The sequence below is a fragment of the Apodemus sylvaticus genome, chromosome 2 (assembly GCF_947179515.1).
Source record: "Apodemus sylvaticus chromosome 2, mApoSyl1.1, whole genome shotgun sequence".
NCBI lineage: Eukaryota > Metazoa > Chordata > Mammalia > Rodentia > Muridae > Apodemus > Apodemus sylvaticus.
This window is the reverse complement of record NC_067473.1, coordinates 169,444,567-169,588,745: the sequence shown is the minus strand read 5'-3', so window position 1 is coordinate 169,588,745 and position 144,179 is coordinate 169,444,567. Positions and strand designations below refer to the sequence as shown.

Here is a 144,179-nt window from a genome sequence, read left to right as displayed (position 1 = left end):
ATATATATATATATATAGCTCATGGTTTATAATTGCTTAAAATTGTTCCATTTTAATACTGTTAATTCTTTTATTAATTTTTTTTATTCGATATAATTTATTTACATTTCAAATGATTTCCCCTTTTCTAGCCCCCCACTCCCCAAAAGTCCCGTAAGCCCCCTTCTCTTCCCCTGTCCTCCCACCCACCCCTTCCCACTTCCCCGTTCTGGTTTTGCTGAATACTGTTTCACTGAGTCTTTCCAGAACCAGGGGCCACTCCTCCTTTCTTCTTGTACCTCATTTGATGTGTGGATTATGTTTTCGGTATTCCAGTTATCTAGGTTAATAACCACTTATTAGTGAGTGCATGCCATGATTCACCTTTTGAGTCTGGGTTAACTCACTTAGTATGATGTTCTCTAGCTCCATCCATTTGCCTAAGAGTTTCATGAATTCATTGTTTCTAATGGCTGAATAGTACTCCATTGTGTAGATATACCACATTTTTTGCATCCACTCTTCTGTTGAGGGATACCTGGGTTCTTTCCAGCATCTGGCAATTATAAATAGGGCTGCTATGAACATAGTAGAGCATGTATCCTTATTACATGGTGGGGAATCCTCTGGGTCATTAAGCTGGTAATGTATGCTCTCTCCATTTTCTTTTTGGAGGCACTCGGGGCTATGAGTTTTCCACTTAGCACTGCTTTCATTGTGTCCCATAGATTTGGGTATGTTGTGTTTTCATTTTCTATGTTCTATATATATCTGTTAAATCTAATTGGTCCAAAGCTTCAATTAGTTTCATTGTGTCCCTGTTTAGTTTCTGTTTTCCTGATCAGTCCATTGAGGAAAGTGCAGTGTTGAAGTCACCCACAATTATTGTGTTAGGTCCAATGTGTGCTTTGAGTTTTAATTAAGTTTCTTTTATGAAAGAGGGTGCCCTTGCATTTGGAGCATAGATGTTCAGGATTGAGAGTTCTTCTTGTTGTATTTTTCCTTTGACCAGCAAGAAGTGTCCCTCAGAGTCTCTTTTGATGACTTTGGGTTGAAAGTCAATTTCATCTGATATTAAAATGGCTACTCCAGCTTGTTTCCTGAGACCATTTGCTTGTAAAATTGTCTTCCAGCCTTTTACTCTAAGGTAGTGTTTGTCTTTGACCCTGAGGTGTGTTTCCTGTAAGCAGCAAAATTTAGGGTCCTGTTTGTGTATCCAGTCAGTTAGTCTGTGTCTTTTTATTGGGGCATTAAATCCTTTGATGTTAAGAGATATTAAGGAATAGCGATTGTTACTTCCTATCATTTTTGACCTTATTTTTTTAATTTGATTGCTTAACTTCTTTTGGGTTTGATGAAAGGTTACTATCTTGCTTTTTCCAGGGTGAAGTTTCCCTCCTTGTATTGGTGTTTTCCTCCTATTATCCTTTGTAGGGCTGGGTTTGTGGATAGATATTGGGTAAACTTGGTTTTGTCATGAAATATCTTAGTTTCTCCATCTACGGTGATTGAGAGTTTTGCTGGATATAGTAGTTTTGGTTGACATTTGTGTTCTCTTAGAGTCTGCATGAGATCTTCCCAGGACCTTCTAGCCTTCATAGTCTCAGGTGAAAAGTCTGCTGTGATTCTGATAGGTCTTCCTTTATATGTTACTTTGCCTTTTTCTCTTACTGCCTTTAATATTCTTTCTTTGTTTAGAACATGTGGTGTTTTGAGTATTATGTGACGGGAAGTATTTCTGTTATGGTCCAGTCTGTTTGACGTTCTGTGGGCTTCTTGTATATTCTTGGGCATCTCTCTCTTTAGGTTAGGGAAGTTTTCTTCCATAATTTTATTGAAGATATTTGCTGGCCCTTTAAGTTGTAAATCTTCACTCTTGTCTATGCCTATAATCCTTAGGTTTGGTCTTCTCATTGTGTCCTGGATTTCCTGGATATTTTGGGTTGCAAGCTTTTTGCATTTTGTATTTTCTTTAACTGTTGAGTCCATGGTTTCTATGGAATCTTCCACATCTGAGATTCTTTCTTCTATCTCTTGTATTCTGTTGTTGATATTTGCACATCTGTCCCCTGATTTCTTCCCAAGACTTTCTATCTCCAAAGTTGTCTCCCTTTGAGTTTTCTTAGTTGTTTCTACTTCTAATTTTAGATCCTGGATGATTTTGCTTAGCTCCTTCACTTGCTTGTTTGTGCTTTCCTGTAATTCTTTAAGAGATTTTTGTGTTTCCTCTTTCATGACCTCAGCCTGTTGACCAAAGTTCTCCTGCATTTCTTTAAGTGTTTTTTGCGTTTCCTCATTTTTGGCTTTTGTATTCTCCTGGATTTCTTTCAATGATTTTTGTGTTTCCCTTGCAAGGGCTTCTAACTTTTGATCCAATTTCTCCTGAATTTCTTTAAGTATGTCCTTCATGTGTTCCTGTACCAGCATCATGACCAGTGATTTTAAATCCAAATCTTGTTTTACTGGTGTGATGGGGTATCCAGGACATGTTGGTAGAGGAGAATTGGGTTCAGATGTTGCCATATTGCCTTGATTTCTGTTAGTGACGTTCCTGCATTTGCCTTTTGCCATCTAGTTCTCACTGGTGTTAGTTTGTCTTGTCAGTGCTGGACTCACCAGTGCAAGCTGCCCCTTCCCAGTTGGCCTCTGGTGCACAGCTTACCTCCTGCACTGCCTGTAGACAGGGTGCTGCTGCCTAGGCTGTTCAGATCCCGAAGCAGGCACCCGAAGGCTCCCACTGGGGCCCGCTGGATTCACTGGAGCACACTGACTTCTCCCAGCTGGCCTCCCGGAAGCCCCTCTAGCCTCTTGCAGGACCTAGAGATGTGGTGCTGCTGCCCAGGTTGATCTCAGTCTGTCAGATATCTCTGGAGTCCGAAACCAAGATAGATGTGAGCCTCTCCTGACTGGCGGGAGGCCGAGTTCTGAAGTGGCTTCTGTGCAGCGAAAGGTGCCGCAAAACCGCAGCTGCTTGCAGCCCGGCTGATCAGCGAAGGTCAGTGGTCGTGCGCACAGGGGCTGACTGGACCCTGTGTTGCCTTGGTTCCACTGCTGATGGCCCTTCAGCTGGAGCAGCCACTGCTGCACTGCCGCCGCCGCCGCCGCCCCAGTGTTTTCTTTTTTCTTTTTTTTCATAATCAATGGACTCTTTTTTTTTAATTGCTTTTCTTTTTTTTTTCAATTTTTTTAATTCGATATATTTTTTATTTACATTTCCAATGGTTTTCCCCTTTCTAGCCCCCCCACTCCCCGAAAGTCCCATAAGCCGTCTTCTCTCCCCCTGTCCTCAGACCCACCCCTTCCCAATTCCCCATTCTGGTTTTGCCCTATACTGCTTCACTGAGTCTTTCCAAAACAAGGGGCCACTCCTCCGTTCTTCTTGTACCTCATTTGATGTGTGGATTATGTTTTGGGTATTCCAGTTTTCTAGGTTAATATCCACTTATTAGTGAGTGCATACCATGATTCATCTTTTGAGTCTGATTTACCTCACTTAGTATGATGTTCTCCAGCTCCATCCGTTTGCCTAAGAATTTCATGAATTCATTGTTTCTAATGGGTGAATAGTACTCCATTGTGTATATATACCACATTTTTTGCATCCATTCTTCTGTTGAGGGATACCTGGGTTCTTTCCAGCTTCTGGCAATTATAAATAGGGCTGCTATGAACATAGTGGAACATGTATCCTTATTACATGCTGGGGAATCTTTTGGGTATATGCCCAGGAGTGGTATAGCAAGATCTTCTGGAAGTGAGGTGCCCAGTTTTCGGAGGAACTGCTAGACTGATTTCCAGAGTAGTTGTACCAATTTGCAACCCCACCAGCAGTGGAGGAGTGTTTCTCTTTCTCCACATCCTCGCCAGCACCTGCTGTCTCCTGAATTTTTAATCTTAGCCATTCTGACTGGTGTAAGGTGAAATCTCAGGGTTGTTTTGATTTGCATTTACCTAATGACTAATGAAGTTGAGCATTTTTTAAGATTTTTCTCCACCATCCGAAATTCTTCAGGTGAGAATTCTTTGTTTAACTCTGTACCCCATTTTTTAATAGGGTTGTTTGGTTTTCTGGAGTCTAACTTCTTGAGTTCTTCATATATATTGGATATTAGCCCTCTATCTGATGTAGGATTGGTGAAGATCTTTTCCCAATTTGTTGGTTGCCAATTTGTCCTCTTGATGGTGTCCTTTGCCTTACAGAAACTTTGTAATTTTATGAGGTCCCATTTGTCAATTCTTGATCTTAGAGCATATGCTATTGGTGTTCTGCTCAGAATCTTTCTCCCTGTACTGATGTCCTCAAGGGTCTTCCCCGGCTGAAAACATCCAATGGATAAAAGATAGCCTTTTCAACAAATGGTGCTGGTTCAACTGGAGGTCAGGATGCAGAAGAATGGGAATTGATCCATTCTTGTCTCCATGTACTAAGCTCAAATCCAAATGGATCAAGGACCTCCACATAAAGCCAGACACTCTGAAGCTAATAGAAAAGAAACTGGGGCAGACCCTTGAGTACCAGTGTTTTCATATCCTTAAAGAAGGCTTCAAAAATTTGAAGTAAAAGAACTTGCAAAAGGTAGAATTATTTGTCACATTTCTTAAAGTTAGGACTTAAAAATTTCAAGAGTTAACAAATTGTTTCAAGGAAATCAGCTTTATAAAGGTCATCCCCATTCCTGAAAATTGTATTCAATCCAGACTTTACTGCAAAGAAAGGGAAATAGACCTTAGAGTTACTCATTTGTATTTTCTTGTTCCTCAAACTTCCCATGTGAGACTACTTCCTGTAGAAACCCAAAGAAGCCTGGACTTTCTTTCCCATTGCTATTTATCTATGTCTTTTTGGCAGGTCTCTCATTTATTTTTTCATCAAAATCATTTTCCTTTCTTGCATTAATATGGGCAAGTTTTGGATCAGTGTTCAGGTTAATTGCTTCATAACCATTAGTGTCCATTTCTGTAAGTAGTGGTTTCTTATTTACACCTGTTTGTCCATTAATGAGTAAGCCTTCAACTTTTCATTTACTTTGTTCAGTATTTCTCTTGGTACAAAAGATTACTATTGCTGATAGTTCCATCTTCTTTCTCTGACTGGCTGTTACTACTACTTGAGACAGTTGGGGGAGGGGATAGTGCTTGGCTAGAAGCAACACTTTCACTTTCATCCAAAAGTTGATCCATGTAATCCATTACACCAGAATGAAGATATTTCTTTTTTCCAACCCTTTTTTTGCTGAGCAAAGAAATCATAATGCTCAGACTTTTTCTATATGAATGCTACACGTTCATTGACTGATCTTGTTCAGATTTTATTAGCCTGAATCAGGTGAAAATATTTTCCATAGGCTTCAGCCCTTGCTCATATTTTCTACATTCTTCCTCTGTTCATACATATAATTCCTCTTTTATATGAGATCCTTCAGGAATTGCTTCTAAACCTTTATTGTCCCCTATTCAAGATGCATCCTTAAGAAAGACAATCCCTTTATTTTCTGGTAAATATTCTGCATCCCAGAGAAGCTGATCATCATTTTCATACACTTTTTCAGTTTTTTTTGAATCTCCAAATACCAACTGGAATCTCAGCTTGAAACATGGAGCTCACCATGATTTCCTTTTTTCAATCTTCTTAGGGAATATAATCTTCATCTTCTTCTGATTATTCTTTTATTTCATTATTGGTATCAAAATATTGACATCAACATGTATGGATTTCCTGAACATCTTGGGTATTAACAGATTATGAGGGATCTTCATTGGAAGACTGAATTTCATCCTCCTGTCCAGATGAATTCTTTATATTATATTCTTTATATTCCCCACTATAGCCACTCTTATCATCATTATCAACATCATCATCACCTTCACATTCCTCCTCCTCCTCTTCCTCCTCATCTTCTTTACATAACCAAACTATGCTGTTATGAAAATAGAGGCTTAGAAGCTCAGGGATTGGAATGTCACATTCCCTATTTCAAAATGGAAGTTGGTCTCTCCTTTCAATATTTTTCTTCTTCCAACATTGGCTCATTATCAAAATCATGTACCAGCATGTCAGCTGATGGAGCAAACTCATGGTTCTTTAATCTTGCTGAGACTCCTGAACTTGAGTACTCAAGAGATGGCTCAACCATGTTGACTAAGCCAGCAGGTCATATAGCCACTTCTGGTCATGGCCAGTACCCAGATGTGCTCCTGAGGCAGAGGGCTACTTCTGTCTACTCCTCTCTGCTGTGGGAACATCAAGTACTATATTAATAGGTAGGGGGAGAGTGGTCAGCCTTATCTAGTCCCTGCTTTTAGTGGGCTTACTCTAAATTTCTTTCCATTTAGTTTGAGGCTCACTATTTGTTCATTGTTTCTTTGCTATGTTTAGGAATGGGTTTTGCATTCTTGATCTACCAAGCCTTTTGCCATGAAAGGATGATTTATTTTGTCCAATGCTTCTCAGCATCTAATGAGATGATGACTATCTCCCACAATTAACTGAAGAGTTCCCGAAGATCAACAGCAAGTAATGGAAGGAAAGTCAGTTTTCTCCAGGAACAAGCCCTTTGATAGGATGCCAATGTGAAGTGTTCAGCTCAACATCCAAGTATATCTGTACATGTAATGATAAATGGACTCAGTGCATGCTACATATATGTTTGTGGAAATAATAATAATAATAATAATAATAAAATGATTCAGAATTAAATAATAATGTAAGAATTTTCTGAGATGGGAAGATTAATTTCAGATGGAATTCTTTAAAGAAAATGAAACAATTTCAGGGCAGTACAGCCACAAAACAGCTCATCAATTATGTATTGTTGGGGCATGATTAATAAATTAATTAAAATCAAACATATATAAATCAAAACAATATCTCCATTTACCTATATTTTCTAGCTGTCCTATTTTGATATAATACAATTGATTATTTTTGAAGCTTTATAAAGAATATACTTTCTTGTTACTTAAGTGTATTTGTGTTCAGTAAACCTTGGGAGAATGCTATTTGTAAAAGAAAATTAGTGATACTTAACATACTTACCTTTTAATCTTTAAAATGAAATTTCTATGAAGTGTAATTATCATCATTCTCACTCTTTACAAGAGATATAACTAAGGCAAGTATAAATAAAGTACAATGTCTGAGTCATAGGGTAAGGATGAAGCTATGTGCCAGGATTGCATTCTAGCCATGGTGTATCCTTTCTACTGCTTGCTTCAGAAATAACTTCAGAAATGAAGAGGGGATTGCATAAGGAGTAGGTACTGATCTGAAGATATGATTGGAACACACTTAATGTTTAGTTTTCAAAACAAGAATTATTTTAAAATTAGTGAACTTTTAAAGATCATAAACATACTAACAGTATCTGAAAATATTTTCTTTCATTTTTGTCTTCAAGAGAAGATACTCAGTGTGGTACAAGCCTTGATTTCATCATAATATGTAAATATAGTCTTGTAACTATGTGCCACTATAAACCTCCCTTCTTCACAACATGTACACTGTGTCAATAGCCATTAAACATGGTCTAATATTGACAGTATATTTACCCCGTATGTATTCATTACATTTTTAATTACTGTGATAAAATTTGCTGACCAAAAGAAACTTAAGAGAGACTTTATATTGGTTTAGAATTCTAGTTGGAATGTTCACCATGGTAGAGTAGCAAAAGGAACAGAGAACATGTACAGAGCATATCCAAAATTAGGCAAGGCCCAAGGTTGAAAGATGTGGTCACTCAGCCATCTCAAAAATTTTTAGCCAAGAACTGCTCCTGTGAAAATGAAATACATGAACAAAGAGTGGAGTAGAAACTGAAAGGTTGTCCAGAGACCACCCCACCTTGGCATCCATCCCATATCAAGATACCAAACACAGACAGTATTTCTGATGCCACGAAGTTCTTTCTGGCAATATCCTGACATGGCTGCTTTTTGAGAGGCTCTGTCAGAGCTTGAATGACACTAATGCTGATGTGTGCAGCCACCCTTAAAAAGGTCATAGGGACATTAATAGAGGATATAAGGGATGGGCTGAAAGACATGAAGGGTTGGCATTCCCATAGGGAAAACAAAAAATATCAACAACCCAGACCCCATAGACATCCTAGGGACTAAAGCACCAACTCAAGAGGATCCAAGGCTCCACCTGTTTTATAGAATAGCATTTTCTGGCATTATTGAAGGGAAGACATTTGGCCCTATGAAAGCTTGACTCTCTAGGAGAATTGTCGACTGTGAGGTGGCAGTGGTTGGGGTGCATAGGAGAGTACTGTCATAGAAACCTGAGGGTGGAGTGATGTGATTTGGGTTTTGACAAGGGGAAACCAGATAGGAGATAACATTTGAAATACAAATAAATAAAATATTCAATTTTTAAATTATAAATAGTTAGGATCTTCCCTTGAAGAACAGCTTCCATGAAATCAATCTATAAGGCATTTTCTCAATTAGTGATGAAGGGTGGGAGTGCCCATGGTGGGTGGTGTCACCAATGGGCTGGTGGTCCTGGGTTCTCTAAGAATGCAAACTTGGCAAGTCAGGAGAAGCAAACAAATAATTAACATCCCTCCAGCTGATGGGATCAGTTGTTACTTCCTACATTGTTTGAGTTCCAGTCCTGAATTCATTAGTTAATGAACAGCAATGTGAAAGTGTAAAATGAATAAATCCTTTGCTCCACAGTTTGCTCCCTAGTCATAAAGTTTTGTACAAGACACATCCCTAAGGATGCAGCGTCACTGGAAAGCCCTACAATCTAGTTTAGATGGCTTGCACACACTGCAAACCATTCTACCTATTTCTAGAGCCTACAAACCTACCTCTTCTGCCAAAGATGTGTGGCCATTCCTCTCTACCTCTGTGGCACTGTTGTACAAGTTCATAAACATACTACCTCAACACTCTTGCATTGGAGTGTTGCTCATAACTGTCTGTTCTTACACCCCAATATAAAGGACTCACCACACCCAAACAGCTATTTCCACAGTGAGATACTTTATTAAGCTGGGAAAAAAGGTTAGAGTGTTTGATTTCTTATTTAGGCTGAAACACAGCAGTAAACGACCTACAGTTGTAATTTTTAAGATCAGAATCACTGAGGTCTATTTTAGAATGTGCTAGGATGCAATGATATATTTTGTTTGTGGATATTATTCAGAAAAAGTAAAGTGTGCTTTTGACTGGTGGTCTCAAACATAGTGATAGCAGGATCTTGGTAGTGAGCCTTAGAAGAAGGAGATCTCCAAATTTAGAAATACAGTTTCAGTGGTGGGACTAGCATTAGGAATGTAATATTACAGTTTTTGGCAAAGAATTGGGAGAAAGGCAAAACATGCTCTACATGATAAAGTTAGTCAGTGTCCCTTTCACCACAGCCTTGTGAAATTTTTAAAGTTTTCCCAGGACTTGCTAAACATTAGATTTTTTTCTATGTTTATAGTATATAAAAAAATTGTCAGCCTGTTGTTATAAATGTGGCAATAATTTTTAAAATGCATTATGCTGCAGAGACAAAGCAAGAAAAAAGTGAAACTGTCAGAGGCCAAACTGTGGAAAATCAGACCCTCAACAGCTCTCACCTTGATATTCCACTGACCTTTAGGTTTATAGTTGAACCACCCCCTTCTTCACACAAAGCTGATCAACTGGTTCTCATCCTGGCCAAACACCTGCGGTTGTCTAGGCAGAACCAGCATTCCAGAAATGCTGCTGGATGCCACAGCAAGCATGCTTCCCGGATGAACTTTCCTCCTTCTGTGCTTTTAGCATTCCCCTCAGCCCCTCCCTACTTCCTCTTATGGAGTATTCAAAACCAGGCATTTTGCTTTTCATTAAAGAGGCTTTGAAAAGACCCCCCTTTTGTTTGGCCTCACTCCCTTTTCCTGCACGTTTCTCTCTTTCAGGCTTGGGTTCCTCTCAGCTCCCTGAATAACTAGGTCCCACGGGTCGACATGAAACTATCCCATCCCATAGAACCTAGTTATTCGGGGAGCTGAGGGGTACCCAATCTTGAAGAGAAATGGGGGCGAAAGAAAAGCGAAGCCAAGTAAAGGGGGTGTCTTGTCAAGGCTTGTTTAATGAAAAAGCTGAACGCCCTTTTGAACTCATCATTAGAAGAAGTAGGGAGGGGCTAAGGGGAATGCTGAAGGCACAGAAAGAAGAAAGGTCATCAGGGGTGGATGGTGACTCTGGCTTGAAGCTTCTGCAGTTTTCCTGGAATGCTGATTCCGCCCAGACCATCCCTGGTGTTCAGCCAATATAAGGATCAGTTGATTCTCATTATGGCCCTGTGTGAAGGAGAGGGTGGTTCAGCTGTGAACCACAAGGTCAGTGGACTCTCAAAGTGAGAGCTGTTGAAAATCTGGTTTCCCAGAATTTGGTTTCCCACATGGAACAATTTTGATTGGTACCAGTTATCTATCTTATGAACATTGCAGGGAGAAATTACAGGAAATAACAATGAGAAAATACTGATGACATTAGATTATTTTCAGTGCTGAAATTGCAGATGGAAGGACACCCAGAAAGAAAGACAGTAATCAAAGTTAAATGCTGAATATTTTACTAATGTATTGAAGTTCCAGTTGTGCTCCCTCCTGGCAGTGGGAGTGCTTTATGAGGGAAATCAACTTCTTACTCAATTTCTAAAAAAAAAAATAAAAGAAAAACTAATGTATTCAAATTACAGAGAGAAAAAGTAATCTCAGTCATAATATTTGATATTGGGTCTAGGACAAGGTTATCACTACATATTTAGTTTGGTTAATTTCTGACATCTAAAATGTGGAGCAGATTTTTTCCCCTGCTACCCACCAGGGGATGAAAAGGAATCATACCTGTCACAGAAATCTGGTTTACTGAGGTCCCTGGGGTCTGCCAGATTGTGGACCTTGTGGTCAGCCTTGAGAATTTCCTGGCTGAGGGGGTCTTTGCTGAGGGCCTCCTTGTGGTCTCTGGCCTTGAGCAGGTCTCTGCTGTTGACTTTCTTGTTGGAGTTGCTCTTCAGATGATTCCTGCTCCTCTCCTTTTTGTGGGGGTGGGCCTTGAGGAGGTCTCTGCTGTGGGCCTCCTTGTTGGGGTGGGCCTTGAGGAGGTTTCTGCTGTGGGCCTCCTTGTTGGGATGGGCCTTGAGGAGGTTTCTGCTGTGGGCCTCCCTGAGGGGGTGGGCCTTGAGGAGGTTTCTGCTGTGGGCCACCTTTTTGGGGTGGGCCTTGAGGGGGTTTCTGCTGTGGAGCTCCTTGTTGGGGTTGTCCTTGAGGAGATCCCTGCTGCTGGCCTCCTTGTGGAGTTGGGCCTTGAGGTGGTCTCTGCTGTGGACCTCCTTGTGGGGGTTGGCCCTGCTGGTTCCCATTAGCAGGGGGTCTTGGCTGGAATCCTGAAGGACGAGGCCTCTGGTTTTGGTTCTGGAGTTCTGAGTCATAAAAGCAAATAATAGATGAGTTTAGTTGTACTCAACTTTGTTCTCCTAATGCCAAAGACATTTCCACATTTCTAGATAATAACCTTTTACAGTTTCAATAAAAGATCCTGTTAAACCATGAACTTTGATGACCCCATGCAGATTATTCAGGACAAGTTTCCTTGGACTAATTGAAAGAGATAAATCAGTTCATATGTGGAGGTTCTCTTACTTCTTAGAGTTTAGGGAAAGTGGTCTTTTTATGAATTGAGGTCAAATAACTAAGTTTCATGGTAAAATTCATGTAGCTTGCTCAGAAGATTCATCTCATATGGAGAAATATTATCTGTGGAAGAAGAGTCTAAAAATCACAGACTATATAGTTCTCAATTAATAAATTCATCACAAGTTGATTTTGATAGGCTCAATACAATTCTCTTAGTATATAGTCACAAAGAAAAGAGATAGTGACACTTGTGTGCTTTTCCTGCTGAAATCAACTGAAATAGATCCAACAAGGAGTTGGAAGATGACATTGAGAAAATCTTGTTTCCATAGAAGTGTCAAATTAGGGAAATTCATCTAAATTTTATCTCCTATCAACCTTTCCTCTGTTTTAGAAAAGGTAAATTTCTTATTGTCAGGAATTTAGACTTCTGGCTTATTATAATTTGTTGCCCACCCATTTAATGTTCCTTATTATGAAAGTTGGAGCATTTTGGTCTGAAACTCTGTGAAATCTACATTCTTTAAGTAGTAAAAAGAGAAATCTTAATACAGTGTAGAATTATAAAACTTCCTCCTTACTAAAGACACATAAGGAGATTAAAGATTTTTGGTATTTGCTTTATACCAAATAGAGTTTTGATGGATGGCCAATGTATAGCAAAGCAAATGATACACAAAAGTGAGTTCACAGATGCAACTACAATCCGAGAGTTGGCAAGTGACTTTAGCTACAATCTGTCATTTCCTGAGGGAATTTTAATCACTGTTAAGAAAATGACCAGGTTGCATTAATTTGCCCTATGTTTGGTGACTATATCACTGAGTGGCAAAGGCTAAGTTACACATTACATTTTCTTCTGGTTGTCTCCGTTTAAATAGGATCTTGCTGCCTACACTGATTAAGTCATCTGTCTGTCTGTCTGTCTGTCTGTCTGTCTGTCTTTCTTTATGTCTATCTACTTTTCTATCTCTGTGTGATTTAAAATATTTATCTCTTCCAAATTTTCTATCCTCTAACTTTTAGTCTTCGCAAATAAAATTCATATGGTTAAGCATTTGAGTAAAGGATGAAAAATACACTCATAATGCATTGGAATGTTGAAACAGTTTGGAAAAAAGAAAATCTGTAAGATGTTATTATTTTTCTGTATTATAGTTTCAGGGTTATTACTTGAGTTTCCATCATTCAAATGGCTCTCATATCTGTTTTTCTGTAGTCTTCCCTTGATCAACAGTAAAGTAAGGCTACTGGCATATGTAGTTTAGTTTTACTACAACAGTGCCTTCAAATCTGAGACTCTATATTTTTAAAAAGTAAAACATTGTGTGGTCTCATTCATCTCTCATTACCTGTCCTGGGTTCCGTTTCTCTCCTCTCCTGAAGTGTTATCTCCTGTGCTTTAAAAAGAGTCATAACACAGACACATACATTGACATACCTCTACCAGGTTCCTGAGCAGAGCTCAGGGCCAACAGGACCACTGTGAACAGGACCACCAGCATCTTGGTAGAGGTTCTGATGTTTCTCCCAAGTCTGTGCTCAAAGAAAAAGACATTGCTTTTATAAGGAGGATCAGAAGAATCTCATCTTTGAATGCCACACTTTGCTATTTCATAATTGTCAAAGCAGGAAATTGTGCATCTTTTACTCCAAAGTGTTATTTTTGCCCATCAGGAAGATGCAAGAAAAAGCTGCCAGTGTCCCTCTTTTAATAATACAACAATAAGAATAACTTAGAAGAAAACCTGGTGTAAGAGACTATTCTAGATAGTGAAGATAAGGACTATCAATATATGAAATTCTTATTCTATTTGCTGACATTATCTCTGCATCAGGGTGCATTGTAGTAAGAATAGAATGTATACACAATTGCTTATATTGTCAATAAGATTTTATTCCAAATATAATATGGCCATTTTCTCTGATCAGTATAGCTTATCACTATCACTTTTTTGTTTGCATAATATATATATTATAACAAGACCCTTGGAATCACTAACCTGATAAACCTAAATAACATACCCACTATTCTCTTGGTCTAGCTGAATAGCAATACCATTGGCTAGTGAAACAAGAGGCCTATTAAATCGCTAAAATCTCAGCCAAAGTGACCTCACAAAACATATGAGGTTTACCTGAGTCCTCAATCTGTAATTTGGTGATGGATTTTTTTGAGCATTTTAAATTTCAAAATTCCATAGACAGCTCCACTTTTTAAATTGTTCTATTTAATTTGCTTAATGATACAATCATGGAGCTGAGCATGACAGAAACTTTTATGTTCTCCTCCAAGGGGCAAATGAATATAGTTATGATAGTTTTCTTTTTCTTTTTTTTTTTCTTTCTTGGAGGTACTAAATTTTTTTTATTAGATATATGCTTTATTTACATTTCAAATATTGCCTTCTTTCCTGTTTTCCCCAGGCCTCTTTATCTTCACATTATGCATATTCAAAATATGGCTGGAATTGTTTACATTTTATGTTTCAATATCTTTGTCTTTTCTATTAAAAAATTGTTCACCAGATGTTTTTTTAAAAAGGCATTCTTATGTGCCTTATATTTCTTGCTTACATTATCCTGCCTATATTATTATTTTTCAACATTTCTTTCTCCTTCTTCTCTTGAAAGAATTAATTTTAACTACTCTTAACTCAGGATATCTGTAGAAATTGTTGTGTGTTCCTTTGGTTTAGTAGAGTGTATGTGGCATTTTTGTCATACTTCCTTAGAGGTAGATTAGAAGGAGTTATAAAAGAGATAAAATCAGACTTGTGACCCATTTGTATTGTGGTTCACTAGGTTCTGTACTATCCCTGTGAATGTCACTCAGTTCTTTTCCAGCTGATTGTAGAGAATCAAGTAGAACGGTTCACTCATCAATGGATGGCATATACTACATTCTAATATATCCCATAAATAATAGTTACTGTCATAGTAATATATATGAAGTATTAGACCTGTACTCTAAAGGTCCTTTATTTAAAGTTCATCAATAACCTTTAGTTATCCTAAAAAGAAGCTGTTTTTCCTGCTTTTTTTGAATTTATGAAAAGCCCAATTTTCTTAAACTAGAATGTAGTCTCTATTTGTCAACAGGCCATGGGCTGTAACTTTCATAAAAACTACATAGCAAGGGAGCATGAAGATAAGTCATCCTTTCCAGGTTGTCACAGAAAAGCACCATAGTCAAGAATCATGCCTTGTGCTAGGTTGTACTTACTCTTCACATGCTTGAAAATTCCAACCTTTTCTTGACTCTTTGAAAATGGTAACATATCTGTTGATTCTTCCAAGTATCACTCTATTCAGGACATTTCACTGACTTTTTCAGTTTCATCAATGTGTGAAAGATGTTAGTGTATCATTAAACAAAAATATTATTTGTGACCTCAACAGGCACAATTGATGCAGGAAATATAATACACATAAAGGTGTATTTAATGGCTAATTCAGAATTAGAGTTTCCTTTATCTCATATAACTAATATTGAACCATATCTCCTTAATGAACACAGTCTTTATTTTACTCCCAACTTTGTGAAATCTCAGACTTCCCTATAAAGATGCTTCCTGAGGTTCACGATTTTCTGTTATATTTTTACCCAGATCTGAGGTTTATCATAGCTCTCAGATGACTATGCTGAAATATGAATTGGATCTGGAGGAGCTTACTAGTTTATGTACAACTAAAAGCAATAAATCACCCTTGCCTAAAATCTGTCAGTATCCACTGAAAGCATAGAGGTTAGTTTCAGAAGACTTAGTTACAAATAAACCAATGTAAATTGATGGGGTTAGGATACTGATGGTCCATCCTTACCTAAGTCCCTATTCGTAGTGGATGGTAATTTGTGTGTGAAAGTATTAGTTTTCTTGACAAGTGTGGTTGCTGGAAAGTTGTCTACTGGATGTATTCACATCCACTAGAACAGGCAATATGAATTAGAATTAATGGTATATAAAATTATAATAATCATAGGAAATTATGTTTGGAAGAGGGACATGTTGAAGATCTGTAGGTAAGGACTGTAAAGGAGTAGTCAGGAAAATGAACAAAAGTAAATATGTCATGACTACTTCAAGTAATAAGTAAAAAATGATGCATTGCCCCCGATTTTATTTTATTTTATATATATATAAAACACCTTGTTAGATGACTGCCATGTCCTATCCAACATATATCCTTTCCTTCTTCTTGCTCTCTCTAGATATTACAACTTAAATACACCAATCATTGTAAAGTCATTAATATCTTTAGACAGCAAAAATGAATTTTGATTCCCTCGGCTGGGTTATTTCACTCAGTTTTGGTTTTATCAGTACTAATTCTTTATTCTAAATTTTATATTCTTCTTTCTTTAGTTCTGAATAGATTTCTATATTGTGTATATACACCATATTTTCATTAGTCATTCAGTAGTGGATGCAGACTTAGTCTATTTCCATTTCCTGCCTCTTGTAAGATGGCTTCAATATACATGGGTCTGTATCTCCTTCAGAAAGTATAAAGTCCCTTGGCTCTATACCTAAAAGTGTTTTAGGTGTGTGGTATGAGGAGTATACATACATTTTGCATTGTCAGAAAAATATACAGATGTTGATTTTATTCAAATACTCTGGTGAGAGCTGAGCTTCCTAATACAACTATTGCCTGAGACATGGGGCTTTAAGAATTTTCTGTGATCACCATCATCACCAACCTAAAATATTTTCCATCATACATTTCTATCATATATCCCCTAATGATCTTTCATTCTCTGATTTTCAAAATTATAAATATTATTACAGGATACTCATTTTTCAAACTACTTTCTCTAGCAATTACACATGATTCTGTTTTCAGTTTGTGTGGCTGCATAATCCCTTGCAAATGACATACCCATTCCCCAATCTCTCTGTTGTGGATGAGTGTGTCTTCTCTAATGATTTATAGCACATGCATTTTCTACTATATCCACTGATTTTGCTCTCAGTTGCCTGATAACACTATGTGGCTTCCAAATCACTACCTGTTTTCCTGTCATCCTAATAACATGTATATTTTGTATATACTTGTATATTTAACATGTTTCACTTTTTTAACTTAGCAACTTCAGGATTCTTGGAGAGTCATTTGTGTTGGATGCTATTTTCATGGGGTGAAGACATGAAATTTTCCTGAAGTTGTCACAGGTCACTGACTAAGGCAGAGTTGTTCTGAAAAAATGTTTCACTGATGCAGTCACAATATCTAGGGTGTTCTGATAGAGCAAACACATGAAAGGACATGTGAGGAAGGATTCTTTTCTAAGAAAATATGTGTATAGGTATACCTGAAATTTTGTAGCTGACCTCTATTGTCTAGTTCTATAGAGAGAAATAGACCGGCAAGCTTTTGGTGGTTTCCTGCAGCTTCTTGTTGCTTGCATGGACTATTGTTGACTGACTTGTTTGGGAGGAAAAAAATAGAACCCCATACACAGTGAAGTAGGATGAGCTATGATTACTGAGCAAATTGTGCCATGGTTATGGGTCTGTAATCTGTGCTGTGATAGCTACAGACAAGAAACTCTCCTGGTGTCAGTATGGGTCCCTCTGCTTAGTAGTGATTCCACTGTTGATTTTCTCCCCACTCTAACTAATTGGAATGCTGTTTTATCCATAAAGTATTTGTGTGTTGCTTGATATGGCACTGCTAATCCATGAACTCCTATGATTACTTCCAGAAAACACAGATGCGAGTGAAAAAACTGAGGTTGCAGAGTATAGTCAACTTCATTTGTAAGATTCCATTGTAACTTCTCTTGACCTTTGATTTGATTGGTACTGCACCACAATTAAGGTCTGAGCAAAATCACAAAATGTCTCTGGCAATAACATAACTGACACAACAGCTGCTGGTATCTGACAACAACAGAGTGTGCAAAGTAAACAAGTGTATTCAAGGTTGAGAGCCTCCTCTTTGATGTATTTTGGTCCCTCTTTCTTGCTTAACTAGTTGCTGTATTCCAATTAGCTTCAAAGCCAATATTTTTCAAACTCTCATGACATTCTAAGGCTATGGCACAACCACACACCTTGCCTCACCCTTGCAGTGTTTTTCCTAATTCATAACACCTTGCTCTATATCTTGGGCATCTACATATAATTATATGTGCCAAGATTTTGGAATGCATTCTCTGTAGTGATTATTTGTGTTTTATATGACATGTTTTGTAGGGTTTTGTGTTTATAAACATTTTGGCTTTGAAAGGGGATGTGATTTGATTTGGCAACTCTCCCTATATATATGGAAATCTCAGAATTTCTCATTATTTTGGGATGTTGAATGTAGGATATATTTATGTGGCCCAGAAATATCTTTCATATTATTACCAAAACACTCTTTAATCACAAGGACACTTTATGACATTGTTATCTTGCATCCAAATGCTTTATACTTCAATATAGTTCCTCATGTTCGTAGGACACCTTAAAATATTTTTGTTGCTACTTCATAATTATAATTTTGCTACTGTTATGTATACTAATATAAATATCAGTAGATTGTAATTGTCTTGGGGGGGAGCAATATAAAAGAGATATTCAACACAGAAATGGGTTGCATCTCACAGGTTGAGAACAGCTGCTATATGGTGATAGTACCAGGATAAGAGTCACCCACATGCAGACTTAACCTTCAGATAAGAGAGAAGAAGCAGAGGGAAGCCATGTGAAACTGAGTGGGAATGGGCATAACATCTTGGGGAAAAATTATCTCTGCGACATGTTAATTCTCCTAAATATCACCCTGCTTGTGCCATTTGCCTGACCTTCTTCGTTGCCAGAAAAGTGTGAATGAGATTAATGCATCATAAAGAAAAATATCAGCTTGGACAAAGATGATGAAAGACCTAAGAGCAAATATTATCATTAAAAAGTGCTCTGTAAAAACAGGAGTAAGACTTGGCCAAAGTACTAGGTAAATTATGCATGAAGAATCCCTTATGCTCCAACTTTGATTAGAATTTAGATACAACTAGCATGCATCCAAAAATATTTTATTTTCACATATTGAAAGCTGTGAAATCTATGATGCTTAGGGACAGCCCCAGCCTGATTTTCTTTCTTGTTGGTTCCTCTTGAGACAGGGGAGGGGCAAAAACATTAGCCGAAGGGAAGACTTATCTTATGGGGTATAGAATTAACAGTTTGTCTTATGATATTATTAGGGTTGCGGTATAATAATACAAAATTTACTTTTCAAGTCTAAGTTACCATGCCACTATATCTATTATGCATTCTGTGTTCTTCTAAGGCCATAAACTACAGTTAAGGACCCTTAGCACCTCTTCATAAACCAGGGAAGATTGATTAAAAAATCATTTGTACTTCATGACTCTTAACTTTGGCCCATTAGGTAGAAATCACAGGGCAAAGGGGGACATTTTGGGAAGTGATTATAGGCTTTATTACTAAGTTCTAAACAGTTTCCTAAGAAAGCTATCTAAGGGGAAAAGCAGAAAGATCCTATGAGGGGGGAAAAGAAAAATTATTCTCTCTTTTTCCATCTGTTTGTCCTCAGTACTTATAAATCTTTCAGAATGCATGATCACATGTTAAAATGTTGATCACCAGTTCACACAAAAAATCAAATCATAAATTTAAGTAGAAGTCTACAATAGAGAATGTTAACATGCATAACGATTATCAGTAATTATGTGGCTAAATATCTATCACCTGGCACTCTTCCACAGGGTAATAGAAGGTTGAAAACCATACCTAAGTTATTTGTGGAGTTTTGCATAGCTAAGCCCAGTTCATATTACATCTTCTGTCCTGTCACCTATAATAAATCCTTACTTCCTTTTTATGACCTTCAGATAATTGTTTTACAACCTTTGGGAATGTGCTCTGAGTAGGAGAACTTCTAGTTACTCTTGAAGAGCAATTAATTTGTGATGCATGGGAGATGGCATGATTCTAATTACAGTTTTGACAATTAGAAAAGGACCTATTAGGAGTCCCAATATAAAAGAGCTTAATAATTATTGATATTTTTTGGAATATATATTATCATAATCAGGTTCAAGAAGGCATCAATTTTTCAATATAGCATAACTCGAACACAGAACATTTTTGTAGAGCTACAGAAATCTGTTCAGAAGATGTGGGCTAATAACTAGTGATTGTTATATATGTTTAATAACAACAAGAAAGCTTATTAATAGCAGGAATGTTTCCTTAAATGAATTCTCTTAGATCTTGCACATGGGCACAAATCTCTCATAGATTAATCCCAATTAGACCATCTCAGGAACACAACCTACTTAGTATATTATCGCATTAGGGCGTCTATCAATGTGAAATATTTACAGATTATATATTAGTTGAGGATCACTCACTAAGTACATTATAGACCAGCAGATTTGGAGATTACAAAGCCAGCAAATAGGTTTGAATTTGTGCAACCAACACTCCCTAGCTTGATAATTTTCTGTTTGTTTATCCTTAAGTACTGTTTTACCTTAGGCCAATATGTTCTCTATTTCTGTTGTTAAATATATTGTTTAAATATATTGAGATTTTGTACACAGGAGTTGGTTTTATGTCATTTCTGTATGTTTTTTACTCATACAAATGCAACTCCAGCTTATCACTATCACCTCTACTCATGCTGACACCAGCACAGAGGACCAAGAAGACTGTGGACTTTAACATGGAAGATTCTGTTTCCTGAAGCCAAGGGAGAGAATGTAGTTCAGCTTGCTGTGAAGAAGACTGAATTCTCATGAGGGCCAAAAAAGAATAGAAAAACTATGTCTCCTCTGCTTGTAAATCTCAAGAATCTTGTACCTTTACTATCTTTGTACTCCTCAAACGCTCTTCTCCTCCCTGTCCTTTGAGTCAACTTTGAAAAATAATCTTCAATATGATGGGTTCTGCTGAACTATGTCAATATCATCAATTCAAGAGCAACTAAGAAGTTTCAGAAGGCAGTAGTAACACATTTCTGGGAACTGTGTTGGACTGGACTTATTTCATTGACTGATTTCATTCATAATGAATATTCAAGATCAAACACATTTCTTTTATCTCTTTTAGCTCTTGAGAAAGTATAGTCCTCAAATTGGAAAATATCTCCTTGAAGGTTCCTTTGGGATGTCCTAGTTATAAAAATATAGTATTGAATAGAGGGTGAATAATTTCATGTGGTACAAATTAAGTGAGTTTCTCTGAAAAAAGCTGAATAGTTATACTGGCAAAGATATTCCAGAGCAACATGACCTACTGGCACCTGGAAAGTTTGTGACTGTGGAGATAGCTCTCCCTAACTGAGAAATAGCTACATATAAAGAAAAGTAAGCCAGGTGGCTGTATAACTTCAATGTACCCCCATTTTGTCAAAACAACAAGACCTTTGGGAGCATGTTGCTGCATTGTCTCTTCATCATCATGAGGCAATGCTTCAAAAAAGCCAGAAGGGATATATAAAATGTCTTTTGAGAAACAATCTTGAATGTTTCAACATGATCCCAAGTTACTTTCCCATGTTAGAAGTCAAGGATGTTTAAAAGCCTCTCATCTGGAATAATGACATGTGATCTTTTTCAGTACCAATCAGGAAGGAATCAAACCAGTGATAAGAATGGGAGCTGTTTGAGATACCCTTTTATGATTCAAATTCCATTTGCTTCCATTTGGTTAATGGAGTATAAAAAATACTCCAAGCTGCCAGGTTCTTTAGGGCTGAAAGAAATCATGGAAATAAGATAAAAAAAAAAAAAAAGATGAGGTTTAGAGTATACAAGTGACTAGAATTATTCCTGTGAAATTGATCAACCAGTCATACACACCATCACAGACCCTACAGCCATGCTTAGAAGATACATATAGTCTTTCTTGCCCCCTCTCTCTTTCTTTCTTTTTCTCCCTCGCCCTTTTGCTTTCTGTGTATATCTCTGTCTCTGTGCCTCTCAGTGTTTTTATCTGTCTCTCCCTGTCTCTCCATCTCTGTCATTCTCTGTCATTCTCTCTTTCTCTGTCTGTCTCTGTTTTCCTTTTTCTCTGTCTCTGACTCTGTCTAGGAGTCCTTCTCCCTCTCCCACTCCCCTCCCAATCCCCCCTCTCTCTCCCTCCCTCTCTCTCTCTCTCTCTCCCTCTCTCTCCCTCTCCCTCTCCCTTTCCCTCTCTCCTTCTCTCTCTCTCTCTCTCTCTCTCCTCTCTCTCTCTCTCTCTCTCTCTCTCTCTCTCTCTCTCTCTCTCTCTCTCTCTCTCTTCCTCTCTCTCGATTGGTGATAATGTCAGCACTTCTGATGATCTCTCCAACTGCTTTGACTATTAAAGAAGTGATAAAAATTTGTTCAGTCTTTAAGCATTTGGGTCTTTAATAACTCTGTGTTTCTCACGTAGTTTCCATTGTGTCTAATCTGAAAATTTTAATGATTCTATGCACATGTTATTCTCATATTTATCTCTGCTTATAGCTTATTTCCCAATCAGCAATTCTTACACCAAAAATATATTTGTTTTATTAAAAACATTATTTAGTGTTGGAATAAATGGCATCTACTTATATATGAATTTGCAGAAATGTTGTTATAAGAAATAATGATTTTTCAATCTCTTGTATTAATGCCTACATTAAACCTGTGTGTGTGTGAATATTGCCTCTTTGTTCCCCAAGGATATTTTTGTTTCATTAAAATTAAACATTCACCAGTGTTAAAGTTAACACTGCTCATCATAATCACTCAACCATCTTGGACTGAAGGTGGATACTTCATTTTATTTTCTAGCTGTGCTGAAGAGAGGACTTCATCCTCTGTCAACTCAATACTAGGAAAAAACACCTAACATACCCCTTATGTGAAGGTCATCTTTATATTTTTGACTTTAATGGTTGTAAGACACATTTTTTAGAGTAGTTTTAAAGGGTGATGAACTAAAATATATTTAATATATTTTTTGAATCAACATAAAATATGCTGGCTTACTGACATTCTTAAAAAGCCAGAGCACACACAATCTGCTTTCAGAAAAATGGATGCCCAGACTACTAAAGGGGAAATGCTATTTTTTTGTATGGATAGAATAACAATACATGCAGCCATCTCATTCTAAGTATATCTTTCTTAAAAACTGATCATGTATGCTTTATTTATACACAAACACACCCACACTCATATATATATATATTTATACTTATTCTTATTGCATTTTTACTCATTTACATTTCCTGATTTCTTCCCCAGAAAAGACCTATTTCATCCCCCCTCCTCCAGATAATATGAAGGCGTACCCACACCCACTCCTGCCTTTCTGCCCTCACATTCTCTTACACTATGGCATCAAGTCTTCACGGGACCAAGGACCTCCTCTCCCATTTAGGCCCAACAAGGCCATTCTATGCTACATATATAACTGGAGCCATGGGTCTCTACATGTATACTCCTTGGTTGGTGTTTTAAATTCTGAGTGCTCTGGTTGGTTGATATTGATGTTCTTCCTATGGAATTGCAAACCCCTTCAGCTCCTCAGATGCCTAGAGTCAAAGTCTCTAACTCTTCCATTGGGTATGCTGTGATCACTTCAATGTGTGGCTGCCAGCATCCACCTCTGTATATGTCATGGTCTGGCAGTGCATCTCAGAAGACTACTGTATTAGGCTCCTGTCAGCATGTACTTCTTGGCATCTACACTGGTGCCTGTGTTTGGTGACTGTATATGGGATGGATGCCCAGGTGGGTCAGTTGATGGATGACATTCCTTTAGTCTCTGATCCAATCTTTCTTTCTGTATTTTCTCCCCAGAGTATTTTGTTGCCCTTTATAAGAAGAGTAACAATTTTGTGTTCCTTCTTCTTGAGTTTCATGTAATTTATGAATTGTACCTTAGGTATTCTGAGATTTTGATCTAATATCCTGCCATCAAGGAATACATACCATATGTGTTCTTTTCTGATTGGGTTATATAACACAGAATGATATTTTCTAATTCCATCCTTTTGCCTGTGAATTTCATGTAGTAATATTTTAATACCTGCGTATTATTCAATTTTGTAAATGGACCACATTTTCTGTATCTGGATTCTTTGCAGCTTCTGCCTATTATAAAGAAGGATTCTACAAATACTCTAGTTCATGTGTCCAGGTTATTTGTTGGATCATCTTTTAGATATATGCTCAGGAGTCATATAGCTACGAACTCAGGTTGCAGTATGTCGAGTTTTCTAAGGAAACACCTGATTGATTTCCAGAGTGCATGTACCAGCTTCTAATACCATCAACAATGAAATAGTGTTCCTTTTTCTCCACATCCTTGCCAGCCTCTTCTGTCACCTGAGATTTTGATCTTAGCCATTCTAAATTGGATGAGGTGGAATCTCAGGGTAGTTATGCATTTCCCTGATAATTTAGAATGTTAAATATTTCTTTATATGCTTCTCAGTCATTTGAGATTCCTCACTTCAGAATTTTTTTTAGCACTGTACTCCATTTTAATAGGTTTATTTGGTTCTTGAAATCTAACTTCTTGAGTTCTTGTGTATATTGGATATTTGCCCTCTATCAGATAACGGATTGTTAAAGAAATTTTCCCCATTTGTTGGTGGCAGCTTTTCCTGATGATAGTGTCCTTTGCCTTAAAAATACTTTTCAATTTTATGAAATTCCATTTGTCTATAGGTGAACTTTGAAACTGTGCTATTGGTATACTGTTCAGGAAAAATTCCCCTGTGGCAGTGTGGTTGAGTCCATTTCCCACATTCTGTTCTATTAGTTTCAGATGTGTGTATCATTTTATGTTGTAGAACTAGGGGTACCTACCAGAAAGCCCCAGATGACAGGAAAGCAAGTGATATATAGGACCCAATATGGATGACATTGGGTGAAATACACAGTAAAGAGCAGGGAGACCCTGTAGAGAGAATAAAGAGTGTTTAAACTCATCCTTAGCTTGAGGGAAGTGCCCAACAAGCCATGTCATGAATTTTAACCCATAATTGTTCTTTCTAAAGAAAATACAGGGACAAAAATTGGAATTGAGAGTAATGGAAAGGCTATCCAGTGACTGCCCCAACTGGGGATACATCCCATATGTAGCCACCAAACCCAGACACTATTGCTGACACCAAGTATTTCTTGCTGAAAAGGATCCCAATATTGCTGTTTGGTGAGAGACCTCGGAGGACTATGAATAATACAGATTTGGATGCTTGTAGCCAGCCATTGGACTGAGCATGAGGACTCCATTGAAACAGTTAGGACAAGACTGAATGAGCTGAAGGGTTTGAATTCCTGTAGGAAAAACATCATCAAATAACCATAATACATAAAGCTCCCACAGAATAACACAAGAAGCCAATATTATACAAGGACGGACCCATGGCTCTATACGTATGTGTAGCACGTGATTGCCTTATTTGACATCAATGGTTGTGGAGATCCTTGGTTCTTTGAAGGCACTATGCCCCAAGTTAGGGGAATGCAGGTTGGTAAATTAGATGTGGGAGTGTGCTTGGGTGAGCTCCCTTAAAGCAAAAGTTGACAGGGGGATGGGATTTCGGTGGGAAAACCTGGAAAGTAAAAGTTATATTTGAAATATAAATAAATAAAATAACCTATTTCAGTACCATACCATTGTTTTCTTGTCCATAGAGATAGTGGCTAGAAATTCTATTATCTTAGAACTTAACTGTTAGTTCCAAGCACCAAGAACTAAGATTTGATATCATCAATATATAGGTCATGTGAGAATTTTATAAAGGTAAGGTGATGTGATTACGAAGATGTTTGAGAAATAAGCGAAAACAACTGTGATAGTTAATTAGTTCTTAATACAAGGTAAGAGTGCTCTATATCACTCATCTTTCCTCTCCTTGTGATGACCCATGACAGAACTTGAGAATGCAAAGTAGTTCCCTAACTTCCTTTCCTGTTTGTTTCTTTCAGAAAATATGTATGAAGACAATGAGGGCCTTGCCACAGTTTACATCTCAAATAATGTGATCGTAGTTTAACTTTGTTATACCAATGCCATTACAAGTATACCATTTCTCACTCCATCTCTATGTATACATGTGATTTAGTCTGTAATTTGAATACATTAGACACAGTTTATGAAGACCTAGGACCATAAATCAACAAATCTTCTGCCTTTTGATCTATCTATATCCACAAACCATCTGCCACTGTACAAACTGTTGATTATCTTCTGAGACAAAGTTTGTACTTTCAAGTTACATATATGTACATGTATACTGTATATAACATACATATTGCATATACATAGTTTATACATATGCATGTATATTATCTTTATATATATATATATATATATTCTGAGGAATCCAACAGGTTTTTTTTTAATTCTGTAAATTTTACATCACAAACAGCATAATTTATTTATCAGTTTTGTACCCTGGAGAAATATTCCTGTGATATTCCAAAAGTTTAGACCAATTTCTTAGTACACATTTGAATCTAACAATACTGAATTATGACATTATTTCAGAAATATGTTGAAGGTAAATGAAGGTTAGTAACCCATTGAATTATGCTTTTGAAGATGGTTAAGAACACTTGCTACTCTTGCAGAGGGAACAGGTCTGGTTCCCATCATTCACACTGCTGCACACAATTGCCTGCAACTCTAGTTTCAGAATAGTTTCCTTTTCTGGTCTTTAATAAAAATGTATTCAAGAAATGCTGACACCTACTATCAATCAAGCACTTCTATGCATATATTAAAATAGACTTTTAAAAACATGAGCTAGAAAATCATAGGTCACCATGAAGCCATAATCAAGTTATAAATTATCAAAGGCAAACTTATGAAGGTATAATACTTTAAAATCTACAAATATGTCAATTTTGGGAAGATTTAATTATACACTTAAGGATTGAATTTAGGAAAAAAGGCAGAAGACACTGTTTGAATTAAATATAGAGTCCTAGTTTCCAAATATGTAGGTTGGCTTGCTTTTGTAAAATAGCATAATTCCATAAAGTATTTTTCTTTATTAGCCAGGATATTTTCATGTGCAATATATTCTATTGTTACAAATCACCATTTTAACTGATGAGTAAATCCACTGAAATATTACAGTTTCATACTCATGTAATTTGTCTATTATCATGCTTCTGTTTTCTTCATCATAGTAGCATCATCTTATAGTGTCACCTCTCCTGACGTGGAGATCAAAAGGGATTAAATTATTTCTGCCACCATTGATATACTCTAGATAAAAAAAATACAAAAGAGAAAACAAAGAAAAAACCCATCTTCCTTTCTAAATATATATGGCTTTCTTATATCTTTTTAGGTACTATAATTTACTACTCCAAATTGTTAAAAAAGTATTAATTTTATTTAGAAGAAAATTGCACTTATTTTGAATCACAAAACAAATATACCATAGATTCCCTTCCTAGAAAGATTATTGATTTTTTTCTATGCAGAATTTTTCTTATCTTTTCTACTTTTAGTTTGTATATATACATTACAAGTCCTATCTTGTAACTGTATTTCATGAAAAATTTCCATAGAGAAAATGGTTAATGTTTCAGAGAACTAGATTTTAGAGCACTCAAAAGTCTTTGGGTTCTCTGTTAGTTTGAATAATTGTCATGTCTATATATAATTTTTCAGAAGAACCATTCCTTTTTGTTCAGTGTGTGCTATTATTAACGCCTATAGATTTACTTACCCATCATGAAAAACTCTACAAAGTCCTCATACATCTGCCTCCAGGAAAAATAGGAGAGATGTCAGTCTCAGTAATTTTTTTATTTCATTTTATTTTTTTTTTTGCAGTTAAAAGTTTTTGGTTTTTGATTTTTATTTTCTTTTTTATTGGATATTTTCTTTATGTACATTAAATGTTATTCCATTTTCCAATCCCACCTCAACACCTTTCCCAATCCAACCCCACCAGAGATACTCTGCCCTAACCCCCAATCCCTACTTTGATGAGGGTGTTCTCCACTCCGATTCCCCAACTAGGCATTCCCCTATACTCTGGCATGGAACTTTCATTGCACCAAGGGCCCTCCTCACACTGATGCCAAGTAAGTCCATCCTCTGATACATATGTTGCTTTAACCATTAGATCCTCCATGTGAACCCTTTGTTTGGTGGTTTAGTCCCTGGGAGCTGTGGGTTGTCTGGTTGGTTGATATTATTGTTCTTCCTATGAGATACAAATCCCTTCAATTTTTTCATTCCTTTTTCTAACTCTTCCACTGGAAACCTCATGCTCATTCGTATGGTTGGCTGTGAGCATGTGCACTGTATTTGTTAGGCTCTGGCAGAGCCTATCAGGAGACAACTATAACAGAGTCCTGTCAGGAAGCACTTCTTGGCATCCACAGTAGTGTCAGGGTTTGCTATATGAGATGGACACCCATGTTTGATAGTCTCTAGTTGGACTTTCCTGGATTCTCTGCTCCAGACATTGTCTCTGAATTTTCCAAGTATTTTGATCCCCCTTGTAAGAATGACACAAGAATCTACTGTCTGACCTTCCTTCTTCTTGAGCTTCATGTGTTCTGTGAATAGTATCTTGGGTTTGTCGAGCTTTGGACTAATATATACTTATCAGTCAGTGCATATTATGTGTGATCATTTGTGGTGGGGTTACCTCACTCAGGATATTTTCTAGTTCTATTCAGTTGCCTGCCAATTTCAAATATTAATTGCTTTAAAAACCAATTAGTACACCATCGTTTTAATGTCCTGCATTTTCTCTATCTGGTCCTCTCTTGAAGGAAACCTGGGTTCTATCTTGCTTCTGGCTTTTATAAATAAGTCTGCTTTGTATTTCCCTGATGGCTGAAAGTGGAGCATGTGTCCTTGTTATGTGTTGGAGCAGCTTCTGCATATATGCACAGGAGTGGTGTAGCTTGTGCCTCAGGTAATACTATGTACAATTTTCTGAGAAATAACTAGACAGATTTCCAGAGTGGTTGTAACACCTTGCAATATCTACAACAAGGACGGAGTGTTCCTTTTTCACCACATTCTTGCCAGCACATGATGTCCCCTGAGTTTTTGGTCTTAGCCATTCTCACTTGTGTGCAGTGGAGTCTCAGTGTTATTTTAATTTGTATTTCCCAGATGTTGAAAATTTCTATAGGTGTTTCAGAACCATTGGATATTCCACACTTGAAAATTCTTTAGCTAGATCTGTACCAGTTTTTAATACAGTTCATTGATTCTTTGGAGTCTAACTTCTTGAATTATTTGTGTATATTGGACATTAGCCTTCAATATGATATAGGGTTTGAAAACATATTTTCTGAATCTCTTGGTTGTCATTTTTTTCTATTGGCAGTGTCTTTTGCCATACAGATAATTTGCAAGTTTACAAAGTCTCATTTCTCTATTGTTGAAATGAGAAAATAAGGCACTGGTGTTCTGTTCAGGAAGTTTTCTCATGTGCCCATCTGTTTGAGGCACTTCCCTACTTTCTTTTGTACTATTTTCAGTGTATGTGGTTTTATATGGAGGTCCTTTATCCACTTGGGCTTGAGATTCATACAACGAGATAAGAATGGATCTATTTTCATTCTTCTAATGTTGATTTCCATTTGAACCAGCACCATTTGTTGAAAATGATGTCTTCTTTCCACTGTATGGTTTTGGCTCCTTTGTCAAATATCAAGTGACTGTAGGTGTTTGGGTTAATTTTTGGAGCTTGATTCTATTCTATGGATCTACCTGCCTATCTCAGTATAAATATTACACAGGTTTTATCATTAATGCTCTATAACACAGCTAGGTGTTTCTGATTCCCCCAGATGCTCTTTTATTATTGAGGACAGTAATTTCCATCCTGGCTCTCGTATTATTCCAAATGAATTTGCAAATTGTACTTTCTAACTCTATGAAGAATTTTATTGGGATTTAATGTTGATTGCACTGATTCTGTAAATTGATTTTATCAAGATGGACATTTTTCTTATAATTTCTCGGGAATTCTGGATTTTATATCCTCTTCGCAACCAAGAAAGGTCTAAGTACAGGCACATACATTATTTTAATTTACTTCATTTATTTTGTATTATTTGAATTTGAACTAGGATAGGGAGTATAGTCACTGACTCCAGAGTAAAGAATGCAATGATAATCATTGCCTGTTTGAACAGGTATTAATTATATATTTCTGTGGGTCCAGATAGAGAGTTCAACAGACAGATATACCACTATTAAAAAAATATATCTGTGGCTTTGGGAAGAGAGCAAAATGGACAGATTGAATAGACTACTTAACCAGTCACAGGAAACTCATATTCTGCTTACAGGGGCTCCAATGAAATCTTGAGTGAGTTTTATTGCTTGTCAAAGTAGAAAAGGCCTTGTCTAAGCACATACAGTATTCTAGTTACTTCATTTGCTTTAGATTATTTTAATTTTCAAAATGGATGTGATGCTGTGTTTTGTGTTCCTATTATTACTCTGGAAGAGAGGTAAATATGATTTTTTTTCAGTTTTATGGCTCAATGATATGCTAATTTGTGAAAAGGGTTTGTCATTGAGTTTTTGGAAAAGATAGTTTAGGTATTTACAACTTCCAGATTTATATGTGTCAGATTTGATATAGGGAGATGTCCTGAAAACTAGATTCCAAACAATCAAACTAAAAATCTATCTTGATGATAATAAAATTTTATTTTGAGATTTATATATTACAGAATATAGAGTCTTGGTGAATCTCCTCATAAGACATGATGAACTGACCTGCTTAAACTCCTGATTTGTTGGTTTTTCATCCAGATCAAGTGAGGGTACAGACATAAGAGACAATTTTCAGGGCTGGGGGTGACCTTTACAAAGCTGATTTCCTTGAAACTGTTGGTTAACACTTTAAATTTAAATTAAGTCCTAACTTTAAGGAATGGGACTCATAATTCTAACTTTTGCAAGTTCTTTTACTTCAAATTTTGAAGCCTTCTTTAAGGATATAAAAAGATTGGTAAATTTGAATGATCTAAAAACTTAACTGCACTTTCTCCTTTGAAAAACGAATCATATTTGATTAAAAGGTAACTTTTCCTTATGCTTTATAAGGAAGAAAGAAATATTTGTTTTTCTGCTAAACACCAATTTATTCATTATCTAGAAATGTCTTTATAGCAGACAATTTTCTCCCAAATAAAAATTAAACTCCACCACCAAGGAAACCCTAAAGAATTCTTAGAGATATGCTAGTATGATATTTATATGTAGAAGTTCAAAAGTACATGAAATCAGTTTTGTTTTTGTAAACTTGTAGACATCAATGACGTCTTCCCATATTTTTATCATGGCTTTAAAAAATACATTCTGTATTTTTCCAGATCCTTTACTGCCTTTGAAAAATTTTTATAGTACGTATGTCTTGACTAAGCTGTCCTTTCTTAATACAAAAAAGCTTTTATAATGTTCTTAATTTGTATAGTTGGTAAATTTTAATTGAGGAATCTGATACTCTGAGTCTGTAAGCTTTCATTTTATTTTGCTAAGATATTTCAAATGAATTTTTAAGTATGGGTATAGTTAACCTAGACATATTTCTTATCCAGGTGGTAAACTCATTCATAAAGAATTATGAAAATGTGGTACTTTCAAACTTCTACTTATTAACAAATAATTTGGGCCTTCTAAATTTCAATATGATACTCATATTACAAACTGGTTCATATTTGCTATAATTTTATAAATTAATTTTGAAGAAAAAATTACAATCAACTTAACTTTAGTAAAGTTATTAAGCAGAATAGAATACTGTTCAGTTACTGTCATGTGGCCTGTAATATTTCTCATCATTTCCATTAAGACAACAGAAATGGAAAGGCAGATGATGTTGCCATATTGCAACAACCAAGGAGTAACTGTTGACAAGTAGCAATATTAATTTTCATGAAAGAGTAATGATTTTATACTTTTTAACCAAAATGAAACACATTATATATATATATATATATATATATATATATGTGTGTGTGTGTGTGTGTGTGTGTGTGAGTGTGTGTGTGTGTGTATAAATACTTGAAGTGCTACCAAGAGCAATTAGTTAACATCAAAGGACTTAATGCCCCAATAAAAAGACACAGACTAACTGACTGGATACACAAACAGGACCCTAAATTTTGCTGCTTACAGGAAACACACCTCAGGGTCAAAGACAAACACTACCTTAGAGTAAAAGGCTGGAAGACAATTTTACAAGCAAATGGTCTCAGGAAACAAGCTGGAGTAGCCATTTTAATATCAGATAAAATTGACTTTCAACCCAAAGTCATCAAAAGAGACTCTGAGGGACTCTTCTTGCTGGTCAAAGGAAAAATACAAAAAGAAGAACTGTCAATCCTAAACATCTATGCCCCAAATGCAAGGGCACCCTCTTTCGTAAAAGAAACTTTATTAAAACTAAAAGCACACATTGCACCTAACACAATAATTGTGGGTGACTTCAACACTGCACTTTCCTCAATGGACCGATCAGGAAAACAGAAACTAAACAGGGACACAATGAAACTAATTGAAGCTTTGGACCAATTAGATTTAACAGATATATATAGAACATTCTATCCTAAAACAAAAGAATATACCTTTTTCTCAGCACCTCATGGTACCTTCTCCAAAATCGACCATATAATTGGTCACAAGACAGACCTCAACAAATATAAGAAGATCGAACTAATCCCATGCCTCCTATCTGATCACTATGGAGTAAAAGTGGCCTTCAATAGCAACAGGAACAACAGAAAACCCACATACACGTGGAAACTGAACAATACTCTACTCAATGATACCTTGGTCAAGAAAGAAATAAAGAAAGAAATTAAATACTTTTTAGAACACAATGAAAATGAAAACACAACATACCCAAATCTATGGGACACAATGAAAGCAGTGCTAAGAGGAAAACTCATAGCCCTGAGTGCCTCCAAAAAGAAAATGGAGAGAGCACACATTACCAGCTTAATGACACACCTGAAAGCCCTAGAACAAAAAGAAGCTATTTCACCCAGGAGGAGTAGAAGGCAGGAAATCATCAAACTCAGGGCCGAAATGAATCAAGTAGAAACAAAGAGAACCATACAAAAAAATCAACAAAACCAGGAGCTGGTTCTTTGAGAAAATCAACAAGATAGATAAACCTTTAGCCAGACTGACCAAAGGGCACAGAGAAAGTATCCAAATTAACAAACTTAGAAATGAAAAGGGAGATATAACAACAGAAACTGAGGAAATCCAAAAAATCATCAGATCCTACTACAAGAGACTATACTCAACACAACTGGAGAATCTGGAGGAAATGGACAATTTCCTTGACAGATATCAAATACCAAAATTAAATCAGGACCAACTAGACCATCTAAACAGTCCCATAATGCCAAAAGAAATAAAAGGAGTCATAGAAAGTCTTCCAACCAAAAAAAGCACAGGACCAGATGGTTTCAGTGCAGAATTCTACCAGACCTTCAAAGAAGAGTTAACACCAATACTCTTCAAACTATTCCACAAAATAGAAACAGAAGGAACACTACCCAATTCCTTCTACGAAGCCACAATTACACTGATACCAAAGCCACACAAAGATCCAACAAAGAAAGAGAACTTCAGACCAATTTCCCTTATGAACATGGATGCAAAAATACTCAATAAAATTCTTGCCAACCGAATCCAAGAACACATCAAAATGATCATCCACCATGATCAAGTAGGCTTTATCCCGGGAATGCAGGGTTGGTTCAATATACGGAAATCAATCAATACAATCCACCACATAAACAAACTCAAAGAACAAAACCACATGGTCATTTCATTGGATGCTGAAAAAGCATTTGACAAAATTCAGCATCCTTTCATACTTAAAGTCTGAGAGAGAACAGGAATTCAAGGCCTATACCTAAACATAGTAAAAGCAATATACAGCAAACCGGTAGCCAGCATCAAACTAAATGGAGAGAAACTTGAAGCAATCCCACTGAAATCAGGGACCAGACAAGGCTGCCCCCTTTCTCCTTATCTTTTCAATATTGTACTTGAGGTACTAGCTCGGGCAATTTGACAACATAAGGAGGTCAAAGGGATAGAAATTGGAAAGGAAGAAGTCAAACTATCATTATTTGCAGACGACATGATAGTCTACCTAAGTGACCCAAAAAACTCCACTAGAGAGCTCCTACAGCTGATAAACAACTTCAGCAAAGTGGCACGTTATAAAATCAACTCAGGCAAATCAGTGGCCTTCCTATACTCAAAGGATAAGCAGGCTGAGAAAGAAATTAGGGAAATGATCCCCTTCACAATAGCCACAAACAGTATAAAGTATCTTGGGGTGACTCTTACCAAACATGTGAAAGATGTGTATGACAAGAACTTCAAGACTCTGAAGAAGGAAATGGAAGAAGACCTCAAAAAATGGGAAAACCTCCCATGCTCATGGATCGGTAGAATCAATATAGGTAAAATGGCCATTTTGCCAAAAGCAATATACAGATTCAATGCAATACCAATCAAAATCCCTACTCAATTCTTCACAGAGTTACAAAGAGCAATTATCAAATTCATCTGGAACAACAAAAAACCCACGATAGCTAAAACTATTCTCAGCAACAAAAGAAAGTCTGGGGGAATCAGTATCCTTGACCTCAAGCAATACTACAAAGCAATAGTGTTAAAAACTGCATGGTATTGGTACAGTGACAGGCAGGAGGATCAATGGAACAGGATTGAAGATCCAGAAATGAACCCACACACCTATGGCCACTTGATCCTCGACAAAGAGGCTGAAAACATCCAATGGAAAAAAGATAGCCTTTTCAACAAATGGTGCTGGTTCAACTGGAGGTCAGCATGCAGAAGAATGCAAATTGATCCATCCTTGTCTCCTTGTACTAAGCTCAAATCCAAATGGATCAAGGACCTCCACATAAAGTCAGACACTCTGAAGCTAATAGAAAAGAAACTGGGGAAGACCCTTGAGGACATTGGTACAGGGAGAAAGTTTCTGAACAGAATACCAATAGCGTATGCTCTAAGAGCAAGAATTGACAAATGGGACCTCATAAAATTACAAAGTTTCTGTAAGGCAAAGGACACCATCAAGAGGACAAATCGGCAACCAACAAATTGGGAAAAGATCTTCACCAATCCTACATCAGATAGAGGGCTAATATCCAATATATATAAAGAACTCAAGAAGTTAGACTCCAGAAAACGGAACAACCCTATTAAAAAATGGGGTACAGAGTTAAACAAAGAATTCTCACCTGAAGAACTTCGAATGGCGGAGAAGCATCTTAAAAAATGCTCAACTTCATTAGTCATTAGGGAAATGCAAATCAAAACAACCCTGAGATTTCATCTTACACCAGTCAGAATGGCTAAGATTAAAAATTCAGGAGACAGCAGTTGTTGGAGAGGGTGTGGAGAAAGAGGAACACTCCTCCACTGCTGGTGGGGTTGCAAATTGGTACAACCACTCTGGAAATCAGTCTGGCGGTTCCTCCGAAAACTGGGCACCTCACTTCCAGAAGATCCTGCTATACCACTCCTGGGCATATACCCAGAGGATTCCCCACCATGTAATAAGGATACATGCTCTACTATGTTCATAGCAGCCCTATTTATAATTGCCAGATGCTGGAAAGAACCCAGGTATCCCTCAACAGAAGAGTGGATGCAAAAAATGTGGTATATCTACACAATGGAGTACTATTCAGCCATTAGAAACAATGAATTCATGAAATTCTTAGGCAAATGGAAGGAGCTAGAGAACATCATACTAAGTGAGGTAACCCAGACTCAAAAGGTGAATCATGGTATGCACTCACTAATAAGTGGTTATTAACCTAGAAAACTGGAATACACAAAACATAATCCACACATCAAATGAGGTACAAGAAGAAAGGAGGAGTGGCCCCTGGTTCTGGAAAGACTCAGTGAAACAGTATTCGGCAAAACCAGAACGGGGAAGTGGGAAGGGGTGGGTGGGAGGACAGGGGAAGAGAAGGGGGCTTATGAGACTTTCGGGGAGTGGGCAGGGGCTAGAAAAGGGGAAATCACTTGAAATGTAAATAAAGTATATCGAATAAAAAACTAAAAAAAAAAAATATTTTCCATAGGCCTTTAGCCCTTCCTTATATTTTCTACATTCTTCCTCTGTCCTCACATATAATTCTTCTGGAGTAGTTTTGACATTAAATAGCAATCTTCTCAAGGTTTCTTCTGTATCAAAACTGCATTTAACCAATTCATATAAATCTTGTTCACAGTCTTTTATATGAGATCCTTCAGGAATTTCTTCAATATCTTTCTCACATCCTGTTCTAGATGTATCCTTAAGAAAGACAATCATTTATTTTCTGGTAAATATTCTGGGTCCCATGGAAGCTGATCATCATTTTCATACACTTTTTCATTTTCTTGGAATCTACAAATGCCAACTGGCATCTTAGCTTGAAACATGGATCCCACGATGATTTCCTTTTTTAAGTCATCTGAGGGAATATAATCTTCATCTTCTTTAGATTTTTCTTCTATTTCACTATTAGTGTCAAAATATTTACATACATGTGTGTGGATTTCCTGAACATCTTCGGTAGTAACAGATTGTGAGAGACATTCATTGGAAGACTAAGTTTCATCCTCCTGACCACATGAAACTATTATATACTATTCTTTATATTCCTCACTACAGCCACCCTTATCATCATTATCATCATCATCAGCATCTTCACATCCTCCTCTTGCTGTTCCTTCTCATCTTCTTCAGGTAACCAAAGTGTGCAGTCATAAACAGAGGTTGAGAATCTCATGGATTGGCATGTCACATTCAATTGTAAGATCCTCTATTTCAGAACGGACACTTGTCTCTCCTTCCAACATTTCTTCTTTTTCTAATGTTTCTCATCATCAAAACCATATACCTGCATGTCAGCTGATGAATCAAACTCATGGTTCTCTAATATTGCTGAGCCTCCAGGCCTTGAAGACTCAATAGATGGCTCCACCATGTTGTCCATGCTGGCAGGTCTTATTGCCACTGAGGTTATAGACAGTACCGAGATGTGCTCATGGCTTGCAGGGATACTGATGCCTTCTTCTCCTTTGCCGAGGGAACATCAAGTACTATATTGCCTAGGTAGGGGGAGAGTGGTCAGCATTGTCTAGTTCCTTATTTTAGATTGATTGCTTTAATGTGCTTTCCATTTAGTTTGAAGTTCACTACTGGTTCACAGTTTATTTATTTATTTTTTTGCTATGTTTATGAATGGGTTTTGAATTCCTGATCTTCCAAGCCTTTTACCATGAAGGGATGAATAATTTTGTCTAATGCTTTCTCAGAATCCAGTAAGATGATCACTATCACCCTCAATTAGCTGAAGAGTTCCTGATGATCAAGAGCATGTAATAGGAGGAAAGTCAGTTTTGTGCAGGCACAAACCTTTGATAGGTTGCCTTTTTGAAATGTTCAGATCAATAGACAAATTTATCTGTATAATGCTAAATGGTGCATATTGCATATATGTTTGTAAATATACAAATAATAATATTAATAATAATTATAACAATGATAGAGACATTAATAAATTGTAAGCATATTCTGAGATGGGAAGATTAATTTCAGATGAAATCTTTAAAGAAAATCAAACAATGGCAGGGCAGTACAGACACAAAACAGCATTTATCTATTAGGCATTTTTATGGTATATTTAATTAATTACATAAAATCAAGGATATATGAATCTACAATAAATCTTTATTTACCTATAAATTCTAGCTGTCCTGTAGTGATACAATACATTTGATTATTTTTGATGCTTTCTAAAAAATATACTCTTTCTCACCTATGTGTATTTGTGTTCAGTGAACCTTGGGAGAATAACATTTGTAAAAGAAACTTAGTTATACTTAACATACATAGCATTTAATCTTTGAAGTGAAGTTTTTATGAAGTGTGATCACCATCATTTTCACACTTTACAGGAGATATAACTAAGGTGAGTATAAATATTTTCTATCATTATTGTCTTTAAGAGAATATACTCAGTGTGGTACAATCCTTGATTTCATCATAATATGTAAACACAGTCTAAACACAGTCTTAGAAATATATGACAATATAAGCCTCGCTTCTTTTCATGTATACTGTGTCAATAGCCACAAACAAGGTCTAATATTGACAGTATATTCTCCTTGTGTGTATGCATTATTTTTTTAATTACTGTGATAAAATTTGCTAACCAAAAGAAACTTACGAGAGACTATATTTTTGTTTCAGATTCTAGTAGTAGGGTTCACCAAGGGAGAGTAACAAAGGCAATAGGGAATACGTAGAGAGCATAACCAAAGTTAGGCAAGGTTCCAGGTTGAAGGATAGGAACACTCTACCCTCTCCAAAATTTGAACCCATAATTGCACTTGTGAAAATGAACTACATGAACAAAGAGTGGAGTAGAAAGTGAAAGGTCATCCAGAGAACACCCCACCAGGACATCCATCCCATAAGATGACATCAAACCCAGACACTATTTCCAATGCCATGACGTGCTTGCTGGCAGTTGCCTGATATAGCTGTTCTTTGAGAGGCTCTGGCAGAGCTTGAGCATCACAGATGCTGATATGTTCATCCACCCTTTTGATGATCATAGAGACATCAATAGAGGATATAAGGGAAGGGCTGAAAGACATGAAGGGTTGGCATTCCCATAGGGAGAACAAAACTAATAACAAACCAACCCCCTTCGAATTTCTAGAGATTAAAGTACCAAATCAAGAGGATCCATGGCTCTATCTGTTTTAGTAGAAGGGCCTTATCTGGCATTAATGTAGAGAAGGCCTTTGGTCCTATGAAATCTTGATTCTCCAGTGGAATTGTAGGCTGTGAGGTGGCAGTGGATAGGGTGGATGGGGGAGTACCATCATAGAAGCAAGGGGAGGATTGATGTGATTTGGGTTTTGAGGAGGGGAAACCAGATAGGGGATAACATTTGAAATATGAATAAATAAAATATTCAATTTTTTATTATAAATAGTAAGGATCTTCCCTTGAAGAACAGCTTCCATGAACTCCATCTGTAAGGCATTTTCTAAATTAGTAAAGAAGGGTGGGAGTGCCCATTGTGGGTGGTGTCATGAATGGTCTTGACGTCCTGGGTTCTATAGGGGAGCAAACTTAGCAATCCCAGAGAAACAAGCAAGTTATTAACAACCCTCCATAGTTACTGTATAAGATACCGTTTCCTACGCTGCTTGAGCTCCAGTCCTAAATTCATTTTGTAATGAACAGCAACATGAAAATGTAAGGCGAATAAGCCCTTTCCTCCCAAGTTTGCTTCCTAGCCCTAAAGTTTTGCACAGGAATAGAAACCCTAAGACACATCCCAAGTGTGCAGCATCTCTGGAAAGCCGTACAATCTAGCTTAGATGTCCTGCATCCACTTCAGACTAATATACTTATTTCTAGAACCTACCAACCTACTTTTTCTGCAAAAGATGCCTGGTCATTTCTCTTGTCCTCTGTGGCATTGTTGTACAAGTCCACACACAATCCTGCATTAACACTCTTGCATAGGAATGTTGCTCATAACTGCCTACTGTTACACCCCATATAAGGGACTCACGACACCCAAACAGCTGTTTGCACAGACAGATAATTTATTAAGCTGGGAAAAAAAGGAAAGATTGTTTGATTGCTGATTTACGCAGAATAGCAGTAAACGACCTACAGTTGTAATTTTTTCTTTTTTTTTATTATTTCATTCGATATATTTTTAATTTGCATTTCAATTGATTTCCCCTTTTCTGGTTTCCCACTCCCCGAAAGTCACATCAGACCCCTTCCTTGGATGACAAAACATTTCTTCCCAAAAGGTTAGTTGGCAAACTTGGCATAACATAAGGCTGAATTGGTCCTGAATTTCCTTCATCATCTTTCTAGGTTAGAAGCTTAGATCTCTGCTTAGGATTATTGGCATAATCAATCCCTTGGAGGTGAGTGAGAATTTTTGACAAGGGCCAAGTTGAAGGCCAATCTTGCCCTCCAATAATTGTCACATCAACTCCAGTATCTATCAATCCTTCAGTTCTTTTTCCTTTAATTGGTAATTTCAGGTTAGGCCTTTTATTAGTAATAGACTGAATGCAATACACTCCAGAGGACCCAAAGCCACTCTATTCTCTCATATTCTCAACACATTTTGAAGGTAGCAGATGCAAGGGAACTAAGACAAGTTAAGCAATTCTTTGGTTAGAAGGAACAGTTATAACACCATAAGGGGAAACAGCCATAATTTTAATTACTCATAATCATTATCTATGTCACCTGGATAAATCTGCAGCCCCTTTACAATAGTACTACATCATCCTAGAAGCAATCCACAAGTTTCTGCACGCAAAGGTCCAAAGACTTCTGTAGGCAGATTCTGGACCCCCATTTCTGGAGTTAATATGACATTGGAGGTGGACCATTTGTCCAGTCCTGAGATTCCCAGTATTGCCCTTATAAGTTCAAAGATGGATTTTCCTGGCCTGGCAGTAGTTTATTGGCTCCATAAGCTGTCTGCTATGATTGTCTCAGGGCCTGATTCTGGATGCTCTGCTAGTTCCCTGATAAGGGTTGGCTCTGAATATCAATCACAACATAAATCTCTAGCCCAGTGATTATCATTCCTACATTTAGGATAGACGCCTGGAGTTCAATTTGATTGCCCGCTTACAGCACCTCAGTTGTTAAGGCAATCACTTTTAATGTGACCAAGACCTCCACATTTAAAACACTTTTTGTTCCCTTGTCTCTATGAAAGTATCCCCTGTATCATGGTTCCTCACAAAGCTGCAGCTATGGCGAGACCCTGAAAAAATGAAGGCCCAATATCTGAACAAAGGTGAATATAACTAGCTAATTCTGTCTTTCCCATATGAGGTCTGATGGCCTTGTAAAAAGCTGCATTAGTGTTCTCAGAAGCCAGCTGGGTGACTCACAGATCTTCTGCCTGAAAGTCTCCAAAATTTTGATTAGCTGTTTTAAATAGCCTATCCACAAATCCTGAAAAAGCTCTTCAGGAACCAGTCTGATGCCAGTTAAACTTCCACTAAGATCCCCTTTTGTTGGGAATAGATTACAAGCCTAACAGGCAGACATTGCAACCTGCATGTACACTCCCATAGGAAACACAATCTGATTATGATTCCCTTCATATATACATTCTCCCAGTTGCAATTCAATATCCCTGTCTGGATTCCCTGCCTGAGCATTCATAGCAGCAGTCCTCTTGAAATTCATGCCTTTCAGAATTCCAAAACAAGAAATCTCAATCTGACAAAGTAGACTTACATAGAGTCCTCCAATCCTGTGGAGTTAAATTTGACTCCATCACAGTGTAAAATAAAGCTTGTTTAAAAGGAGCCATTGGGACATACTCTGCCACAGCTGCTTTTAATATTTTATCCCTTTGAATTCAAATATCTGATATAGTCTAATCCTATTCTCCTGGTCTTAGATCTCAAGGACAGGAAAAGCCAAAAGGTCAGATGTATCCTGTCCTTCCTTTGTCTCCTGTCCTGAGGAAGTCAGGCTTCCTCAGGAGCCTAACATATAGCTCTTTCTAGCGGCTATTAGCATATCTCAATGGCATTGTTTTTTCCAATACTTGATACACTTTTTAGCTCCTGAAACTCATTTGTCAACTTCTGCAACTTAATCTCAAACTCCAATCTTTGTAGTTGCATATCCCGCTGGATATCATCTCCTACAAAAGAGGTCATAGGCAGAACAGAAGCACATTAGGAGGCCAATCCACACCATGATATTCGGTAGCTCTTTTCTTTGGATGAGCTTTCTTCTCTACAGTCAGCTCATCAGCACTATCTCCGTATCTTTTTAATTTAGGGTGGAAAGGACCCTTTTCTAAGGCAGTCCTCTCTGGCAGTTCTTTTTCCTGATATTCCTCCAGTACTCCCTGCATGATATCTGATGCCTTCAAGGTACCTTCACCAATAGCATCCTTTATAAGTTTCCAACAATATTATCTGCCTTGGTGGCCTTTAGCGTGTTACCATTCTTTTCCCAGGTTCTCTCATTTAAAGTTCTTTTTTCTTGGAACCATGGGCAGCAAGAATCTATCCTATCTAGAAAAAAAACATTGTTCTTCAAACCCAATCCATTTCACCTGGAGCTGCTCTTGCAGGCTGTGGACAAAAGTCTGCCTAGAAGGTTCCTGCCACATTTTCCACTGTCCACCCTAAGCAAATTCAGTATTGGATTGAAGCTGTTCCATTTAGCTGTATCCTTTCGCACCCTCAAAAGTTTCAAAAAGATGAAATTTCACACTAGCACTATTATTTAACTCCTATATTTGCCCACTGTGCAGGATGCCTTCTTTTTCTGTCTTTCTGGGAAGCTTCACAAAGACAAGGTTATCTCAGGAAATTTTCTCATATCAGGTCCCTGTTTAGGAGCCAATTTGTAGCTGCCAGCAGCTACTGTGAACTTGGTCCCTGTAAGAGAAGCTGGAGATACATGGGGAGGCAGCAAAAAGAAATGACATGAGGATGACTGTTGCTCTTCGAGATGTAATGTTTTATTAGGGTCTCAAGATATATATGGCTTTTAAGGGCAATACTTTCCTCAAAACTCTGTGGGTGTAAGCTTCAATGTTTCACACTGCTCAATGGGTAGCCTGCTTAATTCAGAAAATAGTAGGTGAGGGAGATCAAAAGGACTTCAACACTCTGCCCTGGGCTAGTTCAGGTATAGCTATAGTCTCAGAGGAAAAATAAACTGGAGGTTGTGTTGTTCTAAGGAGAACCGTGGGCCAGGAATATAAAAGGCTGAGAACTAGTGATTAGCACTGAGACTCAGAAACCCAGCTCAAGTTCTGAGGGGGAAGCATCATTTCCTAAACTTCATTCTTAGCCTGTTTATCCTTTGAGTTGTGGAAGACTAATGATTTGATTGAGTTAATTTAATATTGAGCCAGATTGCTGAAGTTGTTTATCAGCTTTAGGAGTTCTATGGTGGAATTTTTGAAGTCACTTAAATATACCATCCTATCATCGGCAAATAGTGATATTGTGACTTCTTCATTACAATTTGTATCCCTTTGAACCCCCTTTGTTTACTAATTGCTCTTGGTAGGACTTTGAGTAATTGTATACATACACACACACAAACACACATACACACACACACACACACACACACATATATATACATACATACATATATATAAATGTATATAATATGTGTTTCATTTTGGAAAAACAGTATCACATTTGACAAATTGGATTACAACTGGGAAAATCTGAAAATTCTTAAGATCAATATTTTTTCATGAAAATTAATATTGCTACTGGGCAACAGTTACTCCTTGGATGCTGCAATATTGTAACATCATATGCCCTTCCATTTCTGTTGTCTTAATGGAAAAGATGAGAAATGTTACAGGCCACATGAAAGTAACTGAACAAGCATGATACATCTACATACTTAACCTGAGAGCAATTTTTTCTTTTTCTTCAAAATTAATTTATAACATTATAGCATATTCAAACAAGCTTGTAATATGGGAAGAATGCTGAATATTAGAAGGCCCAAATTTTTGGTTTTTCTATGCAGGTCATCTGCCTACACCTCAGCACAGGTCACCTATCTGCCCGCTGTGTGGGCCACGGAGATTCAGTAGAAATGTGGGCTGCAATGAGATACACCAGGCCAAACAGTTCCAAGTGGGACTTTATTTAAGATGGGGAAAGGTGTAGCAGGTGGGAAGTACAGAAAAGAAAAAGAGAAAGGGGGAGAAATGCTACCCAGTTATATAAAGGTGATCAGGTAAATTACAGGTAAAGGTGGGCCATAGAATTCTGGATATATGGCTGCTGTTGCCACAGCAACAGGTCTATAGTTATACTGTTTTAATTCTCACCTATATGATGTCACAGGCCTTGCAGGTCTTGGTACCATCACAAATTATTTGTTTTTAAGTAGAAGTTTGAAAATAACACATTTTCATAATTCGTTATGAATGCTTTTAACACCTGGATAAGAAATATAACTTGGTTAATTACACACATACTTAAAAAAATTATGAAAGAATCTTAGCAAATAAAATGAGAGCTTACAGAATCAGAGTATCAGGTTCCTCAATTAAAGTTTACCATCTGTACAAGTTCAGAAAATTATACAAGGTTTTTGTATTAAGAAAGTAAAGCTGAGCAAAACATATGTACCAGAAAAATCTTTCAAAGGCTGTAAGAATATAGAAAAATACAGAATGTATTTTTGAAGCCATGATAAAAATATGGGAAGACAACATTGATGTCAACAATTTTACAAAAACATTCCTAACTTTATTTATTTTTATACTTCTACATATAAAAATCATACTAGCATATCTCTCAGTATTCTTTAGGGTTTCCTTATTGATGATGTTCAATTTGTATGGAGAGAAAAATGTCTGCTGTAAAGATATTACTAGATAATAATAAAAAAACACTGGTGTTTACCAGAAACACAAACATTTCTTTCTTCCATATAAGGCATAAGGAAAGATTAACTTTAAATCAAATATATGATTCATTTTTCAAAGGAGAAGGTGTAGTTATGTCTGGATCATTCAAATTTACCAATGTTTTTATATCCATAAAGAAGACTTTAAAAATTTGAAGTAAAATAACTTGTAAAAGATAGAATTATGAGTCACATTTCTTAAAGTTAGATCTTAATTCAAAATTTAAGAGTTAACCAATTGCTTCAAGGAAATCAGCTTTATAAAAGCTGAAAACTGAAACCCATCCCTAAAAACTGCAGTCAAGCCAGATTTTACTGTAAAGAAAGTGAAATAGACCTAAGAGTTAGTCATTTGTATTTTCTTGTTCCTGAAACTTCCCATGTGAGACTTCTTCCTGGGAAAACTCAGAGGAGCCTGGACTTTCTTTCCCACTGCTGTTTATCCATGACTGTTTAGCAGGTCTCTCATTCTTTTTCACCAAAATCATTTTCATTTCTTGCAGTAATATGGGCAAGTTTTGGATCAGTTTTCAGGTTAATTGCTTCATAACTATTAGTGTTCATTTCTGTAAGAAGTGGTTTCTTAGTTTTACCTGTTGGTCCATTAAAGAGTAAGCCTTCAAATTTTCATTTACTTTGTTCAGTATTTCTCCTGGTCTAAAAGATTACTGTTACTGATAGTTCAATCTTCTTTCTCTGACTGGCTGTTACTGCTACTTGAGACAGTTGGGGGAGGGGATAGTGCTTGGCTAGAAGCAACACTTTCACTTTCATCCAAAAGTTAATCCATGTAATCCATTACACCAGAATGATGATTATATTAATTTTTCCAAACCTTGTTTGCTGAGCAAAGAAATAATGCCCAGACTTTTGCCCAAATGAATGATACATATTCACCGACTGATCTTCTTCAGACTTTATTAGCCTGAATCAGGTGAAAACATTTTCCATAGGCTTCAGCCCTTGCTAATATTTTCTGCATTCTTCCTCTGTTCACACATTAATTCCTATTTTATATGAGATCCTTCAGGGATTGCTTCTAGACCTTTCTGGTCCCCTGTTCTAGATCCATCCTTAAAAAAAAAAACAATCACTTTATTTTCTGGTAAATATTCTGGATCCTAGAGAAGCTGATCATCATTTTCATAGACTTTTTCATTTTTTTCGAATCTCCAAACACCAAATAGAATCTCCGCTTGAAGCATGGAGCCCACCATGATTTCCTTTTTCAATCTTCTGAAGGAATATAATCTTCATCTTCTTCATATTGTTCTTTTATTTCACTACTGGTATCAAAATATTTACATCAACCTTCGTGGATTTCCTGAACATCTTGTATATTAACAGATTGTGAGGGATCTTCATTGGAAGACTGAGTTTCATCCTCCTGACCACATGAACGCTTTATATTCTCTTCTTTATATTGCCCCATTACAGTCATTCTTATCATCATTATCAACCTTATCATCACCTTCACATTCCTCCTCCTCCTTCTATTCCTCCTCCTCTTCTTCACATAACTGAACTGTGCTTTCATAAAAACAGAGGCTTAGTGTAAGACCTGAAAAATCCAAGGGCACCCCAGTGTCCCACTCCTCAGAAGGTGACACCCAAAGTACTCATGAGAAAAGGTCTTGATGCAATAGATAGAGGATTTTTATTCCAGAGGCTCTGGGGTCCACAGTCATACACTGCATAGGGGTAGAGGACTGTGGAATACCAAGTGCAGAATCGGGACAGCTTTTATGGGTTTGTAACAATGCCAGTGAATCACAAACCAATCATTTCTTATCATTGAGAACCTGTGTAGAGCAAGCCAATTGATTTGTACCACTCCATAGTTTTAGGCCAATCAGTTTGGATTATCCTAGCCCACATTCTGTTGGCCAATCAGTTTCAAATTTTCTCGGTGTTCCATAGCCACAGGTAGTTAGCTCATTTCCTGTTGCCTTATGGGGCCAGGATCACTTACTCAAGACCCTTTTGCTTAGTTCCTAACAAAGAGTGGCCTCAAGGTATGTGACCTTTCATATAGTTTCTAAAAAAGACCTGGGTCATTAGTGAGTTAGGCTCTATTTTTTTATCCTTTCATTCTCCATTTTTTCTCTTGTTAATACTTCTAATCTTAGAATGGGGAGGACTAAAGGTCAGTTTCCTCTAGGCTCAGAAGGCCCTTGTACTGTTGTGTAAGTACTATGATCTGGACTGCACTCACTCGCTCTCCAACAAAAGCAATAACCCTATTAATTATGCAAGGCCCCAATGTAAGCAACAGGAGAAAATTACTAAGGGTCTCATCAAACAGAAAGCAGGGTGGCCAAGTGTACAAGATAATGGTCTTTCCTCCGAGTCTCAAGGTTTCCTTTGTGGTGGCATCTAATGTAGACTGAATCTCCAACCTGGAAGCAATGTGGGACTTGCAAGTCTCCTTCTCCTGAGTAGACCTCTGGAAGCTGCTTCTATGCTCACCACCTCACCCACTCGAGTACCTTGAGCCTAGAGAACAAAGGCCTGAAGAGCATAAATGGTAGGAGAGCTATCCCATCATTAATGTCAGTCTCTGTGGTCTGGTGAGGTTGGTGAGTGCTTTATTCATCAGGGTTTCAGTAACTGCTCCTGATGCCTTCTTATACAGATCCAGCCACCTGTCTGGAAGCAGTGAGGAGTTTTGGCATGCCAGGAACATTTAAGGCAGACAGTTTGAGCCAAATTTCATGTTGTGGGATACCTCCTGGAAGGGCCCAGTGTATGCCAAAGAAGTTGGGGTATCAAAGAGGATCTCAGGGAGGAGTCAGGTTAAAATGGCAGGAGCTGTTCAGAAACAACGGGAGAGGTACCACCCAGCCTGAGCCAGTCTCTAAGGTCAATTTAGTTAAGGCCTCTCATAGGGTTTTGTTTGTTTTCTCTTCCTGTCTTGAGTCCTGGGGACAGTACATGCAATAATGTTTCTAATTAGTCCCAAATATCTCTGTCAATTTCTGACTTATCTTAGAAACAATAGCAGAACCATTGTCTGATCCAATTACCTTGTTCACTCTGAAACTCGGGAAATTTCTTCTAACCCTGGCAGCTGTTTCCTGCTTATTGGGGAAAGTCTCAACCATCTAGAGAAAGTATCTATAAATGCTACAAGGTATCCATAACCATATTCTCCTGCCTTAGCTTTTATAAATTTTTTAAATATATTACAGGAAGAAACAATGAGAAAATATTGATGACCTTAGATTATTTTCAGCGCTGAAATTGCAGATGGAAGGACACCCAGAAAGAAAGACAGTAATCAAAGTTGAATGCTGAATATTTTATTAATGTATTGAAGCTCCGGTTGTGCTCCCTCATGGCAGTGGAAGCACTTTGTGAGGGAAATCAACTTCTTACTCAATTTCTGAAAAAAAAAAAAAACAGAAAAACTAATGTATTCATATTACAGAGCAGAGAAAGAAATCTCAGTCATAATATTTGATATTGGGTCTACGACAAGGTTATCACTACATATTTATTTTGGCTAATTTCTGACACATAAATTATGGAGTAGATTTTTCCACTGCTACCCACCAGGGGATAAATATGAATCATACCTGTCACAGAATTCTGGTTTACTGAGGTCCCTGGGGTCTGCCAGATTGGGGACCTTGTGGTCGGCCTTGTGAGTTTCCTGGCTGAGGGGGTCTTTGCTGAGGACCTCCTTGTGGTCTTTGGCCTTGAGCAGGTCTCTGCTGTTGACTTTCTTGTTGGAGTTGTTCTTCAGATGATTCCTGCTCCTCACCTTCTTGTGGGGGTGGGCCTTGAGGAGGTCTCTCCTGTGGGCCTCCTTGTGAGGGTGGGCCTTGAGGAGGTTTCTGCTGTGGGCCTCCTTGTTGGGGTGGGCCTTGAGGAGGTTTCTGCTGTGGGCCTCCTTGTTGGGATGAGCCTTGTGGAGGTTTCTGCTGTGGGCCTCCCTGAGGGGGTGGGCCTTGAGGAGGTTTCTGCTGTGGGTCCCCTTTGTGGGGTGGCCCTTGAGGAGGTTTTTGCTGTGGACCCCCTTTGTGGGGTGAGCCTTGAGGAGGTTTCTGCTGTGGGGCTCCTTCTTGGGGTTGTCCTTGAGGAGATCCCTGCTGCTGGCCTCCTTGTGGAGGTGGGCCTTGAGGAGGTCTCTGCTGTGGGCCTCCTTGTGGGGGTTGACCCTGCTGGTTCCCATTAGCAGGGGGTCTTGGCTGGAATCCTGATGGACGAGGCCTCTGGTTTTGGTTCTGGAGTTCTGAGTCATAAAAGCAAATAATAGATGAGTTTAGTTGTACTCACCTTTGTTCTCCTTTATGCCAAAGACACTTCCACATTTCTAGATAGTAACCTTTTATAGTTTCAATGAAAGCTCCTGTTAAACCATGGCCTTTGATGACCTAATGCAGATTATTCAGGAACAGTTTCCTTGGACTAATTAAAAGATAAATCAGTTCATATGTGGAAGTTCTCTTACTTCTTAGAGTTTAGGGAAAGTGGTCTTTTTATGAACTTAGGTCAAATCATTAAGTTTCATGGTAAAATCCATGCAGTTTGCTCAGAAAATTGGCATCATATGGAGAAATATTATCTGTGGAAGAAGAGTCTAAAAATCACAGCCTACATAGTTCTCACTTAATAAATTCATCACAGTTTGTATTTGATGGACTCAATATAATTCTCTCAGTATAGAGTCACAAAGAAAAGAGACACTAACAATTACTTCTGTGCTTTTCCTGCTGAAATCAACTGAAATAGATTCAACAAGGAGTTGGAAGATGACAATGAAAAAATCTTGTTTCCATAGAAGTTTCAAATTAGGGAGCTTCATCTAAATTTTATCTCCCATCAACTATTCCTCTGTTTTAGAAAAGGTAAATTTCTTTTTGTCAGGAATTTAGACTTCTGGCTTATTGTAATTTGTTGTCCATCCATTTAATGTTCCTTATTATCAAAGTTGGATCATTTTTGTCTTTAACTCTGTGAAACCTACATTCCCTAAGTAGTAAAAAGAGAGATCTTAATACAGTGTAGAGTTATAAAACTTCCTCATTACTAAAGATACATAAGGAGATTAAAGAGTTTTGGTATTTGCTTTATACCAAATAGAGTTTTGATGGATGGCCATTGTATAGCAAAGCAAATGATAGACTCAAAGTGAGTTCACACATGCAACTACAATCCGAGAGTTGCCAAGTGACTTTAGCTACAATCTGTGATTTCCTGGGGGAATTTTAACTGTTAGGAAAATGCCCAGGTAGCATTCATTTGCAGTATCTCTGGTGACTATGTCAATGAGGGGCAATGGCTAAGTTACACATAACATTTTCTTTTTGGTTGTCTAAATTTTAATTAGAATCTTGCTGCCTACAGTGATTAAGCCATCTATCTATCTATCTATCTGTCTGTCTGTCTGTCTGTCTGTCTGTCTGTTTGTCTGACTGACTGTCTGTCTGTCTGTCTTTAGGTCTATCTACATTTCTATCTCTGTGTGATTTAAATTATTTATCTCTTTCAAATTTTCTATCGTCTAAATTTTAGTCTTTGCAAATAAAATTCATAAGGTTAAGCATTTGAGTAAAGGATAAAAAATATACCCACAATGCATTGGAGTGTTGAAACAGTGTGGAAAAATGAAAAACGGTAAGATGTTATTATTTTTCTGTATTACAGTTTCAGGGTTATTACTTGAGTTGTCATCATTCAAATGGGTCTCATATCTGTTTTTCTGTAGTCTTCCCTTGATCAACAGTAGAGCAAGGCTACTGGCATATGCAGTTTAGTTTTACTACAACAGTGCCTTCAAATCTGAGACTCTCTATTTTTAAAAAGCATTGTGTGGTCTCATTCATCTCTCATTACCTGTCCTGGGTTCCATTTCTCTCCTCCCCTGAAGTGTTGTCTCCTGTGCTTTAAAGAGAGTCATAACATGCACACACATATTAACGTACCTTCACCAGGTTCCTGAGCAGAGCTCAGGGCCAACAGGAGCACTGTGAACAGGACCACCAGCATCTTGGTAGAGGTTCTGATGTTTCTCCCAAGTCTGTGCTGAAAGAAAAAGACACTGCTTTTATAAGGATGGTCAGAAGAATGTCACCATTGAATTCCACACTATGCTATTTCATAACTCTCAAAGCAGGAAATCGTGCATCCTTTACTCCAACCTGGGCTTTTTGCCAATCAGGAAGATGTAAGAAAAAGCTGCGAGTGTCCCTATTTTAATGGTACAAAAATAAGAATAATTTAGAAGAAAACCTTGCGTAAAAGACTATCCTAGATAGTGAAGATAATGACTATTAATATATGAAATACTTTTTCTATTTGCTGACATTATCTCTGCATCACTATTCATTGTGGTAGGAATAGTATGTATGTGTGTATACATACATACATACATACATATATATATATATATATATATATATATATATATTAATAAATATAAATGTCAGTGATGATTTTATTCCAAATGGAATGTTGCCAATTTCTCTGATCAGTATATCTTAACACTATCACTTTTTTGCTTCCTTATATATTCTAGAGTTAAGTAATACTGATGGAGTTGAAGCTATTGATATAAAAATTTCAATTATAGCAAGACAACTGGAATCACTAACCTGCTAAAAATGAATAACAGTGCCTACTATTTTCTTGGTATAGCCAAATAACAACAGCATTGTCTAGTGAAACAAGAGACCTATTAAATCACTAAAATCCAAGCAAAAGTGACCTCACAACACATATGAGGTTCACCTGGGTCCTGAATCTGTAATTTGGTGATGTGTGTTTTGAGCATTTTACATTTCAAAAGTCCATAAACAGCTCCACTTTTTAAATTGTTCTATTTAATTTGCTTATGGATAGAATTATGGAGGTGAGCATGGAAAAAAATTTTATGTTCTCCTCCAAGGGGCAAATGAATGCTGTTATGATAGTTTACTTTTTTTTGAAGGTGCTAAATTTTTTATTAGATATATTCTTTATTTACATTTAAAATATTGCCTTCATTCCTGTTTCCAACCATGCTACTTTATCTTCATATTATGCATATTCAAAATGAGGCTGGAATTGTTTACATTTTATGTTCCAATATTTTTGTCTATTTTTATTAAAAACATTTTCACCATATTTTTTTCAAAAGGTATTCTTATGTGCCTAATATTCCTTACTTAAATTATCTTGCCTGTATTGTTATTTTTCAACATTTCTTTCTCATTCTTCTCTTCAAAGAATTATTTTTAACAACTCTTAACTCCGAATATTTGTAGAAATTTTTCTGTGTTCCCTTGGTTTAGTTGAGTGTATGTGGCATTTTTTGTCATGCTACCATAGAGGTAGTTTAGAAGGAGTTACATAAGAGAAAAACCCAGATGTGTGACCCATGTGTATTGTTATTCACTAGGTTCTGTGCTATACCTGTGAATGTCACTCAATTCTTTTCCACCTGATTGTAGAGAATAAAGTAGAAAAGTTCACTCATCGATGGACAGCATATACTACACTCTATGTGTCCCATAAATAATAGCTACTCTCATGGTAATATATATGCGGTATTTAGACCTGTACTCTAAAGGTATTTTAATTGAAGTTCACCAATAAACTTTGCTTATCCTAAAAAGAAACTGTTTTTCCTGCTTTTGTTGAATTTATGAGAAACCCAATTTTCTTAGACCAGAATGTAGTCTCTATTTGTCAACAGGCCATGAGCTGTAACTTTCATAAAAACTACATAGCAAGGGAGCATGAAGATAAGTTATCCTTTCCAGGTTGTCACAGAAAAGCACCATAGTCATGAGTCATGCCTTGTGCTAGGTTGTACTGACTTTTCACATGCCTGACAATTCCAACCTTTTCTTGACTTTTTGAAAATGGCAACATATATGTTGATTCTTCCAATTATCACTCTGTTCAGGATATTTCACTGACCTTTTCAGTTTCAACAATGTGTGAAAGATGTTAGTATATCATTAAACAAAAATATTATTTGTTACCTCAACAGCACAGCTGATGCAGGAAATATAGTAGACATAAGGGTGTATTTAATGCCTAATTCAGAATTAGAGCTTCCTTTATCTCATATAAGTAATATTGAACCATATCTCCTTAATGAACACAGTCTTTATTATACTTCCACCTTTGTGAAATTCATTCTTCCCTATAAGATGCTTCCTGAAGTTCACAATTTTCTGTTATATTTTTACACAGATCTGAATTTCATCGGAGTGCTTTCTCAGGTGACAATCTGTGCTGAACTATGAATTGGATCCTGAGGAGCTTACTAGCTTATGTACAATTAAAAGCAATAAATCACCCTTGCCTAAAATCTGTCAGTATCTAGTGTAAATGTAGAGGTTAGCTTCAGAAGACTCAGTCACAAACAAACCAAACTAAATTGACAGGGATAGGATTCTGATGATCGATCCTTACCTAAATGCCTATTGGTAGTGGATGGCAATTTGTTTGTGGAAGTATTAGTTTTCTTGACAAGTGTGGCTGCTGGTAAGTTGTCTATTGTCCACTGGATTGATTCACATCCACTAGGACAGACAACATGATATAGAGTTACTGGTATATAAAATTAAAATAATCTGAAGAAATTATGTTTGGAAAGGGACATGTTGAAGAACTGAAGATAAGGACTGTAATGGAATTGTCAGGAAAATGATCACAAATAAATATGTCATGACTGCTTCAAGTAATAAATAAAAAATATACATTTCCCGCAAATTTATTTTTTATATATATCCTCTTTTTAGCTGACAGACATGTCCTATCCAACATATATCCTTTCCTTTTTCCTGATATCTGTACCTATTACAACTTAAATACACCAATCATTTTAAAGCCATGAATACCTTTAGACAGTAAATATGGGTTTTTATTCCCTGGGATGGGTTATTTCACTTAGTTTTAGTTTCATCAGTATTAATTCTTTATTGTAAATTTCATATTCTTCTTTCTTAAGTTCTCAATAGTTTTATATTTTGAGTATGCGCCATATGTTCATTACTCATTCAGTAGTGAATGCACACTTAGTCTACTTCCATTTCCTGCATCTTGTAAGATGGCTTCAAGATAAATGGGTCTGTATCCCCTTCAGAAAGTATAAAGTCCCTTGGCTCTATGTATAAAGTTGTTTTGGGCTGTATGAGGAGAATACATTTAGCATTGTTAGAGAAATACAGAGATGTTCATTTTCTTCAAATACTCTGGTGTGAGCTGAGCTTCCTAACATAAATACACATAAATACTGCCTGAGACCTAGGGATTTAAGAATTTTCTGTGATATCCATGATCAAAAAGCTAAAATATTTTCCATCATACATTTCTATCATTTTCTCCTAATGATCTTTCATTCACTGATTTTCAAAATTATAAATATTATTAAGCATACTCATTTTTTTCTAACTACTTTTTCTAGCAATTACTCATGATTCTGTTTTCAGTTTATGTGGCTGCATAATCCCTTGCAAATGATATACTCCTTCCCTAATATCTCTGTTGCGGATGAGTGAGCCTTCTCTAATGATTTATAACACATTCATTGTCTACCATATCCACTAACTTTGCTCTCAGTTGCCTAATAATTTTCAGTAGAATGCACAGAACTATGTGACTTCCAAACCACTACCTGTTTTCCTGTTATCCAAATAACATGTATATTTTGTATATACATGTATATTTAACATATTTCACTTTCTTTTAACTTAGAAACTTAAAGATTCATGGTGAGTCATTTGTGTTGGATGCTATTTTCATGCGTGAAGACATTTAGGAATGTTTTCCTGAAGTTGTCACAGGTCACTGAGTAAGGGAGAGTTGTTCTGAAAAATGTTTCACTGATGCAGGCACAGCATCTAGGATATTCTGATAAAGCAAACACATGAAAGGACATGTGATGAAGGATTCTTTTCTAAGAAAATATGTGTATAGGTCTACCTGCAATTTTGTAGTTGAGCTCTATTATCTGGTTCCATAGAGAGAAATAGACCAGCAAGATTTTGGTGGTGTACTGAAGCTTCTTGCTAATTGTATGGACTATGGTTGACTGACTTGTTTGGAAAGTAAAAATAGAATTCCATACACAGTGAAGTAGGATGAGATATAATTAGTGAGCTAGTTGTGCCATGGTTGTGGGTCTGTCGTCTTTTCTGTAATAGCCACAGACAAGAATATCTCCTGGTGTCAGTATGTGTCTCTCCTGCTGAGGAGAGCTGAGTTTGAGACCTGGATGTCTCTGCTTAGAAGTGATTCCACTGTTGATTTTCTCCCCACTCTAACTAATTTTAATGCTGTTGTATCCATACAGTATTTTTGTGCTGATTGAGCTGGTACTGCTAAATCATGAACTCTTATGATTACTTCCAGAAAACACATATGAAAGTGGAAAAAACTGAGGTTGCAGAGTATATGTGACTTTATTTGTATGATACCATCGTAACTTCTCTTGACCTTTGATTGGTACTGCACTACAATTGAGGTCCGAGCAAAATCAGAAAATGTTCCTGGCAATAACATAACTGACACAACAGCTGCTGGTATCTGATAACAACAGAGTATGCTAAGTAAACAAGTATATTCAAGATCAATGGCCTCCTCTTTGATATATTTTGGTCCCTCTTTCTCGTTTAACAAGTTGCTGTACTCCAATTAGCTTCAAGGCCAATATTTTTCACACTCTCATGACATTCTAAGGCTATGACCCAACCACACACCTTGCCTCAACCTTGCAGGTATTTTTTTCCTAATACGTAATGCCTTGCTCTATATCTTGAGCATCTTTATATAATTACATGTGCTAAGATTTTGGAATGTATTCTCTGTAGTGATTATTTGCTGTTTTTTTTTCTTACATGTTCTGTTCTGTTTTGTGTTTATAAGCAGTTTGGCTTTGAAAGGGGATGTGGTGTAATTTGGCAACTCTCCCTAGATATATGAAAATCTCAGAATTTCTCATTATTTTGGGATGTAGGATATACCTATGTGGCCCAGAAATTTCTTTCATAGTATTACCAAAACTCTCTTCAATTGCAAGGACACTCTATGACATTGCTATCTTGCATCCTAATTCTTTATAATTCAATATAGTTTTTCATGTTCATGAGACACCTTAAAATGTTTTTGTTGCTACTCCATAATTATAATTTTGCTACTGTTATGTATACTAATATAAATGTCAGTGGCTTGTAATGGTCTTGGGGTTGCAATATAAAAGAGATATTTAACCCAGAAATGGGTTGTATTTCACAGTTTTAGAACAGCTGCCAAATGGAGATAGTACCAGCATAAGAGTCACCCACATGCAGACCTAACCTTCAGATAAGAGAGGAGCAGAGGGAGGCCATGGGAACCTGTGAGTGGGAATGGCCATAACATCTTGGGGAAAAAATCATCTATGCTCCATGTTAATTCTCCTAAATATCACCCTTCTTGTGACATTTGCCTGACCTTCTTCATTGCCAGAAAAGCACGAATAAGATTAATGCATCATAAAGAAAAATATCAACTTGGACAAAGATGATGAAAGACCTAAGAGCAAACATTATCATTCAAAAGTTCTCAGTAAAGACAGGAGTAATCTTGGCCAAAGTACTACGTAAATTATGCATAATGAATCCCTTATGCTTCAACTTTGATTAGAATTTAGATACAATAGCTATCATGCATCCAAAAATATTTTATTTTCACATATTAAAAGCTGTGGAATCTATGATGCTTGGGGACAGCCCCAGTGGGATTTTCTTTATTGTTGGTTCCTCTTGAGACAGGTGAGGGGCAAGAACATCACAAGAAGGGAAGACTTTATCTTATGAGGTATAGAATTAACAGTTTGTCTTATAAGATTATTAGGGTTGCAGTATAATAATACAGAATTTACTTAGCAAGTCTAAGTTACCATGCCACTATATCTATTATGCAGTCTGTGATCTTCTGAGGCCAGAAACTGCAGTTAAGGACACTTAGCACCTCTTCATAAACAAGGAAAGATTGATTAAATAGCATTTGTACTTCATGACTCTTAACTTTTGGCCCACTAGGTAGAAATCACAGGGGGAAAGGGGACATTTTGGGAAGTAATTTATAGGCTTTATTACTAAGTTCTAAACAGTTTCCTAAGAAAGTTATCTAAGGGGAAATGCAGAAAGATCCTATGAGGAGGGAAAGGAAAAATTAATCTGACTTTTTTCATCTGTTTGTACTTCGTACTTAAACATCTTTCAGAATGCATGATCACAGGTTACAACATTCATCACCAGTTCACACAAAAATCAAATCATAAATTGAAATAGAAGTTTAAAATAGAGAATGTTGATATGCATAACAATCAGCAGTAATTATGTAGCTAAATATCCATCACCTAGCACTCTTCCACAGGCTAAATGAAGGTTGAAAACCATAACTAAGTTATTATTGGAGTTTTGTATAGATAAGACCAGTCAATATTACATCTTTCTTCTGTCCTATCACCTATAATAAATCCATAGTTCCTTTTTATGACCTTTAGATAATTGATTTACAACATTGGGAATGTGATCTGAGTAGGAGAACTTCTAGTTACTATTGAAGAGCAATTGATTTGCGACACATGGGGGATGGCATGATTCTAATTACAATTTTGACAATTAGAAAAGGACCTATTAGGAGTCCCAATATAAAAGAGCTTAATAATTATTGATATATTTTTGGAATACATATATTTTTATAATTAGGTTCAAGAAGTCATCCATTTCTCAATATAGCATAACTTGTACACAGAACATTTTTGTAGAGCTACAGAAATCTGTTCAAAAGATGTGGGCTAAAAACTAGTGATTATTATATATGTTTAATAACAATAGGAAAGCTTATTAAGAGCAGGAATGTTCCTTAAAGGAATTCTCTTAGATGTTGCAGATGTGGGCAAATCTCTCATAGATTAATCCCAATTAGACCATCTAAGGAACACAACCTAGTTAATAAATTATTGCATTGGGGCATCTATCAATGTGTAATATTTACAGATAACATATTAATTGAGGATCACTCACTAAGTGTGTTATAGACTAAGAGATTTGGAGATTACAAATCCAGCACATAGGTTTGAATTGGTGCACCAACACTTCCTAGCTTCAAAGTTTTCTGTTTGTTTATCCTTCAGTATTGTTTTCCCTTAGGCCAATTTGTTCTCTATTTCTGTGGTTAAATCTATTGTTTAAATATATGGAGATTTTGTACAAAGGGGTTGGTTTTAAGTCATTTCTGTATGTTCTTTACTTATACAAATGCAACTCAATATTATCACTATCAACTTCACTTATGCTGACACCAGCACACAGGACGCAGAAGACCTTGGATTTTAACATGGAAGGTTCTGTTTCCTGAAGCCAAGTGAGTGGATGTAGGTCTGCTTGCAGTGAAGAAGGCTGAATTCTCATAAGGGCCAAAAAACAATAGAAAATCTATGTGTCCTCTGCTTGTAAATCTCAAGAATCTTGTAATTGTACTATCTTTGTACTCCTCAAATGTTCTTCTCCTCCCTGTCCTTTGAGCCAACTTTGAAAAATAATCTTCAATATGATGGGTTCTGCTGAGCTATGTCAATGTCATCAATTCAAGAGCAACTAAGAAGTTTCAGAAGGCTGTAGTAACACATTCCTGGGAACTGTGTTCGAGTGGGCTTAATTCATCGACTGACTTCATCCATAAAGAATATTCAAGATCAAACACATTTCTTTTATCTATTTTAGCTCTTGAGAAAGTCTAGTCCTCAAATTAGAAAACATTTCCTTGAAGGCTCCTTTGTGTTGCCCTCATTATAAAAACATAGTATTGAATAGAGTGTGAATAATTTCATGTGGTACAAATTAAGTGAGTTTCTCTGAAAAAAGGTGAATTGACAAAGTTATTCCAGAGCAACATGGCCTACTGGCACCTGGAAGGTTTGTGACTGTGGCGGTAGCTCCCCCTAACTGAGAAATAGCTACATACAAAGAAAAGTAAGCGTGATGACTGTATAACTTCAATGCACCCCCATTTTGTCAAAACAAGGCCTTTGAGAGAATGTTGCTGCATTGTCTGTTCACCATCATGAGGCAGTGCTTCAAGAAAGCCAGAAGGGAAATATAAAATGTCTTTGAGAAACAATCTTGAATCTTTCAACATGATCCCAAGTTATTTGCCCATGTTAGAAGTCAAATATGGTTAAAAGACTCTCATCTGGAATAATGACATGTGATATCTTTCAGTAATAATCAGGAAGGAATCAAACCAATGATACGCATGTCAGCTCTTTGAGATATCCTTTTACAATTCAAATTCCATTTGCTTCCATTTGGTTAATGGAGTAAAAAATTATTCCAAGCTGCCAGGTTCTTCGGGGCTGAAAGAAATCATGGAAATCAGATAAAAAATGGCAATTCCCATGTTTTTCATGAGGCTTAGGTTATACACATGAGTAGAATTATTCCTGTGAAATTGATCAACCAGTCATATACTCCATCACAGACCCTACAGCCATGCTTAGAAGATACATATAGTCTCTTTTGCTCTCTCTCTCTCTCTCTCTCTCTCTCTCTCTCTCTCTCTCACTCACTCTCCCTCCCCCTTTTTTCTTTCTGTCTTATCACTATCCCTGTCCCTCTCAGTGTCTCTGTCTATCTGTCTCTCCCTGTCTCTCTGTCTGTCACTCTCTGTCTGTCTTGTTTTCCTTTCTCTCTGTCTCTGTCTCTGTCTATGTCTCCATCTCCCTCTCCCACTCCCAATCTCTCTCTCTCTCTCTCTCTCTCTCTCTCTCTCTCTCTCTCTCTTTCTCTCTCTCTCCCTTTTCCTCTCCCACTCCCAATCTCTCTCTCTCCCCCCCTCCCTCACTCCCCCCCTCTCTTTCATATGACTGGTGTTAATGTCAGCACTTCTGAGGATCTCTCCAACTGCTTTGACCATTAAGAATTGATAACAAATTGTTGAGTCTTTAAGCATTAGGACCTTTGATATCTCTGTGATTTTCACACAGTTTCCATTGTGTCTAACCTGACTATTTTAATGTTTATATGCACATGTTCTTGTTCTCATATTTATCTCTGCTTATCCCATATTTCCCAATCAGCAATTACTAGACCAAAGATATATTTGTAGTGTAAAAAACATTATTTAGTGTAGGGATACATGGAATCTACTTATATATGAATTTCAGGAAATGTTGTTATACAAAATAATTATTTTTCAATGTCTTGTACACTCTGTCTTTCTCTGTCTGTCTTGTGCCTACTTCAATCTTGTGTGTGTCAATATTGCCTCTTTGTTTTGCAAGGATATTTTTGTTTCATTAAAATTAAACATTCACCAGTGTTAAGGTTAACAATGCTCATCATAATCATGCAACCATCTTGGACTCAAGGAGGATACTTCATTTTATTTTCTAGTTGTGCTAAGGAGAGTACTGCATCCTCTGTCAACCCAATACTAGAGAAATGCAGCTAACATAACCACTTATGTGAAGGCCATCTTGATATTTTTGACTTTAATGTATATGAGCCAAATATTTAAGAGTATTTTAAAGGTGATGAACTAAAATATATTTAATATATTTTTGAATCAACATAAAATATGCTTATTTAATAACATTCTTAAAAAGCCAGAGGAGACACAATCTGCTTTCAGAAAAATTAATGCCCAGTCTACTAAAGGGGAAGTGTTTTTTTGTTGTTGTTCTTTTTTTTAGTATGCATATAATAATAATACATACAGCAATCTCATTCTAAAGATATTTTTAAAAACTGATCATGTATGCTTTATTTATTCACAAACACACCCACGCCCATATATATACATATATACATATACATATTTTTGTTAGGTTTTTTTACTTATTTACATTTCAGGGTGTCCCCTTTCTTGATTTCTCCCCCAGAAAATATCTATTCTATCCCCCCTCCTCCAGATTCTATGAGGGTGTACCCACACCAACTCCTGCCTTTCTGCCCTCACATTCTCTTATACCATGGTATCGAGCCTTCACGGAACCAAGGACCTCCTCATGAATTTAGGCCCAACAACGCCATTCTATGCTACATATATAACTGGAGCCATGGGTCTCTACATGTGCACTCCTGGGTTAGAGGTTTAAATTCTGAGGTCTCTGGTTGGTTGATATTGTTGTTCCACCTATGGGATTGCAAACCCCTTCAGCTCCTCAGACTCCTAGAGTCAGAGTCTCTAACTCTTCCATTGGGGAACCATGTGATCACTTCAATGGTTGACTGCCAGCATCCACCTCTGTATATGTCATGGTCTGGCAGAGCATCTCAGAAGACTGCTGTATTAGGCTCATGTCAGCATGTACTTCTTGGGATTTACACTGGTGCCTCTGTTTGGTGAGTGTATTTGGGATGGATGCCCAGGTGAGGCATTCAATGGATGACTTTCCTTTAGTCTGTGCTCCAATCTTCCTTTCTGTATTTTCTCCTTAGAGTATTTTGTTGCCCTCTCTAAGAAGAGCAACACTTTTATATTCCTTCTTCTTGAGATTCATGTAGTCTATGAATTTTACCTTAGGTATTCTGAGCTTTTGAGCAAATATCCTGCTATCAAGATATACATACTGTCTTCATCAGTGTTTCTATTCCTGCACAAACATCATGACCAAGAAGCAAGTTGGGGAGTAAAAGGTTTCTTGAGCTTACACTTCTTACACAGTACCAAGTCCAGCCACAGCACAAAATACAACTCTGGCTATCTCTGGAACACACTCTCTGTGCTCTCAGAAAACACTTCCAAGAAGATTTCATCTCAGTGATGCTGGTCTCTTCTTAATCACCGCTAATTTCTTAGCTCCTGCTAACCAGCATCAATAGGCCCAGTAACACAAAGGTTTGCTTTAGTGGTTCTGGTATCTTGTTACTCACAGCTGATTCTTCAGCCCCAGCTAACTAAAACCAAAGAATCTTCACAATCAAAACATGGCCACTGTAAGAGTCTTTAATCTTCCCTCTGAAATTTCACAAGCCAGGCCTCCATCTTTTTCACTGTTCATAACATTGTCTTCCAAGCGACTACAGAACTTTTTATAGAGCTCTTAATATTCTAATGGCTTTTCTAGCTCAAAGTTCCAATGTCCTTCCATGATCCTCCCCAAAACATGGTCAGGTTGTCACAGGAATACCCCACTATGCTGGTACCAATTTGTCTTAGTCAGGGTTTCTATTCCTGCACAAACATCATGACCAAGAAGCAAGTTGGGGAGGAAAGGGTTTATTGAGCTTAGACTTCCACATTGCAGTTCATCACTAAAGGAAGTCAGGACTGGAACTCAAGCAGGTCAGGAAGCAGGAGCTGATGCAAAGGCCATGGAGGGATGTTTCTTACTGGCTTGCTTCCCCCTGACTTGCTCAGCCTGCTCTCTTATAGAACCCAAGAATACCAGCCCAGGGATGGCACTACCCACAAGGGTCCCTCCCCACTTGATCACTAATTGAGAAAATGCCCCACAGCTGGATCTCATGGAGGCAATTCCCCAGCTGAAGCTCCTTTCTCTGTGATAACTCCTGCCCATGTCAAGTTGACACACAAAATCAGCCAGTACACATACCAAGTGTGTTGGTTCTTTTGTGATTGGGTTATATTACACAGAATGATATTTTCTAGTTCTATTATTTTGCCTATGAATTTCATGTAGTTATGTTTTAATAGCTGAGTATTTAGTCCATTGTGTTAATGTACCACAATTTCTGTATCTTTTCCTCTGTTGAAGGATATCTGGATTCTTTGCAGCTTCTGGCTATTATAAAGAAGGATTCTACAAATAATCTTTTTCATGTGTCCAGGTTATATGTTGGATCATCTTTAGGATATATGCTCAGGGGTCATATAGCTATAAACTCAGGGCATAACATGTCCAATTTTCTAAGGAAACACCTGACTGATATCCAGAGTGCATGTACCAGCTTTTAATACCATCACCAATGGAGGAGTTTTCCTTTTTCTCCACATCCTTGCCAGCCTCTGCTGTCACCAGAGATTTTGATCTTAGCCATTCTAACTTAGATGAGGTGGAATCTCAGGATATTTATGCATTTCCCTGATAACTTAGAATGTTGAACATTTCTTTAAATCCTTCTCAGCCAATTGAGATTCCTCACTTGAGAATTCTTCTTTTAGAACTCTACGCCATTTTAATAGGTTTATTTGGTTCTTGGAGTCTAATTTCTTGAGTTCTTTGTATATATTGGATATTAGCCCTCTATCAGATAAGGGATTGTTTGTTGGTGGCAGTTTTTTCCTGATGATAGTGTCCTTTGCCTTAAAAACAGTTTTCAATTTTATGAAATCCCATTTGTCTATAGGTGAACTTGGAACCTGTGCTATTGGTATTCTGTTCACGAAAAATTTCCCCTGTGTCAGTGTGGTTGAGGCCCTTTCCCACTTTCTGTTCTATTAATTTCAGATGTGTGCATCATTTTATGGTGTAGAACTAGGGGTAGCCATCAGAAAGTCCCAGATGACTGGAAATCAAGAGATGTGTAGGATGCAGTAAGGATGGCATAAGCTGAAATACACAATAAAAAGGAGGGAGAACCTGTAGAAAGCATACAGAGAGTTTAAGCTCATCCTCTCATTGAGTGATGGGCCCAACAAGTCATGTCAAGAATTTTAACCCATATTTGTTATTTCTAAAGAAAATGCAGGGACCAAGAGTGGAACAGAGACTAATGGAAAGGCTATCCCGTGACTGCCCCACCTGGGGATACATAACATATGGAGCCACCAAACACAGACACTATTGCTGACACCAAGAAGTTCTTGCTGAAAAGGTTCCTAATATTTCTTCATGCTGAGAGACAACAGAGGACTATGACTAATAGAGATTTGGATTCTTGTAGGCAGCTATTGGATTGAGCATAGGACTCCGTTGAAACAGTTAGGGGAAGGACTGAAGAAGCGGGAAGGTTTGAATCCCTGTAGGAAAAACATTATCAAATAACCAGATACAAAGCTCCCACAGAATAAACCAAGAACCAAATACTATACAAGGAGGGACCCATGAGTCTCTAAGTATGTGTAGCAGATGATGGCCTTATTTAACATCAATGGTTGGTGAGGGCCTTGGTTCTTTGAAGGCACTATGTCCCAGGTAAGGGGAGTTCAGGTTGGTAAGTTGGAAGTGGGAGTGTGCTTGGGTGAGATCCCTCAAAGTAACAGTGGTCAGGAAGATGGGATTTTGGTGGGAAAACCTGGAAAGTAAAAGATACATTTGAAATATAATTAAATAAAATAACCAATTTTAAATCCTTCCCATCGTTTTATTGTCCACGGAGACAGTGGCTAGAAATTCTATGGTCTTAGAACTTAACTGTTAGATCTAAGCACCAAGAATTAAGATTTGATATCATCAATATGTGGATCATGTGAAAATTTTATAAAGGGAAGGTGAAATAATTATGATGATGATTGTGAAATAAGTGAAAACAACTGTGATTATTAATGAGTTCTTAATAAAAGGTAAGAGGGGTTTATATCCCTCTGGTTTTTCTCTCCTTGTGATGACCCATCACAGAACTTGAGAATTCAAACTAGTGCCCTAATTTCCTTTCATGTTTATTTCTTTCAGAAAATATGTATGAAGACAATGAAGGCCTTGCCATAGCTTACATCTCAAATAATGTGATTATAGTTTAACTTTGTTATACAAATGCTATTACAAGTAAACCGTTTCTCACTCCATCTCTATGTATGCATGTGATTTAGTCTGTTACTTGAATACATTAGACACAGTTTATGAGGACCTAGGACCATAAATCAACACATCCTCTGCCTTTTGAACTATGTATATCCACTAACCAGCTGCCACTGTACCCACAGTTGATTATCTTCTATGAGAAATACAGTTTGTACATTAAAATTACATATATGTACATGTATACTGAATATAACATACATATTACATAAACATAGGTTTTTAATTCTCTAAATTGAACATCACAAAGAGCATAATTTATTTATTAGTTTTGTACATGGAGAAAAATTCCTGTGATATTCCAAAAGTTTAGAGCAAGTTTTCAATACATATTTGAGTCTAACAATACTGAATTATGACGTTATTTCAGGAATATGTTGAAGGGAACTGAAGGTTAATAACCCATTGAATTATGGTTTTGAAGATGGTTAAGAACACTTGCTATTCTTGCAGAGGAAACAGGTCTGTTTCCCATCATTCACACTGCTGCACACAATTGCCTGCAACTCTATTTTCAAAATATTTAGTTTCCTTTTCCAGTCTTTAACAGAAATGTATTCAAGAAATGCTGACACCCACTATCAATCAAACACTTCTCTGCATATATTAAAATACGCTTTTAAAAACTTGATCTACAAAATCATAGGTCACCATGAAGCAATAATGAAGTTATAGGCAAACCTATGAATTTATAGTATTTTAAAATCTATAAATACATCAATTTTGGGAATGTTTAATTATACACTTAAGGATTTAATTTAGGAAAAAAGCATAAGACACTGTTTGAATTAAATATAGCATTCTAATTTCCAAATATGTAGGTTGGCTTGCTTTTGTAAAATAGCATAATTCCATAAAGTATTTTTCTTTATTAGCCAGCATATTTTCATGTGCAATATATTCTATTGTTACAAATCACCATTTTAACTGATGAGTAAATTCACTGAAATCTTACAAAGTTTCATACTCATGTAATTTGTGTATTAGCATGCTTCTGTTTTTCTTCATCATAGTAGCATCATCTTATAGTCTCACCTCTCCTGATGTGGAAATCAAAGGGATTAAATTATTTCTGCCTCCACTGAAATACTCTAGAAAAATCCCCATCTTTCTTTCTAAATATATATGGCTTATTATATCTTTTTAGGTACTGTAATTTACTACTCCAAATTGTTGAATAATTATTAATTTTATTTAGAAGAAAATCACACTTATTTTTGAATCACAAAACAAATATACCATAGCATCCCTTCCTAGAAATATTATTGATTTTTTATGCAGAATTTTTCTTATCTTTTCTAATTTTAGTTTGTATATATACAAGTCCTATAATGTTAACTTTATTTCATGAAAAAATTTTATGGAGAAAATGGTTAAAGTTTCAGAGCACTGGTTTTTTGAGCACTCAAGAGTCTTTGGGTTCCGTGTTAGTTTGAATAATTGTGGTCTCTATATATAATTTTTCAGAAGAACTATTTGTTTTTGTTTAGTGTATTATTATTAACTCCTCTATATTTACTTACCCATCATGAAAAACTCTACAAAGACCTCATACATCTGCCTCCAGGAAAAAGAGGAGAGATGCCAGTCTTGGTATTTTTTATTTCATTTTATTGTTTTTGTAGTTAAATTTTTTTGGTTTTTTTATTTTTATTTTCTTTTTTGCTGAATATTTTCTTTATGTATATTAAACGTTATTCCATTTCCCAATCCCATTCCACCAGAGATCCTCTGTCTTAACCCCCAAGCCCTGCTTTGATGAGGATGTTCTCCACTCCCGACTCCCCAACCAGGCATTCCCCTACACTCTGGAATGGAGCTTCCACTGCACCAAGGGCCCCTCCTCCCACTGATGCCAAGCAAGTCCATCCTCTGATACATATATTGCTTTAACTATTAGTTCCTCCATGTGAACTCTTTGTTTGATGATTTAGTCACTGGGAGCTATAGGGTGTCTGGTTGGTTTATATTGTTGTTCTTCCTAAGAGATAGAAATCACTTGAGTTTCTTCAATCCTGTTTCTAACTCCTCCACTGGAAGTCTCATGCTCATTCGTATGGTTGGCTGTGAGAATGTGCTCTGTATTTGTCGGGCTTTGGCAGAGCCTATCAGGAGACAACTATAACAGTGTCCTGTCAGGAAGCACTTCTTGGCATCCACAATAGTGTCAGGGTTTGCTGTATGAGATGAATATCCAGGTTTGGCAGTCTTTAGTTGGATTTTACTGGAGTCTCTGCTCCAGACATTGTCTCTGAATATCCCAAGTGTTTTGATTCCCCTTCTAAGAATGACACAACAATCTACTGGCCTTCCTTGTTCTTGAGCTTCATGTGTTCTGTGAATTCTATCTTGAGTTTGTCGAGCTTTGGACTAATATATACTTATCAGTCAGTGCATACCATGTGTCATCATTTGCTATTGGATTACCTCAGTCAGGATATTTTCTAGTTCTAGATATTTGCCAGCCAATTTCAAAAACTCATTGCTTTTAAAAGCTTATTAGTACTCCATTGTTTTAATGTACTACATTTTCCTCTATCAGGTCCTCTGTTGAAGGATACCTGCGTTCTATCTTGCTTCTGGCTTTTATAAATAAGTATGCTTTGCATTTCCATGATGATTAAAAGTGGAGCATGTGTCCTTATAATGTGTTGGAGCACCTTCTGGGTATATATGTGCAGGAGTGGGGTAGCTGGATCTTCAGGTAATATTATGTACAATTTTTTTGAGAAACAACCAGACTGATTTCCTGAGTCGTTATAACAACTTGCAATACCTACAACAATGGCAGAGTGTTCCTCTTTCACCACATTCTTGCCAGCACATGATATCCCTTGAGTTTTTGCTCTTGGCCAATCTCACTGGGGTGAAGTGGAATCTCAGGGTTATTTTGATTTGTCTTTCTACTATGTTGAAAATTTCTATATGTGTTTCAGAGCCATTGGATATTTCACAGTTGAAAATTCTTTATTTATATCTGTACCCGTTTTTAATAGAGTTCACTGATTCTTTGGAATCTAACTTCTTGACTTCTTTGTGTATGTTGGATATTAGCCTTCAATAGGATGTAAGAATTGTAAGCTATTTTCTGAATCTCTTGCTTGTCATTTTGTTCTATTGGCAGTGTCTTTTACCTTACAGATAATTTGCAAGTTTATGAAGTCTCATTTCTCTATTTTTGAACTGAGGAAATAAGCCACGGGTGTTCTGTTCATGAAATTTTCTTGTGTGACCTTGTGTGTGAGGCTCTTCCCCACTTTCTGTTGTACTACTTTCTGTGAATGTGCTTTTATGTAGCGGTCCTTGATCGACTTGGGCTTGAGCTTCCTTCTTGAAGATAAAAATGGATGGCTTTTCATTCTTCTAATGATGACTTCCAATTGAACCACCACCATTTGTTGAAAATGATACCTTCTTTCCACTGGGTGCTTTTGGCTCCTTTGTCAAATATCAAGTGACTATAGGTATGTGGGTTATTTTGGGGGGCTTCAATTCTATTCTATAGATCTACCTGCCTATCTCAGTAAAAATATTACACAGGTTTTCTTACTAATGTTCTGTAATTCAGCTAGGTGTTTCTGATTCCCCCACATGTTCTTTTATTATTGAGGACACTAATTTCAATCCTGGCTCTCTTATTATTCCAAATGAATTTGCAAATTTTTCTTTCTAACTCTATGAAGAATTTTATTGGGGTTTAATGTTGATTGCACTGATTCTGTAGATTGCTTTTAGCAAGATGGACATTTTTCTTATAGTTTAATGGGTATTCTGGATTTTATATCCTCCTGGCAAACAAGAATGGTCTAAATATAGGCACACACATTAATTTAATTTAATTCATTTGTTCTGGATTATTTGAATTTGAACTAGAATAGGGAATATTAGTCATTGACTCCAGAGTAGAGAGCGCAATGATAATCATTGCCTGTTTGAACAGGTATGAATTATCTATGTTTGTGGCTTCAGATAGAGAGTTCAACAGACAGATATACCAATATTAATAAAATATATCGAAAGAAAATGTGTACTGATACTGCTAGCCACATGTATGGCAAACTCGTCATTTCTTCCCTCAACTTTTCCAGTCTGATTACTTACTAATCATTAGTAGCAGATGCATAAGTAGGTGTGTGAGACTTTTCAAAACTATGATCAATCAATCATTGATTATTTCAGTTTTGCAAAAACACAAAAGACTTGTAGAAAAATGCTACGGAGGAGCTGGAGAGATGGCTCAATGGTTAAGAGCACTGGCTGCTCTTCCTCAGGACCTAGGCTTGACTCCCGGCTCCCACCCACCTGTAACTTACTTTCAGGGGATCTGATGCCCGCTTCTGACCTCTGCAGGCACCAGGTAGATAGAGGGTAAACAGACGTATATGAAGGCAAACACTTATACACATAAAATAAAAATAATGTTAAAATACATTATGAAACAAACAACCAAAATATATCTGTGGCTCTGGGAAGAGAGCAAAATGGACAGATGATATAGACTATTTAGCCAGTCACAGGAAACTCATATTCTGCTTACATGGGCTCCACTGAAATCTTGAGTGAGTTTTACTGCTTGGCAGGGTAGAAAAGGCCTTGTATAAGCAACACAGTATTCTAGTTACTTCATTTGCTTTAGATTGTTTTAATTTTCAAAATGGATGTGATGCTGTGTTTTGTGTTCCTATTATTCCTCTGGGAGAGAGGTAAACATGAATGTTTTCCAGTTTTCCTGCTCAAGGATATGCTAATTTGTGAAAAGGGTTTGTCTTTGTGTTTTTGGAAAAGGTAATTAAGGGATTTACTACTTCCATATTTATATGCATCAGATTTGATAGAGGAAAATGTCCTGAAAACTAGATTCCAAAGAATCAAACTAAAAATTTATCTTGATGATAAAAAAATTATTTTGAGATTTATGTATTACAGAATATAGAGTCTTGGCGAATCTCCTCATAAGACATGATGAACTGACCTGTTTAAACTCATGATTTCTTGGTTTTTCATCCATATCCAGTGAGGGCACAGACATAAGAGACTAATACAAATGCTGGTGTGGCCTTCTTAAGGTCCGCCAACTCCTCCATATTACCTCAACTCCCACCCTCCAAAACTATTTCAGTGCCCATATTCAGTTTGAAGAATTTATAAAGAGTTGTAGTTCCAGTTCCCAGATATTAGGGAATGGGGTTGCTATTAAAGGTTGTCTTTCTAGGCAATGTAGAATTGGTCATAATTGGAACCAGGAGGAATAGTTAGATTTGATTGCATAGCCGTAGTCCCTATTGATAGAAATCTTCTTAATTGTTACTAAGTCATATTTTTTAAATGGTACATAATTTATTTTGATGCAAAATCAAGGGTTTCATTGGTTTAAATTTCTTTTTATTGATTCAAATTTTTGTAAGTACAATGATTAGACCCAGTACTTCTATAACTGTATTTTAATTTGAACTGAGGTGTTTTAACCTGTGTGTTTAGGGCCAAGTAGCAAATTCATAGCTCTGAGTTTATTGTTAGTGGGTTTTCAAGATTTTAATTAAAAATAGCTGAGAGTAGTTAAGGTACAACAGTCCAAATTACTTTACATAGATAGTTGCTTTTCAAGACCATCAGAAAGCTATAGAATGTGACATTTAATGTTACTTATTCCTTTGTTGAGACTGGTTTGCTCCTGACAATATTCCTTCTCTTTTTATCACTATTGTTGTATAATACAGCTGGAGAATAGTTAATTCCCCAGAAGTTCTTTTATTGTTGAGGATAGCTTTTGCTCTCCAGTATTTTTTGTTATTCCAAATGAATTTGCAAATTGAACTTTCTAACTCTACCAAGAATTTCTTTGGGATTTTAATGGGCATTTCACTGAATCTATAGTTTCCATTTTGCAAGATGGACATTTGTATTATATTAATGTTGTAATTGATGAACCTGGGAAAACATTCCATCTTCTGAGATCATCATTTTCTTTCTTTTCTAGAAATTTGGACCATACAGATTTTCATTAGCTTGGTTATAGTTACACCATGATTTTTTAAATTTTTATGACTATCGTGCAGGCTGTCCTTTCCCTAATTTCATTCTTAGCCTGTTCTGGAAAGTTACTGACTTGATTGAGTCAATTTTATATCCAGCCAGAATGCTGAAGTTGTTTATCAGCTTTAGGAGCTCTCTGGTTTTATATATATATATATATATATATATATATATATATATATATATATATATATATATATATAATGTGTTTCATTTTGAATAAATAGTATCAAATTTGACAAATTGGATTACAACTGCAAAAATCTGAAAATTCTAAAATCATTACTTTTTTTTGAAAATTAATATTGCTGTTGTCAATAGTTACTCCTTGGTAGTTGAAATATGGCAACATCTTGTGCCCTTCCATTTCTGTTTTCTTAATAGAAATGATGAGAAATCTTATTGTCCACATGATAGTAACTGAACAGGATTTTATTTTGCTTGATAATTCTACTCACTTAAGCTGATGGTAATTTTTTCTTCCAAATTAATTTATAAAATTATAGTCAATATGAACCAATTTGTAATCTGAATATCATGGTGACATTTAGAAGGCCCAAATTATTTGTTGGTAAGTAGAAGCTTGAAATTAACACATTTTAATAATGCTTTATGAGTGAGTTTACCACCTGGATAAGAAATATGTCTAGGTTAACTATACTGATATTTAAAAATTCATTTGAAAAATCTTTGGAAAATAAAATGTAAGCTTAAAGACTCAGAGTATGATTCCTCAATTAAAGTTTACCAACTATACAAGTTAAGAAGATTATACAAGCTTTTTTGTATTAAGAAAGGACAGGTCAGTCAAGACATACATACTATAAAAATCTTTCATATACAGTAAAGAATCTGGAAAAATACAGAATGAATTTTTAAAAGGCATGATAAAAATATGGAAAGACATCATTGATGTCTACAAGTTTACAAAAACAAAACTGATTTCATGTATTTTCTTCTGTATCAAAACTGCATTTAACCTATCATATAAAGCCTGTTCACAGTCTTTAATATGAGCTCCTTTAGGAATTTCTTCTACACCTTTCTCACTCCCTGTTCTAGATGTATCCTTAAGAACGACCATCACTTTATTTTCTGGTAAATATTCTGGATCCCATGGAAGCTGATCATCATTGTCATAGACTTTTTCATTTTCTTTGAATCTACAAAAGCCAACTAGTATCTCAGCTTGAAACATGGAGCCCAACAGAATTTCCTTTTTTCAGTCATCTGAGCGAATATAATCTTCATCTTCTTCAGATACTTCTTCTATTTCACTACTGGTGCCAAAATATTTACATAAATGTAAGTGTATTTCCTGAACATCTTGGGTAGTAACAGATTGTGAGAGACCTTCATTGGAAGACTAAGTTTCATCCTCCTGACCACATGAAACTATTATATACTCTTCTTTATATTCCTCACTACAGCCACTCTTATCATCATTATCATCATCAGCAACATCTTCACATCCTCCTCCTGCTGTTCCTTCTCATCTTCTTCAGGTAACCAAAGTGTGCAGTCATAAACATAGAGGTTGAGAATCTCATGGATTGGCATGTCACATTCAATTGTAAGATCCTCTATTTCAGAACGGACGCTTGTCTCTCCTTCCAACATTTCTTCTTTTTCTAATGTTTCTCATCATCAAAACCATGTACCTGCATGTCAGCTGATGAATCAAACTCATGGTTCTCTAATATTGCTGAGCCTCCAGGCCTTGAAGACTCAACAGATGGCTCCACCATGCTGTCCATACTGGCAGGTCTTATCGCCACTGCAGGTTATAGACAGTACCCAGATGTGCTCATGGCTTGCAGGGATACTGATGCTTTCTTCTCCTTTGCTGAGGGAACATCAAGTACAATATTGCCTAGGTAGGGGGAGAGAGGTCAGCATTGTCTATTTCCTTATTTTAGTTTGATTGTTTTAATGTGCTTTCCATTTAGTTTGAGGTTCACTACTGGTTCACAGTTGTTGTTGTTGTTTTTTTTTTTTTTGCTTTGTTTATGAATGGGTTTTGAATTCCTGATCTTCCAAGCCTTTTACCATGAAGGGATGAATAATTTTGTCCAATGCTTTCTCAGAATCCAGTAAGATGATCACTATCACCCTCAATTAGCTGAAGAGTTCCTGATGATCAAGAGCAAGTAATGGCAGGAAAGTCCGTTTTGTGCAGGCACAAACCTTTGGTAGGTTGCATTTTTGAAATGTTCAGATCAATAGACAAATTTATCTGTATAATGCTAAATGGTGCATATTGCATATGTTTGTAAATTTACAAATAATTATATTAATAATAATAATAATAACAATGATAGAGACATAAATAATAAAATGTAAGCATATTCTGAGATGGGAAGATTAATTTCAGATGAAATCTTTAAAGAAAATCAAACAATGGCAGGGCAGTACAGTCACAAAACAACATTTATCTATTAGGCATTTTTATGGTATATTTAATTAATTACATAAAATCAAGGATATATGAATCTACAATAAATCTTTATTTACCTATAAATACTAGCTGTCCTGTTGCGATACAATACATTTGATTATTTTTGATGCTTTCTAAAAAATATACTCTTTCTCACCTATGTGTATTTGTGTTCAGTGAACCTTGGGAGAATAGCATTTGTAAAAGAAACTTAGTTATACTTAACATACATAGCATTTAATCTTTGAAGTGAAGTTTTTATGAACTGTGATCACCATCATTTTCACACTTTACAGGAGATATAACTAAGGTGAGTATAAATATTTTCTATCATTATTGTCTTTAAGAGAATATACTCAGTGAGGTACAATCCTTGATTTCATCATAATATGTAAACACAGTCTAAACACAGTCTTAGAAATATATGACAATATAAGCCTCGCTTCTTTTCATGTATACTGTGTCAATAGCCACAAACAAGGTCTAATATTGACAGTATATTCTCCTTGTGTGTATGCATTATTTTTTTTAATTACTGTGATAAAATTTGCTAACCAAAAGAAACTTATGAGAGACTTTATTTTTGTTTCGAATTCTAGTAGTAGGGTTCACCATGGGAGAGTAACAAAGGCAATAGGGAACACGTAGAGAGCATAACCAAAGTTAGGCAAGGTTCCAGGTTGAAGGATAGGAACACTCTGCCCTCTCCAAAATTTGAACCCATAATTGCACTTGTGAAAATGAACTACATGAACAAAGAGTGGAGTAGAAAGTGAAAGGTCATCCAGAGAACACCCCACCAGGACATCCATCCCATAAGATGACATCAAACCCAGACACTATTTCTGATGCCATGACGTGCTTGCTGGCAGTTGCCTGACATAGCTGTTCTTTGAGAGGCTCTGGCAGAGCTTGAACATCATAGATGCTGATATGTTCATCCACCCTTATGATGATCATACGGACATCAACAGAGGATATAAGGGAAGGGCTGAAAGACATGAAGGGTTGGCATTCCCATAGGTAGAACAAAACTAATAACAAACCAACCCCCTTCGAATTTCTAGAGATTAAAGTACCAAATCAAGAGGATCCATGGCTCTATCTGTTTTAGTAGAACGGCCTTATCTGCAATTAATGTAGAGAAGGCCTTTGGTCCTATGAAATCTTGATACTCCAGTGGAATTGTAGGCTGTGAGGTGGCAGTGGATAGGGTGGTAGGCAGTGGATAGTACCATCATAGAAGCATGGGGAGGAGTGATGTGATTTGGGTTTTGAGGAGGGGAAACCAGATTGGGGATAACATTTGAAATATGAATAAATAAAATATTCAATTTTTTATTATAAATAGTAAGGATCTTCCCTTGAAGAACAGCTTCCATGAACTCCATCTGTAAGGCATTTTCTAAATTAGTAAAGAAGGGTGGGAGTGCCCATTGTGGGTGGTGTCATGAATGGGCTTGACGTCCTGGGTTCTATAGGGGAGCAAACTTAGCAATCCCAGAGAAACAAGCAAGTTATTAAAAACCCTCCATAGTTACTGTATAAGATACTGTTTCCTACACTGCTTGAGCTCCAGTCCTAAATTCATTTTGTAATGAACAGCAACATGAAAATGTAAGGCGAATAAGCCCTTTCCTCCCAAGTTTGCTTCCTAGCTCTAAAGTTTTGCACAGGAATAGAAACCCTAAGACACATCCCAAGTGTGCAGCATCTCTGGAAAGCCCTACAATCTAGCTTAGATGTCCTGCATCCACTTCAGACTAATATACTTATTTCTAGAGCCTATCAACCTACTTTTTCTGCAAAAGATGCCTCGTCATTTCTCTCGTCCTCTGTGGCATTGTTGTACAAGTCCACACACAATCCTGCATTTACACTCTTGCATAGGAATGTTGCTCATAACTGCCTACTGTTACACCCCATACAAGGGACTCACGACACCCAAACAGCTGTTTGCACAGACAGATAATTTATTAAGCTGGGAAAAAAAAGGTAAGATTGTTTGATTGCTGATTTACGCAGAACAGCAGTAAACTACCTACAGTTGTAATTTTTTCCATTTTTTTATTATTTCATTCGATATATTTTTAATTTGCATTTCTAATGATTTCCCCTTTTCTGGTTGCCCACTCCTCGAAAGTCACATCAGACCCCTTCCCTCGGTGACAAAAGATTTCTTCCCAAAAGTTTACTTGGGGAACTTGGCATAACATAAGGCTGAATTGGTCTGAATTTCCTTCATCATCTTTCTAGGTTAGAAGCTTAGATCTCTGCTTAGGATTATTGGCATAATCAATCCCTAGGAGGTGAGTGAGAATTTTTGACAAGGGTCAAGTTGAAGGCCAATCTTGCCCTACAATAATTGTCACATCAACTCCAGTATCTATCAATCCTTCTGTTCTTTTTCCTTTAATTGGTAATTTCAGGTTAGGCCTTTTATTAGTAATAGACTGAATGCAATACACTCCAGAGGACCCAAAGCCACTCTATTCTCTCATATTCTTAACACATTTTAAAGGTAGCAGATGCAAGGGAACTAAGATAAATTGAGCAATTCTTTGGTTAGAAGGAACAGTTATAACACCATAAGGGGAAACAGCCATAATTTTAATTACTCATAATCATTATCTATGTCACCTGGATAAATCTGCAGCCCCTTTACAATAGTACTACTTCATCCTAGAAGCAATCCACAAGTTTCTGCAGGCAAAGGTCCAAAGACTTCTGTAGGCAGATTCTGGACCCCCATTTCTGGAGTTAATATGACATTGGAGGTGTACCACTTGTCCAATCCTGAGATTCCCAGTATTATCCTTATAAGTTCAAAGATGGATTTTCCTGGCCTGGCAGTAGTTTATTGGCTCCATAAGCTGTCTGCTGTGATTATCTGAGGGCCTGATTCTGGACGCTCTGCTAGTTCCCTGATAAGGGTTGGCCCTGAATATCAATCACAACATAAATCTCTAGCCCAGTGATTATCATTCCTACATTTAGGATAGACGCCTGGAGTTCAATTTGATTGCCCGCTTACAGCACCTCAGTTGTTAAGGCAATCACTTTTAATGTGACCAAGACCTCCACATTTAAAACACTTTTTGTTCCCTTGTCTTTATGAAAATATCCCCTGTATCGTGGTTCCTCACAAAGCTGCAGCTATGGCGAGACCCTGAATGAATGAAGGTCCAATTTCTGAACAAAGGCGAATATAACTAGCTAATTCTGTCTTTCCCCTATGAGGTCTGATGGCCTTGTAAAAAGCTGCATTAGTGTTCTCAGAAGCCAGCTGGGTGACTCACAGATCTTCTGCCTGAAAGTCTCCAAAAATTTGATTAGCTGTTTTAAATAGCCTATCCACAAATCCTGAAAAAGCTCTTCAGGAACCAGTCTGATGCCAGTTAAACTTCCACTAAGATCCCCTTTTGTTGGGCATAGATTACAAGCCTAGCAGGCAGACATTGCAACCTGCATGTCCACTCCCATAGGAAACACGATCTGATTATGATTCCCTTCATATATACATACTCCCAGTTGCAATTCAATATCCCTGTCTGGATTCCCTGCCTGAGCATTCATAGCAGCAGTCCTCTTGAAATTCATGCCTTTCAGAATTCCAAAACAAGAAATCTCAATCTGACAAAGTAGACTTACATAGAGTCCTCCAATCCTGTGGAGTTAAATTTGACTCCATCACAGTGTAAAATAAAGCTTGTTTAAAAGGAGCCATTGGGACATACTCTGCCACAGCTGCTTTTAATATTTTATCACTTTGAATTCAAATATCTGATATAGTCTTATCCTATTCTCCTGGTCTTCGATCTCAAGGACAGGAAAAGCCAACAGGTCAAATGTATCCTGTCCTTCCTTTGTCTCCTGTCCTGAGGAAGTCAGGCTTCCTCAGGAGCCTAACATACAGCTCTTTCTAGCTGCTATTAGCATATCTCAATGTCATTGTTTTTTCCAATACTTGATACACTTTTTAGCTCCTGAAACTCATTAGTCAACTTCTGCAACTTAATCTCAAACTCCAATCTTTGTAGCTGCATATCCCACTGGATATCATCTCCTACAAAAGAGGTCATAGGCGGAACAGAAGCACATTAGGAGGCCAATCCACACCATGATATTCAGTAGCTCTTTTCTTCTCTACAGAGCTTTCTTCTCTACAGTCAGCTCATCAGCACTATCTCTGTATCTTTTTAATTTAGGGTGGAAAGGACCCTTTTCTAAGGCAGTCCTCTCTGGCAGTTCTTTTTCTTGATATTTCTCCAGTACTCCCTGCATGATATCTGATGCATTCAAGGTACCTTCATCAAAAGCATCCTTTATAAGTTTCCAACAATATTATCTGCCTTGGTGGCCTTTAGTGTGTTACCATTCTTTTCCCAGGTTCTCTCATTTAAAGTTCTTTTTTCTTGGAACCATGGGCAGCAAGAATCTATCCTTTCTAGAAAAAAAAAACATTGTTCTTCAAACCCAATCCATTTCACCTGGAGCTGCTCTTGCAGGCTGTGGACAAAAGTCTGCCTAGAAGGTTCCTGCCACATTTTCCACTGTCCACCCTAAGCAAATTCAGTATTGGGTTGAAGCTGTTCCAATTAGCTGTATCCTTTCACACCCACAAAAGTTTCAAAAAGATGAAATTTCACACTAGCACTATTATTTAACTCCTATATTTGCTCACTTGCAGGATGCCTTCTTTTTCTGTCTTTCTGGGAAGCTTCACAAAGACAACGTTATCTCAGGAATTTTTCTCATATCAGGTCCCTGTTTAGGAGCCAATTCATAGCTGCCAGCAGCTACTGTGAACTTGGTCCCTGTAAGAGAAGCTGGAGATACATGGGGAGGCAGCAAAAAGAAATGACATGAGGATGACTGTTGCTGTTCATGATGTAATGTTTTATTAGGGTCTCAAGATATATATGGCTTTTAAGGGCAATACTTTACTCAAAACTCTGTGGGTGTAAGCTTCAATGTTTAACACTGCTCAATGGGTAGCCTGCTTAATTCAGAAAATAGTAGGTGAGGGAGATCAAAAGGACTTCAACACTCTGCCCTGGGCTAGTTCAGGTATAGCTATAGTCTCAGAGGAAAAATAAACTGGAGGTTGTGTTGTTCTAAGGAGAACCGTGGGCCAGGAATATAAAAGGCTGAGAACTAGTGATTAGCACTGAGACTCAGAAACCCAGCTCAAGTTCTGAGGGGGAAGCATCATTTCCTAAACTTCATTCTTAGCCTATTTATCCTCTGAGTTGTGGAAGACTAATGATTTGATTGAGTTAATTTAATATTGAGCCAGATTGCTGAAGTTGTTTATCAGCTTTAGGAGTTCTATGGTGGAATTTTTGGAGTCACTTAAATATACCATCCTATCATCTGCAAATAGTGATATTTTGACTTCTTCATTCCAATTTGTATCCCTTTGAACCCCCTTTGTTTACTAATTGCGCTTGGTAGGACTTTGAGTAATTGTATACATACACAAACACACAAAAAGTGATATTTTGACTTCTTCATTCCAATTTGTATCCCTTTGAACCCCCTTTGTTTACTAATTGCTCTTGGTAGGACTTTGAGTAATTGTATACACACACACACACACACACACACACGCGCACACACACACACACGCATATAAATATATATATATTTATATGCGTGTGTGTATATATATATATACATACATACATACATATAAATGTATATAATAAGTGTTTCATATTGGAAAAATAGTATCACATTTGACAAATTGGATTACAACTGGGAAAATCTGAAAATTCTTAAGATCAATATTTTTTCATGAAAATTAATATTGCTACTGGGCAACAGTTACTCCTTGGATGCTGCAATATTGTAACATCATATGCCCTTCCATTTCTGTTGTCTTAATGGAAAAGATGAGAAATGTTACAGGCCACATGAAAGTAACTGAACAAACATGATACATCTACATACTTAACCTGGCAGTAATTTTTTCTTTTTCTTCAAAATTAATTTATAACATTATAGCATATTTAAACAAGCTTGTAATATGAGAAGAATGCTGAATTTTAGAAGGCCCAAATTGTTGGTTTTTCTATGCAGGTCATCTGCCTACACCTCAGCACAGGTCACCTGTCTGCCCGCTGTGTGGGCCACGGAGATTCAGTAGAACTGTGGGCCGCAATGAGATACACCAGGCCAAACAGTTCCAAGTGGGACTTTATTTATGATGGGGAAAGGGGTAGCAGGTGGGAAGAAGGACAGAAAAGAAAAAGAGAGAGGGGGAGAAATGCTACCCAGTTATATAAAGGTGATCAGCTAAATTACAGGTAAAGATGGGCCATTGAATGCTGGGTATATGGCTGCTGTTGCCACAGCAACAGGTCTATAGTTATAGTGTTTTAATTCTCACCTATATGATGTCACAGGCCTTGCAGGTCTTGGTACCACCACAAATTATTTGTTTTAAGTAGAAGTTTGAAAATAACACATTTTCATAATTCGTTATGAATGCTTTTAACACCTGGATAAGAAATATAACTTGGTTAATTACACACATACTTAAAAAATTATGAAAAAATCTTAGCAAAGTAAAATGAGAGCTTACAGAATCCGAGTATCAGGTTCCTCAATTAAAGTTTACCATCTGTACAAGTTCAGAAAATTATACAAGCTTTTTGTATTAAGAAAGTAAAGCTGAGCAAAACATATGTACCAGAAAAATCTTTCAAAGGCTGTAAAGAATCAAGAAAAATACAGAATGTATTTTTTAAGCCATGATAAAAATATGGGAAGACAACATTGATGTCAACAATTTTACAAAAACATTCCTGACTTCATATATTTTTAAATTTCTACATATAAAAATAACACTAGCATATCTCTCAGTATTCTTTAGGGTTTCCTTATTGATGATGTTCAATTTGTATGGAGAGAAAAATGTCTGCTGTAAAGATATTACTAGATAATAATAAAAAACTGGTGTTTACCAGAAACACAAACATTTCTTTCTTCCATATAAAGCATAAGGAAAATTACCTTTAAATCAAATATATGATTCATTTTTCAAAGGAGAAGGTATAGTTATGTCTGGATCATTCAAATTTACCAATGTTTTTATATCCATAAAGAAGACTTTAAAAATTTGAAGTAAAATAACTTGTAAAAGATAGAATTATGAGTCACATTTCTTAAAGTTAGATCTTAATTTAAATTTTAAGAGTTAACCAATTGCTTCAAGGAAATCAGCTTTATAAAAGCTGAAAACTGAAACCCATCCCTAAAAACTGCAGTCAAGCCAGATTTTACTGTAAAGAAAGTGAAATAGACCTAAGAGTTATTCATTTGTATTTTCTTGTTCCTGAAACTTCCCATGTGAGACTTCTTCCTGGGAAAACTCAAAGGAGCCTGAACTTTCCCACTGCTGTTTATCCATGACTGTTTAGCAGGTCTCTCATTCTTTTTCACCAAGATCATTGTCATTTCTTGCAGTAATATGGGCAAGTTTTGGATCAGTGTTCAGATTAATTGCTTCATAATCATTAGTGTCCATTTCTGTAAGAAGTGGTTTCTTAGTTCTACCTGTTGGTCCATTAATGAGTAAGCCTTCAACTTTTCATTTACTTTGTTCAGTATTTCTCCTGGTCCAAAAGATTACTATTACTGATAGTTCCATCTTCTTTCTCTGACTGGCTGTTACTACTACTTGAGACAGTTGGGGGAGGGGATAGTGCTTGGCCAGAAGCAACACTTTCACTTTCATCCAAAAGTTAATCCATGTAATCCATTACACCAGAATGAAGATTATATTAATTTTTCCAAACCTTGTTTGCTGAGCAAAGAAATCATAGTGCCCAGATTTTTTTCCATATGAATGGTACATATTCACCGACTGATCTTCTTCAGACTTTATTAGCCTGAATCAGGTGAAAATATTTTCCATAGGCTTCAGCCCTTGCTAATATTTTCTGCATCCTTCCTCTGTCCACACATTAATTCCTATTTTATATGAGATCCTTCAGGGATTGCTTCTAGACCTTTCTTGTCCCCTGTTCTAGATCCATCCTTAAAAAAAAAAAAAAAACAATCACTTTATTTTCTGGTAAATATTCTGGATCCTAGAGAAGCTGATCATCATTTTCATAGACTTTTTCATTTTTTTCGAATCTCCAAACACCAACTGGAATCTCATCTTGAAGCATGGAGCCCACCATGATTTTCTTTTTCAATCTACTGAAGGAATATAATCTTCATCTTCTTCATATTGTTCTTTTATTTCACTACTGGTATCAAAATATTTACATCAACCTTCGTGGATTTCCTGAACATCTTGTATATTAACAGATTGTGAGGGATCTTCATTGGAAGACTTTGAGTTTCATCCTCCTGACCACATGAACGCTTTATATTCTCTTCTTTATATTCCCCCACTACAGTCATTCTTATCATCATTTTCAACCTTATCATCACCTTCACATTCCTCCTCCTCCTTCTATTCCTCCTCCTCTTCTTCACATAACTGAACTGTGCTTTCATAAAAACAGAGGCTTAGTGTAAGACCCGAAAAATCCAAGGGCACCCCATTGTCCCACTCCTCAGAAGGTGACACCCAACGTACTCATGAGAAAAGGTCTTTATGCCATAGATAGAGGATTTTTATTTCAGAGGCTCTGGGGTCCACAGTCATACACTGCATAGGGGTAGAGGACTGTGGAATACCAAGTGCAGAATCGGGACAGCTTTTATGGGTTTGTAACAATGCCAGTGAATCACAAACCAATCATTCCTTATCATTGAGAACCTGTGTAGAGCGAGCCAAATGATTTCTACCACTCCATAGTTTTTAGGGCAATCAATTTGGATTATCCTAGCCCACATTCTGTTGGCCAATCAGTTTCAAATTTTCTCGGTGTTCCATAGCCACAGGTAGTTAGCTCATTTCCTGTTGTCTTATGGGGCCAGGATCACTTACTCAAGACCCTTTTGCTTAGTTCCTAACAAAGAGTTGGCTCAAGGTATGTGACCTTTCATATAGTTTCTAACAAAGACCTGGGTCATTAGTGAGTTAGGCTCTATTTTTTTATCCTTTCATTCTCCATTTTTTCTCTTGTTAATATTTCTAATCTTAGAACGGGGGGAGTAAAGGTCAGTTTCCTCTAGGCTCAGAAGGCCCTTGTACTGTTGTGTAAGTACCATGATCTGGACTGAACTCAATCGCTCTCCAACAAAAGCAGTAACCCTATTAATTATGCAAGGCCCCAATGTAAGCAACAGGGGAAAATTACTAAGGGTCTCATCAAGCAGAAAGCAGGGTGGCCAAGAGTACAAGATAATGGTCTTTCCTCCGAGTCTCAAGGTTTCCTTTGTGGTGGCATCTAATGTAGACTGAATCTGCAACCTGGAAGCAATGTGGGACTTGCAAGTCTCCTTCTCCTTAGTAGACCTCTGGAAGCTGCTTCTATGCTCACCACCTCACCCACTCGAGTACTTTGAGCCTAGAGAACAAAGGCCTGAAGAGCATAAATGGTAGGAGAGCTATCCCATCATTAATGTCAGTCTCTGTGGTCTGGTGAGGTTGGTGAGGGCTTTATTTATCAGGGTTTCAGTAACTGCTCCTGATGCCTTCTTATACAGATCCAGTCACCTGTCTGGAAGCACTGAGGAGTTTTTGGCATGCCTGGAACATTTAAGGCAGACAGCTTGAGCCAAATTTCATTTTGTGGGATACCTCCTGGAAGGGCCCAGTGGATGCCAAAGAAGTTGGGGTATCAAAGAGGATCTCTGGGGGGGGGTGGTCAGGTTAAAATGGCAGGGGCTGTTCAGAAACAAGGGGAGAGGTACCACCCAGCCTGAGCCAGTCTCTAAGGTCAATTTAGTTAAGGCCTCTCATAGGGTTTGTTTGTTTTCTCTTCCTGTCTTGAGTCCTGGGGACAGTACATGCAATAATGTTTCTAATTAGTCCCAAATATCTCTGTCAATTTCTGACTTATCTTAGAAACAATAGCAGAACCATTGTCTGATCCAATTACCTTGTTCACTCTGAAACTCGGGAAATTTCTTCTAACCCTGGCAGCTGTTTCCTGCTTATTGGGGAAAGTCTCAACCCATTTAGAGAAAGTATCTATAAATGCTACAAGGTGTCCATAACCATATTCTCCTGCCTTAGCTTTTATAAATTTTTTAAATATATTACAGGAAGAAACAATGAGAAAATATTGATGACCTTAGATTATTTTCAGCGCTGAAATTGCAGATGGAAGGACACCCAGAAAGAAAGACAGTAATCAAAGTTGAATGCTGAATATTTTATTAATGTATTGAAGCTCCGGTTGTGCTCCCTCATGGCAGTGGAAGCACTTTGTGAAGGAAATCAACTTCTTACTCAATTTCTGAAAAAAAAAAACAGAAAAACTAATGTATTCATATTACAGAGCAGCAAAAGAAATCTCAGTCATAATATTTGATATTGGGTCTTCGACAAGGATATCACTACATATTTATTTTGGCTAATTTCTGACACATAAATTATGGAGTAGATTTTTCCCCTGCTACCAACCAGGGGATAAATATGAATCATACCTGTCACAGAATTCTGGTTTACTGAGGTCCCTGGGGTCTGCCAGATTGGGGACCTTGTGGTCGGCCTTGTGAGTTTCCTGGCTGAGGGGGTCTTTGCTGAGGACCTCCTTGTGGTCTTTGGCCTTGAGCAGGTCTCTGCTGTTGACTTTCTTGTTGGAGTTGTTCTTCAGATGATTCCTGCTCCTCACCTTCTTGTGGGGGTGGGCCTTGAGGAGGTCTCTCCTGTGGGCCTCCTTGTGAGGGTGGGCCTTGAGGAGGTTTCTGCTGTGGGCCTCCTTGTTGGGGTGGGCCTTGAGGAGGTTTCTGCTGTGGGCCTCCTTGTTGGGATGAGCCTTGTGGAGGTTTCTGCTGTGGGCCTCCCTGAGGGGGTGGGCCTTGAGGAGGTTTCTGCTGTGGGCCCCCTTTGTGGGGTGGGCCTTGAGGAGGTTTCTGCTGTGGGCCCCCTTTGTGGGGTGAGCCTTGAGGAGGTTTCTGCTGTGGGGCTCCTTCTTGGGGTTGTCCTTGAGGAGATCCCTGCTGCTGGCCTCCTTGTGGAGGTGGGCCTTGAGGAGGTCTCTGCTGTGGACCTCCTTGTGGGGGTTGGCCCTGCTGGTTCCCATTAGCAGGGGGTCTTGGCTGGAATCCTGATGGACGAGGCCTCTGGTTTTGGTTCTGGAGTTCTGAGTCATAAAAGCAAATAATAGATGAGTTTAGTTGTACTCACCTTTGTTCTCCTTTATGCCAAAGACACTTCCACATTTCTAGATAGTAACCTTTTATAGTTTCAATGAAAGCTCCTGTTAAAGCATGGCCTTTGATGACCTAATGCAGATTATTCAGGAACAGTTTCCTTGGACTAATTAAAAGAGATAAATCAGTTCATATGTGGAAGTTCTCTTACCTCTTAGAGTTTAGGGAAAGTGGGCTTTTTATGAACTGAGGTCAAATCATTAAGTTTCATGGTAAAATCCATGCAGTTTGCTCAGAAAATCGGCATCGTATGGAGAAGTATTATCTGTGGAAGAAGAGTCTAAAAATCACAGCCTACATAGTTCTCACTTAAAAAATTCATCACAGTTTGTATTTGATGGACTCAATATAATTCTCTCAGTATAGAGTCACAAAGAAAAGAGACACTAACAATTACTTCTGTGCTTTTCCTGCTGAAATCAACTGAAATAGATTCAACAAGGAGTTGGAAGATGACAATGAAAAAATCTTGTTGCCATAGAAGTTTCAAATTAGGGAACGTCATCTAAATTTTATCTCCCATCAACTATTCCTCTGTTTTAGAAAAGGTAAATTTCTTATTGTCAGGAATTTAGACTTCTGGCTTATTGTAATTTGTTGTCCATCCATTTAATGTTCCTTATTATCAAAGTTGGATCATTTTTGTCTTTAACTCTGTGAAACCTACATTCCCTACGTAGTAAAAAGAGAAATCTTAATACAGTGTAGAGTTATAAAACTTTCTCCTTACTAAAGACACATAGGGAGATTAAAAGTTTTGGTATTTGCTTTATACCAAATAGAGTTTTGATGGATGGCCATTGTATAGCAAAGCAAATGATAGACTCAAAGTGAGTTCACACATGCAACTACAATCCGAGAGTTGGCAAGTGACTTTAGCTACAATCTGTGATTTCCTGGGGGAATTTTAACAGTTAGGAAAATGACCAGGTAGCATTCATTTACAGTATCTCTGGTGACTATATCAATGAGGGGCAACGGCTAAGTAACACATAACATTTTCTTTTTGGTTGTCTCCATTTTAATTAGAATCTTGCTGCCTACAATGATTAAGCCATCTATCTATCTATCTATCTGTCTGTCTGTCTGTCTGACTGTCTGTCTGTCTGTCTGTCCGTCTTTAGGTCTATCTACATTTCTATCTCTGTGTGATTTAAATTATTTATCTCTTTCAAATTTTCTATCGTCTAAATATTAGTCTTTGCAAATAAAATTCATGAGGTTAAGCATTTGAGTAAAGGGTTAAAAAATACACTCATAATGCATTGGAATGTTGAAACAGTGTGGAAAAATGAAAAACGGTAAGATGTTATTATTTTTCTGTATTACAGTTTCAGGGTTATTACTTGAGTTGTCATCATTCAAATGGGTCTCATTTCTGTTTTTCTGTAGTCTTCCCTTGATCAACAGTGAAGCAAGGCTACTGGCATATACAGTTTAGTTTTACTACAGCAGTGCCTTCAAATCTGAGACTCTCTATTTTTAAAAAGCATTGTGTGGTCTCATTCATCTCTCATTACCTGTCCTGGGTTCCATTTCTCTCCTCCCCTGAAGTGTTGTCTCCTGTGCTTGAAAGAGAGTCGTAACATGCACACACATAATAACGTACCTTCACCAGGTTCCTGAGCAGAGCTCAGGGCCAACAGGAGCACTGTGAACAGGACCACCAGCATCTTGGTAGAGGTTCTGATGTTTCTCCCAAGTCTGTGCTGGAAGAAAAAGACACTGCTTTTATAAGGATGATCAGAAGAATATCACCATTGAATTCCACACTATGCTATTTCATAACTCTCAAAGCAGGAAATCGTGCATCCTTTACTCCAACCTGGGCTTTTTGCCAATCAGGAAGGTGTAAGAAAAAGCTGCCAGTGTCCCTATTTTAATGGTACAAAAATAAGAATAATTTAGAAGAAAACCTTGTGTAAAAGACTATCCTAGAGAGTGAAGATAATGACTATTAATATATGAAATACTTTTTCTATTTGCTGACATTATCTCTGCATCACTATTCATTGTGGTAGGAATAGTATGTATGTGTGTATACATATATATATATATATATATATATGTATATATATAAATATACACACACACACACACACACACACACACACACACATATATATATATATATATGTATATATATATATATATATATATTAATAAATATAAATGTCAGTGATGATTTTATTCCAAATGGAATGTGGCCAATTACTCTGATCAGTATATCTTAACACTATCACTTTTTTGTTTCCTTATATATTCTAGAGTTAAGTAATACTGATGGAGTTGAAGCTATTGATATAAAAATTTCAATTATAGCAAGACATTTGGAATCACTAACCTTCTAAGAATGAATAACAGTGCCCACTATTTTCTTCGTATAGCCAAATAACAACAGCATTGTCTAGTGAAACAAGAGACCTATTAAATCACTAAAATCCCAGCAAAAGTGACCTCACAACACATATGAGGTTCACCTGGGTCCTGAATCTGTAATTTGGTGATGTGTTTTTTTGAGCATTTTACATTTCAAAAGTCCATAAACAGCTCCACTTTTTAAATTGTTCTATTTAATTTGCTTATGGATAGAATTATGGAGCTGAGCATGGAGAAAAATTTTATGTTCTCCTCCAAGGGGCAAATGAATGCTGTTATGACAGTTTACTTTTTTTTGAAGGTGCTAAATTTTTTATTAGATATATTCTTTATTTACATTTAAAATATTGCCTTCATTCCTGTTTCCAACCATGCTTCTTTATCTTCACATTATGCATATTCAAAATGAGGCTGGAATTGTTTACATTTTATGTTCCAATATTTTTGCCTATTTTTATTAAAAACATTTTCACCATATTTTTTTCAAAAGGTATTCTTATGTGCCTAATATTCCTTACTTAAATTATCTTGCCTGTATTGTTATTTTTCAACATTTCTTTCTCATTCTTCTCTTCAAAAAATTATTTTTAACAACTCTTAACTCAGAATTTTTGTAGAAATTTTTCTGTGTTCCCTTGGTTTAGTTGAGTGTATGTGGCATTTTTTGTCATGCTACCATAGAGGTAGTTTAGAAGGAGTTACATAAGAGAAAAACCCAGATGTGTGACCCATGTGTATTGTTATTCACTAGGTTCTGTGCTATACCTGTGAATGTCACTCAATTCTTTTCCACCTGATTGTAGAGAATAAAGTAGAAAAGTTCACTCATCGATGGACAGCATGTACTACATTCTATGTGTCCCATAAATAATAGCTACTCTCATGGTAATATATATGCGGAATTTAGACCTGTACTCTAAAGGTATTTTAATTAAAGTTCACCAATAAACTTTTGTTATCCTAAAAAGAAGCTGTTTTTCCTGCTTTTGTTGAATTTATGAGAAGCCCAGTTTTCTTAGACCAGAATGTAGTCTCTATTTGTCAACAGGCCATGAGCTGTAACTTTCATAAAAACTACATAGCAAGGGAGCATGAAGATAAGTTATCCTTTCCAGGTTGTCACAGAAAAGCACCATAGTCATGAGTCATGCCTTGTGCTAAGTTGTACTGACTTTTCACATGCCTGACAATTCCAACCTTTTCTTGACTTTTTGAAAATGGCAACATATATGTTGATTCTTCCAATTATCACTCTGTTCAGGATATTTCACTGACCTTTTCAGTTTCAACAATGTGTGAAAGATGTTAGTATATCATTAAACAAAAATATTATTTGTTACCTCAACAGCACAGCTGATGCAGGAAATATAGTAGACATAAGGGTGTATTTAATGCCTAATTCAGAATTAGAGCTTCCTTTATCTCATATAAGTAATATTGAACCATATCTCCTTAATGAACACAGTCTTTATTATACTTCCACGTTTGTGAAATTCATTCTTCCCTATAAGATGCTTCCTGAGGTTCACAATTTTCTGTTATATTTTTACACAGATCTGAGTTTCATCGGAGCGCTTTCTCAGGTGACAATCTGTGCTGAACTATGAATTGGATCCTGAGGAGCTTCCTAGCTTATGTACAATTAAAAGCAATAAATCACCCTTGCCTAAAATCTATCAGTATCCAGTGTAAATGTAGAGGTAAGCTTCAGACGACTCAGTCACAAATAAACCAATCTAAATTGACAGGGATAGGATACTGATGATCGATCCTTACCTAAATGCCTATTGGTAGTGGATGGCAATTTGTTTGTGGAAGTATTAGTTTTCTTGACAAGTGTGGCTGCTGGTAAGTTGTCTATTGTCCACTGGATTGATTCACATCCACTAGGACAGACAACATGATATAGAGTTACTGGTATATAAAATTATCATAATCTGAAGAAATTATGTTTGGAAAGGGACATGTTGAAGAACTGAAGATAAGGACTGTAATGGAATTGTCAGGAAAATGATCACAAATAAATATGTCATGACTGCTTCAAGTAATAAATAAAAAATATACATTGCCCGCAATTTTATTTTTATATATATCCTCTTTTAAGCTGACTGACATGTCCTACCCAACATATATCCTTTCCTTTTTCCTGCTCTCTGTACCTATTACAACTTAAATACACCAATCATTTTAAAGCCATGAATACCTTTAGACAGTAAATATGGGTTTTTTTTTCCTGGGATGAGTTATTTCACTCAGTTTTAGTTTCATCAGTATTAATTCTTTATTGTAAATTTCATATTCTTCTTTCTTAAGTTCTCAATAGTTTTATATTTTGAGTATGCACCATATGTTCATTACTCATTCAGTAGTGAATGCACACTTAGTCTACTTCCATTTCCTGCATCTTGTAAGATGGCTTCAAGATAAATGGGTCTGTATCCCCTTCAGAAAGTATAAAGTCCCTTGGCTCTATGTATAAAGTTGTTTTGGGCTGTATGAGGAGAATACATTTAGCATTGTCAGAGAAATACAGAGATGTTCATTTTCTTCAAATACTCTGGTGTGAGCTGAGCTTCCTAACATAAATACACATAAATACTGCCTGAGACCTAGGGATTTAAGAATTTTCTGTGATATCCATGATCAAAAAGCTAAAATATTTTCCATCATACATTTCTATCATTTTCTCCTAATGATCTTTCATTCACTGATTTTCAAAATTATAAATATTATTAAGCATACTCATTTTTTTCTAACTACTTTTTCTAGCAATTACTCATGATTCTGTTTTCGGTTTATGAGGCTGCATAATCCCTTGCAAATGATATACTCATTCCCTAATATCTCTGTTGCGAATGAGTGAGCCTTCTCTAATGATTTATAACACATTCATTGTCTACCATATCCACTAACTTTGCTCTCAGTTGCCTAATAATTTTCAGTAGAATGCACAGAACTATGTGACTTCCAAACCACTACCTGTTTTCCTGTTATCCAAATAACATGTATATTTTGTATATACATGTATATTTAACATATTTCACTTTCTTTTAACTTAGAAACTTAAGGATTCATGGTGAGTCATTTGTGTTGGATGCTATTTTCATGCGTGAAGACATTTAGGAATGTTTTCCTGAAGTTGTCACAGGTCGCTGAGTAAGGGAGAGTTGTTCTGAAAAATGTTTCACTGATGCAGGCACAGCATCTAGGATATTCTGATAAAGCAAACACATGAAAGGACATGTGATGAAGGATTCTTTTCTAAGAAAATATGTGTATAGGTCTACCTGCAATTTTGTAGTTGAGCTCTATTATCTGGTTCCATAGAGAGAAATAGACCAGCAAGATTTTGGTGGTGTACTGAAGCTTCTTGCTAATTGCATGGACTATGGTTGACTGACTTGTTTGGAAAGTAAAAATAGAATTCCATACCCAGTGAAGTAGGATGAGCTATAATTACTGAGCTAGTTGTGCCATGGTTGTGGGTCTGTCGTCTGTTCTGTAATAGCCACAGACAAGAATATCTCCTGGTGTCAGTATGTGTCTCTCCTGCTGAGGAGAGCTGAGTTTGAGACCAGGATGTCTCTGCTTAGAAGTGATTCCACTGTTGATTTTCTCCCCACTCTAACTAATTTTAATGCTGTTGTATCCATACAGTATTTTTGTGCTGATTGAGCTGGTACTGCTAAATCATGAACTCTTATGATTACTTCCAGAAAACACATATGAAAGTGGAAAAAACTGAGGTTGCAGAGTATATGTGACTTCATTTGTATGATACCATCGTAACTTCTCTTGACCTTTGATTGGTACTGCACTACAATTGAGGTCCGAGCAAAATCAGAAAATGTTCCTGGCAATAACATAACTGACACAACAGCTGCTGGTATCTGATAACAACAGAGTATGCTAAGTAAACAAGTATATTCAAGATCAATGGTCTCCTCTTTGATTTATTTTGGTCCCTCTTTCTCGTTTAACTAGTTGCTGTACTCCAATTAGCTTCAAGGCCAGTATTTTTCACACTCTCATGACAATCTAAGGCTATGACCCAACCACACACCTTGCCTCAACCTTGCAGGTATTTTTTCCTAATACGTAATGCCTTGCTCTATATCTTGAGCATCTTCATATACTTACATGTGCCAAGATTTTGGAATGTATTCTCTGTAGTGATTATTTGCTGTTTTTTTTTTTTCTTACATGTTCTGTTCTGTTTTGTGTTTATAAGCAGTTTGGCTTTGAAAGGGGATGTGCTGTGATTTGGCAACTCTCCCTAGATATATGAAAATCTCAGAATTTCTCATTATTTTGGGATGTAGGATATACCTATGTGGCCCAGAAATTTCTTTCATATTATTACCAAAACTCTCTTCAATTGCAAGGACACTCTATGACATTGCTATCTTGTATCCTAATTCTTTATAATTCAATATAGTTTTTCATGTTCATGAGACACCTTAAAATGTTTTTGTTGCTACTCCATAATTATAATTTTGCTACTGTTATGTATACTAATATAAATGTCAGTGGCTTGTAATGGTTTTGGGGTTGCAATATAAAAGAGATATTTAACCCAGAAATGGGTTGTATTTCACAGTTTGAGAACAGCTGCCAAATGGAGATAGTACCAGCATAACAGTCACCCACATGCAGACCTAACCTTCAGATAAGAGAGGAGCAGAGGGAGGCCATGGGAACCTGTGAGTGGGAATGGACATAACATCTTGGGGAAAAAATCATCTTTGCTCCATGTTAATTCTCCTAAATATCACCCTTCTTGTGACATTTGCCTGCCCTTCTTCATTGCCAGAAAAGCACGAATAAGATTAATGCATCATAAAGAAAAATATCAACTTGGACAAAGATGATGAAAGACCTAAGAGCAAACATTATCATTCAAAAGTTCTCAGTAAAGACAGGAGTAATCTTGGCCAAAGTACTACATAAATTATGCATAATGAATCCCTTATGCTTCAACTTTGATTAGAATTTAGATACAATAGCTATCATGCATCCAAAAATATTTTATTTTCACATATTAAAAGCTGTGGAATCTATGATGCTTGGGGACAGCCCCAGTGGGATTTTCTTTATTGTTGGTTCCTCTTGAGACAGGTGAGGGGCAAGAACATCACAAGAAGGGAAGACTTTATCTTATGAGGTATAGAATTAACAGTTTGTCTTATAAGATTATTAGGGTTGCGGTATAATAATACAGAATTTACTTAGCAAGTCTAAGTTACCATGCCACTATATCTATTATGCAGTCTGTGATCTTCTGAGGCCAGAAACTGCAGTTAAGGACACTTAGCACCTCTTCATAAACAAGGAAAGATTGATTATATAGCATTTGTACTTCATGACTCTTAACTTTTGGCCCACTAGGTAGAAATCACAGGGGGAAAGGGGACATTTTGGGAAGTAATTTATAGGCTTTATTACTAAGTTCTAAACAGTTTCCTAAGAAAGTTATCTAAGGGGAAAGATCCTATGAGGAGGGAAAGGAAAAATTAATCTGACTTTTTTCATCTGTTTGTACTTCGTACTTAAACATCTTTCAGAATGCATGATCACAGGTTAAAACGTTCATCACCAGTTCACACAAAAATCAAATCATAAATTGAAATAGAAGTTTAAAATAGAGAATGTTGATATGCATAACAATCAGCAGTAATTATGTAGCTAAATATCCATCACCTAGCACTCTTCCACAGGCTAATTGAAGGTGGAAAACCATAACTAAGTTATTATTGGAGTTTTGTATAGATAAGACCAGTCGATATTACATCTTTCTTCTGTCCTATCACCTATAATAAATCCGTAGTTCCTTTTTATGACCTTTAGATAATTGATTTACAACATTGGGAATGTGATCTGAGTAGGAGAACTTCTAGTTACTATTGAAGAGCAATTGATTTGCGACACATGGGGGATGGCATGATTCTAATTACAATTTTGACAATTAGAAAAGGACCTATTAGGAGTCCGAATATAAAAGAGCTTAATAATTATTGATATATTTTTGGAATACATATATTTTTATAATTAGGTTCAAGAAGTCATCCATTTCTCAATATAGCATAACTTGTACACAGAACATTTTTGTAGAGCTACAGAAATCTGTTCAAAAGATGTGGGCTAAAAACTAGTGATTATTATATATGTTTAATAACAATAGGAAAGCTTATTAAGAGCAGGAATGTTCCTTAAAGGAATTCTCTTAGATGTTGCAGATGTGGGCAAATCTCTCATAGATTAATCCCAATCAGACCATCTAAGGAACACAACCTAGTTAATAAATTATTGCATTGGGGCATCTATCAATGTGTAATATTTACAGATAACATATTAATTGAGGATCACTCACTAAGTGTGTTATAGACCAAGAGATTTGGAGATTACAAATCCAGCACATAGGTTTGAATTGGTGCACCAACACTTCCTAGCTTCATAGTTTTCTGTTTGTTTATCCTTCAGTATTGATTTCCCTTAGGCCAATATGTTCTCTATTTCTGTGGTTAAATCTATTGTTTAAATATATGGAGATTTTGTACAAAGGGGTTGGTTTTAAGTCATTTCTGTATGTTCTTTACTTATACAAATGCAACTCAATATTATCACTATCATCTTCACTTATGCTGACACCAGCACACAGGACGCAGAAGACCTTGGATTTTAACATGGAATGTTCTGTTTCCTGAAGCCAAGTGAGTGGATGTAGGTCTGCTTGCAGTGAAGAAGGCTGAATTCTCATAAGGGCCAAAAAACAATAGAAAATCTATGTGTCCTCTGCTTGTAAATCTCAAGAATCTTGTAATTGTACTATCTTTGTACTCCTCAAATGTTCTTCTCCTCCCTGTCCTTTGAGCCTACTTTGAAAAATAATCTTCAATATGATGGGTTCTGCTGAGCTATGTCAATGTCATCAATTCAAGAGCAACTAAGAAGTTTCAGAAGGCAGTAGTAACACATTCCTGGGAACTGTGTTCGAGTGGGCTTAATTCATCGACTGACTTCATCCATAAAGAATATTCAAGATCAAACACATTTCTTTTATCTATTTTAGCTCTTGAGAAAGTCTAGTCCTCAAATTGGAAAACATTTCCTTGAAGGTTCCTTTGTGTTGCCCTAATTATAAAAACACAGTATTGAATAGAGGGTGAATAATTTCATGTGGTACAAATTAAGTGAGTTTCTCTGAAAAAAGGTGAATTGACAAAGTTATTCCAGAGCAACATGGCCTACTGGCACCTGGAAGGTTTGTGACTGTGGCGGTAGCTCCCCCTAACTGAGAAATAGCTACATACAAAGAAAAGTAAGCGTGATGACTGTATAACTTCAATGCACCCCCATTTTGTCAAAACAAGGCCTTTGAGAGAATGTTGCTGCATTGTCTGTTCACCATCATGAGGCAGTGCTTCAAGAAAGCCAGAAGGGAAATATAAAATGTCTTTGAGAAACAATCTTGAATCTTTCAACATGATCCCAAGTTATTTGCCCATGTTAGAAGTCAAATATGGTTAAAAGACTCTCATCTGGAATAATGACATGTGATGTCTTTCAGTAATAATCAGGAAGGAATCAAACCAGTGTTACGCATGTCAGCTCTTTGAGATATCCTTTTACAATTCAAATTCCATTTGCTTCCATTTGGTTAATGGAGTAAAAAATTATTCCAAGCTGCCAGGTCCTTTGGGGCTGAAAGAAATCATGGAAATCAGATAAAAAATGGCAATTCCCATGTTTTTCATGAGGCTTAGGTTATACACATGAGTAGAATTATTCCTGTGAAATTGATCAACCAGTCATATACTCCATCACAGACCCTACAGCCATGCTTAGAAGATACATATAGTCTCTTTTGCTCTCTCTCTCTCTCTCTCTCTCTCTCTCTCTCTCTCTCTCTCACACACACACACAAACACACACACTCTCCCTCCCCCTTTTTTCTTTCTGTCTATATCACTGTCCCTGTTCCTCTCAGTGTCTCTGTCTATCTGTCTCTCCTTGTCTCTCTGTCTGTCACTCTCTGTCTGTCTTGTTTTCCTTTCTCTCTGTCTCTGTCTATGTCTCCATCTCTGTGTACCTCTCCCTTTCCCTTTCCCTCTCCCACTCACAATCTCTCTCTCTCTCTCTCTCTCTCTCACTCTCTCTCTCTCTCTCTCTCTTTCTCTCTCTTTCTTTCTCTCTCTCTCCCTTTTCCTCTCCCACTCCCAATCTCTCTCTCTCCCTCCCTCCCTCACTCCCCCCCCTCTCTCATATGACTGGTGATAATGTCAGCACTTCTGAGGTTCTCTCCAACTGCTTTGACCATTAAAGAATTGATAACAAATTGTTGAGTCTTTAAGCATTAGGATCTTTGATATCTCTGTGTTTCTCACACAGTTTCCATTGTGTCTAACCTGACTATTTTAATGTTTCTATGCACATGTTCTTGTTCTCATATTTATCTCTGCTTATCCCATATTTCCCAATCAGCAATTACTAGACCAAAGATATATTTGTAGTGTAAAAAACATTATTTAGGGTAGGGATAAATGGAATCTACTTATATATGAATTTCAGGAAATGTTGTTATACAAAATAATTATTTTTCAATCTCTTGTACACTCCCTGTCTTTCTCTGTCTGTCTTGTGCCTACATCAATCTTGTGTGTGTCAATATTGCCTCTTTGTTTTGCAAGGATATTTTTGTTTCATTAAAATTAAACATTCACCAGTGTTAAGGTTAATACTGCTCATCATAATCATGCAACCATCTTGGACTCAAGGTGGATACTTCATTTTATTTTCTAGTTGTGCTAAAGAGGTACTGCATCCTCTGTCAACCCAATACTAGAGAAATACAGCTAACATAACCACTTACGTGAAGGCCATCTTGATATTTTTGATTTTAATGTATGTGAGCCAAATATTTAAGAGTATTTTAAAGGTGATGAACTAAAATATATTTAATATATTTTTGAATCAACATAAAATATGCTTATTTAATAACATTCTTAAAAAGCCAGAGGAGACACAATCTGCTTTCAGAAAAATTAATGCCCAGTCTACTAAAGGGGAAGTGTTTTTTGTTGTTGTTCTTTTTTTTTTAGTATGCATATAATAATAATACATACAGCAATCTCATTCTAAAGATATTTTTTAAAAAGTCATCATGTATGCTTTATTTATACACAAACACACCCATGCCCATATATATATATATACATATATATATATATATATATATATATATATATATACATATTTTTGTTAGGTTTTTTACTTATTTACATTTCAGGGTGTCCCTTTCTTGATTTCTCCCCCAGAAAATATCTATTCTATCCTCCCTCCTCCAGATTCTATGAGGGTGTACCCACACCAACTCCTGCCTTTCTGCCCTCACATTCTCTTATACCATGGTATCGAGCCTTCACGGAACCAAGGACCTCCTCATGAATTTAGGCCCAACAACGCCATTCTATGCTACATATATGACTGGAGCCATGGGTCTCTACATGTGCACTCCTGGGTTAGAGGTTTAAATCTGAGGTCTCTGGTTGGTTGATATTGTTGTTCCTCCTATGGGATTGCAAACCCCTTCAGCTCCTCAGACTCCTAGAGTCAGAGTCTCTAACTCTTCCATTGGGGAACCATGTGATCACTTCAATGGTTGACTGCCAGCATCCACCTCTTTATATGTCATGGTCTGGCAGAGCATCTCAGAAGACTGCTGTATTAGGCTCATGTCAGCATGTACTTCTTGGGATTTACACTGGTGCCTGTGTTTGGTGAATGTATTTGGGGTGGATGCCCAGGTGAGGCATTCAATGGATGACTTTCCTTTAGTCTGTGCTCCAATCTTCCTTTCTGTATTTTCTCCTTAGAGTATTTTGTTGCCCTCTCTAAGAAGAGCAACACTTTTATATTCATTCTTCTTGAGATTCATGTAGTCTATGAATTTTACCATAGGTATTTGAGCAAATATCCTGCTATCAAGATATACATACTGTCTTCATCAGTGTTTCTATTCCTGCACAAACATCATGACCAAGACGCAAGTTGGGGAGGAAAAGGTTTCTTGAGCTTACACTTCTTACACAGTACCAAGTCCAGCCACAGCACAAAATACAACTCTGGCTATCTCTGGAACACACTCTCTGTGCTCTCAGAAAACACTTCCAAGAAGATTTCATCTCAGTGATGCTGGTCTCTTCTTGATCACCGCTAATTTCTTAGCTCCAGCTAACCAGCATCAATAGGCCCAGTAACACAAAGGTTTGCTTTAGTGGTTCTGGTATCTTGTTACTCACAGCTGATTCTTCAGCCCCAGCTAACTAAAACCAAAGAATCTTCACAATAAAAACATGGCCACTGTAAGAGTCTTTAATCTTCCCTCTGAAATTTCACAAGCCAGGCCTCCATCTTTTTCACTGTTCATAACATTGTCTTCCAAGCTCCTACAGAACTTTTTATAGAGCTCTTAATATTCTAATGGCTTTTCTAGCTCAAAGTTCCAATGTCCTTCCATGATCCTCCCCAAAACATGGTCAGGTTGTCACAGGAATACCCCACTATGCTGGTACCAATTTGTCTTAGTCAGGGTTTCTATTCCTGCACAAACATCATGACCAAGAAGCAAGTTGGGGAGGAAAGGGTTTATTGAGCTTACACTTCCACATTGCAGTTCATCACTAAAGGAAGTCAGGACTGGAACTCAAGCAGGTCAGGAAGCAGGAGCTGATTCAAATTCAAAGAGGGATGTTTCTTACTGGCTTGCTTCCCCTGACTTGCTCAGCCTGCTCTCTTATAGAACCCAAGAATACCAGCCCAGGGATGGCACTACCCACAAGGGTCCCTCCCCACTTGATCACTAATCGAGAAAATGCCCCACAGCTGGATGTCATGGAGGCAATTCCCCAGCTGAAGCTCCTTTCTCTGTGATAACTCCTGCCCGTGTCAAGTTGACACACAAAATCAGCCAGTACACATACCAAGTGTGTTTGTTCTTTTGTGATTGGGTTATATTACAAAGAATGATATTTTCTAGTTCTATTATTTTGCCTGTGAATTTCATGTAGTTATGTTTTAATAGCTGAGTATTTAGTCCATTGTGTAAATGTACCACAATTTCTGTATCTTTTCCTCTGTTGAAGGATATCTGGATTCTTTGCAGCTTCTGGCTATTATAAAGAAGGATTCTACAAATACATTTTCATGTGTCCAGGTTATATGTTGGATCATCTTTAGGATATATGCTCAGGAGTCATATAGCTATAAACTCAGGGCATAACATGTCCAATTTTCTAAGGAAACACATGACTGATATTCAGAGTGCATGTACCAGTTTCTAATACCACCACCAATGGAGGAGTTTTCCTTTTTCTCCACATCCTTGCCAGCCTCTGCTGTCACCAGAGATTTTGATCTTAGCCATTCTAACTTGGAAGAGGTGGAATCTCAGGATATTTATGCATTTCCCTGATAACTTAGAATGTTGAACATTTCTTTAAATGCTTCTCAGCCGATTGAGATTCCTCACTTGAGAATTCTTCTTTTAGAACTCTACGCCATTTTAATAGGTTTATTTGGTTCTTGGAGTCTAATTTCTTGAGTTCTTTGTATATATTGGATATTAGCCCTCTATCAGATAAGGGATTGTTTGTTGGTGGCAGTTTTTTCCTGATGATAGTGTCCTTTGCCTTAAAAACAGTTTTCAATTTTATGAAATCCCATTTGTCTATAGATGAACTTGGAACCTGTGCTATTGTTATTCTGTTCACGAAAAATTTCCCCTGTGTCAGTGTGGTTGAGGCCCTTTCCCACTTTCTGTTCTATTAATTTCAGATGTGTGCATCATTTTATGGTGTAGAACTAGGGGTAGCCATCAGAAAGTCCCAGATGACTGGAAATCAAGAGATGTGTAGGATGCAGTAAGGATGGCATAAGCTGAAATACACAATAAAAAGGAGGGAGAACCTGTAGAAAGCATACAGAGAGTTTAAGCTCATCCTCTCATTGAGTGATGGGCCCAACAAGTCATGTCAAGAATTTTAACCCATATTTGTTATTTCTAAAGAAAATGCAGGGACCAAGAGTGGAACAGAGACTAATGGAAAGGCTATCCCTTGACTGCCCCACCTGGGAATACAAAACATATGGAGCCACCAAACACAGACACTATTGCTGACACCAAGAAGTTCTTGCTGAAAAGGTTCCTAATATTTCTTCATGCTGAGAGACAACAGAGGACTATAACTAATACAGATTTGGGTTCTTGTAGGCAGCTATTGGATTGAGCATAGGAAACAGTTAGGGGAAGGACTGAAGAAGCGGGAAGGTTTGAATCCCTGTAGGAAAAACATTATCAAATAACCAGATACAAAGCTCCCACAGAATAAACCAAGAACCAAATACTATACAAGGAGGGACCCATGAGTCTCTAAGTATGTGTAGCAAATGATGGCCTTATTTAACATCAATGGTTGGTGAGGGCCTTGGTTCTTTGAAGCACTATGTCCCAGGTAAGGGGAGTTCAGGTTGGTAAGTTGGAAGTGGGAGTGTGCTTGGGTGAGATCCCTCAAAGTAACAGTGGTCAGGAAGATGTGATTTTGGTGGGAAAACCTGGAAAGTAAAAGATACATTTGAAATATAATTAAATAAAATAACCAATTTCAAATCCTTCCCATCGTTTTATTGTCCACGCAGACAGTGGCTAGAAATTCTATGGTCTTAGAACTTAATTGTTAGATCTAAGCACCAAGAATTAAGATTTGATATCATCAATATGTGGGTCATGTGAAAATTTTATAAAGAGAAGGTGAAATAATTATGATGATGATTGTGAAATAAGTGAAAACAACTGTGATAATTAATGAGTTCTTAATAAAAGGTAAGAGGGGTTTATATCCCTCTGGTTTTTCTCTCCTTGTGATGACCCATCACAGAACTTGAGAATTCAAACTAGTTCCCTAATTTCCTTTCATGTTTATTTCTTTCAGAAAATATGTATGAAGACAATGAAGGCCTTGCCATAGCTTACATCTCAAATAATGTGATCATAGTTTAACTTTGTTATACAAATGCTATTACAAGTAAACCGTTTCTCACTCCATCTCTATGTATGCATGTGATTTAGTCTGTTACTTGAATACATTAGACACAGTTTATGAGGACCTAGGACCATAAATCAACACATCCTCTGCCTTTTGAACTATGTATATCCACTAACCAGCTGCCACTGTACCCACAGTTGATTATCTTCTAAGAGAAATACAGTTTGTACATTAAAATTACATATATGTACATGTATACTGTATATAACATACATATTACATAAACATAGGTTTTTAATTCTCTAAATTGAACATCACAAAGAGCATAATTTATTTATTAGTTTTGTACATGGAGAAAAATTCCTGTGATATTCCAAAAGTTTAGAGCAAGTTTTCAATACATATTTGAGTCTAACAATACTGAATTATGACGTTATTTCAGGAATATGTTGAAGGGAACTGAAGGTTAATTACCCATTGAATTATGGTTTTGAAGATGGTTAAGAACACTTGCTATTCTTGCAGAGGAAACAGGTCTGTTTCCCATCATTCACACTGCTGCACACAATTGCCTGCAACTCTATTTTCAAAATATTTAGTTTCCTTTTCCAGTCTTTAACAGAAATATATTCAAGAAATGCTGACACCCACTATCAATAAAACACTTCTATGCATATATTAAAATACGCTTTTAAAAACTTGATCTACAAAATCATAGGTCACCATGAAGCAATAATGAAGTTATAGGCAAACCTATGAATTTATAGTATTTTAAAATCTATAAATACATCAATTTTGGGAATGTTTAATTATACACTTAAGGATTTAATTTAGGAAAAAAGCATAAGACACTGTTTGAATTAAATATAGCATTCTAATTTCCAAATATGTAGGTTGGCTTGCTTTTGTAAAATAGCATAATTCCATAAAGTATTTTTCTTTATTAGCCAGCATATTTTCATGTGCAATATATTCTATTGTTACAAATCACCATTTTAACTGATGAGTAAATCCACTGAAATCTTACAAAGTTTCATACTCATGTAATTTGTGTATTAGCATGCTTCTGTTTTTCTTCATCATAGTAGCATCATCTTATAGTCTCACCTCTCCTGATGTGGAAATCAAAGGGATTAAATTATTTCTGCCTCCACTGAAATACTCTAGAAAAATCCCCATCTTTCTTTCTAAATATATATGGCTTATTATATCTTTTTAGGTACTGTAATTTACTACTCCAAATTGTTGAATAATTATTAATTTTATTTAGAAGAAAATCACACTTATTTTTGAATCACAAAACAAATATACCATAGCATCCCTTCCTAGAAATATTATTGATTTTTTATGCAGAATTTTTCTTATCTTTTCTAATTTTAGTTTGTATATATACAAGTCCTATAATGTTAACTTTATTTCATGAAAAATTTTTATGGAGAAAATGGTTAAAGTTTCAGAGCACTGGTTTTTTGAGCACTCAAGAGTCTTTGGGTTCCGTGTTAGTTTGAATAATTGTGGTCTCTGTATATAATTTTTCAGAAGAACTATTTGTTTTTGTTTAGTGTATTATTATTAACTCCTCTATATTTACTTACCCATCATGAAAAACTCTACAAAGACCTCATACATCTGCCTCCAGGAAAAAGAGGAGAGATGCCAGTCTTGGTAATTTTTTATTTCATTTTATTGTTTTTGTAGTTAAAATTTTTTGGTTTTTTTATTTTTATTTTCTTTTTTACTGAATATTTTCTTTATGTATATTAAACGTTATTCCATTTCCCAATCCCATTCCACCAGAGATCCTCTGTCCTAACCCCCAAGCCCTGCTTTGATGAGGATGTTCTCCACTCCCGACTCCCCAACCAGGCATTCCCCTACACTCTGGAATGGAGCTTCCACTGCACCAAGGGCCCCTCCTCCCACTGATGCCAAGCAAGTCCATCCTCTGATACATATATTGCTTTAACTATTAGTTCCTCCATGTGAACTCATTGTTTGATGATTTAGTCACTGGGAGCTATAGGGTGTCTGGTTGGTTTATATTGTTGTTCTTCCTAAGAGATAGAAATCACTTCAGTTTCTTTAATCCTGTTTCTAACTTCTCCACTGGAAGTCTCATGCTCATTCGTATGGTTGGCTGTGAGAATGTGCTCTGTATTTGTCGGGCTTTGGCAGAGCCTATCAGGAGACAACTATAACAGTGTCCTGTCAGGAAGCACTTCTTGGCATCCACAATAGTGTCAGGGTTTGCTGTATGAGATGAATATCCAGGTTTGGCAGTCTTTAGTTGGATTTTACTGGAGTCTCTGCTCCAGACATTGTCTCTGAATATCCCAAGTGTTTTGATTCCCCTTCTAAGAATGACACAACAATCTACTGGCCTTCCTTGTTCTTGAGCTTCATGTGTTCTGTGAATTCTATCTTGAGTTTGTCGAGCTTTGGACTAATATATACTTATCAGTCAGTGCATACCATGTGTCATCATTTGCTATGGGGTTACCTCAGTCAGGATATTTTCTAGTTCTAGATATTTGCCAGCCAATTTCAAAAACTCATTGCTTTAAAAAGCTTATTAGTACTCCATTGTTTTAATGTACTACATTTTCCTCTATCAGGTCCTCTGTTGAAGGATACCTGCGTTCTATCTTGCTTCTGGCTTTTATAAATAAGTATGCTTTGCATTTCCATGATGAGTAAAAGTGGAGCATGTGTCCTTATAATGTGTTGGAGCACCTTCTGGCTATATATGTGCAGGAGTGGGGTAGCTGTATCTTCAGGTAATATTATGTACAATTTTTTTGAGAAACAACCAGACTGATTTCCTGAGTCGTTATAACAACTTGCAATACCTACAACAATGGCAGAGTGTTCCTCTTTCACCACATTCTTGCCAGCACATGATATCCCTTGAGTTTTTGCTCTTGGCCAATCTCACTGGGGTGAAGTGGAATCTCAGGGTTATTTTGATTTGTCTTTCTACTATGTTGAAAATTTCTATATGTGTTTCAGAGCCATTGGATATTTCACGGTTGAAAATTCTTTATTTATATCTGTACCCGTTTTTAATAGAGTTCACTGATTCTTTGGAATCTAACTTCTTGACTTCTTTGTGTATGTTGGATATTAGCCTTCAATAGGATGTAAGAATTGTAAGCTATTTTCTGAATCTCTTGCTTGTCATTTTGTTCTATTGGCAGTGTCTGTTACCTTACAGATAATTTGCAAGTTTATGAAGTCTCCTTTCTCTATTTTTGAACTGAGGAAATAAGCCACGGGTGTTCTGTTCATGAAATTTTCTTGTGTGACCTTGTGTTTGAGGCTCTTCCCCACTTTCTGTTGTACTACTTTCTGTGAATGTGCTTTTATGTAGCGGTCCTTGATCGACTTGGGCTTGAGCTTCCTTCTTGAAGATAAAAATGGATGGCTTTTCATTTTTCTAATGATGACTTCCAATTGAACCACCACCATTTGTTGAAAATGATACCTTCTTTCCACTGGGTGCTTTTGGCTCCTTTGTCAAATATCAAGTGACTATAGGTATGTGGGTTATTTTGGGGGGCTTCAATTCTATTCTATAGATCTACCTGTCTATCTCAGTAAAAATATTACACAGGTTTTCTTACTAATGCTCTGTAATTCAGCTAGGTGTTTCTGATTCCCCCACATGTTCTTTTATTATTGAGGACACTAATTTCAATCCTGGCTCTCTTATTATTCCAAATGAATTTGCAAATTTTTCTTTCTAACTCCATGAAGAATTTTATTGGGATTTAATGTTGATTGCACTGATTCTGTAGATTGCTTTTAGCAAGATGGACATTTTTCTTATAGTTTAATGGGAATTCTGGATTTTATATCCTCCTGGCAAACAAGAATGGTCTAAATATAGGCACACACATTAATTTAATTTAATTCATTTGTTCTGGATTATTTGAATTTGAACTAGAATAGGGAATATTAGTCACTGACTCCAGAGTAGAGAGCGCAATGATAATCATTGCCTGTTTGAACAGGTATGAATTATCTATGTTTGTGGCTTCAGGTAGAGAGTTCAACAGACAGATATACCAATATTAATAAAATATATCGAAAGAAAATATGTACTGATACTGCTAGCCACATGTATGGCAAACTCGTCATTTCTTCCCTCAACTTTTCCAGTCTGATTACTTACTAATCATTAGTAGCAGATGCATAAGTAGGTGTGTGAGACTTTTCAAAACTATGATCAATCAATCATTGATTATTTCAGTTTTGCAAAAACACAAAAGACTTGTAGAAAAATGCTACGGAGGAGCTGGAGAGATGGCTCAATTGTTAAGAGCACTGGCTGCTCTTCCTCAGGACCTAGGCTTGACTCCCGCCCACCTGTAACTTACTTTCAGGGGATCTGATGCCCGCTCTGACCTCTGCAGGCACCAGGTAGATAGAGGGTAAACAGACGTATATGAAGGCAAACACTTATACACATAAAATGAAAATAATGTTAAAATACATTATGAAACAAACAACCAAAATATATCTGTGGCTCTGGGAAGAGAGCAAAATGGACAGATGATATAGACTATTTAGCCAGTCACAGAAAACTCATATTCTGCTTACATGGGCTCCACTGAAATCTTGAGTGAGTTTTACTGCTTGGCAGGGTAGAAAAGGCCTTGTATAAGCAACACAGTATTCTAGTTACTTCATTTGCTTTAGATTGTTTTAATTTTCAAAATGGATGTGATGCTGTGTTTTGTGTTCCTATTATTCCTCTGGGAGAGAGGTAAACATGAATGTTTTCCAGTTTTCCTGCTCAAGGATATGCTAATTTGTGAAAAGGGTTTGTCTTTGTGTTTTTGGAAAAGGTAATTAAGGGATTTACTACTTCCATATTTATATGCATCAGATTTGATAGAGGAAAATGTCCTGAAAACTAGATTCCAAAGAATCAAACTAAAAATGTATCTTGATGATAAAAAAAAAATTATTTTGAGATTTATATATTACAGAATATAGAGTCTTGGCGAATCTCCTCATAAGACATGATGAACTGACCTGTTTAAACTCATGATTTCTTGGTTTTTCATCCATATCCAGTGAGGGCACAGACATAAGAGACTAATACAAATGCTGGTGTGGCCTTCTTAAGGTCCGCCAACTCCTCCATTTTACCTCAACTCCCACCCTTCAAAACTATTTCAGTGCCCATATTCAGTTTGAAGAATTTATAAAGAGTTGTAGTTCCAGTTCCCAGATATTAGGGAATGGGGTTGCTATTAAAGGTTGTCTTTCTAGGCAATGTAGAATTGGTCATAATTGGAACCAGGAGGAATAGTTAGATTTGATTGCATAGCCGTAGTCCCTATTGATAGAAATCTTCTTAATTGTTACTAAGTCATATTTTTTAAATGGAACATAATTTATTTTGATGCAAAATCAAGGGTTTCATTGGTGTAAATTTCTTGTATTGATTCAAATTTTTGTAAGTATAATGATTAGACCCAGTACTTCTATAACTGTATTTTAATTTGAACTGAGGTGTTTTAACCTGTGTGTTTAGGGCCAATTAGCAAATTCATAGCTCTGAGTTTATTGTTAGTGGGTTTTCAAGATTTTAATTAAAAATAGCTGAGAGTAGTTAAGGTACAACATTCCAAATTACTTTACATAGATAGTTGCTTTTCAAGACCATCAGAAAGCTATAGAATGTGACATTTAATGTTATTTATTCCTTTGTTGAGACTGGTTTGCTCCTGACTATATTCCTTCTCTTTTTATCACTATTGTTGTATAATACAGCTGGAGAATAGTTAATTCCCCAGAAGTTCTTTTATTGTTGAGGATAGCTTTTGCTCTCCAGTATTTTTTGTTATTCCAAATGAATTTGCAAATTGAACTTTCTAACTCTACCAAGAATTTCTTTGGGATTTTAATGGGCATTTCACTGAATCTATAGTTTCTATTTTGCAAGATGGACATTTGTATTATATTAATGTTGTAATTGATGAACCTGGGAAAACATTCCATCTTCTGAGATCATCATTTTCTTTCTTTTCTAGAAATTTGGACCATACAGATTTTCATTAGCTTGGTTATAGTTACACCATGATTTTTTAAATTTTTATGACTATTTTGCAGGCTGTCCTTTCCCTAATTTCATTCTCAGCCTGTTCTGGAAAGTTACTGACTTGATTGAGTCAATTTTATATCCAGCCAGAAAGCTGAAGTTGTTTATCAGCTTTAGAAGCTCTCTGGTTTTATATATATATATATATATATATATTTATATATATATATATATATATATATATATATATATATATAATGTGTTTCATTTTGAATAAATTGTATCAAATTTGACAAATTGGATTACAACTGCAAAAATCTGAAAATTCTTAAAATCATTACTTTTTTATGAAAATTAATATTGCTGCTGTCAACAGTTACTCCTTGGTAGTTGCAATATGGCAACATCTTGTGCCCTTCCATTTCTGTTGTCTTAATAGAAATGATGAGAAATCTTATAGTCCACATGATAGTAACTGAACAGGATTTTATTTTGCTTGATAATTCTACTCACTTAAGCTGATGGTAATTTTTTCTTCCAAATTAATTTATAAAATTATAGCCAATATGAACCAATTTGTAATCTGAATATCATGGTGAAATTTAGAAGGCCCAAATTATTTGTTGGTAAGTAGAAGCTTGAAATTAACACATTTTAATAATGCTTTATGAGGGAGTTTACCACCTGGATAAGAAATATATCTAGGTTAACTATACTGATATTTAAAAATTCATTTGAAAAATCTTTGGAAAATAAAATGTAAGCTTAAAGACTCAGAGTATGATTCCTCAATTAAAGTTTACCAACTGTACAAGTTAAGAATATTATACAAGCTTTTTTGTATTAAGAAAGGACAGGTCAGTCAAGACATACATACTATAAAAATCTTTCATATACAGTAAAGAATCAGGAAAAATACAGAATGAATTTTTAAAAGGCATGATAAAAATATGGAAAGACATCATTGATGTCTACAAGTTTACAAAAACAAAACTGATTTCATGTATTTTCTTCTGTATCAAAACTGCATTTAACCTATCATATAAAGCCTGTTCACAGTCTTTAATATGAGCTCCTTTAGGAATTTCTTCTACACCTTTCTCACTCCCTGTTCTAGATGTATCCTTAAGAACGACCATCACTTTATTTTCTGGTAAATATTCTGGATTCCATGGAAGCTGATCATCATTGTCATAGACTTTTTCATTTTCTTTGAATCTACAAAAGCCAACTAGTATCTCAGCTTGAAACATGGAGCCCAACAGAATTTCCTTTTTTCAGTCATCTGAGCGAATATAATCTTCATCTTCTTCAGATTCTTCTTCTATTTCACTACTGGTGCCAAAATATTTACATAAATGTAAGTGTATTTCTTGAACATCTTGGGTAGTAACAGATTGTGAGAGACCTTCATTGGAAGACTAAGTTTCATCCTCCTGACCACATGAAACTATTATATACTCTTCTTTATATTCCTCACTACAGCCACTCTTATCATCATTATCATCATCAGCAACATCTTCACATCCTCCTCCTGCTGTTCCTTCTCATCTTCTTCAGGTAACCAAAGTGTGCAGTCATAAACATAGAGGTTGAGAATCTCATGGATTGGCATGTCACATTCAATTGTAAGATCCTCTATTTCAGAACGGAAGCTTGTCTCTCCTTCCAACATTTCTTCTTTTTCTAATCTTTCTCATCATCAAAACCATGTACCTGCATGTCAGCTGATGAATCAAACTCATGGTTCTCTAGTATTGCTGAGCCTCCAGGCCTTGAAGACTCAACAGATGGCTCCACCATGTTGTCCATACTGGCAGGTCTTATCGCCACTGCAGGTTATAGACAGTACCCAGATGTGCTCATGGCTTGCAGGGATACTGATGCTTTCATCTCCTTTGCTGTGGGAACATCAAGTAAAATATTGCCTAGGTAGGGGGAGAGTGGTCAGCATTGTCTATTTCCTTATTTTAGTTTGATTGTTTTAATGTGCTTTCCATTTAGTTTGAGGTTCACTACTGGTTCACAGTTGTTGTTGTTGTTGGTTTTTTGTTTTTTTTTTTTGCTTTGTTTATGAATGGGTTTTGAATTCCTGATCTTCCAAGCCTTTTACCATGAAGGGATGAATAATTTTGTCGAATGCTTTCTCAGAATCCAGTAAGATGATCACTATCACCCTCAATTAGCTGAAGAGTTCCTGATGATCAAGAGAAAGTAATGGGAAGAAAGTCAGTTTTGTGCAGGCACAAACCTTTGGTAGGTTGCATTTTTGAAATGTTCAGATCAATAGACAAATTTATCTGTATAATGCTAAATGGTGCATATTGCATATGTTTGTAAATATACAAATAATTATATTAATAATAATAATAACAATGATAGAGTCATAAATAATAAAATGTAAGCATATTCTGAGATGGGAAGATTAATTTCAGATGAAATCTTTAAAGAAAATCAAACAATGGCAGGGCAGTACAGTCACAAAACAACATTTATCTATTAGGCATTTTTATGGTATATTTAATTAATTACATAAAATCAAGGATATATGAATCTACAATAAATCTTTATTTACCTATAAATACTAGCTGTCCTGTTGTGATACAATACATTTGATTATTTTTGATGCTTTCTAAAAAATATACTCTTTCTCACCTATGTGTATTTGTGTTCAGTGAACCTTGGGAGAATAGCATTTGTAAGAGAAACTTAGTTATACTTAACATACATAGCATTTAATCTTTGAAGTGAAGTTTTTATGAAGTGTGATCACCATCATTTTCACACTTTACAGGAGATATAACTAAGGTGAGTATAAATATTTTCTATCATTATTGTCTTTAAGAGAATATACTCAGTGTGGTACAATCCTTGATTTCATAATAATATGTAAACACAGTCTAAACACAGTCTTAGAAATATATGACAATATAAGCCTCGCTTCTTTTCATGTATACTGTGTCAATAGCCACAAACAAGGTCTAATATTGACAGTATATTCTCCTTGTGTGTATGCATTATTTTTTTATTTACTGTGATAAAATTTGCTAACCAAAAGAAACTTATGAGAGACTTTATTTTTGTTTCGAATTCTAGTAGTAGGGTTCACCATGGGAGAGTAACAAAGGCAATAGGGAACACGTAGAGAGCATAACCAAAGATAGGCAAGGTTCCAGGTTGAAGGATAGGAACACTCTGCCCTCTCCAAAATTTGAACCCATAATTGCACTTGTGAAAATGAACTACATGAACAAAGAGTGGAGTAGAAAGTGAAAGGTCATCCAGAGAACACCCCACCAGGTCATCCATCCCAAAAGATGACATCAAACCCAGACACTATTTCCAATGCCATGACGTGCTTGCTGGCAGTTGCCTGACACAGCTGTTCTTTGAGAGGCTCTGGCAGAGCTTGAACATCACAGATGCTGATATGTTCATCCACCCTTATGATGATCATACGGACATCAACAGAGGATATAAGGGAAGGGCTGAAAGACATGAAGGGTTGGCATTCCCATAGGGAGAACAAAACAAATAACAAACCAACCCCCTTCGAATTTCTAGAGATTAAAGTACCAAATTAAGAGGATCCATGGCTCTATCTGTTTTAGTAGAAGGGCCTTATCTGGCATTAATGTAGAGAAGGCCTTTGGTCCTATGAAATCTTGATACTCCAGTGGAATTGTAGGCTGTGAGGTGGCAGTGGATAGGGTGGTAGGCAGTGGATAGTACCATCATAGAAGCATGGGGAGGAGTGATGTGATTTGGGTTTTGAGGAGGGGAAACCAGATTGGGGATAACATTTGAAATATGAATAAATAAAATATTCAATTTTTTATTATAAATAGTAAGGATCTTCCCTTGAAGAACAGCTTCCATGAACTCCATCTGTAAAGCATTTTCTAAATTAGTAAAGAAGGGTGGGAGTGCCCATTGTGGGTGGTGTCACCAATGGGCTTGTAGTCCTGGGTTCTATAGGGGAGCAAACTTAGCAATCCCAGAGAAACAAGCAAGTTATTAAAAACCCTCCATAGTTACTGTATAAGATACTGTTTCCTACACTGCTTGAGCTCCAGTCCTAAATTCATTTTGTAATGAACAGCAACATGAAAATGTAAGGCGAATAAGCCCTTTCCTCCCAAGTTTGCTTCCTAGCCCTAAAGTTTTGCACAGGAATAGAAACCCTAAGACACATCCCAAGTGTGCAGCATCTCTGGAAAGCCCTACAATCTAGCTTAGATGTCCTGCATCCACTTCAGACTAATATACTTATTTCTAGAGCCTACCAACCTACTTTTTCTGCAAAAGATGCCTGGTCATTTCTCTCGTCCTCTGTGGCATTGTTGTACAAGTCCACACACAATCCTGCATTTACACTCTTGCATAGGAATGTTGCTCATAACTGCCTACTGTTACACCCGATATAAGGGACTCACGACACCCAAACAGCTGTTTGCACAGACAGATAATTTATTAAGCTGGGAAAAAAAGGTAAGATTGTTTGATTGCTGATTTACGCAGAACAGCAGTAAACTACCTACAGTTGTAATTTTTTCCATTTGTTTTTATTATTTCATTCGATATATTTTTAATTTGCATTTCAAATGATTTCCCCTTTTCTGGTTGCCCACTCCTTGAAAGTCACATCAGACCCCTTCCCTCGGTGACAAAAGATTTCTTCCCAAAAGTTTAGGTGGGGAACTTGGCATAACATAAGGCTGAATTGGTCAGAATTTCCTTCATCATCTTTCTAGGTTAGAAGCTTAGATCTCTGCTTAGGATTATTGGCATAATCAATCCCTTGGAGGTGAGTGAGAATTTTTGACAAGGGCCAAGTTGAAGGCCAATCTTGCTCTCCAATAATTGTCACATCAACTCCAGTATCTATCAATCCTTCAGTTCTTTTTCCTTTAATTGGTAATTTCAGGTTAGGCCTTTTATTAGTAATAGACTGAATGCAATACACTCCAGAGGACCCAAAGCCACTCTATTCTCTCATATTCTTAACACATTTAGAAGGTAGCAGATGCAAGGGAACTAAAACAAGTTGAGCAATTCTTTGGTTAGAAGGAACAGTTATAACACCATAAGGGGAAACAGCCATAATTTTAATTACTCATAATCATTATCTATGTCACCTGGATAAATCTGCAGCCCCTTTACAATAGTACTACTTCATCCTAGAAGCAATCCACAAGTTTCTGCAGGCAAAGGTCCAAAGACTTCTGTAGGCAGATTCTGGACCCCCATTTCTGGAGTTAATATGACATTGGAGGTGTACCACTTGTCCAATCCTGAGATTCCCAGTATTGCCCTTATAAGTTCAAAGATGGATTTTTCTGGCCTGGCAATAGTTTATTGGCTCCATAAGCTGTCTGCTGTGATTGTCTGAGGGCCTGATTCTGGACGCTCTGTTAGTTCCCTGATAAGTTTTGGCCCTGAATATCAATCACAACATAAATCTCTAGCCCAGTGATTATCATTCCTACATTTAGGATAGACGCCTGGAGTTCAATTTGATTGCCCGCTTACAGCACCTCAGTTGTTAAGGCAATCACTTTTAATGTGACCAAGACCTCCACATTTAAAACACTTTTTGTTCCCTTGTCTCTATGAAAATATCCCCTGTATCGTGGTTCCTCACAAAGCTGCAGCTATGGCGAGACCCTGAATGAATGAAGGTCCAATTTCTGAACAAAGGCGAATATAACTAGCTAATTCTGTCTTTCCCTATGAGGTCTGATGGCCTTGTAAAAAGCTGCATTAGTGTTCTCAGAAGCCAGCTGGGTGACTCACAGATTTTCTGCCTGAAAGTCTCCAAAAATTTGATTAGCTGTTTTAAATAGCCTATCCACAAATCCTGAAAAAGCTCTTCAGGAACCAGTCTGATGCCAGTTAAACTTCCACTAAGATCCCCTTTTGTTGGGCATAGATTACAAGCCTAGCAGGCAGACATTGCAACCTGCATTCCACTCCCATAGGAAACTCAATCTGATTATGATTCCCTTCATATATACATTCTCCCAGTTGCAATTCAATATCCCTGTCTGGATTCCCTGCCTGAGCATTCATAGTAGCAGTCCTCTTGAAATTCATGCCTTTCAGAATTCCAAAACAAGAAATCTCAATCTGACAAAGTAGACTTACATAGAGTCCTCCAATCCTGTGGAGTTAAATTTGACTCCATCACAGTGTAAAATAAAGCTTGTTTAAAAGGAGCCATTGGGACATACTCTGCCACAGCTGCTTTTAATATTTCATCACTTTGAATTCAAATATCTGATATAGTCTAATCCGATTCTCCTGGTCTTCGATCTCAAGGACAGGAAAAGCCAACACATCAGATGTATCCTTTCCTTCCTTTGTCTCCTCTCCTGAGGAAGTCAGGCTTCCTCAGGAGCCTAACATATAGCTCTTTCTAGCTGCTTTTAGCATATCTCAATGTCATTGTTTTTTCCAATACTTGATACACTTTTTAGCTCCTGAAACTCATTAGTCAACTTCTGCAACTTAATCTCAAACTCCAATCTTTGTAGTTGCATATCCCACTGGATATCATCTCCTACAAAAGAGGTCATAGGCGGAACAGAAGCACATTAGGAGGCCAATCCACACCATGATATTCGGTAGCTCTTTTCTTTGGATGAACTTTCTTCTCTACAGTCAGCTCATCAGCACTATCTCCGTATCTTTTTAATTTAGGGTGGAAAGGACCCTTTCCTAAGGCAGTCCTCTCTGGCAGTTCTTTTTCTTGATATTCCGCAAGTACTCCCTGCATGATATCTGATGCCTTCAAGGTACCTTCATCAATAGCATCCTTTATAAGTGTCCACCAATATTATCTGCCTTGGTGGCCTTTAGCGTGTTACCATTCTTTTCCCAGGTTCTCTCATTTAAAGTTCTTTTTTCTTGGAACCATGGGCAGCAAGAATCTATCCTATCTAGAAAAAAACATTGTTCTTCAAACCCAATCCATTTCACCTGGCGCTGCTCTTGCAGGCTGTGGACAAAAGTCTGCCTAGAAGGTTCCTGCCACATTTTCCACTGTCCACCCTAAGCAAATTCAGTATTGGATTGAAGCTGTTGCATTTAGCTGTATCCTTTCGCACCCTCAAAAGTTTCAAAAAGATGAAATTTCACACTAGCACTGTTATTTAACTCCTATATTTGCTCACTGTGCAGGATGCCTTCTTTTTCTGTTTTTCTGGGAAGCTTCACAAAGACAAGGTTATCTCAGGAATTTTTCTCATATCAGGTCCCTTTTTAGGAGCCAATTTATAGCTGCCAGCAGCTACTGTGAACTTGGTCCCTGTAAGAGAAGCTGGAGATACATGGGGAGGCAGCAAAAAGAAATGACATGGGGATGACTGTTGCTGTTCGAGATGTAATGTTTTATTAGGGTCACAAGATATATATGGCTTTTAAGGGCAATACTTTCCTCAAAACTCTGTGGGTGTAAGCTTCAATGTTTCACACTGCTCAATGGGTAGCCTGCTGAATTCAGAAAATAGTAGGTGAGGGAGATCAAAAGGACTTCAACACTTTGCCCTGGGCTAGTTAAGGTATAGCTAGAGTCTCAGAGGAAAAATAAACTGGAGGTTGTGTTGTTCTAAGGAGAACCGTGGGCCAGGAATATAAAAGGCTGAGAACTAGTGATTAACACTGAGACTCAGAAACCCAGCTCAAGTTCTGAGAGTGAAGAACTTCATTCTTAGCCTGTTTATCCTTTGAGTTGTGGAACACTAATGATTTGATTGAGTTAAATTAATATTGAGCCAGATTGCTGAAGTTGTTTATCAGCTTTAGGAGTTCTATGGTGGAATTTTTGGAGTCACTTAAATATACCATCCTATCATCTGCAAATAGTGATATTTTGACTTCTTCATTCCAATTTGTATCCCTTTGAACCCCCTTTGTTTACTAATTGCTCTTGGTAGGACTTTGAGTAATTGTATACACACACACACACACACACACGCACACGCACACACACACACAAACACACACACACATATATATACATACATACGTATATATAAATGTATATAATATGTGTTTCATTTTGGAAAAACAGTATCACATTTGACAAATTGGATTACAACTGGGAAAATCTGAAAAGTCTTAAGATCAATATTTTTCATGAAAATTAATATTGCTACTGGTCAACAGTTACTCCTTGGATGCTGCAATATTGTAACATCATATGCCCTTCCATTTCTGTTGTCTTAATGGAAAAGATGAGAAATGTTACAGGCCACATGAAAGTAACTGAAAAAGCATGATACATCTACATACTTAACCTGACAGCAATTTTTTCTTTTTCTTCAAAATTAATTTATAACATTATAGCATATTCAAACAAGCTTGTAATATGAGAAGAATGCTGAATTTTAGAAGGCCCAAATTGTTGGTTTTTCTATGCAGGTCATCTGCCTACACCTCAGCACAGGTCACCTGTCTGCCCGCTGTGTGGGCCACGGAGATTCAGTAGAAATGTGGGCCACAATAAGATACACCAGGCCAAACTGTTCCAAGTGGGACTTTATTTAAGATGGGGAAAGGTGTAGCAGGTGGGAAGGACAGAAAAGAAAAAGAGAGAGGGGGAGAAATGCTACCCAGTTATATTAAGGTGATCAGGTAAATTACAGGTAAAGGTGGGCCATTGAATTCTGGGTATATGGCTGCTGTTGCCACAGCAACAGGTCTATAGTTATACTGTTTTAATTCTCACCTATATGATGTCACAGGCCTTGCAGGTCTTGGTACCACCCCAAATTATTTGTTTTTAAGTAGAAGTTTGAAAATAACACATTTTCATAATTCATTATGAATGCTTTTAACACCTGGATAAGAAATATAACTTGGTTAATTACACACATACTTAAAAAATTATGAAAAAATCTTAGCAAAATAAAATGAGAGCTTACAGAATCAGAGTATCAGGTTCCTCAATTAAAGTTTACCATCTGTACAAGTTCAGAAAATTATACAAGCTTTTTGTATTAAGAAAGTAAAGCTGAGCAAAACATATGTACTAGAAAAATCTTTCAAAGGCTGTAAAGAATCTAGAAAAATACAGAATGTATTTTTTAAGTCATGATAAAAATATGGGAAGACAACATTGATGTCAACAATTTTACAAAAACATTCCTGACTTCATTTATTTTTTAACTTCTACATATAAAAATCATACTAGCATATCTCTCAGTATTCTTTAGGGTTTCCTTATTGATGATGTTCAATTTGTATGGAGAGAAAAATGTCTGCTGTAAAGATATTACTAGATAATAATAAAAAAAACTGGTGTTTACCAGAAACACAAACATTTCTTTCTTCCATATAAAGCATAAGGAAAGATTAACTTTAAATCAAATATATGATTCATTTTTCAAAGGAGAAGGTGTAGTTATGTCTGGATCATTCAAATTTACTAATGTTTTTATATCCATAAAGAAGACTTTAAAAATTTGAAGTAAAATAACTTGTAAAAGATAGAATTATGAGTCACATTTCTTAAAGTTAGATCTTAATTTAAATTTTAAGAGTTAACCAATTGCTTCAAGGAAATCAGCTTTATAAAAGATGAAAACTGAAACCCATCCCTAAAAACTGCAGTCAAGCCAGATTTTACTGTAAAGAAAGTGAAATAGACCTAAGAGTTAGTCATTTGTATTTTCTTGTTCCTGAAACTTCCCATGTGAGACTTCTTCCTGGGAAAACTCAGAGGAGCCTGGACTTTCTTTCCCACTGCTGTTTATCCATGACTGTTTAGCAGGTCTCTCATTCTTTTTCACCAAACTCATTTTCATTTCTTGCAGTAATATGGGCAAGTTTTGGATCAGTGTTCAGGTTAATTGCTTCATAACCATTAGTGTCCATTTCTGTAAGAAGTAGTTTCTTAGTTTTACCTGTTGGTCCATTAATGAGTAAGCCTTCAACTTTTCATTTACTTTGTTCAGTATTTCTCCTTGTCTAAAAGATTACTGTTACTGATAGTTCCATCTTCTTTCTCTGACTGGCTGTTACTGCTACTTGAGACAGTTGGGGGAGGGGATAGTGCTTGGCTAGAAGCAAAACTTTCACTTTCATCCAAAAGTTAATCCATGTAATCCATTACACCAGAATGAAGATTATATTAATTTTTCCAAACCTTGTTTGCTGAGCAAAGTAATAATGCCCAGACTTTTTTCCATATGAATGGTACATATTCACCGACTGATCTTCTTCAGACTTTATTAGCCTGAATCAGGTGAAAATATTTTCCATAGGCTTCAGCCCTTGCTAATATTTTCTGCATTCTTCCTCTGTCCACACATTAATTCCTATTTTATATGAGATCCTTCAGGGATTGCTTCTAGACCGTTCTTGTCCCCTGTTCTAGATATATCCTTAAAAAAAAATCACTTTATTTTCTATTAAATATTCTGGATCCTAGAGAAGCTGATCATCATTTTCATAGACTTTTTCATTTTTTTCGAATCTCCAAACACCAACTGGAATCTCAGCTTGAAGCATGGAGCCCACCATGATTTCCTTTTTCAATCTTCTGAAGGAATATAATCTTCATCTTCTTCATATTGTTCTTTTATTTCACTACTGGTATCAAAATATTTACATCAACCTTCGTGGATTTCCTGAACATCTTCTATATTAATAGATTGTGAGGGATCTTCATTGGAAGACTGAGTTTCATCCTCCTGACCACATGAACGCTTTATATTCTCTTCTTTATATTCCCCCACTACAGTCATTCTAATCATCATTTTCCACCTTATCATCACCTTCACATTCCTCCTCCTTGTTCTATTCCTCCTCCTCTTCTTCACATAACTGAACTGTGCTTTCATAAAAACAGAGGCTTAGTGTAAGACCCGAAAAATTCAAGGGCACCCCAGTGTCCCACTCCTCAGAAGGTGACACCCAAAGTACTCATGAGAAAAGTTCTTGATGCAATAGATAGAGGATTTTTATTCCAGAGGCTCTGGGGTCCACAGTCATACACTGCATAGGGGTAGAGGACTGTGGAATACCAAGTGCAGAATCGGGACAGCTTTTATGGGTTTGTAACAATGCCAGTGAATCACAAACCAATCATTCCTTATCATTGAGAATCTGTGTAGAGCGAGCCAATTGATTTGTACCACTCCATAGTTTTTAGGCCAATCAGTTTGGATTATCCTAGCCCACATTCTGTTGGCCAATCAGTTTCAAATTTTCTCGGTGGTCCATAGCCACAGGTAGTTAGCTCATTTCCTGTTTCCTTATGGGGCCAGGATCACTTACTCAAGACCCTTTTGCTTAGATCCTAACAAAGAGTGGGCTCAAGGTATGTGACCTTTCATATAGTTTCTAACAAAGACCTGGGTCATTAGTGAGTTAGGCTCTATTTTTTTATCCTTTCATTCTCCATTTTTTCTCTTGTTAATATTTCTAATCTTAGAACGGGGAGGACTAAAGGTCAGTTTCCTCTAGGCTCAGAAGGCCCTTGTACTGTTGTGTAAGTACCATGATCTGGACTGCACTCACTCGCACTCCAACAAAAGCAATAACCCTATTAATTATGCAAGGCCCCAATTTAAGCAACAGGAGAAAATTACTAAGGGTCTCATCAAACAGAAATCAGGGTGGCCAAGAGTACAAGATAATGGTCTTTCCCCCGAGTCTCAAGGTTTCCTTTGTGGTGGCATCTAATGTAGACTGAATCTCCAACCTGGAAGCAATGTGGGACTTGCAAGTCTCCTTCTCCTGAGTAGACCTCTGGAAGCTGCTTCTATGCTCACCACCTTACCCACTCGAGTACCTTGAGCCTAGAGAACAAAGGCCTGAAGAGCATAAATGGTAGGAGAGCTATCCCATCATTAATGTCAGTCTCTGTGGTCTGGTGAGGTTGGTGAGTGCTTTATTCATCAGGGTTTCAGTAACTGCTCCTGATGCCTTCTAATACAGATCCAGTCACCTGTCTGGAAGCAGTGAGGAGTTTTGGCATGCCTGGAACATTTAAGGCAGACAGTTTGAGCCAAATTTCATGTTGTGGGATACCTCCTGGAAGGGCCCAGTGGATGCCAAAGAAGTTGGGGTATCAAAGAGGATATCTGGGGGTGGTCAGGTTAAAATTGCAGGGGCTGTTCAGAAACAAGGGGAGAGGTACCACCCAGCCTGAGCCAGTCTCTAAGGTCAATTTAGTTAAGGCCTCTCATAGTGTTTTGTTTTATTTTCTCTTCCTGTCTTGAGTCCTGGGGACAGTACATGCAATAATGTTTCTAATTAGTCCCAAATATCTCTGTCAATTTCTGACTTATCTTAGAAACAATAGCAGAACCATTGTCTGATCCAATTACCTTGTTCACTCTGAAACTCAGGAAATTTCTTCTAACCCTGGCAGCTGTTTCCTGCTTATTGGGGAAAGTCTCACCCATCTAGAGAAAGTATCTATAAATCCTACAGGGTATCCATAACCATATTCTCCTGCCTTAGCTTTTATAATTTTTTTAAATATATTACAGGAGGAAACAATGAGAAAATATTGATGACCTTAGATTATTTTCAGGGCTGAAATTGCAGATGGAAGGACACCCAGAAATAAAGACAGTAATCAAAGTTGAATGCTGAATATTTTATTAATGTTTTGAAGCTCCGGTTGTGCTCCCTCATGGCAGTGGAAGCACTTTGTGAGGGAAATCAACTTCTTACTCAATTTCTGAAAAAAAAAAAAAAAACAGAAAAACTAATGTATTCATATTACAGAGCAGAAAAAGAAATCTCAGTCATAATATTTGATATTGGGTCTACGACAAGGTTATCACTACATATTTACTTTGGCTAATTTCTGACACATAAATTATGGAGTAGATTTTTCCCCTGCTACCCACCAGGGGATAAATATGAATCATACCTGTCACAGAATTCTGGTTTACTGAGGTCCCTGGGGTCTACCAGATTGGGGACCTTGTGGTCGGCCTTGTGAGTTTCCTGGCTGAGGGGGTCTTTGCTGAGGACCTCCTTGTGGTCTTTGGTCTTGAGCAGGTCTCTGCTGTTGACTTTCTTGTTGGAGTTGTTCTTCAGATGATTCCTGCTCCTCACCTTCTTGTGGGGGTGGGCCTTGAGGAGGTCTCTCCTGTGGGCCTCCTTGTGAGGGTGGGCCTTGAGGAGGTTTCTGCTGTGGGCCTCCTTGTTGGGGTGGGCCTTGAGGAGGTTTCTGCTGTGGGCCTCCTTGTTGGGATGAGCCTTGTGGAGGTTTCTGCTGTGGGCCTCCCTGAGGGGGTGGGCCTTGAGGAGGTTTCTGCTGTGGGCCCCCTTTGTGGGGTGAGCCTTGAGGAGGTTTCTGCTGTGGGGCTCCTTCTTGGGGTTGTCCTTGAGGAGATCCCTGCTGCTGGCCTCCTTGTGGAGGTGGGCCTTGAGGAGGTCTCTGCTGTGGACCTCCTTGTGGGGGTTGGCCCTGCTGGTTCCCATTAGCAGGGGGTCTTGGCTGGAATCCTGATGGACGAGGCCTCTGGTTTTGGTTCTGGAGTTCTGAGTCATAAAAGCAAATAATAGATGAGTTTAGTTGTACTCACCTTTGTTCTCCTTTATGCCAAAGACACTTCCACATTTCTAGATAGTAACCTTTTATAGTTTCAATGAAAGCTCCTGTTAAACCATGGCCTTTGATGACCTAATGCAGATTATTCAGGAACAGGTTCCTTGGACTAATTAAAAGAGATAAATCAGTTCATATGTGGAAGTTCTCTTACTTCTTAGAGTTTAGGGAAAGTGGTCTTTTTATGAACTGAGGTCAAATCATTAAGTTTCATGGTAAAATCCATGCAGTTTGCTCAGAAAATTGGCATCATATGGAGAAATATTATCTGTGGAAGAAGAGTCTAAAAATCACAGCCTACAGAGTTCTCACTTAATAAATTCATCACAGTTTGTATTTGATGGACTCAATATAATTCTCTCAGTATAGAGTCACAAAGAAAAGAGACACTAACAATTACTTCTGTGCTTTTCCTGCTGAAATCAACTGAAATAGATTCAACAAGGAGTTGGAAGATGACAATGAAAAAATCTTGTTTCCATAGAAGTTTCAAATTAGGGAACTTCATCTAAATTTTATCTCCCATCAACTATTCCTCTGTTTTAGAAAAGGTAAATTTCTTATTGTCAGGAATTTAGACTTCTGGCTTATTGTAATTTGTTGACCATCCATTTAATGTTCCTTATTATCAAAGTTGGATCATTTTTGTCTTTAACTCTGTGAAACCTACATTCCCTAAGTAGTAAAAAGAGAAATCTTAATACAGTGTAGAGTTATATAACTTCCTCCTTACTAAAGATACATAAGGAGATTAAAGAGTTTTGGTATTTGCTTTATACCAAATAGAGTTTTGATGGATGGCCATTGTATAGCAAAGCAAATGATAGACTCAAAGTGAGTTCACACATGCAACTACAATCCGAGAGTTGCCAAGTGACTTTAGCTACAATCTGTGATTTCCTGGGGGAATTTTAACTGTTAGGAAAATGACCAGGTAGCATTCATTTGCAGTATCTCTGGTGACTATATCAATGAGGGGCAATGGCTAAGTTACACATAACATTTTCTTTTTGGTTGTCTCCATTTTAATTAGAATCTTGCTGCCTACAATGATTAAGCCATCTATCTATCTATCTATCTATCTATCTATCTATCTATCTATCTATCTGTCTGTCTGTCTGTCTGTCTGTCTGTCTGTCTGTCTGACTGACTGTCTGTCTGTCTGTCTTTAGGTCTATCTACATTTCTATCTCTGTGTGATTTAAATTATTTATCTCTTTCAAATTTTCTATCGTCTAAATTTTAGTCTTTGCAAATAAAATTCATAAGGTTAAGCATTTGAGTAAAGGATAAAAAATATACCCATAATGCATTGGAGTGTTGAAACAGTGTGGAAAAATGAAAAACGGTAAGATGTTATTATTTTTCTGTATTACAGTTTCAGGGTTATTACTTGAGTTGTCATCATTCAAATGGGTCTCATATCTGTTTTTCTGTAGTCTTCCCTTGATCAACAGTAAAGCAAGGCTACTGGCATATGCAGTTTAGTTTTACTACAACAGTGCCTTCAAATCTGAGACTCTCTATTTTTAAAAAGCATTGTGTGGTCTCATTCATCTCTCATTACCTGTCCTGGGTTCCATTTCTCTCCTCCCCTGAAGTGTTGTCTCCTGTGCTTTAAAGAGAGTCATAACATGCACACACATATTAACGTACCTTCACCAGGCTCCTGAGCAGAGCTCAGGGCCAACAGGAGCACTGTGAACAGGACCACCAGCATCTTGGTAGAGGTTCTGATGTTTCTCCCAAGTCTGTGCTGAACGAAAAAGACACTGCTTTTATAAGGATTATCAGAAGAATGTCACCATTGAATTCCACACTATGCTATTTCATACCTCTCAAAGCAGGAAATCGTGCATCCTTTACTCCAACCTGGGCTTTTTGCCAATCAGGAAGATGTAAGAAAAAGCTGCCAGTGTCCCTATTTTAATGGTACAAAAATAAGAATAATTTAGAAGAAAACCTTGTGTAAAAGACTATCCTAGATAGTGACGATAATGACTATTAATATATGAAATACTTTTTCTATTTGCTGACATTATCTCTGCGTCACTATTCATTGTGGTAGCAATAGTATGTATGTGTGTATACATACATATATATATATATATATATATATATTAATGAATATAAATGTCAGTGATGATTTTATTCCAAATGGAATGTGGCCAATTTCTCTGATCAGTATATCTTAACACTATCACTTTTTTGTTTCCTTATATATTCTAGAGTTAAATAATACTGATGGAGTTGAAGCTATTCATATAAAAATTTCAATTATAGCAAGACAATTGGAATCACTAACCTGCTAAGCATGAATAACAGTGCCCACTATTTTCTTGGTATAGCCAAATAGAAACAGCATTGTCTAGTGAAACAAGAGACCTATTAAATCACTAAAATCCCAGCAAAAGTGACCTCACAACACATATGAGGTTCACCTGGGTCCTGAATCTGTAATTTGGTGATGTGTTTTTTTGAGCATTTTACATTTCAAAAGTCCATAAACAGCTCCACTTTTTAAATTGTTCTATTTAATTAGCTTATGGATAGAATTATGGAGCTGAGCGTGGAAAAAAATTTTATGTTCTCCTCCAAGGGGCAAATGAATGCTGTTATGATAGTTTACTTTTTTTTGAAGGTGCTAAATTTTTTGTTAGATATATTCTTTATTTACATTTAAAATATTGCCTTCATTCCTGTTTCCAAACATGCTTCTTTATCTTCACATTATGCATATTCAAAATGAGGCTGGAATTGTTTACATTTTATGTTCCAATATTTTTGTCTATTTTTATTAAAAACATTTTCACCATATTTTTTTCAAAAGGTATTCTTATGTTCCTAATATTCCTTACTAAAATTATCTTGCCTGTATTGTTATTTTTCAACATTTCTTTCTCATTCTTCCCTTCAAAGAATTATTTTTAACAACTCTTAACTCAGAATATTTGTAGAAATTTTTCTGTGTTCCCTTGGTTTAGTTGAGTGTATGTGGCATTTTTTGTCATGCTACCATAGAGGTAGTTTAGAAGGAGTTATATAAGAGAAAAACCCAGATGTGTGACCCATGTGAATTGTTATTCACTAGGTTCTGTGCTATACCTGTGAATGTCACTCAATTCTTTTCCACCTCATTGTAGAGAATAAAGTAGAAAAGTTCACTCATCGATGGACAGCATATACTACATTCTATGTGTCCCATAAATAATAGCTACTCTCATGGTAATATATATGCGGTATTTAGACCTGTACTCTAAAGGTATTTTAATTGAAGTTCAACAATAAACTTTGGTTATCCTAAAAAGAAACTGTTTTTCCTGCTTTTGTTGAATTTATGAGAAGCCCAGTTTTCTTAGACCAGAATGTAGTCTCTATTTGTCAACAGGCCATGAGCTGTAACTTTCATAAAAACTACATAGCAAGGGAGCATGAAGATTAGTTATCCTTTTCAGGTTGTCACAGAAAAGCACCATAGTCATGAGTCATGCCTTGTGCTAGGTTGTACTAACTTTTCACATGCCTGACAATTCCAACCTTTTCTTGACTTTTTGAAAATGGCAACATATATGTTGATTCTTCCAATTATCACTCTGTTCAGGATATTTCACTGACCTTTTCAGTTTCAACAATGTGGGAAAGATGTTAGTATATCATTAAACAAAAATATTATTTGTTACCTCAACAGCACAGCTGATGCAGGAAATATAGTAGACATAAGGGTGTATTTAATGCCTAATTCAGAACTAGAGCTTCCTTTATCTCATATAAGTAATATTGAACCATATCTCCTTAATGAACACAGTCTTTATTATACTTTCACCTTTGTGAAATTCATTCTTCCCTATAAGATGCTTCCTGAGGTTCACAATTTTCTGTTATATTTTTACACAGATCTGAGTTTCATCGGAGCGCTTTCTCAGGTGACAATCTGTGCTGAACTATGAAGTGGATCCTGAGGAGCTTACTAGCTTATGTACAATTAAAAGCAATAAATCACCCTTGCCTAAAATCTGTCAGTATCCAGTGTACATGTAGAGGTTAGCTTCAGAAGACTCAGTCACAAATAAACCAATCTAAATTGACAGGGATAGGATATTGATGATCGATCCTTACCTAAATGCCTATTGGTCGTGGATGGCAATTTGTTTGTGGAAGTATTAGTTTTCTTGACAAGTGTGGCTGCTGGTAAGTTGTCTATTGTCCACTGGATTGATTCACATCCACTAGGACAGACAACATGATATAGAGTTACTGGTATATAAAATTATAATAATCTGAAGAAATTATGTTTGGAAAGGGACATGTTGAAGAACTGAAGATAAGGACTGTAATGGAATTGTCAGGAAAATGATCACAAATAAATATGTCATGATTGCTTCAAGTAATAAATAAAAAATATACATTGCCTGCAGTTTTATTTTTTATATATATCCTCTTTTCAGCTGACTGACATGTCCTATCCAACATATATCCTTTCCTTCTTCCTGCTCTCTGTACCTATTACAACTTAAATACACCAATAATTTTAAAGCCATGAATACCTTTAGACAGTAAATATGGGTTTTTATTCCCTGGGATGGGATATTTCACTCAGTTTTAGTTTCATCAGTATTAATTCTTTATTGTAAATTTCATATTCTTCTTTCTTAAGTTCTCATAGTTTTATATTTTGAGTATGCACCATATGTTCATTACTCATTCAGTAGTGAATGCACACTTAGTCTACTTCCATTTCCTGCATCTTGTAAGATGGCTTCAAGATAAATGGGTCTGTATCCCCTTCAGAAAGTATAAAGTCCCTTGGCTCTGTGCATAAAAGTGTTTTGGTCTGTATGAGGAGAATACATTTGGCATTGTCAGAGAAATACAGAGGTGTTCATTTTCTTCAAATACTCTGGTGTGAGCTGAGCTTCCTAACATAAATACACATAAATACTGCCTGAGACCTAGGGATTTAAGAATTTTCTGTGATATCCATGATCAAAAAGCTAAAATATATTCCATCATACATTTCTATCATTTTCTCCTAATGACCTTTCATTCACTGATTTTCAAAATTATAAATATTATTAAGCATACTCATTTTTTTCTAACTACTTTTTCTAGCAATTACACATGATTCTGTTTTCGGTTTATGTGGTTGCATAATCCCTTGCAAATGATATACTCATTCCCTAATATCTCTGTTGTGGATGAGTGAGCCTTCTCTAATGATTTATAACACATTCATTGTCTACCATATCCACTAACTTTGCTCTCAGTTGCCTAATAATTTTCAGTAGAATGCACAGAACTATGTGACTTCCAAACCACTACCTGTTTTCCTGTTATCCAAATAACATGTATATTTTGTATATACAGGTATATTTAACATATTTCACTTTCTTTTAACTTAGAAACTTAAGGATTCATGGTGAGTCATTTGTGTTGGATGCTATTTTCATGCATGAAGACATTTAGGAATGTTTTCCTGAAGTTGTCACAGGTCATTGAGTAAGGGAGAGTTGTTCTGAAAAATGTTTCACTGATGCAGGCACAGCATCTAGGATATTCTGATAAAGCAAGCACATGAAAGGACATGTGATGAAGGATTCTTTTCTAAGAAAATATGTGTATAGGTCTACCTGCAATTTTGTATTTGAGCTCTATTATCTGGTTCCATAGAGAGAAATAGACCAGCAAGATATTGGTGGTGTCCTGAAGCTTGTTGCTAATTGCATGGACTATGGTTGACTGACTTGTTTGGAAGGTAAAAATAGAATTCTATACACAGTGAAGTAGGATGAGCTATAATTAGTGAGCTAGTTGTGCCATCGTTGTGGGTCTGTCGTCTGTTCTATAATAGCCACAGACAAGAATATCTCCTGGTGTCAGTATGTATCTCTCCTGCTGAGGAGAGCTGAGTTTGAGACCTGGATGTCTCTGCTTAGAAGTGATTCCACTGTTGATTTTCTCCCCACTCTAACTAATTTTAATGCTGTTGTATCCATACAGTATTTTTGTGCTGATTGAGCTGGTACTGCTAAATCATGAACTTTTATGATTTCTCCCAGAAAACACATATGAAAGTAGAATAAACTGAGGTTGCAGAGTATATGTGACTTCATTTGTATGATACCATCGTAACTTCTCTTGACCTTTGATTGGTACTGCACTACAATTGAGGTCTGAGCAAAATCAGAAAATGTTCCTGGCAATAACATAACTGACACAACAGCTGCTGGGATCTGATAACAACAGAGTATGCTAAGTAAACAAGTATATTCAAGATCAATGGCCTCCTCTTTGATATATTTTGGTCCCTCTTTCTTGTTTAACTAGTTGCTGTATTCGAATTAGCTTCAAGGCCAATATTTTTCACACTCTCATGACATTCTAAGGCTATGAACCAACCACACACCTTGCCTCAACCTTGCAGATATTTTTTCCTAATACGTAATGCCTTGATCTATATCTTGAGCAACATCATATAATTATATGTGCCAAGATTTTGGAATGTATTCTCTGTAGTGATTATTTGCTGTTTTTTTTTTTTTTACATGTTCTGTTCTGCTTTGTGTTTATAAGCAGTCTGGCTTTGAAAGGGGATGTGGTGTGATTTGGCAACTCTCCCTAGATATATGAGGATATAGATATAGTGTGACACTCTATGACATTGCTATCTTGCATCCTAATTCTTTATAATTCAATATAGTTTTTCATGTTCATGAGACACCTTAAAATGTTTTTGTTGCTACTCCATAATTATAATTTTGCTACTGTTATCCATACTAATATAAATGTCAGTGGCTTGTAATGGTCTTGGGGTAGCAATATAAAAGAGATATTTAACCCAGAATGGGTTGTATTTCACAGTTTGGGAACAGCTGCCAAATGGAGATAGTACCAGCATAAGAGTCACCCACATGCAGACCTAACCTTCAGATAAGAGAGGAACAGAGGGAGGCCATGGGAACCTGTGAGTGGGAATGAATGTAACATCTTGGGGAAAAAATCATCTATGATCCATGTTAATTCTAAATATCACCCTTCTTGTGACATTTGCCTGACCTTCTTCATTGCCAGAAAAGCACGAATAAGATTAATGCATCATAAAGAAAAATATCAACTTGGACAAAGATGATGAAAGGCCTAAGAGCAAACATTATCATTCAAAAGTTCTCAGTAAAGACAGGAGTAATCTTGGCCAAAGTACTACGTAAATTATGCATAATGAATCCCTTATGCTTCAACTTTGATTAGAATTTAGATACAATAGCTATCATGCATCCAAAAATATTTTATTTTCACATATTAAAAGCTGTGGAATCTATGATGCTTGGGGCCAGCCCCAGTGGGATTTTCTTTATTGTTGGTTCCTCTTGAGACAGCTGAGGGGCAAGAACATCACAAGAAGGGAAGACTTTATCTTATGAGGTATAGAATTAACAGTTTGTCTTATAATATTATTAGGGTTACGGTATAATAATACAGAATTTACTTAGCAAGTCTAAGTTACCATGCCACTATATCTATTATGCAGTCTGTGATCTTCTGAGGCCAGAAACTGCAGTTAAGGACACTTAGCACCTCTTCATAAACCAGGAAAGATTGATTAAATAGCATTTGTACTTCATGACTCTTAACTTTTGGCCCACTAGGTAGAAATCACAGAGGAAAAGGGGGCATTTTGGGAAGTAATTTATAGGCTTTATTACTAAGTTCTAAACAGTTTCCTAAGAAAGCTATCTAAGGGGAAATGCAGAAAGATCCTATGAGGAGGGAAAGGAAAAATTAATCTGACTTTTTTCATCTGTTTGTACTTAGTACCTAAATATCTTTCAGAATGCATGATCACAGGTTAAAACGTTCATCACCAGTTCACACAAAAATCAAATCATAAATTGAAATAGAAGTTTAAAATAGAGAATGTTGATATGCATAACAATTAGCAGTAATTATGTAGCTAAATATCCATCACCTAGCACTCTTCCACAGGCTAATTGAAGGTTGAAAACCATAACTAAGTTATTAGTGGAGTTTTGTATAGATAAGACCAGTCAATATTACATCTTCTGTCCTATCACCTATAATAAATCCATAGTTCCTTTTTATGACCTTTAGATAATTGATTTACAACATTGGGAATGTGATCTGAGTAGGAGAACTTCTAGTTTCTATTGAAGAGCAATTGATTTGTGACACATGGGGGATGGCATGATTCTAATTACAATTTTGACAATTAGAAAAGGACCTATTAGGAGTCCCAATATAAAAGAGCTTAATAATTATTGATATATTTTTGGAATACATATATTTTTATAATTAGGTTCAAGAAGTCATCCATTTCTCAATATAGCATAACTTGTACACAGAACATTTTTGTAGAGCTACAGAAATCTGTTCAAAAGATGTGGGCTAAAAACTAGTGATTATTATATATGTTTAATAACAATAGGAAAGCTTATTAAGAGCAGGAATGCTCCTTAAAGGAATTCTATTAGATGTTGCAGATGTGGCCAAATCTCTGATAGATTAATCCCAATCAGACCATCTAAGGAACACAACCTAGTTAATAAATTATTGCATTGGGGCATCTATCAATGTGTAATATTTACAGATAACATATTAATTGAGGATCACTCACTAAGTGTGTTATAGACCAACAGATTTGGAGATTACAAATCCAGCACATAGGTTTGTATTGGGGCACCAACACTCCCTAGCTTCATAGTTTTCTGTTTGTTTATCCTTCAGTATTGTTTTCCCTTAGGCCAATATGTTCTCTATTTCTGTGGTTAAATCTATTGTTTAAATACATGGATATTTTGTACAAAGGGGTTGGTTTTAAGTCATTCTGTATGTTCTTTACTTATACAAATGCAACTCAATATTATGCTGACACCAGCACACAGGACGCAGAAGACCTCGGATTTTAACATGGAATGTTCTGTTTCCTGAAGCCAAGTGAGTGGATGTAGGTCTGCTTGCAGTGAAGAAGGCTGAATTCTCATAAGGGCCAAAAAACAATAGAAAATCTATGTGTCCTCTGCTTGTAAATCTCAAGAATCTTGTAATTGTACTATCTTTGTACTCCTCAAATGTTCTTCTCCTCCCTGTCCTTTGAGCCAACATTGAAAAATAATCTTCAATATGATGGGTTCTGCTGAGCTATGTCAATGTCATCAATTCAAGAGCAACTAAGAAGTTTCAGAAGGCAGTAGTAACACATTCCTGGGAACTGTGTTGGAGTGGGCTTAATTCATCGACTGACTTCATTCATAAAGAATATTCAAGATCAAACACATTTCTTTTATCTATTTTAGCTCTTGAGAAAGTCTAGTCCTCAAATTGGAAAACATTTCCTTGAAGGTTCCTTTGTGTTGTCCTAATTATAAAAACATAGTATTTAATAGAGGGTGAATAATTTCATGTGGTACAAATTAAGTGAGTTTCTCTGAAAAAAGGTGAATTGACAAAGTTATTCCAGAGCAACATGGCCTACTGGCACCTGGAAGGTTTGTGACTGTGGCGGTAGCTCCCCCTAACTGAGAAATAGCTACATACAAAGAAAAGTAAGCATGATGACTGTATAACTTCAATGCACCCCCATTTTGTCAACACAAGGCTTTTGAGAGAATGTTGCTGCATTGTCTGTTCACCATCATGAGGCAGTGCTTCAAGAAAGCCAGAAGGGAAATATAAAATATCTTTGAGTAACAATCTTGAATCTTTCAACATGATCCCAAGTTATTTGCCCATGTTAGAAGTCAAATATGGTTAAAAGACTCTCATCTGGAATAATGACATGTGATTTCTTTCAGTAATAATCAGGAAGGAATCAAACCAGTGATAAGCATGTCAGCTCTTTGAGATATCCTTTTACAATTCAAATTCCCTTTGCTTCTATATGGTTAATGGAGTAAAAAATTATTCTAAGCTGTCAGGTTCTTTGGGGCTGAAAGAAATCATGGAAATCAGATAAAAAATGGCAATTCCCATGTTTTTCATGAGGCTTAGGTTACACACATGAGTAGAATTATTCCTGTAAAATTGATCAACCTGTCATATACTCCATCACAGACCCTACAGCCATGCTTAGAAGATACATATAGTCTCTTTTGCTCTCTCTCTCTCTCTCTCTCTCTCTCTCTCTCTCTCTCTCTCACTCTCCCTCCCCCTTTTTTCTTTCTGTCTTATCACTGTCCCTGTCCCTCTCAGTGTCTCTGTCTATCTGTCTCTCCCTGTCTCTCTGTCTGTCACTCTCTGTCTGTCTTGTTTTCCCTTCTCTCTGTCTCTGTCTATGTCTCCATCTCCGTGTACCTCTCCCTTTCCCTTTCCCACTCCCAATCTCTCTCTCTCTCTCTCTCTCTCTCTCTCTCTCTCTCTCTCTTCTTTCTTTCTTTCTTTCTTTCTTTCTTTCTTTCTTTCTTTCTTTCTTTCTTTCTTTCTTTCTTTCTTTCTTTCTCTCTCTCTCCCTTTTCCTCTCCCACTCCCAATCTCTCTCTCTCCCTCCCTCCCTCGCTCCCCCCTCTCTTTCATATGACTGGTGGTAATGTCAGCACTTCTGAGGATCTCTCCAACTGCTTTGACCATTAAAGAATTGATAACAAATTGTTGAGTCTTTAAGCATTAGGACCTTTGATATCTCTGTGATTCTCACACAGTTTCCATTGTGTCTAACCTGACTATTTTAATGTTTCTATGCACATGTTCTTGTTCTCATATTTATCTCTGCTTATCCCATATTTCCCAATCAGCAATTACTAGACCAAAGATATATTTGTAGTGTAAAAAACATTATTTAGTGTAGGGATACATGGAATCTACTTATATATGAATTTCAGGAAATGTTGTTATACAAAATAATTATTTTTCAATCTCTTGTACACTCTCTGTCTTTCTCTGTCTGTCTTGTGCCTACATCAATCTTGTGTGTGTCAATATTACCTCTTTGTTTTGCAAGGATATTTTTGTTTCATTAAAATTAAACATTCACCAGTGTTAAGGTTAACACTGCTCATCATAATCATGCAACCATCTTGGACTCAAGGTGGATACTTCATTTTATTTTCTAGTTGTGCTAAAGAGAGTACTGCATCCTCTGTCAACCCATTACTTGAGAAATACAGGTAACATAACCACTTACGTGAAGGCCATCTTGATATTTTTGACTGTAATGTATGTGAGACAAATATTTAAGAGTATTTTAAAGGTGATGAACTGAAATATATTTAATATATTTTTGAATCAACATAAAATATGCTTATTTAATAACATTCTTAAAAAGCCAGAGGAGACACAATCTGCTTTCAGAAAAATTAATGCCCAGTCTACTAAAGGGGAAGTGTTTTTTTGTTGTTGTTCTTTTTTTTAGTATGCATATAATAATAATACATACAGCAATCTCATTCTAAAGATATTTTTTAAGAACTGATCATGTATGCTTTATTTATTCACAAACACACCCACGCCCATATATATATATATATACATATTTTTGTTAGGTTTTTTACTTATTTACATTTCAGGGTGTCCCCTTTCTTGATTTCTCCCCCAGAAAATATCTATTCTATCCCCCCTCCTCCAGATTCTATGAGGGTGTACCCACACCAACTCCTGCCTTTCTGCCCTCACATTCTCTTATACCATGGTATCGAGCCTTCACGGAACCAAGGACCTCCTCATGAATTTAGGCCCAACAACGCCATTCTATGCTACATATATGACTGGAGCCATGGGTCTCTACATGTGCACTCCTGGGTTAGAGGTTTAAATTCTGAGGTCTCTGGTTGGTTGATATTGTTGTTCCTCCTATGGGATTGCAAACCCCTTCAGCTCCTCAGACTCCTAGAGTCAGCGTCTCTAACTCTTCCATTGGGGAACCATGTGATCACTTCAAGGGTTGACTGCCAGCATCCACCTCTGTATATGTCATGGTCTGGCAGAGCATCTCAGAAGACTGCTGTTTTAGGCTCATGTCAGCATGTACTTCTTGGGATTTACACTGGTGCCTGTGTTTGGTGAGTGTATCTGGGATGGATGCCCAGGTGAGGCATTCAATGGATGACTTTCCTTTAGTCTGTGCTCCAATCTTCCTTTCTGTATTTTCTCCTTAGAGTATTTTGTTGCCTTCTCTAAGAAGAGCAACACTTTTATATTCCTTCTTCTTGAGATTCATGTAGTCTATGAATTTTACCTTAGGTATTCTGAGCTTTTGAGCAAATATCCTGCTATCAAGATATACATACTGTCTTCATCAGTGTTTCTATTCCTGCACAAACATCATGACCAAGAAGCAAGTTGGGGAGGAAAAGGTTTCTTGAGCTTACACTTCTTACACAGTACCAAGTCCAGACACAGCACAAAATACAACTCTGGCTATCTCTGGAACACACTCTCTGTGCTCTCAGAAAACACTTCCAAGAAGATTTCATCTCAGTGATGCTGGTCTCTTCTTAATCACCGCTAATTTCTTAGCTCCAGCTAACCAGCATCAATAGGCCCAGTAACACAAAGGTTTGATTTAGTGGTTCTGGTATCTTGTTACTCACAGCTGATTCTTCCGCCCCAGCTAACTAAAACCAAAGAATCTTCACAATCAAAACATGGCCACTGTAAGAGTCTTTAATCTTCCCTCTGAAATTTCACAAGCCAGGCCTCCATCTTTTTCACTGTTCATAACATTGTCTTCCAAGCTCCTACAGAACTTTTTACAGAGCTCTTAATATTCTAATGGCTTTTGTAGCTCAAAGTTCCAATGTCCTTCCATGATCCTCCCCAAAACATGGTCAGGTTGTCACAGGAATACCCCACTATGCTGGTACCAATTTGTCTTAGTCAGGGTTTCTATTCCTGCACAAACATCATGACCAAGAAGCAAGTTGGGGAGGAAAGGGTTTATTGAGCTTAGACTTCCACATTGCAGTTCATCACTAAAGGAAGTCAGGACTGGAACTCAAGCAGGTCAGGAAGCAGGAGATGATGCAAAGGCCATGGAGGGATGTTTCTTACTGGCTTGCTTCCCCTGACTTGCTCAGCCTGCTCTCTTATAGAACCCAAGAATACCAGCCCAGGGATGGCACTACCCACAAGGGTCCCTCACCACTTGATCACTAATTGAGAAAATGCCCCACAGCTGGATCTCATGGAGGCAATTCCCCAGCTGAAGCTCCTTTCTCTGATAACTCCTGCCCGTGTCAAGTTGACACACAAAATCAGCCAGTACACATACCAAGTGTGTTGGTTCTTTTGTGATTGGGTTATATTACACAGAATGATATTTTCTAGTTCTATTATTTTGCCTGTGAATTTCATGTAGTTATGTTTTAATAGCTGAGTATTTAGTCCATTGTGTAAATGTACCACAATTTCTGTATCTTTTCTTCTGTTTAAGGATATCTGGATTCTTTGCAGCTTCTGGCTATTATAAAGAAGGATTCTACAAATACTCTTTTTCATGTGTCCAGGTTATATTTTGGATCATCTTGATATATGCTCAGGAGTCATATAGCTATAAACTCAGGGCATAACATGTCCAATTTTCTAAGGAAACACCTGACTGATATCCAGAGTGCATGTACCAGCTTCTAATACCATCACCAATGGAGGAGTTTTCCTTTTTCTCCACATCCTTGCCAGCCTCTGCTGTCACCAGAGATTTTGATCTTAGCCATTCTAACTTAGATGAGGTGGAATCTCAGGATATTTATGCATTTCCCTGATAACTTAGAATGTTGAACATTTCTTTAAATGCTTCTCAGCCAATTGAGATTCCTCACTTGAGAATTCTTCTTTTAGAACTCTACGCCATTTTAATAGGTTTATTTGGTTCTTGGAGTCTAATTTCTTGAGTTCTTTGTATATATTGGATATTAGCCCTCTATCAGATAAGGGATTGTTTGTTGGTGGCAGTTTTACCTGATGATAGTGTCCTTTGCCTTAAAAACAGTTTTCAATTTTATGAAATCCCATTTGTCTATAGGTGAACTTGGAACCTGTGCTATTGGTATTCTGTTCACGAAAAATTTCCCCTGTGTCAGTGTGGTTGAGGCCCTTTCCCACTTTCTGTTCTATTAATTTCAGATGTGTGTATCATTTTATGGTGTAGAACTAGGGGTAGCCATCAGAAAGTCCCAGATGACTGGAAATCAAGAGATGTGTACGATGCAGTAAGGATGGCATAAGCTGAAATACACAATAAAAAGGAGGAAGAACCTGTAGAAAGCATACAGAGAGTTTAAGCTCATCCTCTCATTGAGTGATGGGCCCAACAAGTCATGTCAAGAATTTTAACCCATATTTGTTATTTCTAAAGAAAATGCAGGGACCAAGAGTGGAACAGAGACTAATGGAAAGGCTATCCCGTGACTGCCCCACCTGGGGATACATAACATATGGAGCCACCAAACACAGACACTATTGCTGACACCAAGAAGTTCTTGCTGAAAAGGTTCCTAATATTTCTTCATGCTGAGAGACAACAGAGGACTATGACTAATACAGATTTGGGTTCTTGTAGGCAGCTATTGGATTGAGCATAGGACTCCATTGAAACAGTTAGGGGAAGGCCTGAAGAAGCTGAAAGGTTTGAATCCCTGTAGGAAAAACATTATCAAATAACCAGATACAAAGCTCCCACAGAATAAACCAAGAACCAAATACTATACAAGGAGGGACCCATGAGTCTCTAAGTATGTGTAGCAAATGATGGCCTTATTTAACATCAATGGTGGGTGAGGGCCTTGGTTATTTGAAGGCACTATGTCCCAGGTAAGGGGAGTTCAGTTTGGTAAGTTGGAAGTGGGAGTGTGCTTGGGTGAGCTCCCTCAAAGTAACAGTGGTCAGGAAGATGGGATTTTGGTGGGAAAACCTGGAAAGTAAAAGATACATTTGAAATATAATTAAGTCAAATAACCAATTTCAAATCCTTCCCATCGTTTTATTGTTCACGGAGACAGTGGCTAGAAATTCTATGGTCTTAGAACTTAACTGTTAGATCTAAGCACCAAGAATTAAGATTTGATATCATCAATATGTGGATCATGTGAAAATTTTATAAAGGGAAGGTGACATAATTATGATGATGATTGAGAAATAAGTGAAAACAACTGTGATAATTAATGAGTTCTTAATAAAAGGTAAGAGGGGTTTATATCCCTCTGGTTTTTCTCTCTTTGTGATGACCCATCACAGAACTTGAGAATTCAAACTAGTGCCCTAATTTCCTTTCATGTTTATTTCTTTCAGAAAATATGTATGAAGACAATGAAGGCCTTGCCATAGCTTACATCTCAAATAATGTGATCATAGTTTAACTTTGTTATACAAATGCTATTACAAGTAAACCGTTTCTCACTCCATCTCTATGTATGCATGTGATTTAGTCTGTTACTTGAATATATTAGACACAGTTTATGAGGACCTAGGACCATAAATCAACAAATCCTCTGCCTTTTGAACTATGAATATCCACTAACCAGCTCCCAGTGTACCCACAGTTGATTATCTTCTAAGAGAAATACAGTTTGTACATTAAAATTACATATATGTACATGTATACTGTATATAACATACATATTACATAAACATAGGTTTTTAATTCTCTAAATTGAACATCACAAAGAGCATAATTTATTTATTAGTTTTGTACATGGAGAAAAATTCCTGTGATATTCCAAAAGTTTAGAGCAAGTTTTCAATACATATTTGAGTCTAACAATACTGAATTATGACGTTATTTCAGGAATATGTTGAAGGGAACTGAAGGTTAATTACCCATTGAATTATGGTTTTGAAGATGGTTAAGAACACTTGCTATTCTTGCAGAGGAAACAGGTCTGTTTCCCATCATTCACACTGCTGCACACAATTGCCTGCAACTCTATTTTCAAAATATTTAGTTTCCTTTTCCAGTTTTTAACAGAAATGTATTCAAGAAATGCTGACACCCACTATCAATCAAACACTTCTCTGCATATATTAAAATACGCTTTTAAAAACTTGATCTACAAAATCATAGGTCACCATGAAGCAATAATGAAGTTATAAATTATCAAAGGCAAACCTATGAATTTATAGTATTTTAAAATCTATAAATACATCAATTTTGGGAATGTTTAATTATACACTTAAGGATGTAATTTAGGAAAAAAGCATAAGACACTTTTTGAATTAAATATAGCATTCTAATTTCCAAATATGTAGGTTGGCTTGCTTTTGTAAAATAGCATAATTCCATAAAGTATTTTTCTTTATTAGCCAGCATATTTTCATGTGCAATATATTCTATTGTTACAAATCACCATTTTAACTGATGAGTAAATTCACTGAAATCTTACAAAGTTTCATACTCATGTAATTTGTGTATTAGCATGCTTCTGTTTTTCTTCATCATAGTAGCATCATCTTATAGTCTCACCTCTCCTGATGTGGAAATCAAAGGGATTAAATTATTTCTGCCTCCATTGAAATACTCTAGAAAAATCCCCATCTTTCTTTCTAAACATATATGGCTTATTATATCTTTTTAGGTACTGTAATTTACTACTCCAAATTGTTGAATAATTATTAATTTTATTTAGAAGAAAATCACACTTATTTTTGAATCGCAAAACAAATATACCATAGCATCCCTTCCTAGAAATATTATTGATTTTTTATGCAGAATTTTTCTTATCTTTTCTAATTTTAGTTTGTATATATACAAGTCCTATAATGTTAACTTTATTTCATGAAAAATTTTTATGGAGAAAATGGTTAAAGTTTCAGAGCACTGGTTTTTCGAGCACTCAAGAGTCTTTGGGTTCCGTGTTAGTTTGAATAATTGTGGTCTCTATATATAATTTTTCAGAAGAACTATTTGTTTTTGTTTAGTGTATTATTATTAACTCCTCTATATTTACTTACCCATCATGAAAAACTCTACAAAGACCTCATACATCTGCCTCCAGGAAAAAGAGGAGAGATGCCAGTCTTGGTAATTTTTTATTTCATTTTATTGTTTTTGTAGTTAAAATTTTTTGGTTTTTTTATTTTTATTTTCTTTTTTACTGAATATTTTCTTTATGTATATTAAACGTTATTCCATTTCCCAATCCCATTCCACCAGAGATCCTCTGTCCTAACCCCCAAGCCCTGCTTTGATGAGGATGTTCTCCACTCCCGACTCCCCAACCAGGCATTCCCCCTACACTCTGGAATGGAGCTTCCACTGCACCAAGGGCCCCTCCTCCCACTGATGCCAAGCAAGTCCATCCTCTGATACATATGTTGCTTTAACCATTAGTTCCTCCATGTGAACTCTTTGTTTGATGATTTAGTCACTGGGAGCTGTAGGGTGTCTGGTTGGTTTATATTGTTGTTCTTCCTAAGAGATAGAAATCACTTCAGTTTCTTCAATCCTGTTTCTAACTCCTCCACTGGAAGTCTCATGCTCATTCGTATGGTTGGCTGTGAGAATGTGCTCTGTATTTGTCAGGCTCTGGCAGAGCCTATCAGGAGACAACTATAACAGTGTCCTGTCAGGAAGCACTTCTTGGCATCCACAATAGTGTCAGGGTTTGCTGTATGAGATGAATATCCAGGTTTGGCAGTCTTTAGTTGGATTTTACTGGAGTCTCTGCTCCAGACATTGTCTCTGAATATCCCAAGTGTTTTGATTGCCCTTCTAAGAATGACACAAGAATCTACTGGCCTTCCTTGTTCTTGAGCTTCATGTGTTCTGTGAATTCTATCTTGAGTTTGTCGAGCTTTGGACTAACATATACTTATCAGTCAGTGCATACCATGTGTCATCATTTGCTATGGGGTTACCTCAGTCAGGATATTTTCTAGTTCTAGATATTTGCCAACCAATTTCAAAAACTCATTGCTTTTAAAAGCTTATTAGTACTCCATTGTTTTAATTTACTACATTTTCCTCTATCAGGTCCTCTGTTGAAGGATACCTGCATTCTATCTTGCTTCTGGCTTTTATAAATAAGTATGCTTTGTATTTCCATGATGATTAAAAGTGGAGCATGTGTCCTTATAATGTGTTGGAGCACCTTCTGGCTATATATGTGCAGGAGTGGGGTAGCTAGATCTTCAGGTAATATTATGTACATTTTTTTTTTGAGAAACAACCAGACTGATTTCCTGAGTGGTTATAACAACTTGCAATACCTACAACAATGGCAGAGTGTTCCTCTTTCACCACATACTTGCAGTACATGATATCCCTTGAGTTTTTGCTCTTGGCCAATCTCACTGGGGTGAAGTGGAATCTCAGGGTTATTTTGATTTGTCTTTCTCCAATGTTGAAAATTTCTATATGTGTTTCAGAGCCATTGGATATTTCACAGTTGAAAATTCTTTATTTATATCTGTACCCGTTTTTAATAGAGTTCACTGATTCTTTGGAATCTAACATCTTGAGTTCTTTGCTTATGTAGGATATTAGCCATCAATAGGATGTAAGATTTGTAAGCATATTTTCTGAATCTCTTGCTTGTCATTTTGTTCTATTGGCAGTGTCTTTTGCCTTACAGATAATTTGCAAGTTTATGAAGTCTCATTTCTCTATTTTTGAACTTAGGAAATAAGCCACGGGTGTTCTGTTCATGAAATTTTCTTGTGTGACCTCGTGTTTGAGGCTCTTCCCCACTTTCTCTTGTACTACTTTCTGTGAATGTGCTTTTATGTAGCGGTCCTTGATCGACTTGGGCTTGAGCTTCCTACTTGAAGATAATAACGGATGGGTTTTCATTCTTCTAATGATGACTTCCAATTGAACCACCACCATTTGTTGAAAATGATACCTTCTTTCCACTGGGTGCTTTTGGCTCCTTTGTCAAATATCAAGTGAGTATATGTATGTGGCTTATTTTGGGGGGGGGGGGGCTTCAATTCTATTCTATAGATCTACCTGCCTATCTCAGTGAAAATATTACACAGGTTTTATTACTAATGCTCTGTAATTCAGCTAGGGGTTTCTGATTCCCCCACATGTTCTTTTATTATTGAGGACACTAATTTCCATCCTGGCAAATTTTTCTTTCTAACTCTATGAAGAATTTTATTGGGATTTAATGCTGATTGCACTGATTCTGTAGATTGCTTTTAGCAAGATGGACATTTTTCTTATAGTTTAATGGGAATTCTGGATTTTATATCCTCCTGGCAAACAAGAATGGTCTAAATATAGGCACACACATTAATTTAATTTAATTCATTTGTTCTGGATTATTTGAATTTGAACTAGGATAGGGAATATTAGTCACTGACTCCAGAGTAGAGAGCACAATGATAATCATTGCCTGTTTGAACAGGTATGAATTATCTATGTTTGTGGCTTCAGATAGAGAGTTCAACAGACAGATATACCAATATTAATAAAATATATCGAAAGAAAATGTGTACTAATACTGCTAGCCACATGTATGGCAAACACGTCATTTTTTTCCCTCAACTTTTCCAGTCTGATTACTTACTAATCATTAGTAGCAGATGCATAAGTAGGTGTGTGAGACTTTTCAAAACTATGATCAATCAATCATTGATTATTTCAGTTTTGCAAAAACACAAAAGACGTGTAGAAAAATGCTACGGAGGAGCTGGAGAGATGGCTCAATGGTTAAGAGCACTGACTGCTCTTCCTCAGGACCTAGGCTTGACTCCCGGCTCCCACCCACCTGTAACTTACTTTCAGGGGATCTGATGCCCGCTTCTGACCTCTGCAGGCACCAGGTAGATACAGGGTAAAGAGACGTATATGAAGGCAAACACTTAAACACATAAAATAAAAATAATGTTAAAATATATTATGAAACAAACAAACAAAATATATCTGTGGCTCTGGGAAGAGAGCAAAATGGCCAGACTATATAGACTATTTAGCCAGTCACAGGAAACTCATATTCTGCTTACATGGGCTCCACTGAAATCTTGAGTGAGTTTTACTGCTTGGCAGGGTAAGAAAGGCCTTGTATAAGCAACACAGTATTCTAGTTACTTCATTTGCTTTAGATTGTTTTAATTTTCAAAATGGATGTGATGCTGTGTTTTGTGTTCCTATTATTCCTCTGGGAGAGAGGTAAACATGAATGTTTTCCAGTTTTCCTGCTCAAGGATATGCTAATTTGTGAAAAGGGTTTGTGTTTGTGTTTTTGGAAAAGGTAATTAAGGGATTTACTACTTCCATATTTATATGCATCAGATTTGATAGAGGAAAATATCCTGAAAACTAGATTCCAAAGAATCAAACTAAAAATTTATCTTGATGATAAAAAAAATTATTTTGAGATTTATATATTACAGAATATAGAGTCTTGGCGAATCTCCTCATAAGACATGATGAACTGACCTGTTTAAACTCCTGATTTCTTGGTTTTTCATCCATATCCAGTGAGGGCACAGACATAAGAGACTAATACAAATGCTGGTGTGGCCTTCTTAAGGTCAGCCAACTCCTCCATTTTACCTCAACTCCCACCCTTCAAAACTATTTCAGTGCCCATATTCAGTTTGAAGAATTTATAAAGATTTGTAGTTCCAGTTCCCAGATATTAGGGAATGGGGTTGCTATTAAAGGTTGTCTTTCTAGGCAATGAAGAATTGGTCATAATTGGAACCAGGAGGAATAGTTAGATTTGATTAAATAGCTGTAGTCCCTATTGATAGAAATCTTCTTAATTGTTACTAAGTCATATTTTTTAAATATTGCATAATTTATTTTGATGCAAAATCAAGGGTTTTATTGGTGTAAATTTCTTGTATTGATTCAAATTTTTGTAAGTACAATGATTAGACCCAGTACTTCTATAACTCTATTTTAATTTGAACTGAGGTGTTTTAACCTGTGTGTTTAGGACCAATTAGCAAATTCATAGCTCTGAGTTTATTGTTAGTGGGTTTTCAAGATTTTAATTAAAAATAGCTGAGAGTAGTTAAGGTACAACATTCCAAATTACTTTACATAGATAGTTGCTTTTCAAGACCATCAGAAAGCTCCAGAATGTGACATTTAATGTTATTTATTCCTTTGTTGAGACTGGTTTGCTCCTGACAATATTCCTTCTCTTTTTTTCACTATTGTTGTATAATACAGCTGGAGAATAGTTAATTCCCCAGAAGTTCTTTTATTGTTGAGGATAGCTTTTGCTCTCCAGTATTTTTTGTTATTCCAAATGAATTTGCAAATTGAACTTTCTAACTCTACCAAGAATTTCTTTGGGATTTTAATGGGCATTTCACTGAATCTATAGTTTCCATTTTGCAAGATGGACATTTGTATTATATTAATGTTGTAATTGATGAACCTGGGAAAACATTCCATCTTCTGAGATCATCATTTTCTTTCTTTTCTAGAAATTTGGACCGTACAGATTTTCATTAGCTTGGTTATAGTTACACCATGATTTTTTAAATTTTTATGACTATTGTGCAGGCTGTCATTTCCCTAATTTCATTCTCAGCCTGTTCTGGAAAGTTATTGACTTGATTGAGTCAATTTTATATACAGCCAGAATGCTGAAGTTGTTTATATATATATATATATATATAATGTGTTTCATTTTGAACAAATAGTATCAAATTTGACAAATTGGATTACAACTGGAAAAATATGAAAATTCTTAAAATCATTACTTTTTTATGAAAATTAATATTGCTGTTGTCAATAGTTACTCCTTGGTAGTTGCAATATGGCAACATCTTGTGCCCTTCCATTTCTGTTGTTTTAATAGAAATGATGAGAAATCTTATAGTCCACATGATAGTAACTGAACAGGATTTTATTTTGCTTGATAATTCTACTCACTTAAGCTGATGGTAATTTTTTCTTCCAAATTAATTTATAAAATTATAGCCAATATGAAAAAATTTGTAATCTGAATATCATGGTGAAATTTAGAAGGCCCAAATTATTTGTGGTAAGTAGAAGCTTGAAATTAACACATTTTAAAATTCTTTATGAATGAGTTTACCACCTGGATAAGAAATATGTCTAGGTTAACTATACTGATATTTAAAAATTCATTTGAAAAACCTTTGCAAAATAAAATGTAAGCTTAAAGACTCAGAGTATGATTCCTCATTTAAAGTTTACCAACTATACAAGTTAAGAACATTATACAAGCTTTTTTGTATTAAGAAAGGACAGCTCCGTCAAGACATACATACTATAAAAATCTTTCATATACAGTAAAGAATCTGGAAAAATACAGAATGCATTTTTAAAAGGCATGATAAAAATATGGAAAGACATCCTTGATGTCTACAAGTTTACAAAAACAAAACTGACTTCATGTATTTTCTTCTGTATCAAAACTGCATTTAACCTATCATATAAAGCCTGTTCACAGTCTTTCATATGAGCTCCTTTAGGAATTTCTTCTACACCTTTCTCACTCCCTGTTCTAGATGTATCCTTAAGAACGACCATCACTTTATTTTCTGGTAAATATTCTGGATCCCATGGAAGCTGATCATCATTGTCATAGACTTTTTCATTTTCTTTGAATCTACAAAAGCCAACTGGTATCTCAGCTTGAAACATGGAGCCCAACAGAATTTCCTTTTTTCAGTCATCTGAGCGAATATAATCTTCATCTTCTTCAGATTCTTCTTCTATTTCACTACTGGTGCCAAAATATTTACATAAATGTAAGTGTATTTCCTGAACATCTTGGGTAGTAACAGATTGTGAGAGACCTTCATTGGAAGACTAAGTTTCATCCGCCTGACCACATGAAACTATTATATACTCTTCTTTATATTCCTCACTACAGCCACTCTTATCATCATTATCATCATCAGCAGCATCTGCACATCCTCCTCTTGCTGTTCCTTCTCATCTTCTTCAGGTAACCAAAGTGTGCAGTCATAAACATAGAGGTTGAGAATCTCATGGATTGGCATGTCACATTCAATTGTAAGATCCTCTATTTCAGAACGGAAGCTTGACTCTCCTTCCAACATTTCTTCTTTTTCTAATCTTTCTCATCATTAAAACCATGTACCTGCATGTCAGTTGATGAATCAAACTCATGGTTCTCTAATATTGCTGAGCCTCCAGGCCTTGAAGACTCAACAGATGGCTCCACCATGTTGTCCATACTGGCAGGTCTTATCGCCACTGCAGGTTATAGACAGTACCCAGATGTGCTCATGGCTTGCAGGGATACTGATGCCTTCTTCTCCTTTGCTGAGGGAACATCAAGTACAATATTGCCTAGGTAGGGGGAGAGTGGTCAGCATTGTCTAGTTCCTTATTTTAGTTTCATTGCTTTAATGTGCTTTCCATTTAGTTTGAGGTTCACTACTGGTTCAAAGTTTTTTTTTTTTTTGCTTTGTTTATGAATGGGTTTTGAATTCCTGATCTTCCAAGCCTTTTACCATGAAGGGATGAATAATTTTGTCCAATGCTTTCTCAGAATCCAGTAAGATGATCACTATCACCGTCAATTAGCTGAAGAGTTCCTGATGATCAAGAGCAAGTAATGGGAGGAAAGTCAGTTTTGTTCAGGCACAAACCTTTGATAGGTTGCCTTTTTGAAATGTTCAGATCAATAGACAAATTTATCTGTATAATGCTAAATGGTGCATATTGCATATGTTTGTAAATATACAAATAATAATATTAATAATAATAATAACAATGATAGAGCCATAAATAATAAAATGTAAGCATATTCTGAGATGGGAAGATTAATTTCAGATGAAATCTTTAAAGAAAATCAAAGAATGGCAGGGCAGTACAGTCACAAAACAACAACATTTACCTATTCGGCATTTTTATGGTATATTTAATTAATTACATAAAATCAAGGATATATGAATCTACAATAAATCTTTATTTATCTATAAATTCTAGCTGTCCTTTTGTGATACAATACATTTGATTATTTTTGATGCTTTCTAAAAAATATACTCTTTCTCACCTATGTGTATTTGTGTTCAGTGAACCTTGGGAGAATAGCATTTGTAAAAGAAACTTAGTTATACTTAACATACATAGCATTTAATCTTTGAAGTGAAGTTTTTATGAAGTGTGATCACCATCATTTTCACACTTTACAGGAGATATAACTAAGGTGAGTATAAATATGTTCTATCATTATTGTCTTTAAGAGAATATACTCAGTGTGGTACAATCCTTGATTTCATCATAATATGTAAACGCAGTCTAAACACAGTCTTAGAAATATATGACACTATAAGCCTCGCTTCTTTTCATTTATACTGTGTCAATAGCCACAAACAAGGTCTAATATTGACAGTATATTCTCCTTGTGTGTATGCATTATTTTTTTAATTACTGTGATAAAATTTGCTAACCAAAAGAAACTTATGAGAGACTTTATTTTTGTTTCGAATTCTAGTAGTAGGGTTCACCATGGGAGAGTAACAAAGGCAATAGGGAACACGTAGAGAGCATAACCAAAGTTAGGCAAGGTTCCAGGTTGAAGGATAGGAACACTCTGCCCTCTCCAAAATTTGAACCCATAATTGCACTTGTGAAAATGAACTACATGAACAAAGAGTGGAGTAGAAAGTGAAAGGTAATCCAGAGAACACCCCACCAGGACATCCATCCCATAAGATGACATCAAACCCAGACACTATTTCCGATGCCATGAGGTGCTTGCTGGCAGTTGCCTGACATAGCTGTTCTTTGAGAGGCTCTGGCAGAGCTTGAGCATCACAGATGCTGATATGTTCATCCACCCTTATGATGATCATACGGACATCAACAGAGGATATAAGGGAAGGGCTGAAAGACATGAAGGGTTGGCATTCCCATAGGGAGAACAAAACTAATAACAAACCAACCCCCTTCGAATTTCTAGAGATTAAAGTACCAAATCAAGAGGATCCATGGCTCTATCTGTTTTAGTAGAAGGGCCTTATTTGGCATTAATGTAGAGAAGGCCTTTGGTCCTATGAAATCTTGATACTCCAGTGGAATTGTAGGCTGTGAGGTGGCCGTGGATAGGGTGGTAGGCAGTGAATAGTACCAACATAGAAGCATGGGGAGGAGTGATGTGATTTGGGTTTTGAGGAGGGGAAACCAGATAGGGGATAACATTTGAAATATGAATAAATAAAATATTCAATTTTTTATTATAAATAGTAAGGATCTTCCCTTGAAGAACAGCTTCCATGAACTCCATCTGTAAGGCATTTTCTAAATTAGTAAAGAAGGGTGGGAGTGTCCATTGTGGGTGGTGTCACCAATGGGCTTGACGTCATGGGTTCTATAGGGGAGCAAACTTAGCAATCCCAGAGAAACAAGCAAGTTATTCACAACCCTCCATAGTTACTGTATAAGATACTGTTTCCTACACTGCTTGAGCTCCAGTCCTAAGTTCATTTTGTAATGAACAGCAACATGAAAATGTAAGGCGAATAAGCCCTTTCCTCCCAAGTTTGCTTCCTAGCCCTAAAGTTTTGCACAGGAATAGGAACTCTAAGACACATCCCAAGTGTGCAGCATCTCTGGAAAGCCCTACAATCTAGCTTAGATGTCCTGCATCCACTTCAGACTAATATACTTATTTCTAGAGCCTACCAACCTACTTTTTCTGCAAAAGATGCTTGGTCATTTCTCTCGTCCTCTGTGGCATTGTTGTACAAGTCCACACA

At 36.6% G+C, this 144,179-nt stretch overlaps 5 pseudogenes; all 5 read right to left on the bottom strand.

Annotated features, from left to right (window-relative positions):
• Positions 1-4,712: 4,712 nt before the first annotated feature.
• On the bottom strand, positions 4,713-6,113 carry LOC127677700 (mesoderm induction early response protein 1-like; annotated as a pseudogene).
• Positions 6,114-35,681: 29,568 nt separating this feature from the next.
• LOC127678150 (mesoderm induction early response protein 1-like) lies at positions 35,682-36,579 on the bottom strand (annotated as a pseudogene).
• Positions 36,580-44,419: 7,840 nt separating this feature from the next.
• On the bottom strand, positions 44,420-71,546 carry LOC127678149 (mesoderm induction early response protein 1-like; annotated as a pseudogene).
• Positions 71,547-79,553: 8,007 nt separating this feature from the next.
• Positions 79,554-106,798, bottom strand: LOC127678148 (mesoderm induction early response protein 1-like; annotated as a pseudogene).
• Positions 106,799-114,654: 7,856 nt separating this feature from the next.
• LOC127678146 (mesoderm induction early response protein 1-like) lies at positions 114,655-141,640 on the bottom strand (annotated as a pseudogene).
• Positions 141,641-144,179: the final 2,539 nt, after the last annotated feature.